The sequence below is a fragment of the Peromyscus eremicus genome, chromosome 1 (genome assembly GCF_949786415.1).
Source record: "Peromyscus eremicus chromosome 1, PerEre_H2_v1, whole genome shotgun sequence".
NCBI classification, from domain to species: domain Eukaryota; kingdom Metazoa; phylum Chordata; class Mammalia; order Rodentia; family Cricetidae; genus Peromyscus; species Peromyscus eremicus.
Window position 1 is genome coordinate 166292129 of NC_081416.1, and position 126927 is coordinate 166419055.

The window sequence follows — 126927 nt, forward strand, 5'->3', positions numbered from 1 at the left end:
CGGGCTTGGAGTAGTTGCCTTTGCACATTGAGCCATCTCAGCGACCCTATTTTGTTTCATTTTATATCAGACAGCCTTGCTATGAAGCCCAAGACGGCCTCAGACTCAACATCTTCCAGCCTCCATCTTCTGAGTGTTGGTATTCTAGGCATGTGCCAAGACCCTCCATTTATCATTTATATTTCAAGTAAACTGGGTCATTTGCCCTGTGTAATTGTTTATATACTAGTTTTGGCTGATGGCATCTTGTGCTGCCATTCAATGTTCTTCCCTTCCAAGAATCTCCCATTAGCTGGAAGCTGGACCAGATGCAGGCTCATTTTAGCAAAGAACTCCTTGTTGGAGGTGCAACACCTGTGACAGGCTACTAGGCCTTAGCACAACTGACTCCATGATGGAAATCCCATTCAGGCCATAAAACTCAGCACATGGACAATACCACCTGCCAAAATGAAAACAAAGACCTGATCCATCAAAGTCCATAGTCCTGGGAAAGTCTAGTAGTTCTGCTTCTGGCTAACTGTTCTAGTTAACTGAAATATGTCAACCCAGGATATGTTTTTGTGCTTAAAAGTCCACCCTGAGAAAGGCTCAGTGGTACAATGGGATCCTGAACACCCAGTGTAGTAGCCAGGCAGCAATAAAGACTTTCTATTGGCTTACGCCCATATTCAAGTAGTATTCTCTGGTGGATACCCTACAACACACCCTTTCTCATTGCATCACACCACAAAAACACATCCCCTGTGTGGTAATAGTTAGGACCGGTACGTGTGGGTCCTGGTGTCTGTCAGGAAGTCTCCCATCAACTTTCACTGAATGGCTTTAGCAGGTAGGTCCTTTAGAAACCCACAGAAGATCAGGGAGACAGGTCATGGGGGGAAACGGTCTGCCACCAAACCTAACAACCTGAATTGTTCAATCCTAGGGACCCACATGGTGGAAAGAGACAGTGACTCCTGCAAATTATCCTCTGACTTCCACAGAGGCACAGTGATATGCCCCATACACACAAAATAAATAAATAAATAAAGTACCAATAAAATAAAAACAATCAAACCAAAACCCAATGGAGGTCTGGTGATGTAGGTCAGTGATAGAGCACTTGTGTGGAACGTGTGAGGCCATTCATTCTATTGATTGATTGATTAAATTTATCAGCTAGGCATGGTGCCCCACCCTTCGTAATCCCAACACACAGGAGACTCAACAGGAAGATCAATAATAATAGTTTAAGGCCAACCTGAGCTATAAAGTGAAATACTGTCTCAAAAAACCCAGGGCTTGGGATGTGGCTCAGTGGTAGAGCCCCTTCCTAGAATCCCCCAGTAAAGGGCTTGGGGTGTGGTTCAGTGGTAGAGCACCTGCTTAGAATCCTCCAGTGAGGGGCTGGGGGTGTGGTTCAGTGGTAGAGCACCTGTCTAGAATCCCCCAGTGAGGGGCTAGAGATGTAGCTCAGTCACTTGATTCTTGCCTAATATGGACTTGTTAGGGTGATTGCATTAAGGCCCCAGGTTCAGTTCCCAGCACCTAAGAAATAGTAATCAATAAACAAAACCAGATCAAATCCTATCTTTCCTGCCCAAAACCCACTCTGGCCTTCAGAAGAACAAGCAAGGTCTTCTCTGGGCTGAGACTCTTCCTGACCCTACCTGGGCCTGCCCCAGTCTGCATTCATTCCAGTCACAAATGTGTCTCCCTGAAGTTGCTCATGCCTGCCTCAGTCTTTGCAATGGCTGTTTGCCCTTCCTGGAATGCTCTTGCCATGTGGCTTACTGCGGAGTTCCTTAGCTCTCCAGGTTAACCTCAGAGAGGCCTTCCTTAGCCACAGGCTCTAAATGTAACACAACCATGCCTTGCTGTTCCCTCCCCTATGCGGTTTTCTCAAGGTACAAACTACTTCCTCATAAGTATTTTTATAATTGTTTTTCTGTCTTTTAAGAATGGGAGATTTGGGGCTGGAGAGATGGCTCAGCGGTTAAGAGCACTTGCTGATCTTGCAGAGGACCGGGGTTCAATTCTCAGCACCCACATGGGGGCTTACAACCATCTGTGACCCCAGTTCCAGTGATTCCAATGCCCTCTTCTGATCTCTGCAGGCTCCTGCACCCACATAGTACACAGAGATACTGAAGTCAGGTACACACATACACACACACACACACACACACACACACACACACACACCACATAAAAATAAATGAATAAATATTTGTAATAAAAGCAAGAACAGGGCTGGAGAGATGGCTCAGAGGTTAAGAACACTGACTGCTCTTCCAGAGTTCCTGAGTTCAATTCCCAGCAACCACATGTGGCTCACAACCATCTGTAATGAGATCTGGTGCCTTCTTCTGGCCTGTAGTCATACATGCTGTATACATAATAAATAAATCTTTTTTAAAAAAAGCAAGAACAGATACTTCTTGCAAAAACCAGCTTGTCATGTTCTCATCTCCTAGTGTGAAGGGCATTTCTGTCCATCTGTCTCCAATTTTTAAAGTTTTTTAAAATAAATTTATTTTATTTCATATGTTTTGCTTGCATGTATGTAAGTACATGTCTGGTGCCTTTGGAGGTCAAAAGAAAGTATCAGATCCCCTGGGACTGGGGTTACAGACAGTTGTGAGGCACCATGTGGGTGCTGGGAACTAAACTTGGGTCCTCTACAAGAGCAGCAAATGCTCTTAACTGCTGGGCCAACTCTCCAGCAGCATCTTCATTTTCTAAAATGCCATTCAAGGTAATTCAAGGTAAATTAAAAACACATATTAGGTGCCAATACTTTGTTGTTTGTTGTTGAAACAGGGTCTCACATAGCCCAGGCTAGCCCCAAACTTTTGATGTAGTTGAGGATGACTTTGAACTCCTGATCCTTCTGCCTCTACGTCCCAGGTATTGGGATTGTGGGTGTATACCACCACACCTGGCTAATAGTTTTGATTTTGTTCGCCTTTGTGAGATGGTCTCACTATAGAGCAAAGGCTGGCCTTGAATTTGCTGGCTTCTTTCCTGCCACAGCCTCTCAGGTTCTTGAGTAAATGGCTTCATAGGTTTAAATTTGACAGGAATTCCCACTGATGTTAATGAATCTATACAAGGGTGTGATCTCCTTTTTAAAAAAAAATTGTGTGTGGGTGTGATATGTACGCATATGTGTGTATGTGTGCCTGCCTCCACATATATAGATGCATGTGCAGGCATGTGTGTGAGGAGGCCAGAGGTAGAGATCAAATGTCTTCCTCTTTCTCCACCTTATTTTTATTTATTTGTTTGTTCGTTTATTTCTAACGGTTGTTGTTTTTTAAATGTGTGCAGGTGTTTTGTTTGCTTGTATGTCTGCATATCATGTGCATGCCTGGTACCTGCAGAGGCTAGTAGAGGGCGTCAGATTCCTCTGTAACAGGGGGCAGCGATGTGCCATGGGTGTGGTGGGAACTGAACCCACACGTCCCAACTGCTGAGCCACCTCCTCAGCCCCTCCATCTTATTCTTTGAGGCAGGATCTCTCACTAAACCTGTGGTTCAGTTTCGACTAGAATGGCTAGCCAGCAAGGCCCAGGGATCCACCCATCCCCATCCCCTCTAGGGTTATAAGCGCTCACGCCCACACCTGGCTTGTACGTGGGTGAAAGGACTAGCTGCACCTGAGTCAGGTCCCATCTCCCCAGCCCCGGGGAAGGACTTCCGTACCCTAGAGATGCCATCTTTATTAGCAATCCACAGTGTGGCAGGCCTTTTCCATGGGTTACAGCAGCATCTGAGATAGCCCCAGTCTGTCCTCCCAGAGCCCACAGGTCAGAGAGAAGACAGAAAACAGAGAATCATGCAATAAACCCACAATGACAATCCACAGGAAATGCTGCCAAAGGAAAAGCACAGGGCAAGCTGGGCGTGGTGGCGCACACCCGGCCGGTCAACCCAGCACTCCCGAGGCTGAAGCGAGGGGGATTGGGAGGTTGAGACCAGCCTTGGCAATATAGTGAGACCATCTCAAAAAAAGGAACAGACAGGTGTTGAGAGTGAGCAGCATACTGTGGGAGTGCAGCTAGGTTAGACCGGAAGGGGCTGGAAATGGTGCAGTAGAGAGGGGAGAAAACAGGTGGGTTGAGGGATGTGTAGGAGCTTGGGACCAAATGCTACAGAAGGATGCTCCAAGGTGTGAAGGGAGGTTCTTCAGGTGAGAAAAGGAAAGTTGCTCAGGGAGGTGAGGCCAGGGTTGAGTGGATATGAGGGGTACCGGTAACAAACTTGTGGCTTTATCTTAAAGGCTGAGGCAGAAGTGGGGCTACAGCTAGGTAGTAGGGGGAAAGAGGAGGGGGGTGGGAGAAAGAACGGGTCAGATGTGGGATTAGGAAATACCCTGTGACTGCTAAGTGGGAAACGAGTCAGAAGAACCCATAGACTCAGACCACCCAAGGAGGAAACTGCAGCTGGGATCCAGGTGGCAGAGGACAAGACTAGACCAGGGTGAGGTGGTGGAGAGGGAGCTGAGTAAGAGGGAGTTCTCCATGGAACTTTATAATGCCAACACCCATGCTGAGTGTTCAGGAGGACCCCAAGGCCCAGACCGGTGGGGTGAATCCGATGCTGGGGTGATCACTAGAGGGAGTCACAAATAGGATGATGGTTAGAGTTAGGACCCTGAGTGAGCAGCTGGGGAGCTTGGAGTTCATCCTCAGGGCAGTGGGGAGTCATGGCTAGGGAGCAGACAGGGTTAAACATGGTTAAAGGGACGCCTGGCTCAGAAACATCCTCCTAGATCCTAAGCAAGAGATAGATTGAGGGAGGGAGAGAGGAAGTAGAAGAGAGTAGTGGATATGGAGAAAGGGAAAAGAGGAGAGACATCAGGAGGCAAAACAGAATTCTGAGGTCATCAAAATCAGTTATGGGGCTGAAGAGATAGCTCAGAGGTTAAAAGCACTGACTGCTCTTCCAGGGGACCCGGGGTTCAATTCCCATCACCCACATGACAGCTCGGAACTGTCTGTAACTCCAAAATCTGACACCCTCACACAGACACACACACAGGCAAAACACCAATGTATATAAAACAAGAATAAATAAAGTATATATAAATATATAAAAACAGTTCTAATAAAGCAGTGCCCCGGTTAATGGAGAAGAGAGTTAGGTGCTAGAGGCCTTCTGAACACAGCCTCTATGGCAAACACCTAGAGGCACAGTAGACATGCATCAGAGCCAGAGTCCTGGCCCCAGATCTGCAAGGGCTGAATACAAGGTTCCCTGAGGAGCAAACAGCGCAAGTGCAGAGAGAGACAATGGGATGCCAAAAATCCTGGGCACCTTGTCAGCTGGGCTACCCACGTGCAAGGAACTGCACTGCACTTTGACCTAGATCATTCTCGCACTAGCCGGCTACATTAGCAGGGGCTGTCCTCACTCCCATCTTACAGCTGGACACACTGAGACACAGGACGATAGGCGTTTGCCCACTGCCCGTAGTTGCCGGGTTGGGATAGGGCTGGAATTCCCACTCCAGTCTGCAGCCACCTCTGGATTCCTGTTACTGTGTCCAAGTGGGCTTTTGTGGATGTGAGCGTTGACGTCTCCTTAGATGAGTGCCCCAACCCTGGGTACGCCCATCCCGCAGTGACCTTCCATTTATAAGACTTCTCCAGCATGCAAACGCCTGACCCAGCTCATCTGAGGGTATATGTGGGCAGGCAGCATGCCACTGCGTGTCTCTACCTGTCCCGGCTTCTGTGTCAATGCCATCGGAGGGAGGGAGGGAGGAAGAGAGAGAGAGAGAGAGAGAGAGAGAGAGAGAGAGAGAGAGAGAGAGAGAGAGAGAGATTGTGTATGTCCTTGTTCAAGCTGCCATGAGTGTGAGGGGAGTGAAGGGAGGCCTGGGAGGCTGGGCTGAGGGTGGAGGCCCAAAAGGGGAGCGTCTTGGGCTGAGAGGAGTGGAAATTCTGCAGGAATGTTTACCAGACCCTGAGAGAGTCCAGGGGGACAGCGCCCATTCTCCTAACTCACCAGCCCAGGATCGGCCCTCAGCCACCATCAGCCACAAAGATCTTACAAAGGTCTTCCACCTCCCCAGCCTCTCTCCAAGGCGCCAAGGCCCCTTTAAGACGAGGCCGATCCAGTACTCTTCTCTTTTCGTTAACCCCTCCGAGTCCCAGTGGCCCCTGGGCTGGGGCCCTAGTGGGCGGAGGCAGAGGGGGAGCCAGGGGCGGGGAAAGAAGTCTGGGAGGGAGAGTATGAGGCAGGGTAGCCGGGAAGACAGCTAACTGCGGAGGAGTTGAGCCAGCCGAGGGGCTCCCGCTGTGCCAGGCGGGCAGTGCCAAATCCCAGGAGCCCAGAGCTGGGGGGAGGGCCGGGGACAACCCGGCCCTGCCCCCTTCCCGAGAGAGGTGTCCATCAACTTCGGAAGAAAGTTTGGTATCGATTGCCAGTAGTGGTGTCCTGAGGATGGGCAGGGTCCCGCTGGCCTGGTGCTTGGCGCTATGGTGCTGGGGGTGTGCGGCTCCTAAGGGTGAGTGATGGGGACTCACTGAGGCAGACACGGGCTGATGGGACACAGGGCAGGGGGAGTGAGGGGGTGGGGGCTGGCTAGCAGGTGTTGGGGGTGCTGGGCTAGTTTAGGGAGTTTCCTCGGGACGACAGAGAGCTGACTTGGAGTGGGGGGAGACAGAAAGACACAGACGGGGGTGGGGTGGGGGAGATGTTAGGGAAAGCAACTGAGAGGGGACCAGAAAGACAAAAAACAGAAACTGGGAGGGCCAGGGACAGAAGATGGACCCGGAGGAAAGACAGAAGGAAGAAGCTGAGGCAGGGAGGGCTGAGGGCTGATGAATCTGGGTCCTGAGGAGAGAGACGGAACTGGGGGTGGGGATAGATGACAGGAAGGGATCTTTCCCCAACAAATACAGAGGCAGACTGAAGGAGGAGGGCTTGGGAGTCCTGGGCCCCCCTCGTCACTGCTGTACCCCTCAACCACTTGTTCTCACCCTGCTCTGGAGTCCTCTCTCTCTCTCTCTCTCTCTCTCTCTCTCTCTCTCTCTCTCTCTCTCTCTCCCCCCCTTCTCCCTCCCTCCCTTCGCTTCCCTTCCCTTCCCTTCCTTTCCCTGCTCCGTTTTCTTTTCCGGAATGGCAGGGACCGGCCTTGCCAGGCAGTCCAGGGCGTGGGAGGCTGCCAGATCCCAGGCCTTCCTCCTAACAGACTGGACATGGGATGGAAACCGACCTCAGTCCCCTGGGAAGACTTCCATCCTCCCCCATGCCTCTAACTCCCCCCGCCCCCCGAGATCATTCTACAACTATGTAGGGTCCTGGCAGCGGTGGGCAGACAGAAAAGGTAGAAGAGAGAAGCAGTGAACTGTGGGGGTTCCTAAACACACTCCTCTCCATCTCACCTGACAGACACACAGGCTGAGGCTGACAGCCCATTTGTGGGGAACCCAGGGAATATCACCGGTGCCAGAGGACTCACAGGAACCCTTCGGTGTGAGCTCCAGGTTCAGGGAGAACCACCTGAGGTGTTGTGGCTTCGGAATGGACAGCTCTTAGAACTGGCTGATAACACCCAGACCCAGGTGCCTCTGGGTGAAGACTGGCAAGATGAATGGAAAGTCGTCAGTCAGCTCAGGTGTGGCACCTGTCCCTGACCAGTGATCTCCACGCATACAGTCCTTCCACACAAAGCCACTGGGCAGCCACTCCGCCTGGGTTGGGAATCTCCACTTGACCACTTACTGGCCATGTGGCTCTGAGCTTGCGATATGACCTCTAGGTTTCATTTTCCTCTTCTGTAAAAATGAGTTAAAAATAGTACCTATTTCAGCCTTCTATGAGTTTCCTGTTCAGACCCCCTCTTTCAGTTCTGCTGACCTTCCCAGTGTTGAGTCCTAACCCCAAGCCTCTCTGTCCCTCCTCTTCCCTTCCAGAATCTCATCCCTGCAACTTGCAGATGCAGGAGAGTACCAGTGTATGGTGTACCTGGAAGGACGGACCTTCGTGTCTCAGCCTGGCTATGTAGGGCTGGAAGGTGAGTCCTCAGGTCAGAGCTTCTGATGGGATAGAACTTAGAGTCTTTCCATCAGGACATAAAGCCTAGATAGAGATGTAGGGAATCTTGGGGGTTGAAAAGGCTTGGGAGGCCATCAATTATGTTGGTCTAAGGGAAATTCTATGTCCCAGAGGGGAGGACATTTGGGGAGATTTTGAATGTCCTGGAGGATCAAATACACTTAGAGTAGGATATGCCTGCGTTCAGAGACACATCACTTCAAGCACATCATTTCTTCATTAAATGATACAAGGCAAGCCAGGCATGGTGATACACACATAAATTTGCCACATTCAGGAGGCTGAGGCAGGAGGATCTGTAGTTTGAGGCCAGTCTGTGGTACAAAGCAAGACCCTGTCTCAAAAAGAGAAGAGTCAGGCATGTTGGCATATGCCTTTAATCCCAGCACTGAGGAGACAGAGGCAGGTGGATCTCTGTGAGTTCAAGGCCAGCCTGGTCTACATAGTGAATTCTAAGACAGCAAGAGCTATGTAGAGAGACCTTGTCTCAGAAAAACAAACAATAACAGCAACAAAACAGAAAGAGAGAGAGAGAGAGCGCAGAAAGAAGAAAGGGGAGGAAGAGGGGGAGGAGGAGGAAGAGAAAACAAGAGAAGAGGTGATACTCTCACATGCTCTGGAAACTGCCCAAGGTGGTCAGGCATAGACTGAACCAGATGTTGGAAGCATGGTCCTAGGCAGAGAAGCATAAAGGGTCAGACATCTGAAGGTGACTGAGGTGTCCTGAGGGACCAGACAGAAGGGACAAGCGAATAAGCTGCAGGGTGGATCTAGTATTTAGCACCTCCAATAGCCTAATGATAATCTGGGCCCTGAGAGGTTCAGAGGGAACTCAGCTTTCACCACCAACTTCCCAGGTCTCCCATACTTCCTGGAGGAGCCTGAGGACAAAGCTGTGCCGGCCAATACCCCCTTCAACCTAAGCTGCCAGGCCCAGGGACCCCCTGAACCCGTGAACCTACTCTGGCTTCAAGATGCTGTTCCCCTTTCCCCCATCATAAGCCACAGCTCTCAAAACAGTCTGCAAGCTCCAGGTGAGTCTGAGTGTGGACCAAGGCAGGGGAGTGCCCTTCATTCACCGTGGCTGTCAACCTGTCCTTCCTCTGCCTTATTTCTGTCTGTCTGTTTTTCATCCCTCTGTTTCTCCATCCCTTGCTCACTGCTTCTCTGTGTGTGTTTCTGTTCACCCCAGCCTCTCTCTGAATAGCATTCTTTGTCCCAAATTTCCTCTAAGCTGTTCAGTGGCCCAAGTGTGTAGGCCTGCTGCTCCTTTGTTAGCCCTTGACCCAAGCAGGGCATCAGAACTAACCAATACCCTCCTCCATCCACCTCCTCCTTCGACCTGCCCACCTCGTGCCCGGAAGTGTCCCCTGGGCCTCAACCAAGGGGAGGAGGTCTCTGCTCAGCGAGGGCTCCTGGGAAAACAGAACCCAGAGAAGAATGAGGAGAGAAAGTGAGCAACAGAGAAAGACAGAGAAGACAAGATGGAGGTTCATACCTGTAATCCCAGAATTTGAGAAGCTGAGGCAGAAGGATTGTTACCAGTTTGAGGTCTGTCTAGATGACATAGTGAGTTCTAGGCCAGCCTGGGTTATAGTGTGAGACCCTGTCAATAAAGAAAAACAAAGGGCAGAGGATGTTGCTCATTTGATGGAATGCTTGCCCAGCACACACGAAGCCCTGCATCCATTCAGAGCATCCCATACTTGGTGGTGTATGCCTGTAATCACGTGGGTGGTGGAGGCAGTAGTACCAGAAGTTTCAGACCATCCTCAACTGTATATTGAGTTCAAAGCTAGCCCTGACTACATACTGAGTTTGAACTATAGAAGACCTTGTCTCAAGAAAAGGAAAAAAAAAAATCAGGGGCAGGGAAGAAGGAAAACTAAAAGTGAACAGGCCACTGAAGTGGTCCAGCATAGAGAGACACATGATAATGTGGTCTGAATGATGGGATCCCTACTTCAGAGTGACCCTCCCTTTCTGTACTATACAAAGGGGGCATTTTGCTTAGGGTCACATGGTTGTCAGAGACATGGCTGGGGGACCTTGTACATAGAGTGTCCCTTACTAAAGAAGAAGAGATGGAGACACGAACATGGGGATAACTCATCAGGGGAAGCAGCCAAACCCTAAGAGTAACAGTTTCCTGAACCCCACCTGCTGCCTTTCAGGAGAGGTGAGGAGGGGTCCTTCAGTGTGGAGGGAAGGGCTCACATTCTCAGCATTCTGGGAGCCCTGAGTGTGCAAGGAAGTGTGATGAGCGTGCTGGCCCCCAGAGGGGTGACTCAGGCCTGTGGCTCGAGTGGTCTGGTAGGAATAGGAATAGGGCCTGAGTCAGCCTGGCTGGACAAGAAGGGGGGAGGGGAGAAATGGGCACACAACTGTGAGAGGGTCTCATGTGTCTATCAGTGTGTTATGACCGCAACGGCAACACCTGCAAAGAGATGAGGAGCTCTGAAGGTGTCTGGTTGGGAAGGGGAGTGTCTATACATGTAGCCTTGTCCTCCCGAATCAGCATATCCATCAGTATTGACTGCTTTGTAGGGGAGTATGTCTTAGTGGGGGCCAGTTTCTGTGTGTTTCAATTCGGTCTGTGTTTCTGTAGGTGTCACTAAATGTCAACGTTGACGTTTATCTGTTTTCCCTCTGTGTCCTGTGTTCACGGATGCTGACATTGTGTGAGACCAGAGCTGCTGACACTATGAGGCTAGCTTGAACACTTCTGTCTATTAAGGCGACGGCTCACACAGTACACCTGCGGATGTATGTCGTGATGTGAGGTCCTGTTCCCTTGCAGAATCAATAAGTCACACGGGGCATGGCAGTTTGTGCCTGTAATCCCAGCACTCAAGGAGGATTACAAATTTCAGGCCAGCCAGGGCCACACAAGACCCTGTCTCCAAACGGAGAGGGAAGATGGATTGTATGACTAAGTTGATGTGTTTCTTATTGACTGCTGAAGGAAAAGTATGACTGCCAGCATGAAATTCTGTGTTTTGTATGTACCAAAGGAGAGACAAAAAGACAGGCTGAGATTGGTAGCAGAGTATCAACGTGCTTCTGCTCTCTCCGGGGTCTCTTTATTACTGACTCCCCCTGATTCTTAGTGCCCGAACCCCAGGAACTCACCTGTTACTCATGTGTCTGTGCCAACCCATGCATATGTGGCAACGTCCCTTTCTTGCAGTCTCTACAGAGGGCCACTGTGGCTACGCAATAAGTGTTTTCTCATCCATCTGTGTCTGTCTTTTGGCACAGATTTAGGCTCTGAGCTCTCCACCCCCTCTCTTGGGGGTATGGTGCTGTGGTTGGGGGAGTCGACATTAACTTTTATTGCTTCCTGGTTTGTATCTATTTGTCTGTCCTTGTCAGTGCTGACATGTGTTGTTTGGGGGTTCAATGCCTAAGTCTGCAGAGGTTTGTTTGTCGGTATTAACGTCTGTGTAGACTATTTGGCCAGGCGTTTACAGTGGATGTGTGCAGGTTGGACTTTGTGTTTGTGTGTTCCTCCCCACACTGGCTCATGTGTGTGGGGTAGGGGTGGGCGGCTCTGCCTCATTGTCAGCTCCCATGTGTTTACCAGTAAGTCCCAGGGCATTTATGTCACTGTGTTTGGGACAGCATCCGCCCTGTGAACGAACGGTGTATGGCTTAGCCAGTGCTGCTTTTCTGTGTTTATATTTGTGCTAATAACGGACCCTGTGTATTTAAGAGTGATTCACTGTCGGGGGAGGGGAGGGTGCTTTGTGAAGGAATTTTGTCAGTTTGTGAGTGTGTATGCCTCTCTGTCCCTCTCTATCTGAGTCAGGGCGTGTCCTCTTCTCTCTCCATCTCTCATTCCCTTAGAAAAGCCAAGGGTGGGGGTGAGCGGATGGGGTGGGGGCGGGGCAGTACATCTGGAAAACACATCTGGAGTCCACAGGCTCTTGTGGAGCAGTGGAATCCAGGAGAAGAGGATGGGGGTCCCAGATCCCTTGGTTCATCCTAGAGTCCTTATTTGAGATGCAGCCTCCGGAACTTGAGAATGGGGAATCCCACGCTATGCACCCCCAGGAGAGGCCGGAAGTGGAAGGTGGGGGGGCGCCCCGTGACTCAGGCGGGGGCAGGAATGCTGCGGTTGGAACAGAACAGAGCTCCAGAACCAACGCCCCCCTCCCTTGCCCCGGGGCTGCTCCGACTGGCCTGGGGCGCCAACTCCTGTGTAGTGGCCTCCACGTGCCAGGTGGCTGGACGCGACCCAGCGCTCGCCCCCTCCGGCCGCCCTCCCTGGGCCACGCATCTCTTCTCCGGCCGCGGGGGCTGCGGCGCCGGCACCTGACCTTGGCGGGAACGGCAGCCCGCCCGGGCAGCCGCGGCTTAGGGCGCTTCCCTGCCCACCTCCTTCCGGCCTTCGAGACGGATTTTCCCCGGTTCCACTCCCTCTGCAGTCTGAGAAAAGGAAACTTTGTGTCTGGCTAGCGAGGCCACCCTCCAAAATACCAGGTGGAAGGAACGCCGCGCTCGCCCAAATGCAGATGCCAGAATCACACGAGTACACTATGTCCCCCGACTTACACGAGCCATGAAACAGATGGGCAGACGCACGCACATTCACATCCACCACGCTCAGAATTACAGGCCCAATAATACTAGAGCCTTCACTCATCTGCCACACTCATGTGAGTGTATCGGGAACCCTGCATAAACGGGTATTGCGTATCTGCTTGTTTACGCGCTTGTGTCTGGGGTGTTTGTAGTTGTACTTTCTTGCGTGTGCACCGTAGTGACACAGGTATACACAAAGAAGGGGTGGACACACAAACAGAGACGAAATAAGAGACCCGGACAAACGCCTTTGGCCCACAAATCTCTCCCAGACAATGTTTATTCAAAATGCACTAACTGGCTTGCTTGCCTGTTAACGTTGTACACGCTCCCGGTACACAGCGAAACACAGATGCACACGCATGAGTTCATTTGCCTATCAGGCTTGGTTTTACCTGCCTGTAATCCCAGCTACTCCAGAGGCTGAGACAAGGAGGATTTCATGTTCAAAGCCCTTCTGCGTTCCAGGGTCTCCTCAAGCCAGTCTGGGCCCACTCAGTGAGATCCTATCTCCAAAAAGTAAAATGAAGGTTGGGGTTGTAGCTGGGCAGCGAGTATCTGCCTAAATCTGTCAGGGAAGAGATGGGGTGTGGCTCACCTGTAGAGCAATGGATTAGCATGTGCGAGGCCCCGGACTTAATCCAAAAGATTCAGTCTGGAGAGATGGTTTAGCCAATAAGAGTACCTGCTGCTCTTGCAGAGGACTTGAGTTCATTTCCCAGCACCTACAATGGGCCAACTCACACTCTCCTGAACTTAGAGCTCCTAGGAATCCCATGCCCTCTTCTGGCCTTTGAGGGCACCTGAACACCTGTGGTAGACACACACACATACACACATGCACACACTAATAATAAATCTTCTTAAAAATTCACTCACTCATTCAACAGACATTTGTGGGAGCACCTACTGTGTGCCAGGCCGTGCTGCCACCGTAGGGCTACTTAAACAGACAATCCCTGCTCTCCTAGAATGGACATTCTACTGAGGGAGAGCCCTAAGCAGCGTGATTCTTGGGAGGGGGCAGATACGGAGGCAGGTTCCAATTCTACACAGACTAGTCAGGAACAGGGTAACTTAGGAGTGTCATCTGAGGAGAAACATAAAGGAAGGCAGGGGAAATCACATGAGCATCTGTGGGAAGACTGTGCATGTGCGAGAGAGAGAGAGAGAGAGAGAGAGAGAGAGAGAGAGAGAGAGAGACAAGGCCAGTGTGTCAGTAGCAGACCGAGCCAATACAGCAGGTGTAGGGGACAAATTTATCAATGCGCAAACACTTGTACATGCCACACACTTCCGTTCTTAAGTGTGTGTTCATTGTTTGTGTCTCTCTATAAATCTGTGTAGGCCTGTGTTAGTATGTGTTGATATGTTGGTACATGTGTACCAGGGCCTGGCCCCCGTTATCTGAAGCAACGGGGATTGAACCCAGGGCCTTCGCACTATAGGAAAGTACCAGTGAGGTACATCCAGAATCTTGCTTTTTTTCAGTACTTACTTCTTTTATATGTATGTGTGTGTGTGTGTGTGCCTAAGTGTGTGTGTGGACCACGTGCATGCTGTGATAGTGGAGGTCAGAGAGGGCATCAAATCCCCTGAAATTGGAATGACAGGCAGCTCTGAGCTGCCATGCGGGTGCTGGAAACTGAACCCAGGTCCCCTGCAAGAGCAGTAAGTGCTCTTAACCACTGAGCCATCTCTCTCCAGCCCCTTCTGATCTGTTTTTTATTATCTGATTTTGAAACAGAGTCTTGTGCTCATTCTTCCAGGCAGGTTTGAATTTGAGATCCTCCTGCCTCAGCTTGCCGGTGATCTGGAATGACAGGTGTAAGCCATCTGGCTAGGCAGATGTGAACTCTTCATGGGCCTGTGTGAGTTGAGTGTGTGTGTGTCTGCCTATGTGTACATAAGCACGTGTGTTTCTGTGTGCACCCAAATGTGTGTGTATGTGACCGTGTGGGCCACTATCTGGATACAACAGCTTGTAATTATGTGGGCCATGTATGTTCATGTAGTGAGGCATAGGACTGGTGTCTGGGAATGGAATCTGTGTTCCTAACGTGTTGTTCTCTTGCCCCCACACTCCCACTCCATGCAAATACGAGATGGGCTGGCCTGACCTGGCCCAGTCAGGCAAGGTGTGGGGGCTCCTCATAGCCTGGGAGTCTCCCCTTCCCCCACTTGACACTAGACTGCTTTCTCGTATTCTTCCCCAGGCCTGAACAAGACATCTTCTTTCTCCTGTGAAGCCCACAATGCCAAGGGAGTCACCACATCCCGCACAGCCATTATCACAGGTACCAACCAGCAAGAGGATTCAGGAATCTTGATGGTAGCAGTGGGCTGGGGAAGGTGGCTGGACCAGAAGTCAGAGAAGGCAGAGGGATGTGGAGAGCTTCAGGGGAAAGGTTCCTAAGAATCAGCCTTCCCTCATCTGTCCACAGTGCTTCCCCAGAGGCCTCACCATCTCCATGTGGTTTCCAGACAGCCCACGGAGCTAGAGGTAGCTTGGACCCCTGGCCTGAGTGGCATCTACCCGCTTACCCACTGCAACCTGCAGGTGAGACCCTCTGACTTTGATCCCTTCCTTCTCAACCCTCCTCCCACCCACACCCACAGGCCCACATCTTCCCTATGAAAAACCAGACCTTCCACTGAGTGTTGGGAAACAAAAGAGACACCAGTTAATCCAGCTGTCCTGGATTTTAATCCCCACTTCACCTGTTGGCTGTGTGAACTTGAGCAAATCCCATAACCATTCTGGGCCTCAGTTATCCCATCTGTAAGATGGACATGATGGTAATATTTATGAGATAGGAATGAGAATTCAGTAAATGAAGGCAAGTAGCCAACTTAAAAAAGCATCTGGGGACATATTACAGACTAGTAACTGATTTTATCTTTTTTTTTTTCCCCTGAGACAGGGTTTCTCTGTGTAGTTTTGGTGCCTGTCCTGGATCTCGCTCGGTAGACCAGGCTGGCCTCGAACTCACAGAGATCCGCTTGGCTCTGCCTCCCGAGTGCTGGGATTAAAGGCGTGCGCCACCACTGCTGGGCTGATTTTATCATTTTTTTAGGTTTACTGGTATTGACTTTACCGGATTAGGAACTCTGAGCCAGCAGGACTTGTAGCTGTTCCTGTCACAGCACAATGCTTACTGTCTTCGCCCTGACCACTCTAGGTTCTCGCTGTCTGGCAGAGGTCTGTCCCTCTCTGGCGTTTGGGCTCTCTGAGGACAGTGCTGTTAGTCACATGGTCACCTAACTGGTGCCTAGCATAGGCTAGACAGATGAGGCTGTTTGATGGAATAGATAACAGCCCAGTTATAATGGTACAGGCCTAAAAAGCCAGCATTTGGGAGCAAGAGGATGAAGAGTTCAAAGCTACCCTGCGCAACATAGCAAGATTATCTCAAAATAAAAGATTTTAAAAGCTGAAAGTATGGCTTAGTGGTAGAACCCTGGCCTAGAATCCCTAGTGAGGGGCTGGGGACATGGCTCGGTAGAGCATCTGCTTAGAATTCCCCAGTGATGGGCTGGTGCGTGGCTCAGTGGTAGAGCATCTGCTTAGAATCCCCCAGTGAGGGGCTGGGGGTGTGGCTCAGTGGTAGAGCCCCTGCCTAGAATCCCCCAGTGAGGAGCTGGGGGTATAGTTCAGTTGTAGAGCTCCTGCCTAGAATCCCCCAGTGAGGGGCTGGGTTGTGGCTCAGTGGTAGAGCCCCTGCCTAGAATCCCCCAGTGAGGGGCTGGGTTGTGGCTCAGTGGTAGAGCCCCTGCCTAGAATCCCCCAGTGAGGGGCTGGGTTGTGGCTCAGTGGTAGAGCCCCTGCCTAGAATCCCCCAGTGAGGGGCTGGGTTGTGGCTCAGTGGTAGAGCCCCTGCCTAGAATCCCCCAGTGAGGGGCTGGGTTGTGGCTCAGTGGTAGAGCCCCTGCCTAGCATCCCCCAGTGAGGGGCTGGGGGTGTGGCTCAGTGGTAGAGCCCCTGCCTAGAATCCCCCAGTGAGGGGCTGGGGATGTGGTTCAGTGGTAGAGCCCCTGCCTAGAATCTACCAGGACGGGTTTCCCTTTCACGGTATGGAACTGAGAGGTCCAAAAAGGAAAGTGGCCTGCCCCCCTAGCTAGAAGAACAAAACTGAGGTTGAATCCTGGCGTCTCACCAACTTGAAAGACCTCAGATGTCAGGTCAGCTGCACTCCTACCCACATCCATGCAGTGTCCAGAGAGAAGCAGAAGTGTATGTGCTTCCCTCTCCAGGTCTCACTTCCTGCTGCCCACAGGCTCAGGCTGGACAGTTCCTGAGGGAGGGTCATGGCTGTCCCAGGAAAAAGAGAAGTGGGAGTGGGTTTGAGCCCACTGTCTGCACCCATCTCCCCTTTGTCCTGGCAGAGGTTCCTCTTCCTGTCTGTCACTGTAGGTCAGAGAGCAGGCTTGTCCCCTCTTGCTACCCATCACTGGCCTGCCTCTTCAGATCTTGGAGTGTCAATGTCACCCTCTCTGGGGACTGTGTCACTTTGGGAAAGCTACTGAATTTCTGGTCCTCAACCTCCCCATCTGTAAAATTGGAATGAGACAAAGAATTGAGCCTATAAGTGGAGAAGAAGAATTGGAGGTGTTTATCCATAAACAGGCTTAACAAGGGACTTGGCACAAAGTAGGGACTTGAAAAATACTGACTTTGGGGGCTGAGGTAGAATTTAGTGGTAGAATATTGGCTTGGCATGGATGAGACCTTTGGGTTCATCTTCAGTCGTGCCTAAAAGGCGGTTGGGGAGATGTCTCAGTCAGTACAGTGTTTAGCATGCAAGCTTGAAAACATGAGTTTGACCCCTAGAACCCGCACAAAAGAGCTGAGCGTAGTGGAACGCATTGTAATACCAGTGCTGAGCAGATGGAGATGGTGGATCCCTGAAACTCATTGCCTGGCCAGCCCAGCCACATCAGTGAGTCCCAGGTCCTATCCAGAGACCCTGTCTCAAAAAACAATGTGGGACCAGCAAGACGGCTCAGCAGGTAAAGGTGTTGGCTGCCAAGCCCGATGATTTGAATTTAATTCCTGGGACCCAAGTATAGTAGAAAGAGAGAACTGACTCACCCAAGTTGTCCTATAACACACATACACTCACAAATAAATAACTATAATAATAATAATAACAATAAAAACACCAGGCACAGTGGAACATACCTCTAGTCTCTGCCTCTGGGGAGGCAGAGGCAGGTGGATCCCTTGAGTTTGAAGCCAGATTGGTCCATGTAGCAAGTTCCAGGCCAACCAGGGATACATAGTGACACCCTATTTCAGAAAAAAAGAAGTCAAGGAGGGGGCAAATTGATAGTATTGTGTATAAACAAACTAGTCTACATGTCTTTAAACTTTGACATATGACAAGTAGAGTCCCCTTGTCACTCAATAGGGGACAAGATCTGGAGACTGGATTTTTCTTTGTTTCTTTTGTTCTTTTGTTGTTGTTGTTTTCTCGAGACAGTATTTCTCTGTGTAGCCCTGACTGTCCTGGAACTCGATCTGTAGACCAGGCTGGCCTTGAGCTCACAAGATCTGCCTGTCTTTGCCTCCCTAGTGCTGGGATTAAAGGCGTGGGCCACCACCAGCTGGCCCTGATTTTTCCCCGCCCCACCCCCCTCACCCCAAGACAAGATCTCATGATGTAGTCCAGGCTGTCCTTGAACTGCTGAGCCTCCTGCCTCACTGAGAGCTGGGCTTATAGGTGTGTGTGTCACTACACCAGCTACACAACTGCATTTAATCTGTTTGTTTGGTCTGGTCTTTTTGTTGTTGCTTTGGGGACTTTGCTTAAGGATGTTTTTCTGTGTGATGCTGGAGGTTCCAGTGTGTGCGCTGGGCAAGTGTTCTACCACTGAGCCACTCCTTCAGCTTCTCCATTTAATCTCTAAACAACCTTTCAAGGCATCTCTGGTCCTCTAAATGAGGAAACCGAGGCTCAGAAAGGGCAAAAAAGAGTTGCCAGAGGTAGCTTTTCCATGTGGCAAGACACAGATGGTGTGTATGGTATGGTTCCTTAGCTTTGCAAATCTGGATGTTCATGTCGTCCTGTTGTGAAGTCACAGCACACATGCGCGTGAACACACAGAGATGCATGCAGGCTCAGAAGCAAATGCACACGCACACACACAGACACACACTCAGAGACCCACATATTCTTGTAAAGTTGCATAGTTACACTAGGACCACAATCAAGAGTGGTGTGACTATTCTCTGGTCCTCCTGTCCTTCCCCATCCTCAGGCTGTGTTGTCAGACGATGGGGTGGGCGTCTGGCTGGGAGAGCCAGATCCTCCAGAAGAGCCCCTTACGTTGCAAGTATCTGTGCCCCCTCACCAGCTTCGGCTGGAAAAGCTCCTTCCTCACACCCCATATCACATCCGGGTATCCTGCACCAGCAGCCAGGGCCCTTCGCCCTGGACCCACTGGCTTCCTGTGGAGACCACGGAGGGAGGTAAGAAGGTCTTGGGAGGAAGATGCCGTTGAGCTCTGCTTTATTGGTGCCACCCTGAGCTTCTCCTCTCACCCCTTTACCCCACATGGCCTTAGTCTCCTTGTCCAGCCGCTGACCCCTGAACTCTGCCCACTGGCCTCTCTCCAGATCTCTCCCTGAGCTTCCGCTCATGGAAGGCCTGCACGAATTGCCCACGCGTATGCTCTTTGCAACTGCCCCACTTCCTGGGAACAGGGGAGGGGGGTCAGAAAGAGGTGGGGGTACCAGCTTCCCTCTTCCATGTCCTCCAGTGCCCTTGGGCCCCCCCGAGAACGTTAGCGCCATGCGGAATGGGAGCCAGGCCCTCGTGCGTTGGCAGGAGCCAAGGGTGCCCCTGCAGGGCACCCTGTTAGGGTACCGGCTGGCATATCGAAGCCAGGACACCCCTGAGGTGGGTGCTGCTGGCTGGGTTAGGGTGGAATGGTTGTGGGAAGAGGGAGATGGGGAAGAGATGAAAAAAGCAGACGTAGGCAGCGGTGTGAATTCCGGGGACCCTAAAGGGGTCCACAAGGAGTGGGCTGCGGAATGTCTGTTTGTGAGCATTGTAAAAGCACCTTGTGGAGCTTGGGAACTGTAAGTTTTACAGCATCTTAAGGAAGGAGTGCTTTCCTAATTTATACAAATGTTTTATCTGGGCTAGCTACACCCCAAGGTGGAGAGAGGGGATGGGAAGTTAGGAGGGGTTGGATGGAAGTGAAAAGATAAGATATCAGTTCTCCAACAAATTCTGAGCTGTGCCTGGTGCCAAGCACTGTTCTGAGACGCTAAAGATATGGCCAGGAATGAGACAGAGTCCCTGCCCTATGCAGCTGACATTCCAGAGTGTGTGGGGCTAGAGATGTGGAGAGAAGAGAAGATGAGGGCCTGAGGATGATGGACAGAGTTGAGGCTGAAGTCTTAGGAGTTCTGGACCTAAACGTCCATCCTGATGTCACCTCTGGACTTCCTAGGTACTTATGGACATAGGACTAAAGCAAGAGGTGATCCTGGAACTTCGGGGGGACAGGCCTGTAGCTAACCTGACTGTGTCTGTGGCAGCCTATACCTCTGCTGGGGATGGGCCCTGGAGTCTTCCTGTGCCCCTGGAGCCCTGGCGGCCAGGTAACTCCAAAGCCATGCCCAGGCCTCTTCCAGCTGCCCTTAGGATTGCCTCTTCCTGGCCCCCTTGACTTGCTCCCCATGCCTCTGAGTGCTCCCCCAACTTAGATTCTGTTCCTACCCTGAGCCTAACACAGAGCCTCCCTCAACCCCTTCACTTGTGTCATGGCAGTCTCGCCCTCTCTGAGCACATCTCCCCTCTGTCCTTTCTCCTCACAGGGCAAGGACAGCCACTCCATCATCTGGGTAAGGGCTTTTGTATCCATCCCCTTTCCCTCCCCCCTTCAACATGCAGTGAGGGCATGTACTGTTCACACCCCCCTTCATGCTTCCCAAGCACATTGCTCTGATCTTCCTCTTCTTTGGCTTCTGTGGTCCTTGATGGAGGTGCCTAGAATGGCCTAGTGAGTGGTGTGGTGGAGTGGATAGAGTCACAGACGCATGGGTATGTGAGGAGTAAATTAGCAGATGCTGGGTGGATGGATGAGTTTGTGGAGACTGGGTTGAGAGATAGACTGAAGGATAGCCAGGCACAGTGGCACACAAAGTGAGTTTGATCCCAGCACTTAGGAGACAGAGACAGGAAGATCTCTGTAAGTTCGAGGCCAGCCTGGTCTACACAGTGAGTTCCAGGCCAACCACATATTGAGACCCTGTCTCCACAAAGAAAAAAAAATTGAAGGGTTGGTAGATGCATAGATGGATGGATATATGGGTGGGCATTTGGAGTGTGAACTGTTATACACATAGATGAATGCATATATGGACAAGCTAATAGATAAATGGATGGATGGTTGGAAAATCTGAGGGATGAATAGATAGAACAGTGGAAGGAGGGAGGGAAGGAGGGAAGGAAAGAAGGGAAGAAAAGAGGAAAAGGGAGGAGAAGGAAGGGGAGAGGTGCTTTCTTTCAAATATTCTTCAGCAATTGTCAAACATTCTTCCAATTCCCATAGTGCCCTCCTAGCATTATTACAGCTGCTGCTTAGAATGCAACTCACTTTCTTTAAATGCCCTTCATATATCTGCTCATACTTCTACCTCATCCACCCTCCTCTCCAGCCCCATTATAACCCTTCATTCCTTACACATGCGCATTGCATACTCAACTTTTCCTTTTTGAGACAGGGTCTCACTAGGTAGCCCCTGGCTAGCCTGGAACTCTCTATGTAAATCAGGCTAGCCTGAAACTTTACGCTTGCCTCTGCCTCTGCCTCTGCCTCCTGAATACTGGGCCCAAAGGCATGCAGCGCCATGCCCAGCTATACTCAATCTTTGTGTGTGTCTTATATCCATCACACATGACACAATTGCATCCACTAAAAAATGTACAGTCAGCTGGGCGGTGATGGCGCAGGCCTTTGATCCCAGCACTCGGGAGGCAGAGCCAGGCGGATCTCTGTGAGTTCAAGGCCAGCCTGGTCTACAGAGCAAGATCCAGGACAGGCATCAAAACTACACAAAGAAACCCTGTCTCGAAAAACCAAAAAAAAAAAAAGAAAGAAAGAGAGAGAGAGAGAGAAAGAAAGGAAGAAAGAAAGAAAGAAAAATGTACAGTCCACAACTGTCCCATACCTTATAGCTGTTTTTCCAGGAATTTTACCCACCTTAGTCCAAATGCCCTCGCCCTTAACAGTCCTGTTATCTTTCTCTCTCTATGCCTCTCTGTGTCCTCCCTCTGTCCTCCTACACACACACACACACACACACACACACACACACACACACTCACGACACTATACTAGAGTCCTTCCATGCTCTGTTCTATGCTCGTCCTTTCCTTGTGCCCTTCCTATACTCCTCATTTGCCAGTTCACACATTTTGCTTGTTTGCAGCACACTCTTTTGGTGCTAAATCACATTCCTAAAGATCACTGCTCATAGCTTGCCATGGTGGCACACACTTGCAACCCCAGCACTTGGAAGGCTATGGAGGCAGAAGAATTAGGAGTTCAAGCCCTCCTGAGCTACAACGAACCTTGTCTGTAAAAAGAAAAGAAAAAAAAAAAAGAGGCAGGAATGTAGCTCAGCTACTAGAGTGCTAGCTAGCATGCATGAGGCCCTGGGTCCATCCCCAGCACTACATAAGCCAGGCATGATGGTACATGCCTGAAACCCCAGCAGAAGGATGAGATGTTGAAGGTTGTCCTTGGTTGCATACTAAGTTTGAGACTAGCCTGGGGTTCATTTGACTCTGTCTCAAAACAAAACAAAAACTGTGGACGTTTCTCATTTGCCTTGTGCCCCCAAACTCCTCCAGTGGCCACACACTTTGCACACACACTTCCCCTCTGCACTTGTAGTTCTCTCTCATTCCTCTCCTCATTGAGCACGCCCCAGGGATATTCCTTAGTTCTTCGCTCCCCAGCCTTGAGCTGCTTGCACCGTGCTCCATGCACTATCCCGCGCTGTGTGGATTCTCTCCCTCGCTCACCTGCCTGTCCACACCCAGGTCACTTCCTTGCACAGTTATCCTGCCACTCTCTCCCCTTTGTCCCCACATTCATCCGTCCTTCACACACACCCACTGTAGTCACATCTGACCTTCCCTTTCCACCCAGTTCCACTCCAGCCTCCCTCCCATGTCACTCCTTGGGCCCCAGGGAACTGGATCCAGGGACCTTAGCCATGATCTATCCCCCATACCCCCTGACAGTGAGTGAACCCTCACCTCCTGCCTTCTCGTGGCCCTGGTGGTATGTACTGCTGGGAGCAGTTGTGGCCGCTGCCTGTGTCCTCATCTTGGCCCTGTTCCTTGTCCATCGGAGGAAGAAGGAGACCCGCTATGGGTGAGTTAGAACTCCATGGGAGAGGCCCCGTGGACAGGGATGGAGAGGCTGGAGTCAAGGAAAACCGAAGAGGAGGGTGTGTGTGTGTGTGTGTGTGTGTGTGTGTGTGTGTGTGTGTGAAGTGGAAAAGATGGAAGGCAGAGGGTGGTGGTTCAAGATGTGCTCTGCAAGCAGAGAGAGCAACACAGGTTGGGAGAGTACTGGTACTTGCTTTTGTCCCCAGTAGAAGGACAGGGTTCCAGAAGGTTCTGTTCGTGACCCGCCTTTTCCCTTCTCCCTCTAGGGAGGTGTTCGAGCCAACAATGGAAAGAGGTGAACTGGTAGTCAGGTATCGTGTCCGAAAGTCCTACAGTCGCCGGACCACCGAAGCCACCTGTAAGTGAATTCCACATCTCCTTCCATGCATTGGTTAGTCGCTTGAAAAAAAAAAAAATCTCTGTAGGTGATCTGAGGTTCTGTAGATGCATGAGAGGAAGGTTTCTGAAGGTCTTTAGAACACAAGGTCTTTAGAGCCTCAGGCCGTAGGGACAGTGAAGCCTGGACCACACATAGCTTTGAAACAATAGAAGGCAGGGTGCTGTGTGTTCTCACCGCTGTGACAAAAACAACTTCAAGAGGAAAGGGTTAATTTTGGCTCAGAGTTTGAGGGTGTGACTAGTCCATGGTGATGAGGAAAGGCTGGGGCAGCTGGAGCATTAGGTGGCGGGTCAATTTCAGTCTGCAGTCAGGAAGCACAGAGAGATGAAGGCTTCGTGCTCGGTTCGCTTTCTCCCTTTTATTTGGTCCAGAATCCCAGCCCATGGAATAGTGCAGCCCACATTTAAGGTGGATCTTCCCACCTCAATTCCTAGTTCAGAAACTCCCTCCAGCGCATGCATAGAGGCTGTGGCCTGGGTAATCCTAGATCCTGCCTGGTTGATATTAACCGTAACGAATAAGTGTTTGGGGTTTTGTTCGTTTTGAGACAAAGCTCAGGCTGAACTTCAACTTCTTTTGCCTCCAATCTCCCAACTGCTGAGACTCTTCTGGCTCTATCCTTTTCATTCATTCTTTCTTTCTTCTCCTTCCTCCTCCTCCTTTTCTTCTTCTTCTTCTTCTTCTTCTTCTTCTTCTTCTTCTTCTTCTTCTTCTTCTTCTTCTTCTACTTCTTCTTCTTCTCTTCCTCCTCCTCTTTCTCCTTCTCCTCCTTTTTCTTCCTCCTCCTCCTCCTTCTAATACAGTCTCACTCTGTAACCAAAGCCAGCCACAAACTTCCAACCTTCCTGTCTCTGCCTCCTGAGCACAGGGACATAGGCCACCATGCCATGCCAGGTTAGGATCATTGAATCTCAGACACAGTAAATCTTAGGAACACCAAAATCTAAGAGCCAGCCGGGCGCGACGGTGGCGCACGCCTCTAATCCCAGCACTTGGGAGGCAGAGCCAGGCGGATCTCTGTGGGTTCAAGGCCAGCCTGGTTTATAGAGCGAGATTCAGGACAGGCACCAAAACTACAGAGACACCCTGTCTCTGAAAAAAATAAAAAATCTAAGAGCCAGACGATCTTGGGGAAATGATGATGATGATGATGATGATGATGATGATGATGGAGAAAATGATGGTGGATGATACTGACATGAGATAATGATGATAATGACAGCGGCATGACATCCCCCCACGCTTTTCTTTTTTCTTTTTCTTTCTTTTTTTTTTTTTGAGACAGAGTTTCTCTGTGTAGCTTTGGTGCCTGTCTTGGAACTTACTCTGTAGCCCAGGCTGGCCTCAAACTCACAGAGATCCGCCTGGCTCTGCCTCTCGAGTGCTGGGATTAAAGGCGTGCACCACTGCCTCCCAGCCCCCCTACGCTTTTCTAAGCTTTCATGACATCCCACCCACCCCCACACATACACTTTTCTAAGCATTCGATACACATTACCTCATTTGATCCTCGAAACCCAAAGACATGGGTGCCTGTTCTCACCTTCACTTCAAAGATGAAGGAGCTGTAGCATAGAGTGGCTGAGCAATTTGCTCAGTGTCATGAAGCTTGTCAAATGAATAAGTGAGATTTAAACCCAGCCAGTTCTGTCATTTTTGTTTGGTTTTGTTTATTTTTGATAGGGTCTCAGGCTGCCCTTAAACTTTCTGTGTAGCCAAGATTCTCTTAAAGTTCTGATCCTACTGCCTCCAACTTGTTCTGAAGCTCCCTCCCCTCCCCTCTCTCTTCTCCTCCCTCTTTCTTGGGGCTGTAACTCAGGGCCTTACCTATGCTAGGCAAGCAGGGTACCACAGACTCACATACCGTTGCCTTCTTGAGGTAGTGTCTCACCAGTAGCTCAGGCTAGCCTTGAATTCTCCTCCATCCTCCTGCCTCAGATTCCCATATTTTGGGATTACATAAGTGTGTCACCATATACAACTTGAAGTCAATACTTCTGCCACACCCAGAAATGGCCTCTTGAAATTACCAAACATTAGAAACAATAGAATTATAGACTCAGTCTTGGTGTGAAAAATAATATGCTTAGCACTTATAATTTTGAAAATCATATGGTCTTAGAACCGAAGACCCTTAAGATCATAGAGTCACAGAAGGTCCCAGCTGAGGGTGACCCTCAGAGGCACCACCCATTAAAGCGCCTCGGTTTTCCAGCTGGGGAAACTGAAATCCAGAGAACAAAGGGACAGAGCTAAGTCTAGATCTAGCACACAGACTCCCAGGGGATGCTGGGAAGGTCTGGGAAAGACATTTATGTAGAAGAGGAGGCGACAGCAGTAGTGTGGCTGCAGTGATCTGATGGAGTAAAACACAGCCACAGTTCTTGCAGTGTGAGCCTGGTCCCGAGAGGTTCCTGAGACCTGGGCTGGACATTCCTGAGGTCAAAGTGATTTTCACAGTGATACCAAGATGCTACTTGCTCTTTTGCACCCTCATTCTCTATAAACTTTCAAGGGAGTTTCCCTTGGGCTCCCTGATCTGTGATAATGTCATCAACAATCTGTAGTCAAAGGAACATATGTTGTGTGTTATTGTGTTTTTAAAAAAAACTATTGTCAGGGGCTGGCAAGATGACTCATTGGTTAAGAGCATTTGCTGCCTTTCCAGAGGACCTGGATTTGATTCCCAGCATCCACATGGTGGCTCACAAACATCTATGACTCCTGTGCCTGGGTATCTGCTGCCCTCTTCTGGCCTCCTTGGGTACTGCATCACATGGTGCACAGGTACACATGCAGGCAAAACACCCATACCTACATACGTATAAACAAAATTTTAAAAATAAACTATTATCTTAAATGAGACACAGTTGCAGATCATGGGAGGCTAAATCCAGGAACATCAAAAGTTTAAGGCTTGCCTGGGCTAGGTTGAGTTCAAGACTAGCCCGTGTAACTTAGTGAGACTGTCTCAAAAGAAAAAGTAAAAAGGAGTATGGGGATGTAGCCCAATCTTCAGTAGTAGAAAGAACACTTATCTAGAATCCTCTAGTGAGGGGCTGGAAGTGTGGCTCAGTAGTAGAGCTCCTGCCTAGACTACCCCAGTGAGGGGGTGGGGGGTGGCTTAGTGGTAGAGCCCCTGCCTAGAATCCCCCAGTGAGGGGCTGGGGGTGTGGCTCAGTGGTAGAGTCGCTGCCTAGAATCCCCCAGTGAGGAGCTGGGGGTGTGGCTCAGTGGTAGAGCCCCTGCCTAGAGTCCCCCAGTGAGGGGCTGGGGGTGTGGCTCAGTGGTAGAGCCCCTGCCTAGAGTCCCCCAGTGAGGGGCTGGGGGTGTGGCTCAGTGGTAGAGCCCCTGCCTAGCATCCCCCAGTGAGGGGCTGGGGTGTGGCTCAGTGGTAGAGCCCCTGCCTAGAATCCCCCAGTGAGGGGCTGGGAACATGGTTAGGTTGAGCTGCATATTAAGACTCTTTTTTTTTTTTAATGAATTGAATAAGTGTCCTTTGTACTACCTAATAGTATTATTATTTTTTTTATTTTATTTTATTTTCTTTTGGTTTTTTTGAGACAGGGTTTCTCTGTGTAGCTTTGCGCCTCTCCTGGAACTCACTTGGTAGACCAGGCTGGCCTCGAACTCACAGAGATCTGCCTGGCTCTGCCTCCCAAGTGCTGGGATTAAAGGCGTGCGCCACCACCGCCCGGCTAATAGTATTCTTATATGAAGACTATGGATTCTATTTTGTTTTGTTTTGGTTTGGTTTGGTTTTTTTTTTTGTTGTTGTTGTTGTTTTTGAGACAGGGTTCTCTGTATAGTTTTGGAGCCTGTCTTGGAACTCACTCTGTAGACCAGGCTGGCCTCGAACTCACAGAGATCCACCTGGTTCTGCCTCCCAAATGCTGGGATTAAAGGCGTGCGCCACCACCGCCCGGCATTGTTTTATTGTTGGTAGTGGTTTATTGTTTGAGACAGGGTCTCAGTATGTAGCCCCCACTGACCTCAAATTCATTATGTAGACCGGGCTGGCCTTAAACTCACAGAGATAGGCCTGCCTCTGCTTCCCAAGGTGCTAAAGATATATGTTTTTTAGACTGGCCCCCTTATGTAGCCCAGGCTGGCCTCAAGCTCAAAGCAATTTGCCTGTTTTTTCTCCCTGGGGAGGACTAGAGGAATGTTATACCATACCTGGCCTTACTTACTTTGTAATCACATAATTATATTTATGGAGTACAGTTTCTGGAATACAAGGAGATAATTAGATACTTGTGTATAGTGTGTAATTATCAAGTCTGGGTGATTAGCTAATTAGGCTTTACATGTCCTTGAAACGCTTGTCATTCCTTTGTGCTGGTAACCTTCAACTTCTGAAGAACTGTGTGTTTAACAGCTGGTACAGAGAGTACTGACCAGTTAGGGTGCCCACTGGAGCAAGATTGTGGCCAGGTTTTCACCTTGTGTTTCCTTCTACGGAGCAGATTTAGAGGCTACAGCAGTTGGGATGGGTTGAGTGCTTGAGACAGGAGCTAATTTTGAACCAATGTGGAAGTAATTCAGTGACTCGACAATGCCTATGTCCCTCTTGGCACATATTGCCTAAACATCCACCCTGCCACGAGGCTCTGTCCACCTCTTTTCAGTGAACAGCCTGGGCATCAGCGAAGAGCTGAAGGAGAAACTACGAGATGTCATGGTCGATCGGCATAAGGTGGCCTTGGGGAAGACTCTGGGCGAAGGTGAGTCACACACACACACACACACACACACACACACACACACACACGAGATCCACCAGAACCCTGAGATTCCTCTCTCCCCAGTGTTCAGCCACCTGAAGGAAATAACCATTCCCAGGGGTCCCTCTGAGGTCAATATCTTTTATCTTCTGCTACAGGAGAGTTTGGGGCGGTGATGGAGGGCCAGCTCAACCAGGATGACTCCATCCTCAAGGTTGCCGTAAAGACAATGAAAAGTGAGTATGTAGGCATGTGCATGTACATGTAGGGCCCTAGTCCCTAACCCAAAACTCTTTCCTATGCTCTGGGAAAGCGTCAGTTAGAAAATGGAGCCCATGCCAGACACTTGAATAAAAGGAATTGAATTCAGGAACACTGCTATCACGTTGAATGAAGGTCAGATTGACATAATAACTGAGGCATCAAAACAAACAGATTAGCCACAACAGGAAGTCACTTCCACCTCTAGGCTGAAGGGCAGAGGGAGGAAACTGTGGCCAGAGCCCATGGCCAGTGAGAAGTTGAGAGCACACAGAATCAAGGGCTTCCCTGGGGGAGTCAGAAACCTGATGGGCCTTCAATAGCTCCAAGGTGATTCTGGAAGCAGGAAAAGGGTGAGATGCCTGCCCTCTCCCCTCTTCTCCCTCAAATGCCAGCCTCCCACCAGTGTCTGCTGCTGACAGACTCCAGCAGGGAAGGGAGCTTGGAAATGAAGCTTTCGAGGAGGACAGGACAGAACGATGCACAGTTGGCCACTTCATGTATCGGCTGTGACTCTACCTCCCCCAGCCTTCCTTCCGTGCTTGGAAAAGTCATTCATACATCGCTGTTTCCTAGGGCTATTATGAGACAAAGCATTACATGCCAGTGGTGGCGTGTAATACATACTGTTAACATGGGTGTGACTATATCGCCGGCGAGGGTAAGAGTGAGTCCAGAATCAAATAGCACAAGAAATCAAGGGGGGAGTCTTCCTATACTGTTGGAGCCCACTAGGTTTCCTAGTGGCTGTACCCAGCAGGACTGTATAAGAGGTTGATCGGACCACGAGCCTGGGTACCAGGTGTTTGTAAGGATGTAACTAGCAAGGGGGAGGCCTTTTGCTCCACCCCTTGGTATGTTATAAATAGACCTTTGGAATAAAGTTCTGGGCCTGTTTGGATAAGGATCCAGGCCCACCAGAGTCTATCCTGTGTTTTCTCTCTCTTCTCTCTCCTCACTATTTTTTTTCTTTTTTTTTCAGAGCTGAGGACCGAACCCAGGGCCTTGCGCTTGCTAGGCCTACACTCTACCACTGAGCTAAATCCCCAACCCTCTCCTCAGTATTTCTAACTAAGTCTCTTATCCCTCAGTCCTCAAGAGTTCCTGGGGTAAATAAGTGTGGGGGCTGGTCCTCTACACTATACAGGAAGAAAAGCCTAGAGGGGTCAGGCAAGGGCTGGAGGTGAGAGAGGATTGCTCTTTTATGAATTATAAAGTTTAAGGGCTTCAGCTACAGAGTCATCAATGCATTTGCATATTCATCACTGAGCATCTCCTGTACACTGGGTTAAGCTGTTTGGGGGGTGGGGGTGTGAAGACTGCAGAGCCCCGCACATGCCAGACAAATACCCTACCTCATAGCTGCTTTCCACTGCTTTTATTTTTTCATTTTAAAGTGGTTTGTTTTTTTTAATGTATATTGGCGTGAGGGTGTTGGATGCCCTGGAACTGAAATTACAGACAGTTGTGAGCTGCCGTGTGAGTGCTGGGACTTAAGTCCTCTGGAGGAACAGCCAGTGTTCTTACTCCTTGAGCCATCCCTCCAGCCGCTTATTCTTTCGTTTGAAGACAGCATCTCATCATGCGTCTAAGGCTGGCTTCCAACTCATAACCTTCCTTCCTCTGCCGACTTGACAAGTATACACCACCGTGCCCTGCCTCCTCGTCTTTCAAACTGGCTAATAAGGTGGCATAAGCTGATAACCCCAACATTTGAGAGGCTGGGGCAGAAGGATCATGAGTTCCAAGCCAGCCTGGGCTACAGACTGAGACCTTGTTTAAAGAAAGAAGTGATTCAGTGGTAGAATGCTTGGCTAGAATCTCCCAGTGAGGGGCTGGGGGTGTGGCTCAGTGGTAGGGCCCCTGCCTAGAATCCCCCAGTGAGGGGCTGGGGTGTGGCTCAGTGGTAGAGCCCCTGCCTAGAATCCCCCAGTGACTCAGTGGTAGGGCCCCTGCCTAGAATCCCCCAGTGAGGGGCTGGGGCATATTGTGGCTCAGTGGTAGAGCCCCTGCCTAGAATCCCCCAGTGAGGGGCTGGGGTGTGGCTCAGTGGTAGAGCCCCTGCCTAGAATCCCCCAGTGAGGGGCTGGAGGTGTGGCTCAGTGGTAGAGCCCCTGCCTAGAATCCCCCAGTGAGGGGCTGGGGTGTGGCTCAGTGGTAGAGCCCCTGCCTAGAATCCCCCAGTGAGGGGCTGGGGTGTGGCTCAGTGGTAGAGCCCCTGCCTAGAATCCCCCAGTGAGGGGCTGGAGATGTGGCTCAGTGGTAGAGCCCCTGCCTAGAATCCCCCAGTGAGGGGCTGGGGCATATTGTGGCTCAGTGGTAGAATGTTTGGCTAGAATTCTCCATGGAGGGACCGAGAACATGGCTCACCAACAGAGCTTTTGCCTAGACTCTCCCTCTAGAGGGATTGCCTTCCGTTTCCAAGACCCTGGGCTCTCTCCTCAGCACTACATAAATAAGCAAACAAGCTAACACTATGTACATCTATTGAGGATAAAATAATTTAACATAAGTAAAACAGTGAGTCTGGAATCTTAAGATTCAGTAATACTGTTGGATGAAGATGAGTGGTGATGAGGCTGGAGGAGGGAAGGAGTCCTCTCCCTCCCTCCCTCCCCCCTCCCTTCTCACTCACCTCCCTTTCTCTCCTAAGTTGCCATCTGCACAAGATCAGAGCTGGAGGATTTCCTGAGTGAAGCTGTCTGCATGAAGGAATTCGACCACCCCAACGTCATGAGGCTCATTGGTGAGGGAGGGGCATGTTCCCTCAGGGCCACCCCAGAGCACAGACCACCTCCTTCTGTACTGGAAAGATCAATCTTCCTGGCTCCCCACTCGCCTCTCCTTCAGGATCAGCAAGCTCCCCTTCTTTTGCTCCCTCCACTTGGAATGTGACCTCTGAACTGTTCCCAGAAATAGCGGAGGTCCCCAGGAGGGCTCCGGAAACATCCCTGGGAAATGGCTTCTCTGAAGGAAGCCACCATGTCCTTACCACCCTCTCCCAAATAATGCGGAGATTAGATTTGAGGGAGTGGGGAAAGGGGAGGCTGAGTCTGTCTGGGAGTGGGGTTGGATTCCCCTCAAAAGAGCCTACCCGGAATGACCGATCTTCCTTGTGTGTGGGGGGTGCTCAGGTGTCTGTTTCCAGGGTTCTGACCGAGAGGGTTTCCCAGAGCCTGTAGTCATCTTGCCTTTCATGAAACATGGAGACCTACACAGTTTTCTCCTGTATTCCCGGCTCGGGGACCAGCCAGTGGTGAGGAGCATTTCTTCTTCCGGTCCATTAGTATTCATGCAGACCTCCTAGCTATGGAGAAGGAAGGAGACAGTTTACCTCAAGCTTGCTCTGTGGATCCTGTACTGCAGGGACGGACAAGGCAATAAATAAATTAACCGAAAGAAGCAAGAGCATTGAGTGCTACTAAGGAAATGCAGAAGGAAGGATGATAAGGAGGCCTTGGAATTAATTTGGCTGGAGGGAAGGGCCTGACTAAAGGGGTGTCCTTGACTGAGGAGCTATTGGGAGATCCAGGCAGGAATCTGATTCCAACCAAATGCTTAGCATGGCCCAGGGTCTGAAGACCACGAAAGGGCCCCTGTCTGAAGTGTATGTCAGAAGCTAAAACAATAGCCCACCAAGTCAGAGAGGGGTAGATTTTCTAGGATCCTCTTATCTATGGAAAAGCTACAGGAAAAGTTGATGTTCTCAAAGGCCTGGAAAACCACAGCAGACCTAGCTAGGCACACACAGGGAAGGAAGGAGGGCTGAGGAATAAGACAGGGTTTCTCTGTGTAGTCTTGGTGCCTGTCCTGGAACTCACTCTGTAGACCAGGCTGGCCTTGAACTCACAGAGATGAGCCTGCCTCCTGAGTGCTGGGATTAAAGGCGGGACTAAGGTGTGCATCAAGCTGCCCAGCTGGAGTGGGGCACTTTTATGACTCTTCTGACCACGCCCTCTCTTGGCCACACTCCCCAGTTCTTGCCTACTCAGATGCTGGTGAAGTTCATGGCCGACATTGCCAGTGGTATGGAGTACCTAAGTACCAAGAGATTCATACACCGGGACCTGGCTGCTAGGAACTGCATGTGAGTTGCAAGTCCGCTGGAAAGCCCCTCTTTCCTCAAGGAGCTTCCTCCCCATTCCCCAGGATGACAGAGAAACGAGCCATTAGGGAAAGTTGGACTCCCAGACAAGGTTAAAAAGGTGTGGCCCTCAACTTTTTGTGGCTGTGACAAACCTAAGAAAACCAAGTGGAAGAGGAAAGAAGGATTCCAGGTCATGGTCACCTGGGATGAGCCAGGTGGGAAGGTGTGGGATGGTGATGGACAGCATGGTAAAGGCAGAGCTGCTTACCTTGTGGGAGCAGGAAATCGGAGAGACACAGAGCCCCATCAGAGGTACCACCCCAGTGATCTAATTCCTTCAGCTAGATACTGTCTCATAGTAACCACTCAGTTGTGAACTTTTCTCTGGATAACATCCCATTGGGCAGCTCTCCAGAGCATCACCAGCTGGGGACCAAGCCTTGAGCACATCACCTTTTGCAGGGTGACACTTCATATCCATATCATAAGAGAACACCAGCAAGGAGGTGGGGAAGGCTTTCTAGAGAGGTCCTGAAACTGAGGTCTTTATTGTTGTTTGTTTGTTTGGGTGGAACCCTGGCTGTCTTGAAAGCTGCTATGTAGACCAGGCTAGGCTGGCCTTAAGCTCACAGAGATCCTCCTGTCCCTGCCTCCTGAGTGATGGGAATAAAGGCGTGCACCACCACTCCTGGCTAAACTGAGGTCTTGGAGGATTTAGATGTGGAGATAGAAGAAATGGGAGGCAGGGGCAGCTTATTGTACAGCCTGAGGTGAATGAAGGGACAGAGGTGACAGGTGGTGGTAATATGAGCCTCATTTCTGTCTCTTTGACACTGAGTGTCTTCCCTAGGACTACTCTGGAGGAGAGCCACATTGGATAAGGGGACTCTGCAGAAAAACACAAACAGAAAATAGGCCTGAATTGGAATTAAAAGATGAAGGTGGAGGGCAGGCCATCATAATCTTAGAATATTAGTCTCAGCCAGGCGGTGGTGGCACACGGCTTTAATCCCGGCACTCAGGAGGCAGAAGCAGGCAGATCTCTGTGAGTTCGAGGCCAGCCTGGCCTACAGAGCGAGTTCCAGGACAGCCAAGGCTGCACAGAGAAACCCTGTCTTAAAAAAACGAAACAAAATTAATTAATTAATGACATATTCTTTTGTTCAAGTCAAGGCCAGTTGGCTGATACGACGTCCTCTATTTAAAAGGTGGTGTTTGCTGGATGGTATTCACTGGCATGAAAGTCTTGGACTTTTTTTTTTTTTAATGTAGATGCTGGATATATGGATGTGTTTAGTTATCATTTGTGCCCATCCTGATACACACCATGTGAGGTTTTTGCTTTGTTTCTTTGTTGGTTTTTTTGGGGTCAGTGTTTTTTGTTTGGTTTTTTTTTTTTTTTTGGTTTTTTTTGTTTGTTTTGTCCACCTTTGTTTGGTTTTATTTGGCTTTTTAAAAAGATTTATTTATTTGTATTTTATAAGTTTAGGTATTTTGACTACATGTGTGTACACTACCTGTGACCAGTGCCCAAACAGACCAGAAGAGGACACGAGAGTTAAAGAGTGCTATGAGCTGCTACATGGGTGCTGGGAATCAAACCTGGGTCCTCAGTTAAAACGCATGCTCTGTGCTCTTAACTGTTGAGATATCTCTCCAGGCTCATTGCTTTTTTTTTTTTTAATTTACTTATTTTATGTGTATGGATGAGTTATGGATGGTTGTGAGCCACCACTGGATGCTGGGAATCAAACCCAGGTCCTCTTCAAGAGTAACAAGTGCTCTTAACTGCTGAGCCATCTCTGCAGCCTCCATAGTTTGTTTTCTTGAAACAGGGTCTCATACAACTCAGGTTGGCCTTGAACTTACTATGCAGCCAAAGGTGACTTTGAATGAATCCTTCTTCCTCTACCTCCCAAGTGCTGAGATTAGAGATATACATCATCATTCTTGGCTTGTTGTGTTTTTTTTTTTGTTTTGTTTTGTGTGTGTGTGTGTGTGTGTGTGTGTGTGTGTGTGTGTGTGCGTGTTGAGACTATACAACTATACTACTCAGGATTGCCTGGAACTCATGATGTAGACCACACTGACCTTGAACACATAATCCTCCTGCCTCAGCCTTTCAATTGCTGATATTACAGGTATGTGAGACCACCACTAATGATGTGCACATTTCTGTGTATTTTGTATACATCAAGAGTACTAAATAAAAGGGGGTGTACTGGAGAAATGGCTCAGGGTCTAAGAGTGCTTACTGCTCTTCCATATAAGACCCAAGTTCACTTCCCAGTACCCACATCATCGGTTTACAACTGTGACTCCAGCTCCAAGGAGATCCTACACTTCTGGCCTCCGGACACCTGTACTCATATGCACAAACCTACACGCAGGCATTCACATACACATAATTGAAATAATAAATTTTTTTAATTAAAAAAAAAAAAAGAGCCGGGCGGTGGTGGCACACGCCTTTAATCCCAGCACTGGGGAGGCAGAGCCAGGCGGATCTCTGTGAGTTCGAGGCCAGCCTGGGCTACCAAGTGAGTCCCAGGAAAGGCGCAAAGCTACACAGAGAAACCCTGTCTCGAAAAACCAAAAAAAAAAGAACCAAGGACTCAGGAGTTTGAAAAGGATCTCGAGACTCTGATAGAAAGCTAAAACCGAAGAAGCCTCTAGAAGCCCTTTTGTCCAGACTCAGTCTAGCAGGAAGAAGTAAAGCACTTCCCTATGGGACTGGGGTGAGAGTTTAGGAGTCATACCCCACACACACACCAGGACCATGGGATCAGGCAGGAGGTGGAGGCATATCTGAGGCCCAGCAGGCTTCCTGGTAGAGCTGACCCATGTTCTGACGTTATTGCTTTTTCTCAATCTGAGCAGGCTGAATGAGAACATGTCCGTGTGTGTGGCAGACTTTGGACTCTCCAAGAAGATCTACAATGGGGACTACTACCGCCAAGGGCGCATTGCCAAGATGCCAGTCAAGTGGATTGCCATCGAGAGTCTGGCGGATCGAGTCTACACCAGCAAGAGTGATGTGGTAGGTGTGCCCCAGCCAGGAGTGGGTAATCATGCAGTGTGTGGGGTAAGTGACGAGACCTGAGAAGCTGCAGAGCTCACAGGGACCTGTGGGCTTCCTTGCACAGGAATCTGTCTGCGGGACCTGGACATGTTTGGGGAATGTATGAATAGTATATGTACATGGCTAGAATAGTGGCAGGGTGGGCAGTTTAGGTTAGGAAGCAGTGGTAATCAAGTATGCCATACAGTGTGTGCAATGTGGGCATGAAGGGTGACATCATGTAAATGTGTGCATGGGTGTGCATATCTCTACATCCTCTGAAGTCAGTCGTGTGTGTGTGTGTGTGTGTGTGTGTGTACCTGTGCCAAAATCTTTCTGTGCATACCTGTGATACATATATACCGCTGTCAACAAATGCCCTTGTAAGTGTTGAGTGTGTGCCTGAACTTATGTGTTGGAGGTGTCTTTGTGTAGGAGAGACCCTTTCACTGCCTTCCCCTACTCTTGACAGTGGTCTTTCGGCGTGACAATGTGGGAGATCGCCACCCGAGGCCAAACTCCCTATCCAGGAGTGGAGAACAGTGAGATTTACGACTACCTACGCCAGGGAAATCGCCTGAAACAGCCTGTGGACTGCCTGGATGGCCTGTGAGGATCTTTAGGACTCCCCAATCCCACTTCAGAATTTACTCCAACCCTCAGTTACCCACACAGAGCACCCAACATCTCCAGGACTGGCTAAATGTGCATGGAATCCCAATCCCTCAGAATATTGAGAAACCCATTTGCCTCTCATGAATGCTCTTAGCTGTGCCACTCCTAGTCAGCCAGTAGGGGTGCAAGGTATCTTTTCCAGCTCTGTCTGTTGTGTGGAATGCAGGCTGGTCAACCCTCTTCCCACCTCAATCAGGTATTCTTTTTGTTTTTGTTTTTCGAGACAGGGTTTCTCTGTGTAGCCCTGGCTGTCCTGGGGAACTCAACTCTGTATACCAGGCTGGCCTCAAACTCACAGAGATTCACTTGCCTCTGCCTCCTGAGTGCTGGGATTAAAGGTGTGTGCCACCACCACCTGGCTTTCAGCCAGGTATTCTTTTTTTGTTTTGTTTTGTTTTTTTTTTTTGTTTTTCAAGACAGGGTTTCTCTGTATAGCTTTGCGCCTTTCCTGGATCTCGCTCCGTAGACCAGGCTGGCCTCAAACTCACAGAGATCCGCCTGCCTCTGCCTCCCGAGTTTAGGCGTGTTCCGATTAAAGGTGTGTGCCACCACCGCCCGCAGCCAGGTATTCTTAAAACAACTGCATACAACCTTCCTGGGCAATCCTGGCCCTGAGACACCAACCTCCTATGGTCCCTCACCTCCCATGTGCCCTTTGCAAAACTCTCCATTCTGTTTAATTGACCCTCTCCAGACTCTCAGATCTCTAAGCGGCTAGCAGAAACCTTCAGGATATGGTTATCAATCTTTGAGGCATCTCAGTGTGCAGAGAAGGGTGTAACATTTAGCTAGTGCTTTGAGGTTAAAGAGAGGATGTCGCTTGGGTCAGGAGGAGATAGCCTGGGATTCAGACTGGGCACTCCTAGAGCTGAAGAGGATGAGATTAATAGCTAATCTTTTACAGAACTTATTGGAAGGCAATGATACAAGTGCTTTGCTTGTATTGACTCACTGGATCCCTTCCACAGTCAAAGGGAGTAGACAGGCATCATTGTTATCCCCGTTTTGCAGACGAGAAAATTGAAGTCTGCAGGGAGGGCATATCATTTGCTGCTGCATGAGGTACTGCACTCTAGAATCTAATACTTTAAATCCAGTAAACATTTATTTCATGGTTTCTGAAGATCAGAGTCTGAGCAGCTTAGGAGGGTGGTTCTACAGGTCTGTAACAAGGTTATCAAAGTGGTAGCGGAGGCTGCATGTGAAGACCAGAGGCTGGACAACCATTTTCAAGATGTCACGCTCACATGGCTGAGGCAAGAAGCCTGTTCCTTACTGTGGGGACCTTCATTAGGCCACTCGAGCTTCCTCAAATGACGATCCAAGAGAATGTGCAAGGGGTAGCCGAAATGCCTTTTATGACTTAGTGTTAAAAGTCACATGTGTGCCATCCCTTCTGCTGAGCCAAAAGCAAATCCGTACACTCAAGGGGAGGGGCCTTAGCCTTGACCTTTTGAGTGGTGGAGTGTCATATAAGAACTTGAGGACATATGCAAATCACTCTAGAAGACTTCTAATTCATCCTAGACTCCCATAGGTTTCCTCTACCCACAATGTGCTTGGTAAATGGCAGAGCCAGGCCTTGATATGAGAGTCTGTTCTGGGTGGTCACACTGGGACACTTTGCCCTCAAACCCTCACTAAAAACCACCTGAGACCCAGAGAGGTTTCCTAAGATCTTTCCCAGCCCACCTCAGAAACTTGGAAATTTTCAAATCCCTATATCTTGCTCTAAGTTGCTGAGGTTCTCTGTAGTCCCCTAAAGCCTCCCCTGAACTCCTCGGATGCTCCCCTTCTAAGCCCCTGCTTAGCCAGCCACCCTTTACTTTACCTCTTTAGGTATGCCCTGATGTCTCGGTGCTGGGAGCTAAACCCACGGGACCGGCCAAGTTTTACAGAGCTTCGGGAAGACCTGGAGAACACATTGAAGGCTCTGCCCCCTGCTCAGGAGCCTGATGAAATCCTCTATGTCAACATGGATGAGGGCACAAGCCACCTTGAACCCCGTGGTGCTGCTGGAGGAGCTGATCCTCCAACCCACCCTGATCCGAAGGATTCCTGCAGCTGTCTCACTGCAGCTGAAGTCCACGCTGCTGGACGCTACGTCCTTTGTCCTTCTACAGTTCCTGGACCCAGTCTGTCCACGGACAGAGGCTGCCCAGCACCCCCAGGGCAGGAGGACGGAGCCTGAGACAGTCTTCCACCTGGGATGCCCTCTCAGGATCCAAGCTAGGCACTGCCACTGGGGGGAACCTCACCCCCACTTTGCCACTCCAGACCTTCTCCCCAACTGCAGCATGATCTTTCCTCCCTTCTCAAATTCAGCACAGACAGAAAGACGTGTCCTTCTTTCTGAGCCATAAACATCCTATGCATAAAAGGAAGGGTTGGGCTGCAGTCTCGAAGGATCTTCTCAGATCTGACATCCCAACATTCTGTATTCTATGGTTTGAGTCTAGATTTCAAGGTTCTAGATCTCAAAGATGATATGAGTCCTTGGATCTAAGGAACCGAGACCCTGGTTTCTAAGTCTCAAGAGCTATTGTTGTAGACATGGCCCACTGTTCAAAGGCTCTGAGATTCTGTGGCTCTAGATTTTTCTGGTTCTAAAATTCTTGGTGATGCCCTTATGGTTTTCGGTTGCACAGCTCCGAGATTCCAGGATCTAAGGCCTTGTGATTCTAGACTTTATTTTTCTGGAGCCCAGGGTCCTATGAGTGGAAGCTTCTAGATTTTAAAATTCTACAGGTTCTAGGCATGAAGGTTCTAAGGCATACTGTTCTCAGATTTAACAGCTCTTCATGTTGCAATACTCCAGATCATAATGTTTCAAACATTTATTTTCTCAATTTCTAAGATTCCAGTGATGGTCATTTACAGCCTCTGAGGCGTTACAATCATAAGTTCTTTTATATAAAACCCTGCATCTCAAGGGAATAAGGTTCTAGAATTTGAAATTCAAAAGCTTTAAGAGTCTCCAGACTGAGTTTCTAAGCTATGATGTGATGATAATCTAAAATTTGGTCTGAGGTTCTAGATTCTCTAAGATTCTACATCATATGCCCCAAGATTACAGATTATTAAATTCTAATGTTGGCCTGCTCTTGATCTCAGGCACTGTAAGATACTGTGGGTCCAAGACTCGGGGTCCTAAGAGGCTCACAGTTAATTGTGACTAACTAGACACCAAAGTTCTAACCATTTCTAATGCTGGACACCTCTAAGTTCTGTGCTGCTTTCTAGCACTTAATTAAAGACCCGAGAATACATGTTTCTAAAAATATTAAAGCTCTAAGCACTGTAATTTAGGAATCCAATGTTCTGAGATTTGAAAGGTCCACAGGTCTAGAATATTAGGTACGATTCCAAGGTTGGAACCTTGTAGCATTCTTCTGTAAGCCTTTCCCTCCTTAGTCACTTACGCTTCCTCTTCTCCTCATGTGGGGTGCACCCCACCTTAAGCCTGTGCAATGCATTGGGAATGCCTTTCCTCCAAGGGATGGACCGTCTCCCCTCCTTATGGGCCATGTTGCCCCCTTGAGCCAGTCCCTTATCCCTGTGTGAAGTGTGGACTCTGGTGCCTCCAGAGAGGCTCAAATCACATAAAACTTTTGTCAATCACTGTTCTGTCTCCTGTGTCCATTCAGCTGCTGCGATATGGCCCCTCTCCCTGGAGATTCCATTTCCCCACTGTAAAATGAAGGGCTGCTGTGTGTAGAAGCTCAGGCCTATAATCCTAACACCTGAGAGGCAAAAGGATGGAGAATTAGTTGTAGGCCATCATGGCTTACAGAGAGACCCTACCTCAATAAGAAAAAAAGTAATAAGGGTTTAATAGACCTGGGAATGTTTTCTTCATTAGTGATGGTAAACATTAACCATGCACATAGACAAATAGATACAACTGAGGAAAGGTAGACTCTCAGAAAGCCCTGAGGAATGTGTGTATACACACACACACACACACAATATACACATATGAATACACACATATGTAAGTATATATGGAGACAGAGAGAGATTGAGGTCCCCACAGGGTCTTACACACATGCTCCAAAGTAACAGACATGTGAATTACTAAATTTGCACAGGTACACCTAGCCACGAATATGAAGACATAGCCACGAATACGAAGACACAGTAACAGAAACACATTAACTCACACTGGCAAATCTGCGAACATCAATAGGCTGGTACTCACCAGCAATAGGAAAAACCTTTAGTAACTGAGACACAGAACAGCATTAGGCACACTTGAGAATCAGATGTGTGACTGTATTCCCAGCACTTGAGAGGTGTAAGCAGGAAGCTCAAGAGTTCAAGCTCATCCCTAGTTACATAGATCCAGGTCAGCCTGGGCTACATGAGACCCTGTCTCAATAAAGAACAAACATGCCCAGACCTATGGAGTACTAGCACAAAAGATTCTCACACAGTCAAACATTCAGATTGACAAGGATTGGACCAGAACACTTTGATGCATGGATGCACAAAAGAACTCCGCGCTAGCCAAGGCCAATCACTGGGTCTTCAGTTGTTCCTGGGTGTGTCGGGCTGCAGACATAAAAACCATAGGCGGCGCCCGGTCGCCCCCCAGTGGTGGCTGCCGAAAACTGGGTACAGTTCAATCCGGGCCATAAAGTTTTTTTTTTTTTTTTTTTTAAACAAATCGTTGTGGGAGCTGGGAGGAGAGAGGAAGTCGGACGTGGGCAAGGGGCGGGGTGTCTGGACTGGAACCTCCGGGCCCACGTGAGTGTCTGTCCCGCTGCTGAGTGGGTGTTGTGTGTCTAGGTTGCTGTGGTGTAAGTTTGTAGCGTGAACTGTCCCAGTGGAGCTTTGTCGTGCGATGCTTCTGCTTGTGCCACACCTACACTGCCGTTTGATGTCTTAACCTGAAATGATGCTCTCGGCCTGTTACGCCTATTCGTTTATTGCACGATGCTTGCCTTTATCTAAGCGGAGAGTGTGGCTTCTGTTGAGCGTAAGGCTAGGGATTGGTTGATAGTGGACGTTTTGCATTGTGCGTTTCGATGGTGTCATTTCACTAAATTTTTGTCTTCTGAGCTAGGGGCGACAGGTGTACGGATTAACACGAGGCATAATTACGGATCCTCATGTTCGAAGTGGTTAGTATAGACATCAGACAGCAAGACTGAATGAACAGTTAGAGGATTCGAGATGGAGAGCCGCAAACTTCTGCTCCTGTGTCCAGAGCGGGAAGGCTCTATGATCGCGTGTAGAGAGGCCTGTCCTTGCAACCATAGAGAAAGCGCCTTGAGAGATGTACTACCAAAGGGAGGGGCGCGATTTACCGCACTTTTCTCCCGTTGTTAGCCTAATCCTCGCTCTGAACCCCTCAGCGCTCTCCAGAACCAATTTTTTTTTTTTAATTTCTCATAAAAGCACCTGGGTTTGTAACAGACGACGAGTAACATATTCTCTTAATCTCCGTTCTGTGTTAAACATTCCTGTACCGCGAACTTTGCTAGGCAAGCCTCTCAAGAATGACCAATCTAGTTAGCTTTTCCTAAAGCGCTCAGGCTATGGCTGTGGGGAAATGTAAGAGTAACTGCGATTGGCCGGCAGGTTGTTTTGAAACCGCCCTAACGGCAAGGGGCGGGCTCTCGGTGAATGAATCTCCTTCCGGCTTCCGAAAGGCAACAGGAAAGACAAGGGTTGGCTGGCCTCTTCTCACCACATTTGATTGGTTGTAGTGATTTTACCCGCTTGGACTCCGCGAGGGGCGGGAGATCTAGACCAGTCAGAATGTGTTTTACAAAGAGTCTGAGCGAAAGACGGCTCGGAGAGACTGGGAGATCATTCTGAGATCTCATTGCTAATTGCTCCAAATCCTCACCCCCTTTCCTGCATTCGACCGTACCGCGGCTGGCGCGCGGACGTCACCCAATCAGTGCTTGCTCCGCCTCTTGCCTTTTCCCGCCCTCCACTTTGGCCGCGACTTCGACGTAGGCTAACGCTTCCTCTTCGGCAGCTCCTGAACCCTCTTATTGCCGTTCTTTTGAAAGCCACACTGTGATTGGCTTAGTCTCCGGGCCTGCGCCCGTTGCCCTACGCGCTGACCAATTGACACCCGTGTTACAGCGTACGGGAACGGGCAAGGGGGAGGAGGCGGCGGCGGCGGCCATTTTGAGCCGCCGCCGCCATTGGAGTGGCCCCCCCCTTTCCCCCTTCGCCTCCTGACAGGCAAGGTTTAGGGGGGACAGAGCCCTGGGAGGCCGGGCCAGGCTCGGGGGCCGCCCCGGGGGCCCGGGCCATGGATGTGCGCCGTCTGAAGGTGAACGAACTTCGCGAGGAGCTGCAGCGCCGCGGCCTGGACACTCGCGGCCTCAAGGCCGAGCTTGCAGAGCGGCTGCTGGCTGCGTTGGAGGCCGAGGAGCCCGAAGAAGAGCGGGAGCTCGAGACTGAAGACGAACCAGGGTTACCTGAGCACAACAACGAGGAGGTCGAGACCGAGGGGGGCTCCGAGCTGGAGGGGACCGCGCAGCCACCGCCGCCCGGGCTGCAGCCGCACCCGGAGCCCGGCGGCTACTCGGGGCCGGACGGACATTGTGAGAGTGCGCGGGGCGGGGGATCGGGGAGCTTGGAGTCCGGGCCGAGGACGGGCTGTGGGACGCGGGAAGTCAACTCCAGAGATCCAGGAGATGGTCTGAGGAGCCGGGGATCCCGCCACCTGCCGCTGTAAAGGATCTGCGGACAGGGCCTCGGGGCAGCCCGAGGGCGGATCCAGGCCTTCAGTGCAGGGAAAACCCTGGGGGTGGGGGTGGATTTTTTTTTTTTCTTTTTTCTTTTCTAAGGCGACTAGGGTACGAGCGAGCGAGTGGGGAGGACTCCACATCCTGAGATTGGGAGACCGGAAACTTTTTTTTTTTAATTTTTTATTTTGTTGGAGCAGGAGAGTCGGAAGAACTAGAAGCTTTAAGGGGAAGAAGGGGTATCTCGCCGAGGGTCTTGGAAAATGGTGATTCTAGCTGGGCTTTGAGTTGACATCTTGGGTGGCCGTGCCAGTCCACCGTTTGGGCTGGGTCTCAAAAGCCGGATTTCCAGGTAGGGGGAAGAATAGCCAACGGTGCAGGACTGGGAGAATTATGAGGATAGGGGATCTCCGATTTTGCGGTCGGATGAGATACGGGAGATCTGCTTAGTGCTGGGGGGTGGAATGGTGCTGTAGAGCTGCTGGTGTCCGAGGCTGGGGAGATGGGCCAAGCGCTTCGATGCTTGACAGGTGAGCTTTCAGGTAATAATGAAAAGCCAGCAAAAGATTGGGTCGTCCCGTGTTCCCCTCCTCCCCCCACAACCCAACTCCTGCATTTCAGTTACAGGTCCAACCTTGAGGACAGGCACAACTCGGATATTTGGTACTGGGAGATCTGGGTTATCTAGTTGGCTTCTAGAGGAGGCACAAGAGCTTTGGTGGCAAGGAAAGACAGTATGTTTTAATGGACAAAAGAGCTAGGGGGTCTAGAATTGGGGATGCTCTTAAGACAACACCCCGTGGCTCCTGCTGAATGGCCCTGCATTGTTAGCTCTGGGTAGTTTTCAAAACAGGGATAACTGGAGTTGGGGAGAATAAGTTGGTAGCAAGTGGATGAACTGTGTTGTGTGGTGGGCAGAGAACTTTTGTGTCCCATAGGGAGTTTGCAGCTAGCAAATGTGGGGGAGGGAAGCATGGAGGATTTGAAGAAGAAAGGAAACCTGTTGATTTGGCTGGAGGCCTCATATTGGAGCTGAGGGAGTATTCCTTCACAAGAGAGTGCTCCTGAGTCCCCAGAAACAGTGACTTGTGTGCTCAGGGGACATGGGGGAACTTGATCATCCAGGAAGTGTGTCTCTAAGAGTTGGGATTAGAGTGGAACTGCCATCCTGTGAGTAAAGGAGACCCTGGTATGAGAGGGAACCTGGAATTAGACACCAAGGCATCCAAGGCTTAGAGTGTTTCTCTGAGAAGAAATCACTGTGAGACTTGGGACTAAACATGAGAGAGAAAAACGAGGCCTTCAAGCAGTCTTGGGATTGGTATCCAGTACTCACTTGTTCATGAGAGGTGGGAACCTGTGGAGGGACCACCCTGGGTCTACATGTGCAGGAAGAAGGGAGGAGTGGCCACTGTGACTGTGTCTAGAGCTGAAGAACCCTGGCAAGAACGACTTAGGAAGGAGCAGCAAGGGTGCAGCCTTAACTAACCTTGCTTCTTCCAGAAGGGTTTTGGGAAAGTGAGTTGATGATGCTTCGGAGCACAAACTGTAGACTCAGGCAGGGTTTTTTTTTTTGTTTTTTTTTGTTTTTTTTTGTTTTTTTTTTTTTTTTTTGGAGTTAAGCAAATCATTTACCCTCTGAGCCTGGTCTCCTTGTAAAATGGGAATGATAAAAGTGTCCTCCCAGGGGTTGGGGATTTAGCTCAGTGGTAGAGCATTTGCCTTGTAAGCACAAGGCCCTGGGTTCAGTCCTCAGCTGGGGGGGGGGGTGGCCTCCCAGAGTTGTCAGTAGTGAGATCTTATGTCTGAGGGACTTCACACCAGGGTTGCCTGTTGTTATGGGAATGTAGACAGTAGAAAAGGATCCCAGAATCATATCTTCCCTAGCCAGTCTACTAGGAGAGACAACATGGGCTTTCTGGGGAAAACACTGTCCTGAGGCTCTGGAGGAAGCAGAATGGTTTGAGGAGACCTTGTGTTCCAATTAAGGAGATATTCTGTTCCCTGTCATGTCATGTGCCCCCCCCCCCCAACATATCTACGACAAAATGCTCTAAGCCCCCTTCAGGTCCCTCTCCAGCACTTTCTTCATCCTTGGTAAACAGACACTTCAGGCTTTCCTCCCTTTGGGCTGCACCTAGTTTGTGCCCAGATGTATTTGTCCTCTGAGAAAGAGTCCAATCAGTTAACAAGTGGCAGAATAGTCTATCCTTCCCTGTGGTTCTGCCTCGCTGCTCCTGGCACAGCTTCTAGCAGGGCTCTGGAGGCACCCATCAGCACACTTACCCCAGGGACAGGGAGCTGCGTGCTGCCCATCCGAAGCTCATCAAGTTCTCTCTTACTTTGTTTCTGTTGTAGTTCTATTTCTAAGCTTCTCACAGGAGATGGTGTCCTTCCCCAGGAATGTTCTCTATCCTCATCACTGAGCTTTTGACTGGAGCCTTTGAGTTGAGGCTCATCTGTTCCTTCCTGGATCCCGTTCTCAGCTCTTGGTGCTTCATAGACAGTCGATACATAATTTTGTACTATAAATGTCTGTTAATGTGTGTCTGTCTCCCTAAACTGGATGCTTCAGTGGGGCAAGTTCATACTCACCAGTATCTCAGGGTCTGATGTACGGCATACATTTCATAAGTAGTTACTATTGCTATTCTTACCCCTTTTCCTCACCTCCTGGACCGACAGAACACATTTCCTAACCACTTCTAATTCCACCTATTTGGTGGCCTATTCCTAGTGAGCCTGGAGGCTATTACCACGATTCCAGAGGTTTGTACATTGTGTTGACTGTTCTGGAGATACATGTACAGCAAAAGACAGGGGCAGTCAAGAATGTTCAAATCACAGATGGATGGGACTAGTGAGAGGGTTGGTTTGTGCTCTAAGTTTTGAAGACTGGGCCCTGAAGTAAACTCTGAGCAATACACCTTAAAGTAGAGATCAGTATTAGCTGCTCAGTGAAGTGCCTGGTACATCTTCAAGTGGCTCCCACCCTTGAGGCTACTTAATGGACGAACTTCTTCCTCAGTTGGTTTAATGTATTCAGTTTCTATGGAGCACAGTTGCAGATCTGTTTGTAGACTTTTGAGACACAGAGTACGTACCCATAGGCATCTGGAAACACCCCTTGCCTAAATAGATTTCCATCTAAAGGTGTTATTCTTTGCCTTCTGACAGTCTGATTCACACCAATAAGGATGATGTGTTAGTTACAAGACTCCTTTCAAATGTATTCATCTAACTGATTTTTTTTTTTTTTAAACCTTAAGATGTCATGGACAATATTACCAGGCAGAACCAATTCTATGAGACGCCGGTCATCAAGCAAGAAAACGAGTCAGGCTATGACAGGAGACCATTAGACATGGAGCCACAGCAGCAGGCCTATCGCCCAGGTAGGAAGGAAGGCTCCCACACTTTCTTTCTTGAAGGAAACAATCCAAGTAAGACCTTGTATCTTTCTCTTCTGGCCTTTGTCCTTCTGGCAAGGTTTTATTTGGGTTGGGATTTTGGTTTTGTTCTGTTTGGAGTTGAGGGTTTTGTTCTTGTTTTGGTTTATTTTTGGGATAACATCCTTACTAGGTTGTTCAAGCTACCTTAAACTGCAAAAGGAGTTGGGACTGGCTTTGTACTCCTGGTCCTTCTGCCTCCATTTCTCTCCCAGTTCTGTTTAGTTTTGAAGAAAATAACTCAAGTCTGGCTTCCTGGTATCTTTTCAGGTGTTAGTGCCCTAGAGGGTTTAGACATGGGGGCTGCTGCCTGAGCCTTAGAGTCATGTAATGTGGGAGCCAGAAACAGCTTTCTGAATCCACTGTGGTGCTCGCTGTGTTCTGAAGAACACCGCTCCAGGAGACTACTCATTGGAAAGGGGTTCCTTAGCCAGACAGCTATATAGAAAAATGCAGCATAGTTGTATTGCCACATGGAGATTTATTATGTTCATTAAAGGCTCTGAGAAGTCCTAGATTGAAATAACTTCATATTGTGTATTTAAACTCTGCACTTCTAAAACATGTACTATATTATTGTCTGCAATAATATGTAATAATATGTAAACAATAATAATTGTTTTCCATAATAAGCAGGGAGACAGATAGGATCCACCTAGCTTCTCCCCCGTTTATGAGAGGAGGTGACTGGTCTGATGGCAAAGCTAAAACCCAAGAAACCAGCTCAGACCAATGTTCTTGGTACATGAGTTGTATTTCTCCCATGAAAGTCTGACTGTGTAGGAATCACCATAGCTAGCTCCAGTGCCTTTTCTAGTGAATCTAGTGATCCTATCAAATTCCATTCTGCCTCATCCACAAAGTAAAAGCCCCTGGTGGGTACTTGTGTAGGGTGAGAGTAGGAGTGACTAGGGACACTAAAGAATGTAGGTTAAACTATAGATTTGTGTCAGGCTGTGTCTCAGGGCTTCTATTGCTGTGAAGAGACACAGTGACCACAGCAACTCTTAGAAGGGGACACGTTTAATTGGGCTGGCTTACAGTTAAGTGGTTTAGTCCATTGTCATGGTGGGACATGGCTGTTTGCACGCAGGCATGGTGCTGGAGAAGGAGCTGCGAGTTCTACATCCAGATAGGCAGGCCTCGGGAAAAGAACTGAGCCTGAGCTTGAGCATCTGGGACCTCAGAACCTGCCCCCACAGTGACACACACACTTCCTCCAACGAGGCCCAACCCCCTAATAGTGCCACTCCTTATGGGTTAAGCATTCAAACGCATGACTCTGGGGGCCATTCCTATTCAAACCACCACAGGCTCTGTGGGACTTGTGGGGTCATTTGGCCCAAGGAGCTGGTTTTACAACCACCAGTGGCCTCTGAGTCTAGTTTATGCTTAAGTCATGGAGGCAGCCATCAAAAAAATGGAACCTAGTCTCTGCCCTTTAGAACCAGGAACATTGACGAGGAGATTGAGTCTATGTGCCAAAGCTAGGGAGTGACTTGAGCAGAGTGCTGGGATGAACATCAGCAGTAGGTAGGTGGTGCCCCTTCAGCACCCTCTCAAAAGTAAGGCCCTATGAATCCATAGCTTGCTCTTTGTTAGCTATCAATTCATGGGATCTGTCTGGGACTTTCCAAATATCATCCCACCTTGACGTCTTGGTGTGATTTAATGAGGCTTCAAGAAGAGCTGAATGGCTGACCCTCCCACTCAGTTGGTTGGGCTTTGTAGAAAGTGACTGAAGCCAGTAGAGTTTGCTGTAGATCCATAGTACTCTGCTGAGTCCACCTTCTGCCTTGGCTTTGTCAGAAAGAAGCTCTGTAAGAATGAGGCACACAAATTCTCTGGGAAGAGACACTTTAACTCTTGCTTCTCAGAGTTTACAGGATCTTCGCAGGCTCTTAGGTCTCACTCCCTCTTGGTGTAAGCCAAGGTAGTAACTTTTGAGTCAGCATTTATGAACCTTCAGAACATTAGCCAAAAACCATTGTTCTACCTTTGGGTCATCTGAGGGATCTTGTCCTTTTTAGTGTTGAAGGCCTGAGTGTTACCTGGCTAGTATACTGTCACCCATCCAGCCTTACATCATCCTGGCCTCCTTGGCTCACTCAGTAGGTCTCTGGAGCACAGCCCTTCATTGTAGTCACAAGCCTGCCAGCATCATCTTGGGTAAAAGGGATTGGAGACGTAGTAACCGGAGGGTTTTCCAACTGTCTTGACCGTCCTGATTCATCCTGACAGTGGAACTGAAGACAGAAATGAAGCAGGAAGCACCACCTAGCTTCCTCCCCCCTGAAGCCTCACAGCTCAAGCCAGACAGACAACAGTTCCAGAGTCGAAAGAGGCCTTTTGAAGAGAATCGGGGCCGTGGGTACTTTGAGCACCGGGAGGACCGGAGGTGGGTACATGAGACAACAGCCACTCTTGTCATTGGTTCACTCACTGAGTGGGACTGAGCAGAGCTCTCTCTCCCTGGTATTCCTTCCTTTGCTGGCTGGCAGATTGAACTTCCTACGCTTTGATCCTTCCTCCCGCTCTACCCTGCTTATTACCTGCAGAGCAAATTCCAGACACCTTAGAGTTTTTATTTTTTTTTATTTTTTTTTATTTTTTATTTTTTGACACCTTAGAGTTTTACCTAGATGTCTTTTCAGCCCTTCCCCTTACTGCTTCTGCAGCTACACAGTGTCCTTTTTTTTTTTCTTCTTTATCTTTTTCCTTTTTTTTAATAGACAAGTTCTCACTATGTAAATTCTGACTGGCCTGAAACTTACTGTCAACCAGGCTAGCCTCAGACTCACAAAGATTCTCTTGCCTCAGCCTCCATTCCTGGCTAGTGTCTGGTTCTTATTGGTCACTCTGTATCCCTTAATTTGAAAGCTATTTCCTGACCTTATTGTGTGACCCCAGCACAACCCTCCTCCTGCCCACCCCTCATCCAGTCAGCATTCATGAGATCCCTCCCTGGGACTAGATACTGAGGCTATAGAAACATTTTGGACAGTGGACTTGCCTTCTGCTGCTTTCCTTTTTTTTCTCTTTTTCTCCGAGATAGGGTTTCTCTGTGTCGTTTTGGTGTATGTCTTGGATCTCGCTCTGTAGACCAAGCTGGCCTCGAACTCACAGAGATCCGCCTGGCTCTGCCTCCCGAGGGCTGGGATTAAAGGCGTGTGCCACCACTGCCGGCTGCCTTCTGCTTTTCTAATATTGGGTTGGAGGTAGACTGTTACAAGTAAACCACAGACTCAGGGTGAGCAGCCAAAGATGTGAGTTTTGGGAGCTCACAAGAAGGTGTGATCTTTCCTCTGGCCATTTTCCTTTGGAACAAGCCCTCCCCTCCCTTTCCCTCCAGGTCCTGTCCTACCCCTCCCTGCTACCCTCTTGGCTCCTGTGTGAAGCCTTTTCTAGTCATGGAGTCTAGGAGACTAAACTAGATTGCTTGTCTAGTTTAGTCACCTGACATATTTGATTTCCTTTTTGGAGAAGTCCACCTCTAACTAGCTTATTTAAGAAAGGTGGGAGGGCAGGGAAGCTGGGGCAGGTGCTGATGTAATTCAGTAGTAGGACTCTTGCCTAGCATATGTTAAGCTCTGGGTTCCACCCCTATCATGGCCGAAGAAAAGAACTGGCATGGATCTCCTGAACTGTAATTGAAATTAGGACAAGGAACCGACATCGAATGGATTAGACCAGAGCTACTAGCTGATGAAGAGCAGAAGCGGGACATTAGCTCTAATTTGGAGCTGTCAGGGAAAGCTTGCTAGGGTAGACTTAAGATGCCATGAGCCTGGCATAGTGGCGCGATAACTTTAATCCCAGCATTCGTGAGGCAGGTGGATCTCTGTGAGTTCCAAGCCTGCCAGGGCTAGGTTGAGAGCCCCTGTCTTTTTTTTTTTTTTTTTTTTCGAGACAGGGTTTCTCTGTGTAGCTTTGTGCCTTTCCTGGATCTCGCTCTGTAGACCAGGCTGGCCTTGGACTCAGAAAGATTCGCCTGCCTCTGCCTCCCAAGTGCTGGGATTAAAGGCGTGTGCCACCACCGCCCGGCGGAGAGCCCCTGTCTTTAAGTAAATAAAGAGACTAACCTGGACTGGCAGGGCTGGATGGTGCTTCCCTAGAAGGACTCCTGCTGTGAAGAGTGTCAGCAAATCCAAGCAGTGTGCTGAGTGTTGGGCTCAGCCTTCTCCTCTTTGTTGCTCCTGTACAGCAGAACTCCAGTGTGTTAACAAAATACCTTTTTTTATGTTATAGAAAGATAACATGTTCGTGATTAAGGACACTTTAAAGAGAGCGAGAGGCTGGAAAAAGTGGGTCATACCATATCCTTTCAGATGCAGGATTTTAAGAAGCCTGATCTATGGGTACATTGTAATTACGTCCAGGCCCTTGCCTTTCATTGCCCTTACTGTCCCAGCTTGAGTACTGTGGCCTCCCCTCAGCAATACTCAGTGAGGGCAGCAGTTCACACAGTGCAGAGTATGGGTTAGAATCTTAGGGTGTGAGAGAAAGATCTGAAAAAGCTCCTTGAATGATTGATTCTGCTGCCCTTCTTTATACAGAGCAGTCCTTTGTCCTTTTCTTACGTTGGGAGTTAATACTCACTGCCCTTGGCAGGTATCTGGTAGCACCTGGGAAGAAATGGTGATCCAGAAAGTAGCTGTGAGCCACTTGTAAATCTCAGCAAAAATTTTATTCACATATCTCCAACTATTTCATGACTTACCCCTCTTTCCAACACAGGGGCCGTTCTCCTCAGCCTCCTGCTGAAGAGGATGAAGATGACTTTGATGACACTCTCGTTGCCATTGACACATGTGAGTCCTGAAAGTGCCCATCTGATGCGACCTTCTTGCAGTCTGTGCTGCAAAGCCATCTTTGGATCTCCACCATCCCTTTCTAGCACCATCCAGAGCCACTGTTCCATCCATGAGCCCCAGCACAGCTCTAGACCAGGGCATTAGTGTGGAGACAGGCCTACTCCTAAGTGTAGCTGATGGGTCCTAGGCAAGCTGTTCTACTTCTCCCTGCTTCCAAAAAGAGGAGCAATGTGGCCTTCCTACCTCTGGATGTGCAGCGAGACTCCGGGGATAAGGTCCCAAAAGGAGTATGAAAACCCTCTACCACCCTGTGTGCACAAGGGGTTTGTCTCTAATCAGGAATCTGAGTGCTGCTAGGGAAACTTAACTCTTTGATAACTGACTTGCCAGTTTCCATCAGCTGCTCACGTTCCGAGTGAAACCAATGCCACTTTGTCCTCCAGTGCACTAAGTGGCTTTCACCTTGACTATGCATCTGACACTCTGAGAGATGATTATGGAGGGATTGGGCCACTGAAGTCAATACATGGTAGAGCCAGTGAGTCTGTTTTCACATATATCCAGCAGCCTACTCGGCTCTAGGAACAATGTACTTTATCAACACAGGTATTTCATTACGTAGCTCATATTTATAGAGTGCTGGCTTTGTGTTTTGGTGAGGGATAAAGACACAGACATTCTCTTCTCTCACAAGCTATCAAAGACAACTAACCATTTTTAAAAGTGTTGGGTAGCAGTGGTCCACAGGGCAGCACATGATTAAATGCTGATGTATTGACAGTAGTGTTCAGCCTGCCAAGAAATGAGAGCACCTTGGGGGCAAGGTGGTAAGGAAAGGATTCCCTGAAGTTGTGACTGGCTTTTACAGAGTTGGCACTATGCATGAGATGGGACGTGACCACCTGTGCTACACCTGGATGGCAGGTGTGGTTCAGGTCAGATGTTCATACCACAGCTAGCAACAGAAATCTGCTCTTAAACAGTCAGCACTGGGAGGAGGTTAATGTGTATAGTGCTGGGAGTAAACCTCAATATCTTAAAATCTCAGTTTGAATTTGTGAGGTTGTTGACACTCTCCTTAGGCTGTGACACATTCCCTTCAAAGGTAATCACTACAATTTCTGAGGGACTTCCTGAAGCCTATCCTTGAACCCCAAACAACAGTCAATTTTCTGGGGTTTTCCTCCACAGATAACTGCGACCTGCACTTCAAAGTGGCCCGAGACCGGAGTAGCGGCTATCCGCTGACGATCGAGGGCTTTGCGTACCTGTGGTCAGGAGCCCGTGCCAGCTATGGGGTCAGAAGGGGGCGTGTATGTTTTGAAATGAAGGTGAGTGGGAAAGATAGACAAGACAGAAAGCAGGTCTGTCCTCTGGAGTAGCCTGTCACCAGCCACCTTCATCAGAGCCGTGACTGCAAGATACTAGATTGAGCTTAGACAATGCCCAAGCAAACAAAAATATGATGAACTATCACAGACAGCCTCACTATCTCAGAAAAGGTAGACAATCATTCTTTTCTATGGTGGGATTTGCATCAGGTAATACAAAGCCAAACAGTAATGGTGCTGTTTGTAAAATGGCCAAATGGGTTGTCTCAGAGAAAGAATGGGTTCTGGGGCCGGGGAGATGGCTCAGCAGGTGAGGGCACTTGCAGCCACACCTGACAACCTGCAGTCAGTCCCCTTACCCACATGGTAGAAGGAGAGGATCAGCAACCAAAAGTTGTCCTTTTGACCATGGTGTACACTCATACATAATCTCCATGGGTGTGGTTTTAAAAAGGACAGTGGACTCAGATACCACTACTTTAAAGGGAAGCTAGAGAGAGAGCAGGGCAAAGAGAGAGCTGCCTGCATTGGCCGTTACCAAAGTTCTATGTCAAGTTGATGACAATAGTGTTTGTTCCTGTGGAACAAGAGTTGGCAACTTGGGCTGGAGAGATGGCTCAGAAGTTAAGAGCACTAGCTGTTCTTCCAAAGGTCACGAGTTCAATTCCCAGCAATCACATGGTGGCTCACAACCATCTATAATGAAATCTGGTGCCCTCTTCTGGAGTGCAGGCATACATGCAGGCAGAACCACTGTACACATAATGAAGAAATACATCTTAAAAAAAAGAGTTGGCAACTTGCAGATTGTAGAATTAAAAGGCAAAAGTTATTAGCATGTCCTTTCTGTGTGCCTCCCCCAAGATCACATATACTAGCAGTCTTTTGGGCACGGGGAATAATGCTCAAGGAAATGACTTCCACCCCTAGCACTGGAGAAAAAAATTGTGTATTCTTTGTATATCCAAACTTATTTATGATAGTATCTGTAGAGCCCTTCACACACAGTATCAGTGCTGGGGTCTTTGTGTGGATTATCTCCGTCAATCCTCACATTGTTACCATGAATAAGTACTCTGATACCCCAGGCTAGAGGTGCAGCCGAGACAGGTTTAGTTTACTGACTGACACGGTATTTAATGTGCCAGTTAAAAGAAATACTGTCAAACTACGTGGCTTTCTTCTGTGGATTGTAAGATGAACTGTTCTTTCACAGAGAGAGATGAAAAATGTCTGCAAGTCAGTGGAATGTGGTATCTTTCTAAAGCTATAGACCAGTTCTGGTAGATAGGGATACCAGGCAGCCACTGTGATGTAATTAGGTAGTACAGAGTATGGAATTAAAAAGTAGACATGCTCCTGTGCTCCCACCCTATTCCTTCCCTTTAAAGGGAGTTTAGAGGGAGAGAGGGTCAACAGGGATGTTAAGTGTGCTATCGGCAGCCTGGTCTACAAAGTGAGATCCAGGACTGTTACACAGAGAAATCCTGTCTCGAAAAACAAAACAAAAAGTGTGCTGTTGTTTCCTTGCTTCTGTTACTTGCTATTGTGTCTTGGATGTTTTTATATACTCATCTTTTTAATTGGTTTTGTGGCTTCATTGGACCATAATGTACTTGGTTCCTTATTGTTCTTTTTCTTTCTGGCTTTTATTAAAAATTGTTCCACTCAGTGTCCTTCCAAACCCACACTGTACATACTTGGGCACCTAAGACCTAGGGATGATCTAGAGGTGCATGGTTACAAGGTGTGTGCACTTACTGTCTTGTTTTTATGATGCTAGGGATCCAGCGCACAGCCTCATTCATGCTAGGCGAGTGCTTTGTCCAGTGGAAGTTTATTTCCCCTGCAGCAAGTATTAAAATTGAAAAGGAGGGCGGGGTGTTTGGAAGCATTCTCTGTGGCACCTTAAGAGTCCCTGCCAAAAAAAAAAAAAAAAGAGAGTCCCTGCCATCACAACAGGCTCTTGGGAGCTGCATGAGTTCCTCTTCCAGCAACCAAGTTGTTTGTTTGTTTGTTTTAGTTCTCTTTTTGTCTGTCTGTCTTATCTAGGCAGGATATCATTGGCCCAGGCTGGCCTCACGCCTCACTGTGTACTGAAGCTGGTCTCGAGTTTGTGGCTGTCCTGCCTCTGCCTCCTAAGTGCTGAGATTACAAGCATGAAGCACCATCACTGTTTATTGCCTGATACACTTACCTCCTACTTTGCCTGATAATCCAGCAGCTTTGAGACAATGCTGAGCCTTCTTGTGTTCTGTCCTCAGATCAATGAGGAAATCTCCGTGAAGCACCTTCCATCTACAGAGCCTGACCCCCACGTTGTCCGTATTGGTTGGTCCTTGGACTCTTGCAGCACTCAGCTAGGTAAGAAGGTCAGCCAGGCAGTCCTCAGTATAGAGTGATCACCCTGCCCCTGGATTCTCGGGGCTCCTAAACTGCTCTTCCCAGTATTGGACTGAGAACGTCTACCCTGGACTGGAGACGGGTGCGGCTGATGATCGTGTTCACTGCCGGACTCGAGGACTTGTCACAGAACGGCTCTTTCAGAGTAAATTCAGAGAACTGTTTCCACCATACTGAAATAAATTCTTAGGCCTGCTAAGTTTTTATGAACTTTCTGTCCAGAGTAGAAACTAGAGTAAAAGCAGAAGCAGCTGAGACAGTGAGGTTCACTGGCAGAGAAGCAGGAGCTGCTTGCTGAGCGATTGAATTTTCATAAGGTGCTGGGGCTCGGTAACAATCTGCAATTTTCTGGACGTTCCTTTTGGTTTTTGTACGTACTCAAACTGGGTCATGCTATGAAGTTTATATAGTCTAGTTTCTTCTAATATATAATGGGCCAAATATTGAAAGTAAGTATGGTTTCTTAGCCAATGCATAATTTTCTATCTTATAACTTTTTTATTTTTTGTTCTGTAGTGGGTGCTGGGAGTTGAGCCCAAGGCCTCACAAAAACTCTTACCACTGAGCTACATCCCGACCCTATTGTATTTATTTAACGGGTTTCCTTTTGTAGCTCATTTAAATTAATTGCATCTTTTTGCTTGAATTCCTGTTCTTGTAATTACTTGACAACTTTAGACAAATCCTTAAAAGTAGATATGTTAGGTTAATCCTCAACACCACACACACACACAACAAGATCTATCAAGTTAAGGGCTGTAAGGGCTGGTGAGGTGGCTCAACCAGTAAGAGTACTTGGTACAGAAGCCTGAAGACCTGTGTTCAGTCCTTGAGACCTATGTAAAAATGGAAGAAGAAAACTGGCTCTGCAAGATTGTCACCTGACCTCCCTGTACATGCCCATTCATACATAATACTAATAACTGCTATTTTTTATTTTTATATGTAGCAGCATTCTTTATTTACGAATCATAGGTAGAGGGACTGGAGAGATGGCTTAGCAGTTAAGAGCACTGGCTGCTCTTCTAGAGGATCCGGGTTCAATTGCTAGCACCACATGTTGGCTCACACTGTCTGTAACTCCTAATTCCATCTGGCACCCTTATATAGACGTACATGTAGGCAAAACATCCATGCATGTAAAAATGAGTAAATCTGAGTCAGATGGTGGTGGTGGCGCACACCTTTAGTCCCAGCACTCGGGAGGCAGAGGCAGGCAAATCTCCGAGTTCGAGGCCAGCCTGGTCAACAGAGTGAGTTCCAGGACAGCCAGAGCTACACAGAGAAACCCTGTCTCAAACCCCCTCCATCCGTCCAAAAAAAATCTTTTTTTAAAAAATCGTTTGCATCCTTAAAAAAAGAAGAGTGTAAGCCTGGTGATGATGGAGCCTGCCTTTAATCACAGCATTTGGGAGGCAGAGGCAGGCTGATCTCTTGAGTTCGAGGCTAGCCTGGTTTACAGAGCAAGTTCCAGGACAGAGAAACCCTGGGGGGGGGGGCGGGGGAGGGGCGTGCGGCATTGCAGTGCTTGTTGCTCTTACAGAGGACCTAGGTTTGGTTCCCAGCCCCTGTATCAGGCAGCTCACAACCACCTATAACACCACCTCCAGGCACCTGGACCCACATGGTACACATAAATGCAGGCAGGTGCGCACACACACATATACATGGGTTAAAAATAATGTTTAAAAGTCTGTAAAAGAAGAATCAGTTCAGGAGTGGTGGCACACACTTGAAATCTCAACTTTTGGGGTGTGGAAGCAGAAGGATCAGAGTTTGAGGACAGACCTGACTCCATAATAAGTTTGAGTCAAGCTGGGGCTACATGAGACCCAATCTCAACAAAACAAAACAAAAGAATCCTAGGTCAGAGCCAGGTGCAGAGATAAACTAAGTCCTGGCTATCCGGAAGGATTGAGGATGTAAGGCCAGCCGGGACATTCTGCAGTACTTAATTTGAGGGGGAAAAAAAAAAAAGAATTAGTCATCTCATTTTATCTTTGTCTTAGTTTTAAAATGGTGGTAGTGGCCAGACACGGTGTCACACACCTTTAATCCCAGCACTCAGGAGGCAGAGGCAGGTGGACTTCTGTGGCCTACAGAGTGAGTTCCAGGACAGTCAGGTTATACTGTGAGACTGTCTCAAAATAGTAAGGGCAATGACTGTGGCAGCTGTGAAGGTGTTGTGTCCATCAGAGATTTAACCTGCCTGTGCCTTCCTTCAGGTGAAGAGCCTTTTTCCTATGGTTATGGAGGCACAGGGAAGAAGTCTACCAATAGCCGCTTTGAAAACTACGGAGACAAATTTGCAGAGAACGATGTGATTGGCTGCTTTGCGGTGAGTGCTGGCAGCCTGTGGGAATTGGCAGGGCCAGGTGCCTGATGTAGACTTTTTCAGGATACCTGTATTGTTGTCTATGCTAATCCAGCCACTCTATCCATGTTATTTTCTCTGATGGTTTGATATTGTCTCCTCCAGAGTAGGGATTACTGATTTGTGTGAGATTCTGCCATCCTTTCCCTTCTTGTCTTTATGCAGAGCTGACTGTGGTACCATGAAGATTTGAGGACTTCAAGTGTACACAACTCCCTCTGTCTGGTTACCACAGTGACCTTTTAATCAAACTTGAGAATTTCTTCCCTGTGTTGGGAAATAGCCAGTCTGCTTTCAAAGGCATTGTGTTAGCTTTTGGCCCCCGTTGGCATCACCTTATTTTCCAAATTGTTTTTTGAACTGACCTTAGTTGAGCTGACTTCCTATCATGCACTGCCCTCTGACAGAGCGGAAGCAGAAGCTAGAGGAAGCCTTTGCTGCTGCATTAGTTCTGGAGAGCAGTAACCAGCAGTCACTGATTGGGTGGTAGCTTTAGGCTCTGGAGCCAGACTTGCTGAGCTTAGTTGTTGTTGGTCTTAGGCTCATAGCCCTGGACAACTTCCCTGTTAGTCTCCTCCAAATAAGAATCTTTGTACTTACCTCTTTTGTGTTGAGTTTTAACCCATTCCAAACACTTAGAATAATAGGTGGCACATAGTAAGTGCTCGGTAGCACCCCTTTGTACAGTTAGCATTGTGAACACACAGCAGCCTTGTGTACTGTGTCATGAGTTCCCAGAGAAAGGGACTGCCCAGAGGCTACATCCTCAGGGTCTTATCTTCTGTGCTTATTTGTTCACATAACTCCTTTTTAAAAGAAAGTTCTTTTTTTTAGCTTGGAAAATTGTTTCAAACTTTGAGGCACTGGGGAAGCAGCTCAGTAGATAATGCTTGTTGAGTATGTAGAGGCCTGGGTTCAGTCTTCATCACTGCATGAAACTGGGTGCAGTGATGCCTATAATTCTAGCTCTCAGAGAGTAGAGACAGGAGGACCCCGAGTTCAAGTTCATCCTCAGCTACATAGTAAGTTTAAGATTAGCCTGGACTACATGAGACTCCAAAAAAAAAAAAAATCAGTAAAATTTTCGGGTTTCATTTTTCTTGAGACAGGGTTTCTTTGTGTAGCCCTGGCTGTCCTGAACTCACACTGTAGAACAGATTGGCCTCGTATTCAGAGATCTGCCTGCCTCTGCCTCCCAAGTGTTAGAATTAAAGGCATGCACCACTACCACAATAAAAATAAGTAAAAACACAAAGGAAAAAGACTCCATCACTCCCAAAACAAAACAAAAACTTTAGAAAAATAAGAATAAAGAATTTTTAGGACCTTTTACCACTTTTGCACTGTATGTGTGTTTGTGTGTGTGTGTGTGTGTGTGTGTGTGTGTGTGTGTGTATTCGACCCATTTGAGAGTAGGCTACATTCCTATCCTTAATATTTCATGTATATTTAAGTCTGCCATCTTAACTGGTTCCCAGATATGAGATTGATATACTACTGTTAAAGGTGTAGCTGCCATCAGCCCACATTGAAATTATGTCAGTTGTCCCGTTGGCTTGTTTTAGTGCAATTGAGTTTTTTGGGAGGTTGTTGGGAGCTGACCAGGATGTGTTACTTTCTGTTGCCCTGTCTTGGTTCCTTTAGTCTGAAACAGATTCCCAGCCTTCCTAGGTATTGTATGACCTTCGTGTGTATGAGAGAGAGAAAGAGAGACAGGCTTTCCTGGAACTCATTTATGACCTTTGTTTTATTTTTTTAAAGCAGAGTCTAACTCTGGCCGGGAGCTTATTATATAGACTAGGGTGACCTCTATCTTTTAGAGATTCACCTGCTTCTGCATCCCAGTGCTGGGACTCAAAGCCATGCAACCACCATACCGTGCTGTTCTAATAAAACACTTTTAGACAAAAATTAATGATGGTTATATTCTACAGTCTTGAATACAGTTTTTCCATTTAATAGTATATTCTGATAATCTTCCAGTGTCCACACAAGTGATATGGAGCTAACTCAAGCATTTTTAAAATTAATTCATGTGATTTAAAAAGAGAAACAATAAAAGTGTATAGCTCTTACCCCCTACCCATTGTTTCATATGTCCCAGCTGCACATAGGAGCACCTGTTCTAGGGTGAATATGAATACAAGAGAGAGGACATTTATTTTGTTTCTTTAACATAAAAGGTGGCATATTTATTCTACCTTTTGCTTAATTATGTGTCTTAAGATCTTTTTTCTAGGGCTACAGAAACCTAAAGGCACTTTTTTTTTTTTTTTGTTTTTGGATTGGGGCTCTTATTTTGTATTGTCTCTAGTTTTCACCACCATTGTTGATGGAGCCTTATTCCTTAGGATTTATCAACTATGGCGAAGGTGCCAGAGTACCCTCCTTAGGAAGCTGGTCTTTCTGTTGCTCCCTGATAGCTCTTTTCTGGTAGACATAGAGATAATGCCAAAGAAAATACTTGTCATTTTGTCACTTGCCAGGGTTGCACAGAGACATTTTGTAACCCTCCGTATGGACCTCTATACAGTTGTCTCTTCCCCGTTGGAGCAGCTTTTGCTGTGCTTACGTGAGCACTTTGACATACATCTGTGCGTTCTTATGGACTATATATGTAGTGTTTCTTCCTAACTTAACTTCTGGTTATAAGTTGTATGTAGTGGAGGGTGGGAATATGCATGTGTATACTTTAAGACAGGGTTTTACTGTGTAGTCCAGGTTGGCCTAAGACTAAGATTACCCTGCCTTTGACTCCCTAATCCTGGAATTAAAAGCATATGATACCAAACCTGACATTCCACCTTACTTTTTTGAGACAGGGTCAGTCTCATTCAACCTGGAGCTCAACATTCTGACCAGGCTAGCTGGTCCGCAAGCTTGAGGGATCTTCCTGTCCCCTCCTCACTCTTAGAGATTACAGGTACATGCCACCACACCACATGCTTTCCACCTAGGGCCTGGGTATCCAAACTTGGGTCCTCAAGCTTTATTGGTAAGCATTACTTAACAACTCATCAGCCCCATATTTTCAACTATTGATGGACAGCTACCACTAGGACCGCACTTTCAGGTTGAAGACGTTAGTATCTGACCATGTTTTCCAAACCCTTGATTCAGCATGATGTTCTGCAGGCATGTGGCGCGGTACGGAACTCCAGGCTTCTATCCAGTGTCCGACAGGTCATCTCTGCCTAGTTTAAAGATTTCAGGAGAGTGTTCGGTGCTTTTAGCTTTTTGTTGTTGTTGTTTTTATTTTATGTGTATGAGTGTTTTGCATGAATGTATGTATGTGTACTGTGTATGTACCCAGTATCCCTGGAGGCTAGAACTTGGGTGATGGAAATTGAACCTTTGTTCTTTGCAAGAAAAACAAGTGCTCTTAACCACTGAGCCATCTTTCTGGGCCCAGATTTACTTTACTTTGTGTATCTGGATGTTTTGCCTGCATGTATGTCTGTACACCATGTACATGCAGTGCATGCGGTGCCTGTGGAGGCCAGAAGAGGGCATTAGATCCTCTGGAACTAGAGTTACAGTCAGTTTGTAGCTGCTGTGTAGGTACAGGGAACTGAGCCCAGGTGGTCCAGTCTGCAAGAGCAGCAGTGAGTACTTTTTTTTTTTTTTTTTTTTTGGAGCAGAGTCTTACTATGTAGCCCTGGCTAGCCTGGAACTCACTATGAAGAGCAGGCTGGCCTGAGACTCACAAAGATCCACCAGCCTCTGCCTTCCATGTGCTGAGATTAAAGACTTGCACCACCAAACCTGTTTTTTGTTTGTTTGGTTTCGGGTTTTTTGAGACAGGGTTTCTCCATGTAGTTTTGGTGCCTGTCCTGGATCTTGCTCTGTAGACCAGGCTGGCCTTGAACTCGCAGAGATTTGCCTGGCTCTGCCTCCCGAGTACTGGGATTAAAGGCGTGCGCCACCGCTGCCCGGCCCTAATCTGGTTTTTGAGACAGGATCTCAAACTCACTTGAATTCCTGTTCCTCCCTCTACTTCTCAAGTGCTGGGATTACAGGTGTGAGCCACTGTACCATCGAGGGGCCGTCTCTTGGACAGTTCACATCCTCTCTTTCCTTGAGCATCTTTCTCTTCCTTAACATTCATACATAAACCTGTATTCAAACTTTCTTAATAAAATCCAGCTCTGTTTAAAGAAAGGTTCCTCATCCCATTCCCTTTTATTAGAGGATGTCGTAACTTTAAAGAGGTTTGTAGCAGAGCATTTGAAGGGGCTATAAAAAATGAGGATGGAGGAAACAGGAACCGTGTTTGTACCGGATCTCTTGACAAAGAGGAAGGACTAAGCGGCTTTCCAAGTGGGGAAAGCCGCTTAGTCCTTCGACAGTAGGAAGTACAGTTACTGCAGCTAGAGGGCAGCACTGAGCTGTCTTCAGCAGGTGCTATCAACAACCCTGCCTTGGACTGTGTGGGTGAGCCTGTTAGCTGCGGGTGCTGGTTTCTTTGCCCTGTGGTGGTTCTTCTAATAAAAGGTGGTGCCCAAGGCAGGCGACACCCACATTATTCATTTCCATGCTAGAGCAAAGGTGATGGGAACCATTTGTCCCATAAGAAAAGGATACTCCACTGGTCTTTGAAGGGAACATTTAAGGTGGTCTCCTAATCTCAGAAAGAATACTACATCCTGTACTATTTTGTCAGAAACTAGAACTTATACTTGGCTTCAGTGTGCTGTCTCATCCTGAGTTTTGAAGCTTAACTATAACCTCCTCTCCAGCACCTACAGGGACCTTTCTGGAGCAGCTTTGGCCAGGCCACTGTGCTTAAAACAAGTCAGTGCTCTGCTCCACCATCAGCAATGCTTCTAAGCTCCAGAGGGAACTTGGGAGAGCCTGTCACACTCTAAGGAGGAGCCATGGCTCTTCCCCCACAATTCCAGCACAGCCTCCAACACCTACAGTGCCTGGCAGCTTGTAGTGAGAGCTCAGTTCCAACATGCATCTCCTGTGTGTTGAATGCACTAACCTATCATATTCTTATGATGACCCTGTGTATTAAATACCACAAATACCTTTTCCCCATAGAGTAACAAGATAAAATAGTTTGCTTAAGGCCACAAAATAGGACCCACTAAATTTCAGCAACTCAGTAAATAAATAAATGAGTCTGTCCCTGTGTGTCTGAGATTACTTTTCACTTGCCTTTTATGTGTCAGGGTACCTGGCCTGTATTCTTTTACCACGAGGTTTGTGCACGTGGCTCATTTCCATCTACTGATTGAGACCTAACATAAGTTCCCTCTAAGAAACCCGTGGGAGGTTTTCCTGAATTACAATACTGAGACTCCTTGTTGGATTCTCCATTGGCCCCTTAGTTCAGTGGAATCCAGATCAACACATTCATGTACCAGGGACAATGTGAGAACTCTAGGAATGTGTATTGAACGAACAAGAGGCTACATCTTTAGAGCTGGATTCAGCTGTTAAAAGTGCCAGGTCTGGCTTCTTTCATCTCTATCTGTACGGGCTGCCCTGTCTGTTTGGGGGATAAGGCAAGATGACCTTTGCATTCATTTTTATCTCATCCTAAGCACAAGACAGGTATGTTACCAGCTTAAAGGTCTTTGGTAAAGAGAGGGTTTGGGTAAAGTGACTGAACCTTGCCTGGTGCTGCCTAACGTGTGTGAGTACCAAGGAAGAATGCACTGGGGTCCAGAAAAACGGCTGTTTACTCCCTGCATTGACTCTCTTGTGAGTCCCAGTGCCTTAAGCTAAGAGATTACAGTTGGTATCCTAGCATTTGTTTGTGGTTTTGTTCTTAAGACAAGACTTCATGTAGTCCAGACTGGTCTAAAATTCATGCTCCTGCCTCAGCCTTCCAGATACTGTGATTACAGATGTCCACTATCACACCGGCTTACCCTTGGCTTTTTCTCTTAGGATTTTGAATGTGGAAGTGATGTGGAGCTTTCTTTTACAAAGAATGGCAAGTGGATGGGCATTGCCTTCCGAATCCAGAAAGAAGCCTTAGGGGGTCAGGCCCTCTACCCTCATGTCCTGGTGAAGAATTGTGCTGTGGAATTTAACTTTGGGCAGAGGGCAGAGCCCTACTGTTCTATTCTCCCAGGGTTCACATTCATCCAGCACCTTCCCCTCAGTGAGCGGATCCGGGGCACCATTGGACCAAAGAGCAAAGCAGAATGTGAGGTAAGTGGGACCAGAAGACTAAATTGGTGGCCTCTCCAGAGCCATCCAAGGTAGAGGAGGGAAACTAAGTAGCTTGTATGTAGTGAAAGGGACAGAAATTTGAATAAACTTGGCCATGTGACTTCTTTGTCCCAGCTCCTTGGGGTTGAGATTGGAATTGAAAAGCAGTTTTGAAAAAAAAGTTCCAAAGGGAAGTGACTTCACTACTTTTCAGTGAGGCCTGAGTCTGGGGAAAAGAGGTTTCCTCGTAGCAGAACCGGATAGCAACATACTCTGATACCCAGTGTTCTTGGAGAAGGCTGAGCAGTTCCACCCTTTCACTCAGGGCTTAGAACATGACAAGTGGCTCGGAGAGCTGTACCGGCGATCCTTGTCTCTGTTTGTTTGTTTTTAATGAGCCAGGGTCTCTAGCCCAGGCTGGCCTTGAATTCATAGCAGTCCCACTCTAGCCTACCAGATGATGTAGTTGTGGCTCTTTTTCTTAAGATATGTATTTCTCAGGGATTGAGAGATGGCTCAGTAGTTAAGAGCACTGGCTGTTCTTTAAGAACCTAGGTTCAATTCCCAGCACCCACTTGGTGGCTTACAGCTAGCTGTCTGTAACTCCAATTCCAGAGTACCTGACACCCTCATGCAGGCAAAACACCAATGCACATTTTTTTAAAAAAAAGGATATTTATTTCTCTCTCTCTTTTTAAGTTATTTATTTCTCATAAACATTTTTATTTGTTTTTTAAAAAATTAAGAAATGTATAGAAATCTTAAATTTCCCATAATTCTACCATTTATAGATAAATTTATCTGAGGATTTTGGAGTTTATCCTGTTTTTGATGTTCTCCATTTATAACTGAGATCTTGTGGCAAACAATTTGCTGTCCTGTCATTTTACATATTTATGGTCTGTGTCCTACTGCATGAAAATCTCCCTCTATACATCTTTCTTTGAGACAGTCTTGCTGTATTATCCATGTTGGCCTCAGACTCCCTGGACTCCTGTCATCTTCTGCTTCAGCCTCCCTGGTAGCTGGGACTATAAGTGTGTACCACCACACCTGACTTAACATATTAGTGGCCTCAAAAAAGATTAATTCCCCTTATTCTGCATTTAGGTTACATGTAGTGTTTGTTGAATTCTAAATATAAAGATTAAATGGAATTCATGACCCATGGGCACAACTCAGTTCCAGTTTTCAGACTCTTTGAGACTGTACAGTTTTCCCATACCTGTCCATGGTTCAAGGTCACATCTTCTCCTGCCAGAGGCTGGGAAAAGTCATCATTCTATAACCTCTATTGGTGGTACGTGACTTAGTGCTTACCTATGCCAGATCCTAGACTCAGAATCTGACAAGCCTTGTCTTTGACTCCCAACAGCAGCACTGAGATAGATGCTATTGCTTCCATTTTCCAGAGGCAACCAGGAGGTCAGAGTCATCATCATGGGCACCATCAAGCCAAGGTGGCACTATGCCACCATGCCACATGCTGCTGCTGTTTCACAGCACCCTTCCCTGTCCTATTCTTGTAGATTCTGATGATGGTGGGCCTGCCTGCTGCCGGCAAGACCACATGGGCCATCAAACATGCAGCCTCCAACCCTTCTAAGAAGTACAACATTCTGGGTACCAATGCCATCATGGATAAGATGCGGGTAAGGATGACCTATGGCTCACTTTACTCACCTCCCAGCTTTTTTTTTTTTTTTTTTTTGGTTTTTCGAGACAGGGTTTCTCTGTGTAGCTTTGCGCCTTTCCTGGGACTCACTTGGTAGCCCAGGCTGGCCTCGAACTCACAGAGATCCGCCTGGCTCTGCCTCCCGAGTGCTGGGATTAAAGGCGTGCGCCACCACCACCCGGCCACCTCCCAGCTTTTGGGTGTTGTCCAGTACCTAGGTTCACTTGCCTTTCATTACCTCTTGTCCACAGGTGATGGGCCTGCGTCGGCAGCGGAACTATGCTGGCCGCTGGGATGTCCTGATCCAGCAGGCCACTCAGTGCCTCAACCGCCTCATTCAGATCGCTGCCCGAAAGAAACGCAACTACATTCTCGATCAGGTACTTGTGACCAGCGGTCCTTGGGAGAGAGAAGGAGGCCTAGTCACTGCGTGAGAAATCCCCCATTCCTTTTCTCCTTTCTCCATAATGTTTTGTAGCAGCTGTGCTGGCCAGGGGAACACCATACACGAGGTGTAGCTATAGACCCTTCACATTGCTTTCTAAGCCCTACCTGGGGTTAGGGCCACGACCCAGACATATTAGCTCATTCATTCATTCTTAGACAAAAGTCAAACATAGGCAAATGAAAGAGGCATAGTTTTTTTTGTTTTGTTTTTTTGTTTTGTTTTTTTAAATTTATGTGTGTAGGTGTTTTGCCTGAGTGTGTATCAGTATGCTACATGCATGCCTGGCTCCACACAGGCCAGAAGAGGCATCAGACCCCCTGGAACTGGAGTTACAGACAGTTGTAAGTTGTCATGTGGGTGCTGGGAGTCAAACCCAGGTCTTCTGGAAAAGCAACCACTGCTCTTAACCACTGAGCCATTTCTCCAAGAGGCAAAGATTTCTAAGCCTCATAGGCTGGGCTTGAACTCCAACTCTGTTACTGGCTAGCTCTGCATTTGTGAACAGCCAACTTTATCCTGTGGATCTCGGCATCCTAGTTTGCAAAATGGAAAGCTTATTGGCCCCACACCTTCACAGGACCTATCTCAGGACAGCTGGTGTATGTCATTACCTGCTCTGTAGAATAGAGGTGGTCTAGCTGCTGGGCACATTTTTATGAGTGGAGAGCACATGTTTAACTCATGGTATTCTATCTACATTTCAGTTAAGGTTTGGTCAGTTTTGAGTTTGGATTAAAAATATGCATGGTTTCGGCATTGTCAAAAGAATGAGTGGCTGAAAATAGCTTAGGATCCCTGTCTCTAATGAGTTCCACATGTTTGTTGCCTATGTAGCTTTGTACTTGACATTTGTCATGTAGATTTTATGGAGTAGCAGCAAGGGGGTGTTTACTTGCTTGTCTCTGGATCTGTAGTTAAACCTTACGTTCATGCTCTCTTAAGAACCTATAAGTAAGCCAGACAGTGGTGGTGCATGCCTTTAATCCCAGCGCTGAAGAGGCAGAGGCAGAGGCAGGCAGATCTCTGTGAGTTGGAGGCCAGCCTGGTCTACAGAGCAAGTTCCAGGACAGACTCTGAAGCTACACAAAGAAACCCTTCTCAAGGGGGTGGGGGGTGTGGGGGCAGGAAGGGGGTGACACCTAAGAATAAACAAGCAGGACACCCTTTAAAGTCCCACCGTATAACCTGGCTGAAGTGCCTCCTATACGTGTGGACTGACTGCTTGGTACTTTGAGTTTAAAGGCCTCATGAAAAGAGCTGGTAACTAGCATTGGTGGTTGGCATGCTGAGAAGGAAATCTCTAGGAACCATGCCTTCACGTGGACTGAGATCCTTCACAGACCAGTTGGGGACAGTATATTAGTGTACTTTTTCTTTAGTCCAGTCCTGTCAGAAAGGTCCACTCAACCTTCTCTCTGGAGATCCTTGACTTCTTTGTACTGGGAATTGAATCTAGGACCTTACAAATGCTGGACAAGTGTTCTCCAATCAAACTATGTCTTCACTTGCTCCCCAACTCACTTTGCCCTACTCTCCTTGTTAAGCTCTTTTGGGATTTTATTTTCTTTTTTTTTTCTTTTTTTTTTTTTTTTTTGGTTTTTCAAGACAGGGTTTCTCTGTGTAGCTTTGCGCCTTTTCCTGGAACTCACTTGGTAGCCCAGGCTGGCCTCGAACTCACAGAGATCCACCTGGCTCTGCCTCCCGAGTGCTGGGATTAAAGGCGTGCGCCACCACCGCCCGGCTCTTTTGGGATTTTAGTCTGTCTTTACCCAATTGGACTTACTGTTCTGGGAGTGTTAATACCCTAAGGTTCCTCTTTTGGGGTCCCCAGAAAGAATTTGCCTGTTCTTTAATTTCGCTGGTCAAATTAGCACACTCAGCATACTGTGTGCCATTCTGTCCTGCAGTTTAGTCAGGCACAAAGTAGAGCTGAGTCCTCAGCCTTCTTACCAGGTGCTGGCTTGTTTGGAGCTGGAGTCAGGACCAGGGCTGCACTAGATTGCCTATGGTCTTCAGCCTGCTGACCTTGCAGAAGGAATGCAGATCAGGCTGTATGAACCAGGCCAACCATTCTCCAAAGTAAAGAACACGGTTCTCTAGTTAACCCAAGGCTGCAGCCAGGGGCTGAAGCTCTAGATCAAGGAGGCCAAGAAAGGGGTTTAAAGCTACTAGTTTTTCCTGTTTTAGCCTCAACTCTGAAAATATGTTCCAGAAAATTCAGATTATGAGAAAGGGAATGTTGTATGAATGTAAGCAAAGGTTTAGAACAGATCCTGGCATTGCCCACAGCCTCTGCTGTGAGGGTTACGCTGATAATGCATAGGAGTACCTCTGTTCCCAGACTCTCAGCCCAAGTCATACTCCCTACGTTTAGCTCTTCTGTACCTATTATATGTGCCAGCCTCAGACGTGTCTGTTCTTGGAAGAGAACTCACCTGTACAAGCCTAGTGAGACTGAGCAGCCAAGATTGTACCTTTGCCAGGCCCCAGCCCCGCACTAGAATGTATTAGATAGGCACAGCTCTCATCCCATAATGATTTCAGCAGCTTCTTCAGATTGTATGGGTATCAGAGAGAAACATCTAGAACATCAAAAATAGAGGTATTCATCCTAGCACCTGGGAGGCAGAGGCATGCAGATCTCCACGTTTGAGGCCAGCCTGGTCTACAGAGCAAGTTCCAGGATAACTGAGGCTGCCCAGAGAAACCCTGTCTCAAGGGAAAAAAATTGAGGTAAAGTAGAAGAGAAACAAAGACCTCATAAAGGAAGGAGCATGCCCTAAAGTTGGGCAAGATTGTGTACTGGTAACTTCCCAAGTAGCAGGATGCTGGGTAGTTGGGTCTGTAGTGGGAACTAGGAAAATCTTTCAGAAGGTAGACCTGGGTAAAGAGAATTGAAGAACAGACAGAGCCTTGTCCTCAGAGCAGGTGGTTGGTCATGTGTACAAGGGTGTTGGGGTGAGGAACATGACCAAGAATGCCTGGCTATTGAAAGCCCCAGGAGGAGCAGGGGAGCCTTGTGGCTTCAGGTGGCCCTGTTATAGAATGAGGTTTCTAGCCTGTCCCTAGGCTATCAGAGGGTCTTGAAACGGAATACACAGCAGGAGCTGTGTGTTCCAAGTGATAATGAAGTTGTCTTACCCACCTGGAATTGGGTGCTGTAGTCTATGGGACCCTTCCAGGAGTGTGTCAGGGCCTAGGCCAGGCTGGGCATTGCTCAGTCAGGACTGGATACAACTACTTTTCTGACTTAGTCTCACACTCACACTTTTGTTCTAGCTGAGCATGATGATGCATACCATAATACCAGTACTTAGGAGACAGAGGCAAGCTGATCTTTTGAGTTCCAGGCCAGCCAGTACTACATTGTGAGACCTAGATTCAAAATAAAACAAAAAAACTTGTGGTTCTAGGCCCACTCTTGTCCCTGTTGGCAGGTGCCACATTTTTTCTTGACACAAACCTAGGGCTAGAGCAGAGCCCCGAAGTACTGCCTCTTGTTAGCAGGCACTGGAGGGAAGTTTCTATCTTCCACCCCACTGTCCCTAGAGCCTCAAGCCTGCTTGGTTTCTGGCACTCAGACCAGTCCTCTTCCTATGTGTGTACTTCCGTCCGCTGGGATTCACCTCACTCAACCCAAAACAAGCTTTCTTTGCCAGATGTGCTCCTCTGGAACCCACCTATACTTCTGCTGCCAGACTGGCCCTGTTGAATAGGACAAGAAAGAGCAGACAGATTAGACCGTAGGCCTTTTGAAAGAACTTAGAATGTCAGCAGAAGTTACCACCTGTGTCCGCTGTGTCCTCTGCCCTCACTGTCCCACATCAGAACTAATCAAACATCCTGTCTGAGAACCCCCGCTCTTACCATGTTCCCTTCCTTCTGCCTAGGTTAGAGGTCGTTTGCAGCTTGAGAACAGGCCCTGGCTGCTCTCTTGGAGCTGTCATCCTCCATCATTGGGGGACTGGGGGACTGGGGGAGCAGGAGCTGGGTAGTGAATCTAGACTGGAAAGGCTGACTTCCCTGTTGTTCTTGTCTCCTGGCAACAGCCCCAGAGCCCCCAGAGACCACAGAGTGCAGGACTCGCCCTAGGGCTCTGACCTCATTGTTTGCTTTGGTAACAGCCACCAGAAGTTCATTCCTTTCCTCCAGGAAAGCTGAGTGTTTGCATGGCTCTTCTTCCCTTCCCCAAGCCCAGGAAGCAGCAGGGGAGATACAGACTCTTAGAACTTGTCCAGAATGGACTCCTCAGTACTTCAGCACTTAAGGACATGCCTTAGAGTCACACCTCATCCCAGACAAAGGTCAGCCACTTGTGAGTCCAGGCTACTCTACCCTCATCCCTCTTGTAAAGCTACAGAGATTGGCCCCTTTGTGAGGGTTACTGCTCTTTGTCCCTTTGGAACTTTGACAGGGCAAGTGTGCCATAGCAGATATCCAGAATGTGTTTCTCTTTGCCTCCCAGGTTAGAGGAGTAAGAGCAGGACCACTTGTGGGCACCAGATGAATGGACCAAGTAATCAGCAAATAGCCTGGGCCACATACATCCTAATGCCCACTACCCATTCTGGCTTTTGTGTCAGGTGGAAACTTAATAGTATTGCTGAAGGAAGCCAGATGCTTCCCTTTTAGTGTAGGTGCTGAGGGACCTAGCTTTACCCCTGTAACTATATATAATCTCTGTCTTGAAGTCATTTGTTATTCAAGGCCACAGTATGTCGGTGTCTGCCTTCTACTCCATCGCTGTGCTTCCTTCAGCAATACTATTAAGTTCTGGGAGTAGGGAAGAACGTTCAGCCTGCCATGTACTTTAGTCCAGGGAGCTCGTTGGTTTAGGACCAAACAGCTGCACGCACAGCTTGGATCTCCCACCACTCTGTGACGGTGCCCCAGCCTCTGACCTCCTGAAATAAGATCTCTTGTACTGTCTTGTCCTCAGGCTGAGTTTATCCTGGTGTTGCATTGGGAAGCCTCTCAGATCACTGTTGGCCCTGTTGGCCGTATGTTGAGATCCACCCTGTGGCTGGCTTCCTTCCCTGCCACATGCCACAAAATTTCACATCTGCAAATCCTTACCAGAGGCAGCAGGAGGGCATTGTGATCCCATCTCTCAGATGCAGTTTGAGGCTCAGACTAACTAGGGGACTTGTCTACAGACTCACAGATTCTCAATGGCACAGCTGGCATTTCATCACGCAGCTTCTCCAAAGCCTGTGCTCTTTCTGCCTGCCTACTGTTTTTCCACTTGGGAGACTGCAACAGCTTAACCTTTCCCTTTGGTCTGGGTTGCTTCAACATCATGATATAAATATCCACAGCACCCCACCCATTATCAGTGGTGGCTCATATCTGTTGAGTGCTGGAAGTGAACCAGGGCCCAGAGCTTCAGTTGACATAAACTCATTCTATCTTCACAGTAGTGAACATGAGGCTTTCATACTGTTTGCCCTCTCAGGGCCAGAAACCAAGTAAATCCAGAGTAGCAGGCTGAAGCTCTGACATAGAGCCAGGCTCTCCAAGCTACACCTCTCTTGGAGGCGTTTGCTGTCTGATAGCTGTCACTCATACCTTGTCTTGCTTTCTGTTCATCCTCCCCAGTCCTGGCAAAGGACTTGACTGGCACATGGTGGGTGTTGGTCACTGGATGTTGTTATTGCTGCTCTCAGTCATTGCGTGTATTCTGCCAGCGCCTGCCCAGGAGGCAGCTGCCTACCGCCTCAAGGAAGGAAAACAAAGCAGTAGCCAGCTGCTCCTTGGAAAAGCACAGGCTGTCACTTTGTCAGTCTCCATGAGTAGACTTGTGGCTAAGGCCAGTGTTGGAGAGGAGAGAAGAGAGAAGGTTTAAGGTGTTGATGGAAGCAGTTTACACAATTGTCAGAAAGACTGGTAGGTTATGTCCTTTCCACTAATGAACTGTTTAAAAGAAACACTGGTCAGCGGTGGCACACGCCTTTAATCCCAGTACTTGGGAGGCAAAGGCAGGCGGATCGCTGAGTTTGAGGCTGGCCTGGTCTACACAGTGAGTTCCAGGACAGCCAGGGCTGTCTCATGATAGATCTTGTGTTAACCCCCGCGCCCCCCCCCCCCGAGGGGGGCGGGGAGACGTTTAGAACTAATACTGTAATCTTGGCACTCAGGCTGAGGCAGGAGGATTATGAGTTCAGAAGAGTGTATGCAGTAGCAATCCCGTTCATACTAAGCAAGGTATAAGTACTTCTAGAAGTGTACATTCGAATCCAGTGTTACTCTGGGAAGTATGGTCCATGCTGGGTGGTTGGAGAGGTTCTTCCCTTAAGCTTTATACCTTGTATGGAATATTTTACTGCAAGCACATAATCCTTTGAGAACAGGGGAAGGATTTGTGAACTGCAGTGCCGGTAACAAATGGGATTAATAAGGAAAGCCCGGCTATTACGAGTCGACCTCTTTGTGTTTCCTAAGTCACCTCATTTGGGACATGGGTCTAAAAAGTGAAGAAGAGCTATTTCCTGAGTCTGCTGGGAGGATCCCTAGTACACCTTTCTCAGCACTGCCCTACATAATGAATGCCCTGCAGGAGAGACAGCTCTGAATATCCCATTTCTCACCTCTTACCTACCCTTAGACAAATGTTTATGGGTCAGCCCAGAGACGGAAAATGAGACCATTTGAAGGCTTCCAGCGGAAAGCTATTGTAATCTGTCCAACTGATGAGGACCTAAAGGACCGCACAATAAAGAGAACTGACGAAGAAGGCAAAGATGTCCCAGATCATGCAGTCTTAGAAATGAAAGGTAGGAAACCAGTGGCTCCTGGGGCCCCACCCCCAACCCCAGCTCCTGATGATTCCCTCTCTGGTCTCCTCTGTTTCTATTCTGTCTCTCCCATCACTCACATAATGAGGGAACAGGCTCCTGGTCTCAGTTTGGGTAAGAACTTTCAGGATTGATGAGGATGGGTGTCATGAAGAAAAGTATGTGTAGAGTCCAAGCTGAAAGGCCTGCACCATCTCCCGCCTCTGGCACCCACCAGTTGGGCAAGCCTCAGTTTGCTCCACAGTGGAAGAAAGAGGGATGTGGCTGTACTTGCTGCCACAGCTCCTGGAGGTGAGGGTGGAGGGACCCAAAGTCCTCTTTGGTAAAGGGAGGGAAAGAGTCTTGGTTAGCCCCTGCCAGTGTTCACACCAAGCCGTTGAGGGGTCTTGTCTTAACCCGTCTTGTTCACTTTAGAATTCCTTCAACCTTCCTGCTCTGTCAGAGGATGAGGAGGGCCAGGTGTCAGAAGGTGCTGACCTGCTTTCCCTGTTTACTTCCTCCTAGCCAACTTCACTTTGCCTGATGTTGGGGACTTCCTGGATGAGGTTCTGTTCATCGAGCTCCAGCGAGAGGAAGCAGACAAGCTGGTGAGGCAGTACAATGAAGAAGGCCGCAAGGCCGGCCCACCCCCAGAAAAGCGCTTTGACAACCGAGGTGGTGGCTTCCGTGGCCGTGGGGGTGGCGGCGGTGGTTTCCAGCGTTATGACAACCGAGGCCCCCCTGGAGGCAACAGAGGAGGCTTTCAGAACCGGGGAGGAGGTGGTGGTGGCGGTGGTGGAGGAGGAGGCAACTACCGAGGAGGTGAGACACTCTTACCTCCTCCATCCTTTCATTCCAAGGCCAGGCTGTGGGGGAGGGCTGGCAGGAGTCACTACTCTAACCTCTGGACCTTCCCACTGCCCAGCCTCCCAAGTACACTGTTGTCTCTTGTGCTGGTCTTCCCCTGTCTGACCACACGGTCCTTTAAGGAATCTTAGATTCCATCTTTAGATCTGACAAAGGGCAAATATAGGACTGCTTTTTGGTTTAAAAACAAATGAAGAGTGTTTCTTAGAGTTTAGTGTATTTGATTTGCCCACGATCACACAGCTAAGTTGAGCTGGGAGTCTAGTGAGCTAAAGCCAAGATTCATAATAAGCGTGGTGTCTAAAATAAAATACGATCTTAAATTAACAAACATGGGGTTGGAGAGATGGCCCAGCAGTTTCTGGAGGGCTCAGGTTCTCAGCAACCACATTGAGCTGCTCACAACTGCCTGTAACTGCAGCTCCAGGTATCCAATCCCCTCTTCTGACCTCTGTGTACCAGCCACATATGGCACACACACACATAAAATAAAATGTATCTTTGAAACAAAACTTGGAAAAAAAGGGTGATCCTGTCCTAGACCCTACTTCAGTGGTCAGGGATGTTCATGTCGACAAGGAAGCAGCTCAGGAAGGTCCCCTGCTGAGCCTGGTTTTGCTGTGTTGTGGGATTCAGGTCCAAGAAACAATTGTACAAAGGCTCAGGAAAGGCCACTTGGCCTAGCATGTTGAGGATTTCTGTGAGGAAGTGAACTCGATTGTGACTTAGCATCCTTCCTGAACATCCTTTTTAGTTTGTTGAACAGCTATGTAGAGCTGGACACACCCAAGATAATTTGTGCCTTGCCAGCTCACAGTCCAGTGGAAGACATAGACCTGTCTGCAAACACCTCTAGGTGTTGGGTCAGGGCAGGGACAAGGAAGTGTAGCAAGGGCCTAGGGGAAGCTCAGATGGATCACTTCCATTTGCTTGCTTTATTGAGCTCAACCTTGGGCATAGCCATGCTGAGGCCTCTTTTACATGTGGTTTTTCAATGCAGGTTTCAACCGCAGCGGAGGCGGTAGCTACAACCAAAACCGCTGGGGTAACAACAACCGGGATAACAACTCCAACAACAGAGGCAGCTATAACCGGGCTCCCCAGCAACAGCCACCACCACAACAGCCACCACCGCCACAGCCACCGCCACAGCAGCCACCACCGCCACCCAGCTACAGCCCTGCTCGGAACCCCCCAGGGGCCAGCAGCTACAACAAAAACAGCAACATCCCTGGCTCCAGCGCCAATACCAGCACCCCCACAGTGAGCAGCTACAGCCCTCCACAGGTGAGGTCATTATGTGTATATGTGTACACATATGCACTTGCATAGAGGAGAGGGGAGCAGGCCTGATGTATCACCAGCACATTATTTGGCCACCAGTCTGCACTTCTCCCTGCAGCCTATCCCCCCTTTTTGTTTTGCAGCTACTCAGCTGTGTTGAACACTAGACATGGCTAGACCCCCAAGCTGGAGGTAGCTACAAGCCTTGGGTCCTACCAGCATGGTCATATCACTGGGTCTATAAGAAAACACTCAGTGAAGTCACCTCTTGCCCATCATGGGAGGCCTGGGTCTCAAGGTAGATGAGAACCTTGTCCCTGAGCAGCTCCAGGCCCTGTTCCAGTTCTTAGAAAGACAGTACTTCTGTGAACCGGAGCAGTCTCTTATTCACAGCCCTTTCCTAAGGACCTTTTACATGCCAAGAAGCAGCTGGGAGCAGCTGCCAGGAGACAGCTGAGTGCTTCCTAGATGCCATCTAGCCAAAACATTTCCTAGGGGTTTGGCAAGACTAAGTTCAAAGCCTAGCTCCAGAGCCTGGCTTTGTGATCTTGGACAGATAGCTTGACCCCGTCTGGTCCTTGTGTTCCCCAAAAGGGACCAGAAACATGACTAGAACTCACTTAGGAAGTTCCTGTGAGGTTTGATGAATGAAGGCTCTGGGACTAGGCAGACCTCAGCTAGTCATTTTAATAGTGTGGACTTGGCCCAGCAACCTCACTGAGATTTACTTTAAGATTTATTATTGTTAAAAATTATTTTATACATGTGAGTGTTTGCTTGTGTGTGTATGTATATGTGTGTGTGCACCACGTGTGTGCAGTACCTGTGGAGGTCAGAAGAGAATGGTCCCTTAAAACCTGAGTTACAGACAGTTGTGAGTCACTGTGTGGGTGCTGGTAACCAAACCTGGGTCCTCTACAAGAGTAGCCAGTATTCTTAACCACTGAGCCATCTCTCCAGTCCCAGCGCTGTAAAATAGAGCTAATGAAAATGATGCCAGGGCCGGGCGGTGGTGGCGCACGCCTTTAATCCCAGCACTCGGGAGGCAGAGCCAGGCGGATCTCTGTGAGTTCGAGGCCAGCCTGGACTACCAAGTGAGTTTCAGGAAAAGGCGCAAAGCTACACAGAGAAACCCTGTCTCGAAAAACCAAAAAAAAAAAAAAAGAAAAGAAAATGATGCCAGAAGCCGGGCGGTGGTGGCGCATGCCTTTAATCCCAGCACTCGGGAGGCAGAGCCAGGCGGATCTCTGTGAGTTCGAGGCCAGCCTGGGCTACCAAGTGAGTCCCAGGAAAGGCGCAAAGCTACACAGAGAAACTCTGTCTCGAAAAACCAAAAAAAAAAGAAAATGATGCCAGAATTGCTAAGGAGACTGAATGAGTTAATGATCATGAGAAACTGTCATGTACATGAGAAACTCCTTGTCTTAGAGTTTCTATTGCTGTGAAGAGACACCATGACCACTGCAACTCATAAGGAAACATTTTATTGAAATGGTGGCTTATGGTTTCAGAGATCAGTCCATTATCATCATGGCCACAAGCTTATTGAACGTCCACAATAGGCCAGAGGGCGGTGGCTGTGCCAAGATGGTTTTGTAGACTGGGAAGCAGGTTTAGAAGTACCATGTAACTTGTTGCCCTCAGGCCTCAGAGCTCAGGCCTAGGATCTGCTGCTTCCCAGACCCATCCTGGCATATTAGCACAGAGTTGCCTCTGTTGGGGAAGCTGCCTCCATACCAGTGTATGCTGTCTCTCATGGAGCTTTTGTCTTTTTTTCTGCCCAGCCTAGTTACAGCCAGCCACCCTACAACCAAGGAGGCTACACCCAGGGCTACACAGCCCCACCGCCTCCGCCTCCGCCACCACCTGCCTACAACTATGGGAGCTATGGCCCCTACAATCCTGCCCCCTACACCCCACCACCACCCCCCACTGCCCAGACTTACCCTCAGCCCAGCTATAACCAGTATCAGCAGGTAAGCACAAGATAGGCCTTCCCAGTAAGGCTTTTGGGAGCACTCTTGGGTGTGTATTCAAACTTGGTTTCCTGCCTATTCCTGAAACATGGGTGGCTGCTTGCCTCAAGCTAGTGTTCAAAAAAACCTTTGGTAAACTGGTATTCACTGGCTAATAAATAACTGGTGTGTAGCCACTGGCCCCCAGTGCAGCAAGCTGACCTGGCTGGGCTGAGTCCTGCTCTGACACCATGGCCAGGGGTGCCAAGTGCTATTCCAGGTTGGCACTGGAGCCACCATGTCTGCAAAGGACAGCCAACAAGCCTGGAGATGAGGACTGCATTCCCTGATCGCTGGTTTATGTGACATCAAGTCAGCCCTTATCTTTCCAAAGCACTTTGGTTTCTAACGTCAAAGGACGCATGGGTTGAGGGTAGAGACCATGAGAGGAGCAAAGGAACAGTCTGGAGTGGCGGGGACATGACCTGGTGTTCTCTTCTCTCCCCAGTATGCCCAGCAGTGGAGCCAGTACTATCAGAACCAGAGCCAGTGGCCACCGTACTACGGGAACTACGACTACGGAGGCTACTCGGGCAGCACGCAGGGGGGCACAAGCACACAGTAGCCGGTGCTGGAGCCTTCAGAGGCCCGTGCCAGCTGCTTCGACTAGCGCCTGCCTTGGCCCCTTCCATCCCTTCCGAGTCCTGTGGTGCTGGGGACAGAGCTATCCCAGGGCTGCCTCTCTAGCCCACTTCTTCCAGAGGGGCTTCTTCTCCCTTTATACAGGCCAGGCATTTTTTTCTCTGGATTCAAACAGGCAGCAGTGACCTTTTATCTTTGTCCCTTCCACTTTCTCCTCTCCCCGCCTTTTTGACTAAAGAAGCCTCCTCTCCTTTGGTTACCCAGTGAGGCCACAGTGACTGGGGAGGACCCCTGCCTGTCTGCCCCTCCTCACCCTGCTTTAGCCCCTTGGCTTCCCATACTCATGCAGTTGGTTGTAAATTCTTCCAGGAGCTGTTTTACTGTCTACTTTTCAGGATTTAAAAAAAAAAAAAATCAAAAACTTTAATAAAAAAAGTTTAAGAAGCAAAATGCAGAGGTAGGAAGCAGTGACATATTTTTTGGTAATTATGCTTTTTTTTTTTTAATTTTTAGAATTTGTCTGTTTTTACTGTGGGTCAGCTGTTGATACTTCATCAAATATCTATTTCTTTGCTGAGTTCAGGTAACCGAGGAAGAGCCACAACCTCGAAACAAACCACAAAATCACCTTTAACCTAACTTTTTATATGATGTCTCAGTTCCCCGTAACTTTGCTCACAAGCGTCTGTGTTCAGTTGGATTGTAACTGCTTTTTGTATTTGGAGAGAGTGTGACTATTGAACTTGAAACCTTTTACTCCAGGAGTCTTGGTAGTTTCTGGTGGGCTTAAGTGGGTGAGAGGGTGAAGGGAAGGTGGGGTGGGGCCGGCTTCCCTTTAGACCTTAAAGTCCCTCCACCACTCCTCCATTGCTTTTCCAGGTGCCAGACCTCCTAAGTTTTAGTGGTCCCTTGATTATTTTCACTTCCCCTTTACCCATATATTTTAATTGGATTTTAGCAAACTGCACTTATTAAGAAATGTTTTACCCTGTTTTGTTTTATTTTCTTTCAATAAATGACATGGCACCTCCTATCAGGAACGAAGCAGGGTTGAAGCCCTGAAGTGTTACTGCAGTTGGCCTTTAATTGGGATGGGAGGCCTTCGGAGGGGGAAGTGCTTCACTCATGCATTTAAACAAAATGGTTCTCTAGCTCACACAACCCAGATGCTCCTCGGGCAGGGGACAGACAGATGGGACCTGTAAGGAAGAGACCAGGCTGCTTCAGTGCCATCCCCAGGTGTGTTGCCCAACAGCACCCCCGAGGCGTGGTCTGGATGCTGCCCTTGGCAGTCTTGCACTGCCTCCCATGTATGTGTTGGCTGCTTGCTCTGTCACCATCCTGGACAGTGCTAGGGACCCTGAGCACTGCAAAGATGACCCCAGTCCCTGTTCTCGGGGTTCCCCCTCCAGGGAATACATGTTTGTAACCAGTGACAGCTCCAAGTGTTTAGAGAGACCCTGGATTAATGGAAAGAGGGCCCTGGAGAAGACTAAAGTGCAACGTGAGCTTTAGAGTTGGACTCTGTAGCCCACCATCCCTCTTCATTTCTCTCTTCCTATGCAAACTGTGTCTTTCACATCTGGTCTGGTGTGCACAGTTCAGTCCACCTCCCCTGTAGGAACTGGGGAACCTTGTGAAGGAACACAACCTACCAGAAGAGAAGCTAGGGGTGGTGACATGAGTCCCAGCTCCCTTGAGGCTTGCAGTTAGGGAAGTTAACTGCCTCTACAGAGCAATGAGGGCTATGCATACTGTGCACAGTGCACCGAGCCCTAGGTGCGAGCAACAACAGTGGCCAAACACCAGGAGGGAGGCAGAGTAGTTGTAAAGCCTGAGGAGGGACCATGTCTGTGCCTAAAGGGCACTTGTCAACTTGCTCTAGAAGGAATGGAGGGGTCCTTAACTGTCCTGTCTGAGAAGTCCTGCTCTTGGCAGGCCAGTGCAGGGCAGCAGTGCCCTCTGCTGACCACTCTTGATGATGCAGCTGATTAGTTTTCACCAGGCCTTTCCTCACCACCACTAGGGAATGCAAACGTAGTTCTCGTTTCTGGATTAATGCACCAGCTTCCTCATAGTGCTCTCCAATTCCTTTCCCTGGTTCCCTTCCTCAAACCTTGTAGGCTCCAACAACTCATTAAGGCTGGGAAGCCCTGCATGACCTGGCACGGATGACCATGACCAAACACCTTTTATGTATTTTTTGCTTTCTTGAGACAATGTTTTGCTATGTAGCCCTGGATCTCACTAATGGCCAAACGGGCTCAAACTTTAAGTAATCTCCCTGCCCCTGCCTCCTGCCTCCAGTATGCCCTGACCATAGCAAGCCACAGCATCTAGTACTACCTATATGCCAGCCAAACTGCCTGAAATACTTAACTCCGTCCAGTTCATCCCTTCAGGTCTCATCTGGGATCTGTTTCCCCACCTAAAAGCCTCCAACCTAGACTGTTGTAGGCAGGTTCCCCCCCTTTCCACAGCTCTTCCCTCACATCTGCAGCCTTCCTCCTTGTTTAGAAACACAAAAGCCCTTTCCCTGACTTCATCTCATGCCAGCCACAGGCTGGCTGTGATGATAGGAGTCAGATCTACAAAGAGCACAAAGGTGGGTGAAATGGCTCAGTGGTCAAAGATCCTTGCTGGGTTGTCGGGCAGTGGTGGCGCACGCCTTTAATCCCAGCACTCAGGAGGCAGAAGCAGTGGATCTCTTGAGTTTGAGGCCAGCCTGGGCTACAGAGTGAGTTCCAGGACAGCCAGGTCTACACAGAAAAACCTTGTCTCGGGAAGAAAAAGAAAATTTTCCGCTGGCACTCTTAACGACTGAATTTTATCTCCGGAACCCACTTGCATAAATTGTCCACTGATCACATAGACATACATTATTTTTTAATTAAAAAGCATACTCGAGAGTCTGCATACGAGGGCTCCAGTTCCTGGAGGATGCTCACGCAATAACCATTCCAAATATTAACTACGTGAGTATCTGGAATTACAGCAGCGATCAAATGACACACGGTCCTCGCTGACTTTACAATTTAACAAGGTTCGACCTAGCGCCATTTTCGTACCCGGTGGTTGTGGGCGGGGCCACGCATGCGCAGAGAGATGGCCCGCCTTTGACCCGGAACTTTGGTTCCTGGATGCAGCTTAAGCACTCGGCCAGTAACGCTTGCATAGCCGGAAGTGGCTACTAGTGTTTAAGGTCCAGATCGGCTTCCGGAGCCCGCTGAGGCGGTTAGTGAGTCGGAGACCCGGGATGGAGGCCTTGTCAGCCGGGGCGGTGACGGAGAGGAAGCCCGATGATGGTGAGGCACTGGCCAGGTGCAGGCGGCGGGAGGGTGCTCTTGGCAGTGTGACCTGGAAACGGTTCCGGCAGCGCTGAGGACTCTAGGAAGTGTGACCTCAGTTTACAGGCATTTTCCGCACTTGATCCACTTTGATATCAGATTATCGGCCTTGTGGCGGGTGGACAATTCCCTCCATTCTCTTAGGTATCCAGGCTAACCCATTTCTTACTATGCCAACGCCTCAAGCAAATATAAGCTTGCTTGCAAATTCTTCCAGTCTCAGGCCAACCTTTCTCGACTTACCTCTTCCCCGTGCCAATCTGAACCTTTCTGTGCCTCAAGCTAGATCTCCTCTCGTCCCATGTAAACTCACTTATGTCAGACCCACAGCTCCCACTGTATTCTAACTCCCCTGCCCCCAAAGTCCGCTGTCCATTCTGCCTCCTCGGGTCCTTTCTCCCTCTCACCTTCAGTGTCTTTTACTTCTCTACCGAGCTCCCACAGGTATTGCTCCCACCTCTCGCGTGTATGCGTGTGTGTTTTCAGTCGGTCTTTTTCTATAGAAGCCTTCCTCCTGTCTCAGCCCCCGAGATGCTGGGGTTACAGCCCTGTGCGGTTACCATACCTATTTTTAAAGTGCTTTTTGTCTTACCTTAAAAACTCATTGTTTTAAAGTAATCAGATGGGGGCGGGGGCGAGATGAGGTATAGTGGAAGCCGTTTGACAACTAAGAATTGGGATTACTTAAGCTGAATAGAAGGTATATGAATGTAGAGGCAGGTGTCTGTGTGTTCTATATCTCTAGGTTTCAATCTTTGATGCACCGGGTATGATGATGGCTTAAACCTATAATCCCAGCTCTTGGGAGACTGAAGCAGGAGGTTTGCCTTGAGTTTACAGTCAGCCTGAACTACACAGTTCCAGGCCACAAAGTGAGACCCTGTAGAGTGAGGCCCTGAATCAAAAACATGTATATTAACATTTTCTATATCTTTTAAACGTCTGGTTGCTGGAACCTAAGCCCCTGGGCCTTATGGATGCTTATTATACTTGCTATCACTAAGCCAGGCCTCCAAACCTAAAAGAGAATCTGGAGCAAGGCATGGTGAGACAGGCTTATAATCAGGAGCCTGAGGCAGGAGGATGGAAAGTTCAAACCCAGGGACTGAGGATGTAGTTTATTGGTGGAATGCTTGCCTACCATGCCTGAAGCCCTGGGCTCAATCCCCAGCACCACATAAACTTGTGGAGCAGGCCTGTAGTCCTAGCACTCCCAAGAACATTTATCAAAAGGTTAAAAAAAAAAAAAGTGCCCTTGGCCCTTGCCTTCTGTAGTTGTTGTTTTTAAACTCTTTGCTCTTTGGGGGCCCGCCACCTAGCTCCCAAATAATACACAGAGATTTATTTATTTATTGGTGGGTTTTTTGTTTTTGTTTTTTTTTTTTGGTTTTTTTTTTTTTTTTTTTTTTTTTGAGACAGGGTTTCTCTGTGTAGCCCTGGCTGTCCTGGAACTCACTCTGTAGTCCAGGCTGGCCTCTAACTCACAGAGATCCGCCTGGCTCTGTCTCCTGAGTGCTGGGATTAAAGGCGTGCGCCACCACCACCCGGAGATTTATTCTTATGAATGCCCGGCCTTAGCTTGGCTTGTTTCTAACCAGCTTTTCTTTTTTCTTTTTTTTCTTTGTGTGTGTGTGTGTGTGTGTGTGTGTGTGTGTGTGTTTGTGTGTTTTCGAGACAAGGTTTCTCTGTGTAGCTTTGGCACCTTTCCTGGGACTCATTCTGTAGCCCAGGCTGGCCTCGAACTCACAGAGATCCACCTGCCTCTGCCTCCCGAGTGCTGGGAATAAAGGCATGCGCCGCCGCCACTGCCACTGCCACCGCCGCCGCCACCACCGCCACTGCCAGCAGCAGCAGCAGCAGCAGCAGCAGCAGCAGCAGCAGCAGGCTCTAGCCAGCTTTTCTTATCTGTCTAACTTTTGCCTCTGGGCTTTTACCTTTCTCTATTCTGTATGTCTTTCTTTCCTTCTTACTCCATTGGTGGCTGGGTGGCTAGGTGACTGGCTCCTGGTGCCCTCCTCTTCTCTTCTTACTCCTCCCTCTTTGCTTCTTGTTCATTCTCTCTGCCTGCCAGCTCCGCCTATCCTGTCTCCTGCCTTGCTATTGACCGTCCAGCTCTTTATTAGACCAATCAGGTGTTTTAGACAGGTAAAGTAACACAGCTTCACAGAGTTAAACAAATGCAACATAAAAGAATGCAACACAAGGCTGAAGAGATGGCTCAGAGGTTAAGCACACTGGCTGCTCTTCCAGAGGTCCTGAGTTCAATTCCCAGCAACCACATGGTGGCTCACAACCATCTATAAAGAGATCTGGTGCCCTCTTCTGGCCTTCAGGCATACATGCAGGCAGAACACTGTATACATAATAAGTAGATCTTGAAAAAAAGAGTGCAATACATCTTTGCATCATTAAACAAACATTCTGCAGCATAAACGAATGTAACACATCTTCAACTAATATTCCACAACAGCCTTCCAAATATCTGACTTCTCCAGGAAGTCATACACACTGCTCATCATTTTCTTACTCATCACCCATGGCAGCCTGTCCTTTACTCTGAACTTATTCCACTTAGGATCCCCAATGGCGTCCTCCCTATGTGCAATTAAACATGGCTACTCCATCTAGTTATTTGGGTTTTGTTGTTTTTGTTACATTTTCGTTGCTATTCATTTATTTATTTTGCTTATTTGAGGTGGGGTTTCACTTTGCAACCCAGACTTACCTAGAACCCACCATGTAATCCAGCCTGGTCTCAAACTCATGATTCATTCTGTCTCAGCCTCCTGAGTACTGGAATGAAAGGTGTACGCCACTCTGTCCAGCATCTAGGTGTTTCCTTACTGTACTGCTTACAGGAGTTAATGCTGTTGACCCTGCAACCTGGCAAGTTTGCTTTATGAGATAACATGCTCTGGCTCCTTCCTGCTTCTCAGGCTGCTCCTTCTTAGCCCTTTGTGTTATTTCTCATGTCTGCTATGCTAAATCACCAGAAAATGGGTGTTTAAAGTGAACAGAAGTGAAATCTAAACTTAATATTATTAGTCAGAAATAATCAGGCCACATGGCCTGGCTCCCTCACAGGCTTTAGGTGGTTCCTTGTCTCTTCCAGTCAGAGATGGCTCTGGCACTTGTTGGTTTGTGTCCATAACACTCTGATCTTTTTTCCACCATCATAGCACCTATGTGTGCTATGTTTTTATTACTACTACTACTATTATTATTATTATTATTATTTTGTGTGTATGAGGTTTGGCCTATATGTATGTTTGTGCATGGTACCCACAGAGGCCAGAAGAGGGCATCAGATCCTCAAGGACTGGAGTTACACATGGTTGTGAGCTGCTGTATGTGTGCTGGGAATCAACCTGGGTCCTCTGGAAGAGCATCTGGTGCCCTTAACCACTGAGCCATCTTTCCAGCCCTTCCTTGGTCTCTTATTGCATTTAGGACATTTAATCTAGAATAATCTCTCAATTTTTAAGAGCCTTAATATAACTGTCTGTGGAGACCCTTTCCCTCCCCCACACCCCACCCCCCTGCATGTTACAGGTTCCAGCAATTAAGATGTGTCTGTCCTTGAAGGACCTAGTTCTTAGCTTTCACAGGCATGTCCTCTTCCCATATCTCCAATGTCAACTGCTTTATGGTTTGTCTGCACACACTCCCCTTCACCCCATCTGCCATTTACCTCTGCCTGGCACTGACGACATATGCCTGGCTCTGTATATGTATACAACCATGTCTCCAGCCCTGTATCTCTCTCTGGGGGAGCCTGGAGGCTCATGTTCCATCATTCTCTTAGATACAGCCTCTCAAATGTCTCCTACACCCATGGCAGCTTCCCTAGCCCAATTTGCTTCTTGCCTGTGTCTCAGGGGTTGTTTGGCTGTCTCCTAGGCTAGAGACCTGGACCTTCCCCTGACCCTCCCAGCCCTCCAGCCCTGTGGCTTGCCCATTCAAGCATCTAACCCTCCTCCAACCTCCCTGCCCCGGTCCCTGCCTTAGTTCCAGCCTCTCCTGCTTCAATGGCTGAAATCCACAGTACCCACAGGCAGCATCCCTGCTCCCAATCCCAGTCAGTTATCTCAGTTATCTAAAGGAGGCACATGGTTCTCCCATTTTGCTTTTCTCTTACTTGAAGTTACTTCCTGCCTGTGAAATAGCTCCCACCGGCTTTTCCCAGTGCCTGTCTTTCCTGTTCTATGCCTAGGTCATCTTTGATCAGGACCTCCCATATCAGACTGGCTGCCCACTGAGGGCAGGAACTATAGGAGTCCTCCCTAGGACACTCCACACTCCTGGCTCAGGGCTTTGCACAGACTTGAGAATGATTAGGGGAATGTGAGAACACCTAAGGGGAAGTGAATGAGCATGTTGGTCATTGTCTTAGTCACTATTCCATTGCTATGAAGAGACACTGTGGGGGTTTTAAAGAAAATGGCCCCCAAAGGTAGTGGCACTATTGGGAGGTGTGGCCGTGTGGTCTTATTGGAGGAAGTGTGTCACTGTGGAGGTGGGTTTTAAGGTCTTTTTCTCAAGCTTCACTCGGTGTAACAGTCAGTCGACTTCCTGTTACTTGGAAGATGTAGCTCTCTCAGCTCTAGCACCATGTCTGCCTGCATGCGGCCATGCACCCCATCATGATCATAATGGACTGAACCTCTGAAACTGTAAGCGAGCCACCCTCAATTAAATGCTTTCCTTTATAAGAGTGGCCCTGGTCATGGTGTCTATTTACAGCAATAAAAACCCTAACTAAGTCAGACACCATGACCAAGGCAACTCTTACAAAGGAAACCATTTAATTGGGGCTTGCTTACAGCTTTGGAGATTTAGTCAGTCTATTATTATCCTGGTGGGGAATATGAAAGCATGCAGGCAGGTGCTGGCAGGAGCCGAGGGCCACATCCTGATCCGTAGACTGAGAAACTCTGGGCTTGGCATAGGCTTTTGAAACCTCAAGGTCCACCCATTGACACACTTCCCAATTCTTCTAATCCTTTCAAATAGTGCCACTCCCTAATGACCACGCATTCAAATGTATGAGCCTATGGGGGCCATTCTTATTCAAACCACTGTAGTCATTGAACAAGTTAGTGAATGTATCCTAATGTGATGGCCAAGGAAACAGGCAAAGTCTGGAGTAGCTTGGTAGGTCAGATCTCGGGGCCTGTGCTGCTGTCCCCTGCTTGGAACATTTTGTCCCCAAAAGTACAGAACTCAGTCTCTTAGCACTTCAGGTTTTTACTCAGATAAACTTGCTTATTTTTATCTTGTATGTGTAGGTGTTTTGTCCACATGCATGTCTGTGCACCACAAGAGTGTATTGCCAAGGAGGCTAGGACAATATGCTGCATCCTCTAGAACTGGAGATACAGACAATTGTGAGCTGCCATGCAGGTGCTGGGAGCTGAGCCTAGTCGTGAAGAGCAGCCAGTGCTCTTAACCACTGAGCCGTCTCTCCAGATGTCACTTCTGACAAGCTGTTACCCTTCCATTTAAAACTGAGCCATCCCCACATCGCCTCCTGTCATTTTCGGACGTTCATTCTCATGCTCTATCATCATCATCATCATCATCATTATTGGTGTTTTGGATTTTTATTGTTGGTTTGTTGGGTTTTATTTTGAGATTCATTCTCACTGTGTAGTCCTGGTTGGCCTTTAACTCAGGCTTGTTTGCTTTGGTTTTTCTGTATAGCCATGGAAACACCTAACATATTACGTGATTTTGTTAATTAATTAGGTTATTGACTGTGTACAGTATCACAGTGGGACCTCTTGCTCACCATGATCTATCTAGGGCCTAAAACATTCCTCACAATGCAGGAGGTGCTTAATAAATGGGAACTGTGTGTGTCAACACCTAGCCACTTCCTACCTAAGCCTTTCCTGATGCCCTCTTAGCTTTTAACTAAAGACTCCCCTTGACTTGCAGACTACGTGGAGCCCAGATGTGCACACTGGGGGGAGCTGAGCCAGACTCTGGTTCCATCTACACCCCAGGACAAGGAAGTAAAAGAGAATACACCAGGAGTCTCCGATGATGAAACCTCCCTTGCTGAGAGTCCAGCTGTGAGTGCCATGTTGCATGCCATCGCTGCCAGCCACCTGCCTGTGTGCAGCCAACAGCAGGGTGAGCCTGACCTGACAGAGCGTGAGAAGGTGGCTATCCTGGGTCAGCTGTATCATGAGAAGCCACTGGTGTTCCTGGAGCGCTTCCGCACAGGCCTCCGGGAAGAGCACCTGTCCTGCTTCGGCCACCTGCGTGGGGACCACCGTGCTGACTTCTACTGTGCCGAGGTGGCGCGGCAAGGCACTGCCCGACCCCGAACCCTGCGCACCCGCCTGCGTAATCGGCGTTATGCTGCCCTGCGTGAGCTCATCCAAGGTGTGGGGGGATGGTGGATGGGAGGGGTTAGAGATGGGGAGGAAAGGGAGACTGAAGCCGAGCAACAGAGACAAGGCATGAGCGCAGGAACCCCGAGGAGGTAAGTTTTGAGACAAGGAGAGCAGAAACAGCCCCACAGTAAAGTAAGGGAGAGAAAGGTAAGCAGATAGAGTCAGAATTCAGTAGATGACAGAGTAGCATTTGTTTGACAGAGTCTCACTATATAGTGCCAGGCTGCCCTTGAACCCAAATTCCTCATGCCTCAGCCTTCCAAGTGTTGGCAGAAGTGGCATCTTAGATGGCTGTGGCTGAGGACACCCGAAACAAAACACAGGTGGAAAGCATGAAGGAAGAAGAGCCTGGTGTAGCAGTTCACACCCCGACACTCGGGAGGCAGAGGCAGGAGGATCTCTGAGTTTAATGCTAGCCTGGTCTACATAGTGGCTCAGGCGAGGGTACATGAACATGCTCCACCCAGGCTGTATACTGAGTGCCCCGCAGGACCTTAGGCACGTATGGCTGGCTTTATCATGTACCTGACTTGCATACAAGTATACATCTTCTAAGCATGTCATGCACATACATGCCTGGACACGTGTGCTCCCACCCACCCACCTTGCCTCTTCTGCACAGGAGGCGAGTACTTCAGTGATGAGCAGATGCGGTTCCGGGCCCCGCTACTGTATGAGCAGTATATAGGACAGTACCTCACACAGGAAGAGCTCAGTGCCCGCACACCTGCCCCCCAGGCCCCCAGGCCCGGCTCCCCCAGCACGCCTGCCTATCCCCTCTCCGACCTGCTGTTCCAGTCCTACCAGGAACGGGAGCTGCAGCAGAAGCTGCTCCGGCAGCAAGAAGAGGAGGAGGCCTGCTTCGAGGAGGAAGAGGACAGCGATGAGGAAGGTGAGGGCTGGCAACAGGGCACCCTGCGCATGCCTGTTCCTTCATGCTGGGTCACCTGGCTGGGCCCTAACCTGTGAGAACAGACATAATGTCTGGCCTGACCCCCATCCTGCCATCTCCTCCTGACCACTGTGGTAGGCACGACAGCACCATTTTATCCAGTGTGCACCCCAGGAGAGCAGGGATTGGGCTGTCTTGATAGCACAGGGCTGGACGTAGGATGGTAGCTTGTCAGGTGCCTTCAGGCCACTATCCTGGGTATCTCCACAGACCAGAGGTCAGACAAGGACTCGGAGTCCTGGGTGCCCGACTCGGAGGAGAGGCTGATCCTGCGGGAGGAGTTCACCAGCCGCATGCACCAGCGATTCCTGGATGGCAAAGATGGAGGCTTTGACTACAGGTGCCTCCCATTCCCAGCCCAGTACCCATGGCCTTGGGCCACAAGCAGGTCCCTGCCTATCCTCAAAGGCCCTCCCTTAGTGGTGCTAGAGGGCCCTGGAATAGTTTCCCACCATGAGTCCTGGTGGAGTCAGTCACTCTGGAGGTTTCAGATCAATGAGAGTTGATGGCTAGGGTCTTGGGCTAACCTTGTCCCTCTCAGAGCCCTAGGCCCTTGATCTGTAGGCAGAGGGATAAACCGAGCTGACATTTAGCTCAGTGTTGACAAAACATTGAAATGAGTCCTGGTAGTGCACACCCTCCATCCCAGCATGTGGGAGGCAGAGGCATTGGGTCTCTGAGTTCCAGCCAGGGCAACATGATGAGACTCCGTCTCAAGAAGGAAAAAAGTTAAGATAAATGATAAAGGCCTGTCATTTGAGCCATTCTCATCCAAGAGCTCAGGACCCTGCCTACTCCATCCAGCCCCAGTGACGTGGGAACCATGTCCATGAATGGCTTCAGTGGAACAGGGGTCCTGATTACCTGCTCTAGGGTCCATGTGGGGAACCCACATATCTGGAACCAGTGAGGTTCGTCCACTGCTAGCTGGGGCCACCAAGGCTACGCAGAATGTTGGGCCATGGCACCTACGAGCCAGCCCTGCTACTACACTAGGAGGGCAGCAGAGACCCAGATGTGTCCCACAGTCAGTGTATGCTTCTGTAGGCCTTCTGTGTCCAGACTCCGGAGCTAAAGCGAGGGATAGGTGCAGCCAAGGATCCCCTGCCTGAAAGGGGTCTCCTCCTATTGGGGAGAGACTGCCCAACTTCCATTGGTGGTGGAGCTCTGAAGGGGAGGGGGCAGTGTTGTCAGAGCCTCAGGGGGGCTTCTGAGCAGATCTGCAAAGAGCAAGGATGAGGGACACAAAGGAGCGTCCGTGCTGAGGTAGATCTGAAATTGCTAAGGGTACTTGGATGAGTGGAGCCTTGGTGACTTGGGTCCACATAGTGGAACTGGGGCTGGAGTGGCTGTGGGGACAGTCAAAGTGCTACACTGACCTTGGAGGCAAAACCTGAGAAGTCTGAAGGCCCTGGTGTTCTCACATCTTCCAGTCTGCAAGAAGCCAGTATTTTATGTAGACTGTTTGGGAAACACCTCTTTTGGATTCCAAAAGGCCCAGCATCCCCAGGGGGTCAGCTCCTCTGACCTGGGCCCCCATGACCTCTGACAGCTTCCTTCTCTGCAGCACGGTGGATGACAACCCTGACTTTGACAACCTGGACATTGTGGCACGTGACGAGGAGGAGCGATACTTTGATGAAGAGGAGCCCGAGGATGTGCCCAGCCCAGAGCTAGATGGGGACTGATGGCTCCCACCCTTCCAGCCAGTGACACACCTTGCCCACCCCACTATAGGCAGCTGGTTACAGGCTGGCTAAATGACTCAGAGGCCATCAGGGCAGGCCCCCAGGCCTGGCATACCTCAGACAGTGCCCTACTTCTGTTTATGGGCTTCTCACTCTTGTCCCTGGGAAGGTCACTGCCCCTCTCTCCTTGGCCCCACCTCTGTCTTTTCTCTGAGATAGGGTCTTGCTGTGTAACGCTAACTAGCCTGTTAATTGCTTTGTAGCCCTGGCTGCCTCCACCTCCCAAGTGCTGTGCTTGGGGGCGAATCACACCTGGCCTACCAGTGGTGTTTCTACCCTGTCTCTCCCCTCACGTCACTGCCCCCCCTCCCCCAGCTTCCTAGGTCTCCACCTTCTGTGCATCCACCCTTCTGCCTTTCTCTGTTATGGCTGCCGTGCCCACAGCAGAGCCCTGAACGACTGTCTGGTGGCTGCAGCTGTCACATGGATTCTAGCACTTAGCTCAGGCTACACCTGATCCCCAGTATAGCTCTGGGCTTCTCCTTTTCTCTGTGCCTGGGTCCTACTGGTCCTACTGGTCACCATTGCTTCCATTGAGGTCCCGTCTCTCCTGCACCTCACTCTTCAGGCCTTCTCATTCCCTCTGCACTTCCATTTCCATCTCTGTCCAGACCTCTGCCTCACTCTCTGTCCCTCTTTCTCAGCCTTTATGGCTCTGCTTCTCTGTGTTCCCACCCCCTAGGCCTGGCAGCTAGGGGCAGCAGAAGCCTGGGTACCCAATAATGAGACTTCCCTGTGGGCGGGGGTCAAGGCCTCTGCTGCTCTCTTTGGACCCTTGCTGGGAATGCTGGCAGAGGCAGAGCTGGGGACCACAGGGCCAGCTTGAAGAAGGGGACCATTCCCTACCACCCCGCTCCCCTGCTTCCCAGCCACACAAATTTCCTTTTCTTCACTTCCTCCACCTCCCTCTCCCTCTCCTGTTTACACTCTCCAAATACACATAGGCTGTTATCATGGGTCTTGAGTCATCTCTCTCTCTCTCTCACTCTCATACACACAGCCTGCCCCAATGTCCCTGCCCCCAGCAGGCCACAGGGCCCGCCCCACAGAGCCCCCTGCTGCCCTGGGCTAATGAGAGCCAGATGGCTGCCTGTGACTCAGCCATGGCTTGTGGGAACCCAGACGTCCTACCTTCCCATGCCCCACACCCGGCCCCTGCTGCCCCAGCAGACAGAAGGGACCTGCTACTGTGAAGATGGGGGCTAGCATGTCTAGGCCTGAGGAGCCAAGCTACTCTGAGACAGTTGTGGCATTCTGTTCTGGCCACACCTGCAAGACCCTCAAAACTGCTTTGTAGTGCCAAGGTCCTGACTCCTGGGTCAAACTAAACTCACCCAGAGAACTACTGGGGGCAGAGGGTGTTCACATGAAGAAGCTTGGAATATTAAAAGGTCCTCAGCAGCTCCACCTGGGCCAGGCTGAGTGAGAACCTCTTGACAACCTGAACCACCAGACTGTCAACTGCCATTTGTCACAAACGATGGAAATGGCCCAGAAAGGCCATGTGCATCCTTGAGATCACCTGGCCTCCCGGGCAGAGCTAAGACTGGAACACACTCCTACACACCACTTGGCCAGTCTGCTGGCATGTGACTGCCAGTGCCGGACAGTGGTAGAGATAGGAAGCCAGACTTCCTTACATGGGAGAGTGTGGAAGACAGAAGTATTGTGTGTGATAGGATGTTACGGTCCCAGCCCTTGTCTCCCCAGAGGGCTGCTTGAGCCCCCAACTTGCGGGACAGGAGCCAAGGGTGCTCTTTGGGGGAGTTGTGTTAGCTTATGTATTTTCATGGTTGACCAGTATTCTGTCTGATTGTTAAACTTATTTAAGATAGAAAGGCTATCATCCATCAATCTGTTATGTAACTTTTTAAAAAGAGCTGAGCCGCACAGTCATTGAGTCAGTATCTGGGGTTAGTCAGATGGTTGAGTCTGCAAATGAGAGACAGAGGTGGAGCCGGCCACAAGGACTGGGATTAGATGAGGAGACAGGCAGAAAGGTGGAGACAGAGGAGGGGGCAGACAGCAAAGGCACACCCTGCTTGAGCAGCCCCCACGGTGGCTGGCGCCTCTGCCTCTGATCTGGGTCCTGGGGATGGGGTGGGCGGAGAGGCTGAGTCAGGGAGGGGAGAGCATCCGGCCTCCACCTCCATGTCTCCTGTCTGGCCTGGCCTGGCCTGGTCTCTAATGCCTACCCCTACCTCTCTGCCTGCCTGCTCCCCGAACCCGGCTCCTTTCTGGAGAGGTCCCTGCCTACCCCACACTGCTCACATTTCCTTCCTCTCCCATCTGTGCCCCCATGTCTCCCATCCTTTTCTCCCTCTGCTCTCGGTCCCTCAAACACACTTCTGTATCCCTCGTCGTTCACCAGGCTCTTAGTTCTTGCTAGTGTCTGTAGCCCCGCCCCCTCTACCCGCCTCCCTGCCGGCCTTCACTCTCACTTTTTCCTGTCCCTCTCCCTGCTGTCTCCTGGTCCATCTCCTTCTCTGTCTGTCTCCCAGACCCTGGGAAATCCAGGGCAGAGTTCCACTGGTGGCCCCTAGGAACCTAAAACAAAGGGTCACCACCTTGTCCCCACCCACGAGAGCTGCTGGCCTGTCTGAGCAGGAGGAAATGTCTGTGCTGTGGCCTGGTCACCCCCCCACCACCACCACCACCAAGGACCTGCTGGGGCCGAGTAAACAGCAGCGGGCAGCCTGGGGATATTTATACTCAGGCTGGGCATAAGGCCAGTGCCCACCACAGCCCCTGCCCTGCCCTGCCCTGCCCGCTGCCACAGCCAGCCCTGAGCCAGCGTGGCACCCGCCAGCAAGGGGACACCGCAGACAGGCTCCACTCAGCACAAAGGCCAACCAGCACTGGTAACACAACAGCCAATGGCCTCACAAGATAGGAAGTTCCCTCCTTTGAAAACACCAGCACACAGTGAAGGCCTCACCCACACCAACCACAATCCTAGTGTTGACACCTCCAAACACTCTCAAAAGTGACCCATACAACTCACATACTGAATTCACCAGCCCATGGGTGGGCACACCAATGCTGACTCCTCATCTGCTCACAGACACCCCCCACCCCCCACTGATGTCAGTCTAAAAGGAGATGCAGGCCTCAGCCCAGCATGGCCTCTCACACAGACACCAAGAGCCATAGTGTGTATCTGCTCACAGACACCCCCCCCCCACAGATGTCAGTCTAAAAGGAGATGCAGGCCTCAGAGCCCAGCATGGCCTCTCACACAGACAACAAGAGCCATAGTGTGTTGGAGACACACCATGGATACAAACTGAACTATGTGTTGGACTATGAACAAAACACTCTAATGCACAAAATGCAGCCCCCTGGGCTGGGGGTATGACTTAGTACAATGCTGCATAAAACCTGTAATTCGAGCACTCTACAAAGAGAAGCAGGAGACCTAAGAGTTCAAGTTCAAAGCCAGCCCGGGCTACATGTAACCCTGAGGCTGAAGATGTGATTAAGTAGTAAAATGACTTCCCCAGCACACTTGAAGTCCTAGTTCCAACTTCAGCATTCTCGATGGGCCAGAGAGATGGCTCAGCAGTTAGAAGCCTTTATACACCTCTTCCCGAGGGTCTAGGTTTGGTTCTCAGCACCCATGTCGGGTAAAGCTCACTATTACCGTGTCAGGCCAGTTCCGGGAGATTCTGATGCCTCTGACCTCCGCTGGAACCAGCACTCACATACACTTACACCCTCCCACACATATAATTAAAAACATTAAACTAACTCTTAAAGCACACACACACAATTACAAATCACCCACCCACAAGAGACACAAACACTGGTGTGCATCAAAAACAGCTCATGTAAGAAACAAAACACAACACCTTTCCCCAAAGAAACCCTTCGCAGACCAGCAAACACGCAGAAAACACCCCGGTTTCAAGTAGAACTGACACTAACTGCAAACATTTACACCCAGAGAACTGTGAAGATGCTGGGGGTGGGGCGCGGAATCAGACTCAAGACGTGTCCCAGATACGCAGCCCACTGGTATACTCTCTCACCAGCAAACAGTGCCAGCAGAGAACCCACAAACAGTATCCCAGCTTGTCCAGCCGAAATATGAAGTGGCAGGCACTCAGCAGAAATGTGGCACTAGCCACAAACACAGAGCTGAACACGTGCTGGAAGCACACACCCCAAACTGACAATGCTGTGCAGGCCAAAAGCCCTCAGGGGGGAGAGGAGAGAGAGGGAGAGGGGGGGGGAGAGGGAGGGGAGAGAGAGAGAGAGAGAGAGAGAGAGAGAGAGAGAGAGAGAGGGAGAAAGGAGGGAGGGGAGGGGGCGGGCAGACAGACACAGAGAGCACATACGCTCTCAACACCTGTAAGGTCACTCTAGGAACAAAACACATTGGTACAGTCTATGCCAGGGAATAGGCTTCAAGGGGAATCTTCTTCCTGTCTCTCTTCCCCTCCCCCTCCCCCTCCCCAGACCCAGCAGGTCCAGGAGGGGGGCAGGAAGGCCTGTGCAGGCCTCCTTGGCTGCTTCCTGCTCTGGAAGCTGGACGGGAAACCTGGGCTCCAGCCGGAACCCAGGCTTCCCCCCCCACAACTTCCCCCATGTCCCTGGTGCCTAAGGGTCGGGACTACTCGGCGACCCTGTGCCCTGTTCTGCCTGAGGTAGATAGATGTTTGTGGGTAGCTGTGTCCCAGCTGTGCTGGGTCAGGCCACCCGTTGAACCCAAGTGTCAGGGCAGCAGGGCAGCACAAGGGCCAGCAGAAGTGCCGAGCCTGCCCTTCCCCTCCCCCAGGCCTGCCAGCAGCCAGGCCTGCCCAGGAGCACCAGGCAGGTGGGCAGAGCACGGGGCACGGCCAGCACTTGTCATGTCCACAAGCAGGCTCCAGGGTAAAGGTCTGTTGTAAGGGCTCGGCAATCCTGGGGGTGTGTCTGGGTGCGTGGGAGCTGCTACGTCTGGGATCCTGGGTGTGACTGTGTCTGGATCTGTGAGGCCACTTGGGACTCCCCAGGCAAGTGGGTGTGTGTGAAGGGTGCCAGACGGTAGCTGTGACCTGCTGGTAGTCTGGCCAGAGTTGTGACGTGTATAAAAGCTCAGTGTGTGTGGTATGAGTGGGTTTGTGATGGGTCACGCAATGACCATGACCCCGTGGAGGATGTTTGTGTAACTGCTGGGGGGAGTCTTGTTTCCAAAAAAGGGCTCTGATGCTGTGATGTGTGTCTGGTGTGTGTGACACTGTGAATCTGTCTGGCATGTGGAGGAACCATGGCCCTGTGGAATGTATTCGTGTGGCAGCCTTTCCTATCAAACTCTCTACTTGTGTCAGGTCCTTGTGGGGCTCCAGGGCTGGGCTGTTTATCGTCTGTGTATGTGTGGTCTGTGATGGCGGCCAGGTGTCACTAGTCCTGAGTGAGAAGTGAATGTGTTTGTGTGGTTGTGGGACACTGTCCGTATTTTGGCTTCTGCTGGAAGTGGTGGGAGTGCTGAGCAGTTCTTGAGGGGCTCCAGGGACTGTTGTGTCTTATGTCTCTCCCTCTTGAGGCCAGGCCTCAGTGTGAGCTGGTGCCGATGACGAATGTCCTCACAGAGTGAGATCGTCCTGCTGCCACGCCAACCCCAACCGGTCCTCGGAGGCTCTCAGACTCAGAATGGGAAGAGGTGGGGAGGCTGGAACCTACTCACCCTGTCTCAGTGCGGTCGGTGGGGTCAGCGGTCAGCTACAGATCAAAGGAACTCTGCCCTCCATCAGCCTCCCTCCCGGACATTCCCTGAGTGAAACCCAAGTCCAGGAGCCCCAGGGCATGAGAAAGGCAGAGGGTAGGGAAGTGAAACTCGGGGGAAAGGAAACTGGATGGAAAAAGAGGAAGCAGGAAAGAATTCACAAACTCACCCCAACAGATGGGAAGGGGTGAAATGGCACAGGGCCCGCTGGGCTCAGGCCACGGGTATTTCTTGCCTAGACAACTCATTTTCCCAAGGTTATGCTCACACCACACACTCCCTCTCCTCTCTTTACTCTCAGTGACTTACCAGAAACTAAGCCCCTGAATTCAATTTCTAAGGTCATCTGGTAATGCTCATGCTCTCGTGTCCCCCAAGTTCTTTTGGGGTTCTTTACTCTTGATATGATCAAGAAAGCAGTTTTAGGTACATGTGCAAACCCTGGGTTCAAATCCCAGCTCTGCCACTCACTAGCTCTAGAGTGGATTTAAAAAATAAGGGCTCCTGTGGGTCAGTACTTCTACATGTAAAGGGCAAACTGCCCCCCCACACACACACCCAAAAAAAGCAAGCTTTTGGAGAGAATGGGAAATGTTGAGTCAAGACTCTCCGTATTATTTAGCTCTGGTTGGCTGTAAACTTGCAGTGATCCTCCTGCCTCTGCCTCCTGCCGAAATCACAGGCATGTATCAACACACCCATCTTGGCAGGCTTGTTCTGAAGGGCCAGGGGTTATTTCTGGGCCTGCGTACATCGATTATGCTGCACCAGCAGTAACATGGCTACAAACATTATGTGGAGGAAGCAGCCAGTGTGGCTGTGGGCGAACAGAACTTATTTACAGAAACAGGTGGTAGGCTGGGGTAGGCTTTGGGCCAACGTCTGCCAAGCCCTGCTCCGTTAGGCCGTGGGAAGAGTGTGGTGAGCCAGGGAGGGCGGCCACACACCTGACATGTAGGAGGGTTGTCACCCCCAGCCTTGTGCTGGCTCAGATCTGACTCAGCCCCTATCTCCCTTCCCTTGCTCTCTTCAGTCACACTGGTCTCTTTCCTCACTGGTTGGTACACCCCAAGGTGGTTGTCACCTGTCACTTCCGGTCTTCCAAGCGTGAACCCCCCCCCCCAAACTTCCTTCGAGTCTCAAATGCCACTTCCTCCCTGTAGCTCTGCCTCTCCCCAACCCCCACCCCAAGCTTTTCAACTCTGCTACATAGTCACCACCACCACCACCACCACCAGCCACTGAATTGTTTTCAGACCCGGTCTGATAGCCCAGGTTGATCTCCAATTCACTATGTAGCCCAGAGTTCCTTTTCCTCCTGCCTTCCCAATGCTGGCATTTACAGCACCACACACCCCACTTTGAACCAGTATTTTGTTGTTGGTTGCTTGACACAGGGTCTGACCATATAGCCCTGGCTAGCCTCAAACCAGGAGATCCCCCTGCCTCTGCCTCCTGAGTGCTGGGAGTCATCACGTGGGCCACCACAACCAGCTGAACCGGTATTTTTAGCTCTTCTTCATCATCATCCCAGACAGCAGCAGGACCCCAGGCTCTCCGGGATTGTCTCAGCCGATGCTCCGAGGTATAAAGCATTGTGAACAGCGCCGAAGGAGCTCGATCCCTGAATCCAAGAGGGGTTTCCACTGGGCGCCAGCAAGCGTTGCCCACTGGAAGCCTGGAGTTTTCAAAGCAGGCTAGGTAAGCAGTACTGGAGACAGCGGCACAAGATGGCACAAGGCGCTGGAGCCTCAGCAAGGAGGGAGACGCAATCCGGCGCCCAATAACACGGAGACCACCAGTCGTCTCTCACCTTTAATGGACACCCTCCCCCAGGTGGGCTTGGGGGTGCAGGTGTCCTTAAATACAGCCCCGGGCGCTGCGGGCGGGGCGGGGGCGGGGGGCGGGGCCGGGCCTGCCGGGAGGGGCGGGGCGGGGCGGGGCCTCAGCTGCACTTGCAGGAGCGCACGATCATGTTGGACAGCTGCTCCACCTTGGGCTTGCGGCCCACGTAGTACACGATGGGCAGCGGCTCTAGCGCCTGTGGAACACAGCACGGTGACGCCGAAGCACCTGGGTTGTGTTGGTTGTAGAGGGCAAGGACCTGCGGGCGGGCCAGGGTCACGACCAGGGTCCACGGGCGCTCCCCACCAGTATCTCTACATTTCTATGTCTCTTGTCTGAGTCTCTCCCCAGCTTCCATCTCTGTCTCCCTATCTCTCCCAGTCTATTTCTATCTCTGTCTCTCCCATCTCTCTCTTCCCACTGCTCTGTCTGTCTCTGTTATCTGTCATCTGTCCTTATCTGTCTCGTCTGCTTCCCTTTCACCCTATCCCGCTGACTCCGCACTGGTCCCACCTCTCTCTCTCCCCACCGCCCCAGCCTTTGCTCCATCCTGTCCCATGAGCCAGACCCACCTTGCTGTACTGTGTGTCCAGGCTCCAAATGTAGGGACAGGGCCCCAGACAGAAGTTAGCATGGTAGCCCTTGGGCTCGTGGATCCACTTCCAGCCCAGGTCCTTCCGAAAGTCAATGTACAGCTGTCGCACACAGCAGTTCTTCTCCGTGGAACTGTGGGCAGGAGGAATGCAGGTTAGGAGCAGGGGCGGCCATGCTGCCCCCTCCAGCCTGTGGGGTGCCCTCAGCTCAGCCTCCCCAAGACTCCTGTGGTAACAGTAACACTGACAGCGACCATCCTGGCCTGCTGGCAAAGCGCATCCCATGGAGCGCAGCACTGAGACTTTAGTAAGTATCTGCAGGGCTCGCAGCAAGCACGGAGAAAGCCCCACGAGCACTCAAGGGGAGGACATAATGAAATCATGTCACATCCGTACATGGAACACAGAAGAGTCATCCCAGGGCCCCACATGTGCTGACATGTCCTGTTAGTACAATCAATGTTTACTGAACCACTACTTTGTGAGGCCCTGTGATGCTGGATGGCACAAACCAAACAGCCTGCTACCTTCGGAGGCCACTTGCTTGTCACATCACTCCTATGTCCTGTTTATAGCCAATGCCTAAGTCATCACCATGAGTCACAGGTGCATCTGGCTTCCCTCAGCATCCTCTCTCGCCCACCTTCACATCAGCCACAAAGGCTTCCTCTCTAGTCCCCAGACACAGTCCTAGCCAGACGTGGGGGACACACACTTGTAATCCCAGCACTTGGGAGATAAAGCAGGATGATGAGAAATTCAAGGTCCTCCTTGGAGACATAGTGAGTTTGAGGTTAGCCTGAGCTACGTGAGGCTGTCTCAAAAAGCCAAAACACAATCGGTCCTACCTCGGCCTTTGCACGTGTTGTTAGCCTGACCTCTTCCCTTACTTATTTCATTTAAGCTTGGCTCAGGGTTAGCAGATAAAGAAGCCTGCCTTGAAACCCTGATAGGCTGGGTGTGGCTCCCCAAACCCACATAAACATGGAAGGAAAGAACAGGTTCCACAAAGTTGTCCTCTGCCCTCTTCGTGTGTGCCACGGGGTGTGTGTGTGTGTGTGTGTGTGTGTGTGTGTGTGTGTGTGTGTGCGCGCGCACACGCACTCGCACTCACATAAAATAATAATGATAGAATATAAATGTTGGGGAATATTATTTTAAGGTGTGTTACTTTTGTCTGTGTTGTATTTGTTTAACTCTGTGAAGCTGTGATACTTTGCTTGTCTAAAACACCCACTGGTCTAATAAAGACTTGAACAGGCAGGAGAAAAGATATGCGGGGCTGGCAGGCCGAGAGAATAAACAGAAGGGGAAATCTGGGAGCAGGACAGATCCAGGAGGAAAGGAGGACGCTAGGGGTCAGCTATACTCAGCCACCCAGCCAGCCACAGAGTAAGAGTAAGATTTACACAAATAAGATTATGGTAAAAGCCCAGAGGCAAAAGGTAGACAGGATAATTTAAGGAAAGCTGGCAAGAAACAAGCCAAGCTAAGGCCAGACATTTATAATTAAGAAAAGCCTCTGTGTGTGATTTCTTTGGGAGTTGGGTGGCAGGCCCCCCAAAAGAGTTAAAGAACAACCAACAACATATAAAAATAAACCCATGCATGGCGGTGTACATGGCGGTAACCCCAGCAGAGAAGCAGAAAGGGTTGGATCTCTGGGAGTTCCAAGCCAGCTATGGCTACATGGTGAAACCCTGCCTCAAAACAAATAAATAAATATATAAAAGCGTGTTTATCCACCTTAGCTCAACTATCTATCACCCAGGGATCTTTAATGCCTGAAAACAGCACCTGGGTGCAGCAGATGCTCAGTAAGTATCAATTACACAAATCAACACAGCCTTCTCTAATGGGCCTTGTGCACTACCACCCAAAGTGTCCACCGAAACAACTGTTAAATTCCATCCTGGGATTTTTTTTTTTTTTTTTTTTTAAACTTTTTTTTTTTTTTAAGATTTTATTTATTTATCATGTATATAGTGAGTGTTCAGCCTGCAGGCCAGAAGAGGGCACCATATCTCATTGTAGATGGTTGTGAGCCACCATGTGGTTGCTGGGAATTGAACTCAGGACCTCTGGAAGAACAGCCAGTGCTCTTAACCTCTGAGCCATCTCTCCAGCCCCCATCCTGGGAATTTAATGCTACAATTATTACAAGGAAATGTGAATCTCTGTAGGTTTTTGATGTTGTTTGTTTGTTTGTTTTGAGATAGGGTTACTCTGTGTATCCCTGGCTGTCCCCTGGCTCTAAAGACCAGGCTGGTCTCGAACTCAGGGATGCGCCTGCCTCTGCCTCCCGAGTGCTGGGATTAAAGGCATGTACCACCACACCTGGCTTTTTCTATATTTTAAAGATTTATGTATTCATTTTTATTTGTGTGTACGTGTGTGCCTACGTAAGTTTTATGTGCACCATGTGTGTGCAGTGCCCAAGGAGGCCAGAAGAAGGTGCCAGGTACTTTGGAACTGGAGTTGTAGATGGTTGTCCTTGTAAGTGACCATGTAGAGTGCTGGGAACTGAACCTGGGTCCTCTGGAAAAACAGCTTAACTGCTGAGCCATCTCTCCAGCCCCAAACTGTCCATATTTGAAGTGGGTCAAAAATCCTGATAATGCCAGGCAGTGGTGGTGCATGCTTTTAATCCCAGCACTCGGGAGGCAGAGGCAGGCTGATCTCTGTGAGTTCGAGGCCAGCCTGGGCTACAGAGTGAGTTCCAGGACAGGCTCCAAAGCTACACAGAGAAACTCTATCTCGAAAAACCAAAAAACTGTAAAAAAAAAAAAAAAAAAAAAAAAATCCTGACAATGTTAGATGCTGGAAGAGGGCTATATTACCTCTGCTGCTTCTATCTACATCTGAAATTTCCACTGTAGCACAGTCTTAATCAGAACAGGAAAATTAAATAGTCTTCTTCCTTCCTTCCTTTCGACAGGGTTTCTCTATGTAGCCCTGGCTGTCCTGGAACTCATTCTAGACCAGGCTGGCCTCAAACTCAGAGATCTGCCTGCTTCTGCCTCCTGAGCGCTGGGATTAAAGGTGTGTGCCACTACCACCGGGCTTCCCAGTATTTCTTTTGTTCATTTGTTTTCCTTTTTTGAGACAGGCTTTCATGTAGCTAAGGCTAGACTCCAAGTCCCTTTGTAGCCAAGGCTGACCCTGAACTCCCAATCCTCCTGCCTCTGCCTCTCAAGTGCTGGGATCACAAATGTGTACTACCACACTTGGCTTCTAATATTCATTTTTCCTGGCCTGGCTTCTAACGTGGCCCCTTTGCCAGATTTATTTTCCTTCTCAGAATATTTCAGCATTATTTTTACTACCGATTATCTGTCTCCCTCTCGCCATGGGAAAGTCTCAGTCTCAGTCTCTCTCTCCCTCTCTCCCTCCCTCCGCTGGGTGTATGATCTGTTAAAATTATGTATTCATTATGTATACAGTGTTCTGCTTACATGTAAACCTTCATGCCAGAAGAGGGCACTAGACTTCATTACAGATGGTTGAGAGCCACCATGTGGGTGCTGGAAATGGAACTCAGAACCTCTGGAAGGGCAGTCAGTGGCTCTTAATCTCTGAGCCATCTCTCCAGCCCCCATATTACTACTGTTTTTTAAAGAGAGACCTTTGTGTAGCCCCAGCTACCCTAGAACTCACTCTGTAGACCAGGCTGGCCTCAAACTCCAGAGATCCACCTGCCTCTGCCTTCTGGTCAGTCTTTCATTTTTTTCAGACTGGGTTTTGTTATGTAGCCCAGGCTAGACTTGAACTCCTGATAATCCTGCCTTAGCCTCCCAAGTGCTGGGATTACAGGCAATTACCACCTCACCCTGCATGATCTCCAAATGAGGGAGGATAGTTAAGACAAAGTTTCATCATGTAGCCTAGGTTTGCTCAGACTTCATGTAGCCCAGGCTGACCAAAAAGAACACTTTAGCATCTGTGTTCATGGCATGAATCAGAATCATGATATAAAGATGCAGGTATAGTATAATTCAAATTCCATTATAAATAAAGAGGCTGGCAGGACATATGTGATAGCTTTCTGGATTTCCTAAATCTCAGCAGTAGCCTGTGGTTATTTTCAGAAACAGAATAAAGTAACTCAAAGAAGGAAAATACAAGTTTACTCTTCATGACACCTCAAAAATAACTCTAAAATGTGGGCAGTGGGAGATGGCTCAGTGGTTAAGCGCACTGGCTGTTACTGCAGAGGACCTGGGTTCAATTACCAGCTCCCACATGGAGGTTCACAACCATCTGTAACTCCAGTTCCAGAGGACCAAGACCCTCTTCTGGTCCCTGTGGGCACCATGAATGCACGCAGTGAACATATATCCATGCAGACAAAACATCCATACATGTAAAATAAAATGATAAAAATAAAATAAATTAAAATTTGGCCAGGCAGGTGGTGGCATTTGCTCTTAATCCCAGCACTCAGGAGGCAGAGGCAAACAGATCTCTGTGAGTTTGAGGCCAGCCTAGTCTACAGAGTGAGTTCCAGGACAGCCAAGGCTACACAGAGAAACCCTGTCTTGGAAAAACAAACAAAACAAAACAAACTCATTAAAATTTGGCACACTAAAAAAGAACATGAGCTGGGCAGATATGGCTTTGCACACCTGTAATTCCAGCAATAAGCAAGCAGAAATGAGAATGCTTCAAGTCTGAAGCCATCCATGGTCTATTCAGGAAGATTCGAGCTAGACAGGGTTACATCAGGATACCTTGTTTCAAACAACGAAAAGTAAAGCATCCAAGGATATACGTAGGTATATCACAGGGAGAAATTCTGGAAGAAGACACAACAGGACAATGTGGCTGCAAGGGGAGTGATCATGAGCAACCCCCAGGACAAGAGCCACAGAATTCCCAACTCTTGACACTGAGGTCCCTATGGACTCAACCTGCTCATTCCCGCTGAACCATAGGTGCTGGGCTGAAGAACAACAGCTCTCCGGGTGACCATGACATACCAGGGCTTCCTGGGAGGTAGTCCTAGGTGTGGCCCAGTCGCACAATGACTTTCTCAAGCCTCCTTTGCCAGTCTGGAGACTGTTACAATACAAACTGAATACCTGACGAGAAGAAGCATTTCAGATTGTACAACTTTTGGGGATACGGGGATGTTTACATAGCCTTTATCAAAGGTTAAGTACCGCTCACCATTTATTTTATTTTTATTATACTCGTATTTTATGAGACAGGCTCTCTCTGCGTAGTGTCCTGAAACTTGCTGTGCAGACCAGGCTGGCCTCAAACTCAAATGGAGATCTGCCTGTCTCTGCCTGCTGAGTGCTGGGATTAGAGACGTTTGCCATCAAACCTGGCTATTTAAAAACATTTTTATGTGTACGAGTGTTTTCCTGCACAGATGTGTGTGTACTCTGTATGTGCGGTGCCCACAGAAGCCAGAAAAAGGAATCAGATTCCCTGGAACTGAAGCTATGGATTGTTATGAGCCACCACGTGGGTGCTGGGAACTGAATCTGGGTCCTCTGCAAGAGCAGTCCATGCTCTTAACCGCTGAGCCAGCTCTCCAGGCACCCTACCCTTTTCTTGATGCAGGGTCTAATAATGCAGTCCAGGTTGCCTCAAGCACACTATATATAACTTGCTTCTCTGCCTCTACTACCCCAGTGCTGGGATTATGGCTGTGTCCACCATGGCCAGCTAAATATTGGACTTCTGAATTATGGATTTTTTGTTTTTCATCTTGTTTTTTGAGACAGGGTTTCTCTATGTAACAGCCCTGGCTGTCCTGGAACTCACTCTGTAGACCAGGCTGGCCTTGAACTCACAGAGATCCGCCTGCCTCTGCCTCCCAAGTGCTGGGATTAAAGTCATGCGCCATCACTGCCCAACTGAATTTGGATTCTTAACTAGTTCACATCCTCACAATTGTGTCAACAGTTGCCAACTTGTGGCTAATTGCATTTTACCTACTTCCTATATTCTTTTCATTTGTTTATTTGGCTTTTGTAGAAAAGTTCACTTTCTCTAAGAAAGTGAAGAATATTTTAAAAATGTAAACGTGAGCCAAAAGTATAAATCAATATGCTCAGTGACTCTAGCCCCTGCTAGAATTCCCTAGTGAGGGGCTGGGGATGTGGCTCAGTGGTAGAGCCCCTGCCTAGAATCCCCCAGTGAGGGGCTGGGGTGTAGGAGACTGCTTCTCTACCATGTGTAAGGTGCTGGGTTCCCTCCTCAGAATCACAAAAGCAGCAACAACAACAATAAAATCCTAGGTAAGAATTTAGTAGCAACTTACTAAAAATCAAATACTGCTCAAAGTTCATAGTTCCCAAAATACTCCATATATGTCTCTTTTCCCTTTCTTTCTTTTTCTCCCCTCTGTTCTCTTCCTACCTCTCTTTCCCTCTCTTCCAGTGCTGTTGACTATATATCCCCCTCCCTCTCTGTACTGTATTTGTTGAAGAAACTGACAAGGTTTCCCACCATCTGTATTCTGCTAGGTACCTGTATCCCCACCACCTGTGGTGCTGCTTGGTATTGTTTGTCTGTCCCTGTTTCAGGGAAACACAGTAGTTGGCAGCTACAGTCCCCATCAGATCATGGTCGCTCTATTTGACAAACCTTCCCAAGTGGCACCGTGCTCTTCCATGCATAATCTTGGTTGTCACAGCTGGGGGCATGGCTCCGGGAGTCAAGTGTTTGCTATGCAAGCATGAACTTGAGTCTGGATTTCCAGAACCCACATATACATACATCAGGCACAGCCAAAACAGAGAGAGATTTTCATGTTTCCCTAGGTTTGCTCTCCGGTGTGGGGGAACAGAGCTTGCGGAGCTACCTGTACTCTTATTCATCTGCCAAAACCTGGATCTGTTCCTATGTGAAGATTGATAGCAAAAGGTGGTGACGGTGCCAAGGAGGAAGACTGAGTCCGGCCAAGGGCTGACTCGGAGTAGCACACTCTATGCAGACTGAAGAAGAGAAGGGGCAGGTTGGCTTACTGCTCTCATCTCTCAACACTCGAACCCTGGATTTCAAACCTTCTAAGATCTAGCATTTCAACTTTCTCGCATCAGGAGTGGCTTGGTATGAGTTCACCATTCTGGAACCGAGCAGCTGTACACACCTATAATCCCAGGCCAGAGAGTTCAAGCCAGCCTGAGCTAAAGAAGTGAGTTTGAGGCCAGCCTGGAATACACAGCAAAGCCCTGTCTGAAACAAAAACAGAGCAAAGCAGGGCTACAAAATGGCTTGGTGGGGAAAGGCACTTGCTGCCAATCCTCATCACCCGAGTTCTACTTCTGGGACCTCATGGTGGAAGGAGAGAACTGACTCCCAAAGACTGTCCGCTGACTGTCATGTGACACGGATGCCCCTACACACACACACACACACACACACACACACACACACACACACACGCTCACAAATATAATTTAAAAACAACAAACTAAAAGAGTCTGCCATTCTGTCAGCAATCTGGACACTCCAGAAGCCCCACTTTCTGACTCTAGATGATCTCAGCTCCTTAGAGTCTGTTATTTCAATGCTGTATTCCAACACTCCAACCTCTAAGCCTACATCTCAGGAAGTCTCACCTCCTAACTTCCTCAGGTGGCCACATTATAAGATCAAGTGCACTGACCAAGAGACTCACATTCTGGCTTTCTCCATCTCCAGCCTTGGTGCTAACATCCCCATACCAGATCCCGCCATTCTGAGCCCAGTATTCACCCCACTCTGCATCAGCCAGCAGACCACAGTCTGCCAAGAGTGCGGGAACCTAACGCAGACCATTTTCTGATTCTGAACCCAAATGCTAGGATGCCAACAGTCCTGCTTTCCTGAAGTCAACACCCAATTGCTCACATTAAATCCTTCTTTCATTTAGAATTCCAATATGGCAGAAATCCAGCTATCCAGAACTTAAAATCCAACAAGCTGACCTTCCAACACAGACTTCTAACTCTTGTGCCAACCTTCCTGAATTCTCTGATCCCAACCCTCCTGCAAGGAAACACCTCATTATTCTAGGACTCCCAGCTGCCCACAGAATCAGGAACTCATCCCCAAGCCCTCCAGGCTAAGAGTACTAAGTAGGCATCAGTGGTGGCACACCAGTCCACAGACTGCAGTCAAGCCCCAGGCTTGCACAGCCTCAGTGGAAGGCAGAGAAGTTCACCTGAAGCAGTAGTTGGTATCCAGGGCTCTGCGGTTCCTTGAGCTGTGCAGGTGCTGGGCCCTCTCCAGTGGGGTGGCCATGAGGAGCAGGAAGGGTCGGTTCATGTCATGAATGGTGCCCAGGTCACCTCGACGTTTGGGACTGATCCCTGTTTGGGTTTGGATGTTGGGGTGAAAGACATACACACACTTAGAGGAATGTGTGGGTGAACAAGGAGCAAATGAGATTTCAACATGCATGCACAGGCACAGAGACCAGAGCAGGCATCGGACTGGCCCCGGGAAGCTGGCTCACCGTTGATTTCCACGTGGAGTACGTTATCTTTGCTGTCACAAGAGCAGTGAGCGCTGAAGCGAAAGCCCTGTATTCCGTCTGTGGGAGAGGGAAGGAGTCTGAGGTTATGACTCATCCGGCTTGAGGGAGGAGGAGGCCGGAAGCTGCCAACCCCAGGGGCTCCTTCCTGTGTCGCCCCACACTTCACTCTTGCTCCTATTCTTTGAGCTGCTGGCCCCTTCTCTCCCTTCTTCAGGGCTCAGCTCAAGCATCAATCCCTCCCTCGGAGAGGCTCTGAAAGAGACACATGCCTCTCACACTGTGACATCCCTTCACTTTCTCCATCGCAGGCAGGGGCTCTGACATTTCTGCTTGACTATTTACGTCTTTCACTGTTCTCAGAACATGCATGGGAGAGATCCAGTCCCTGCCTTCTTTCATTTTTAAAAAATCACACACACACACACACACACACACACACACATACACATATATAAATGCCTATTTTATATATATGTGATATATATATGGAGATACAGAATAATTATATAAGGTGTGTTTGTGTGTGTGGTTACAGCTCGGTGTTGGGTGTCTTCCTCAATTGCTTTCCCCCTTATTGTCTTGAGACAGCTCTGAACTTGAGGTGGCTCCTTTGGCGAGGCTAGCTGGCCACAGAGCTGTGTGTACGCCTGTCTCCACACATACACTCAACCCCCAACAATGCTGGGGTTACGGGTATATGCTATGTCTGGGTTTTCACATGGGTGCTGGGGATTAGAATTTAGGTTCTCATTCTTACAATGAGAAAGCTCTTGCCCACTGAACCAGCTCTCTTTTTCTTTTGAGAAAGGGTCTCATGTAGCTCAGGCTGGCCTCAAATTCTCAAACTCACTATGTGTCTAAGAATGTCCTTGAACTCCTGATCCTCTTGACTCTGCCTCCCAAGTGCAGGGTTTGGTAGGCTTGTGTACCACCACGCATGTTGTCTTGGGCCCGTTTTCTTTGTGCCTTGTAAAACCTGATCCCTCAGTCATAAAAATAAACACTCCCCCTGGGATCCAGGTGCCAAGGGCCAGAAGCAGTGTTGGTACAGTGGTGAGTTGAGACCTAACGCAGGTGCCAGGCCCTGATCTAAACTCTGTGTAAGGTCCTTTCATCTTCAAACACCTCAATTTTATAGGCCAGGAAATGAAAGCACACAAAAAGGAAGTGACTTGGCCAAGGCCACATAGGGGGCCATAGGCAAAGGCACGGTGTAAACATAAGCCGATTTCTACCCTGCACTGGTAGACTTTTTTTTTTTTTTTTAATAATAAATTGCTCATTTGGCCAATTTTATTTATTTGTTGTGGGGAGCGCACATGCACCAGGATGTGTGTGGAGGTCAGAGGTTAACTAGTAGGAGTTTGTCCTCTCCTTCTACCATATGGGTCCTGGGGATGGAACTCAGGCCGTTAAGCTTGGCAGCATGCACCTTTACCTGCTGAGCCATCTTACTAGCCCAAGGGAGATGTTTCCTTTTTTTCTTTTTTCCCTGAATCAGGGTTTCTCTGTGTAGCTCTGGCTGTCCTGGAACTCATTCTGTAGACCAAGCTGACCTTGAACTCAGAGATCTATCTGTCCCTGCCTTCCGAGCACTGGGACTAAAGGCGTGCACCACCACCACCTGGCTATGGGAGATGTTTCTTGAGTGGACACATGATACTTTTAAGCTCCTACTGTATACCAGGCCTTGCACTGGATGCTTCAGACTCAACATCAATGGAGAGAGAAGAGATCCTTCTAGGCCTCTGTCCAATAGTTTTCATCATTCTTCCTGGTGTCAGCCTACTCAATCCCATCATCCCTCTGGCTAAACCACACATCCCATGAGTCTCTCCACACTCATGCTCATCCAGGAAGTCCTCCCAGATCCTAAGCTGCCCTGGGTTTTTACAGCACCTTGGGTTTCCCTCATCTACGCCCTGCCTGCTCTGTGTAGGTAGGTCTCCCTTCTGGGCCATTACTAACTGCTAGGGCTTTGGTAAGACCTTACTGATGTCTGGAGAGACCTCGTGGGCCTTGTGAGGCCAGGACCCAGGTTATGACTGTGTCCTTCTCAGCCTCCAGCACAAGACCACACACAACCGAAACCTGTGGCATTTACTGAATGAATCTAAGGACGAGAGAAGACGGCAGATCCAAGTACTTCGGACAGAGACAGGGAAAGACTATTTCCTCCTTGACAGACAGACATGTTAGGATCTCCCTGGCTGCAGAGCCTTGATACAGGGCACTCTTGTATCTCCTTTTCCTGGTTGCTTCTACCCACCACACAGATATTACCTCAGATGCCCCCTCCTCCAGGAAGCCCTCCTTGAATGCAGATTGAATACAGACAGTCAGGCACCTCCTGAGTGCTCAACTCTAGCCCTATCCACTCTGAGTCATCACTACCTAGCCGGAAGCCGGTTCGTCCTTCAATTATCCAAAGGACCATGAGGTCTACTGAGGGCAAGGATAGGAGCTGTTTGGGAACCGCTGCATCCCTAGCATCACCTGGCAGAGTTCAGGGAATCACAATCAATCACCGATTGATCCATCGGTGAGAACTGTGGAGTACTTCCTGACATTATCAGGTTTGTGTGATGAGGGCATGAGGGGATGCTTGGCATCACCGGTGATGCCAAGACAAGCAATAGGGCTGACCCCACTGGAGGTGGGCACAGACAAGCAATCTCACCTCCTTGGTTCAGCCACTGCCGTACGACTGCGGTGACGTCAAAAGACAACCACTCAGGCGTATCGGTGGGGGTCAGCAGCCTGTTACCAAGGTAACGCCAGGAATTGTTGCTGTATTTCTGAATGGAAACAAACAAAGCAAAGAGGAGTGGGTAGCTGCCATCATGCCCCCAGATACCCTGATTGCAACCCTGTGCTGCCTGTCCCCACAAGGTGGCTTCCAGATAATGCCCAGACAGACACTGGCTTTGAACATGTCACACTAGGAGCCCTGCAGACTCCACCCTCACACATAGCCCCCAAGAGCAGAAAGGGAGAAAAACAACCCAGGCTGGGGTCAAGACACCATGAGGCACCTTAGCCTGTACCCCAGCCTGAGAGCCATGGGTACATCTCTCCCTTTCTGAGCCTCAGTTTCTTCCACGGTGGAATGATCAGCCATGGCATCTGGGATGGCCCACAATGCACATGGTTGTTGGTCATATTACTGAGCAGACGGTTCAGCAGTTTTTGACATCCTGTCTTTGGGAGAGTGGTAATTTTCTCATTTATTTGCTTACAGTTTATTACTTTATTTATAATTATTATTGTGCATTTACAGAACAGTCTTCCCAAAAATGGATTTCTTTTTTTTTTAAAGGTGTGTGCCACCATCACTCAGCCTTACTTCAGATTCTTTTTTTTTTAAGATTTATTTATTTATTTATTTATTATGTATACAGTGTTCTATTTGCATGTGTCCTTGCAGGCCAGAAGAGGGCACCAGATCTCATTACAGGTGGTTGTGAGCCACCATGTGGTTGCTGGGAATTGAACTCAGGACCTCTGGAAGAACAGCCAGTGCTCTTAACCACTGAGCCATCTCTCCAGCCCTGGATTTCTTTTTTTAAGGCCTGGTCTCTCTATGTAGCCCTAGCTGTTCTGGAGCTAACTATGTAGACCAGGCTGGCCTCCAACTCACAGAGATCCTCCTGCCTCTGTCTCCTGAATGCTGGGATTAAAAGTGTGAGCCACCACACTCAGGCTTAAAAATTGATTTTTGGCCAGGCAGTGGTGGCATACACCTTTAATCTCAGCACTAGGAGAGGAAGAGCCACACCCCCAGGCCCTCACTGGGGGATTCTAGGCAGGGGCTCTACCACTGAACCACACCCCCAGCCCCTCACTGGGGGATTCTAGGCAGGGGCTCTACCACTAAGCCACACCCCCATGCCCTCACTGGGGGATTCTAGGCAGGGGCTCTACCTCTGAGCCCCACCTCCAGCCCTTCATAGAGGGATTCTAGGCAAGTATATACAAACACAGATATCCATCTCCTGGCTCTTTCTGCATTTTTAGAGTTCAGCCCCCCAAATTCAGCTAATAAGATGTAGTCTAAGAGTTTCAAAAAAACCCTAGGACTCAACATTCTGTCTTCTGTCCTCTAGGACTGGCTATGTAGACTCTGTAACCTTCAAAACTGGGCCACCTGGCCACACCTCTGCACTGATGGCCTGTGTGCTACCTCTCAGGCTCAAACCCTCACCTGGTAGAGTTCCACGTGTTGTTCCACACTTGACTTGAATCTCTGCAGACGCAGCTCTGCCCGGGACAGCAAGGGGGGTTCAGGCACTGCTTCCCGAATGTCTGATGTATTGAAGAACATATATACACTGTGTGGGATGTCTTTGGTTTTATCATAGATTGCTAGGTGGGGAAGAGCAGAATGAGAAGGCATCAGGTGTGTGACAAGGATGGGAGGAACAGGGGCACCCCACTTCTGAGCCCATGAGCCCTGATCCTGAGAGCCCCAGGTCCACAGTTCACTTGATACTTTTTTTTTTTTAACTTTAAATTGTATTTTGTGTATACTGGTGTTCGGGCTGTGTGTGTATACAACATGCATACTTGGTGCCTGTGGAGGACAGAAGAGTAGCCAGTGCTCTTCCCTGCTGAGCCATCTCTCCAGCCAGCACTGATTTTTCCAGCTGGCTGACCTCAGGGGAGGGTTTCTCCTTGTCTGGGTGTGCTTCATCTCTGCTAAGTCTGACCCATCCCATGAGGCATCACCTGTCAAGTTCCCTTCAAGCATACAGCTGCCAAGGCCCGCCCACCTGGGCTCCACGAGACCAAGTCTCAAACCAAACAAAACAAAGTTGTAGAGTAAGGGACACAGGCACAATGTGGGAGCTCAAGAAAGTCTCCTTGTCGCTTCTCAGCCTCACGGCCTCGGGTGCTCCTGCACTGCACCACACCCACAGCTCAACTAGCAGGTTCCTGGCAACAGCTCATCAGCTGAAACACACCTCCAGCCCCTTTGTGGTGGACCCTAGGTTAGTGCTCTATCGCTGGGCCAGGCTCCCATCAATCTTTGGAAAAACAGTGGTACCGTTAAGTTCTGACCCCCAACCCAGGCTGTTGTAAGTGAAGCACTGTGTAACCTGTGGTGGGCAAATTCCTCTCTTTAAGACACCACCCAATTCCAGGATTACGGGAGCAGTCAAGACACAGGACAAAGCTAAAGATGTAATACACACATCAATACTCTAAAGTATGCTAGCCGGTGCAAGTCTACAACCAGCTCTTAGGAAGCTGAGTCAGGAAGATCTTCAGGGGTATGTTAGCCTATGTGTATCTGTTGAGACCATATTTTTGGGTTTTTTTTTTCTGTTTATTTTTTTAAAAGGATGTGAGGGGAATACAGTGCATTCACTGTAAAATTCACTGTAAAAACATCACTTAAAACACTTTACGAAGATGAAGATATTGACACTTCACAACATGGGAAGATGCAAGCCACTGGCTCCAGGGACTGATCGTTTACTATGTTTTGTTTCTGGAGACAGGATCTCAAACTCATAATGTATCCAAGGATGGTCTTGAAGTAATCCTTTTGCCTCTACCCCTGGGGTGCTGGGATTACACTCACGGACCACTATGCTTGGCAGACTCTAGTCTTAATCCCTAACCTCTGCTACTTCCTGGCCAGTGTGATGTTACTATTATCGGTGTCATAAGTTACTTCCGCCTTTAGCCCAGTTCCAGGCCAGTTAGCCGTGAAGTGTATTTCTAGGTAAGAATGAATGATGGAGGTCCATTCACTGGAGGGCTTCCTAAGCTAGAGGATGTTTGGGTTGGGGGTGGGTGGTGAAGGGGTAAGATCCTGAATTCCTGTATCAACTACTACTACTACGGCAACTGCATTTGGCTTCCTGCAGTGGAGATGAGATGATGATGTGCCAGACAGTGATGAAGGAAAGACAGAGGACACCTCTTCCCCGTGCCTCCTTTTTTTCTACGGGCCCTAATCTTGGTCCAGTTACTCAGCAAACCTCAAAAGAAGGGGAAAGAACCTATCTGGGGGTAACAGATAGGGGAGAGCTAGGAGGGCAGGAAGGATTATGGGTGCCACAGAGGGAGGTGGAGTGACAAAGAGATGAGTACGTATGTGGGAGAGGAGACACGGAAATGGGGGAGGCACATGCCGGAAGAGATAATGCATTTGAGAAGAAATACAGTCTGAGGGGAGAGGAAAGGACTTTCTCCATCGAAAAGGTCACATTAAGTAGTGCCCAGGGAGGGGTGTCATTAGGTCGTAGCCACAGCTGGGTACAGCAATGTGCAACCTGGAGGGCTACTGCTCCCTAAAGCTCCCGGGTCACGCAAAGTGCCTGGGTTCGTGGGTGCCGACAGGGCGGGGCCGTGAGTATCCCCGCCCACTGCTGGAGTGAGGAGGGCGGGAGACTAACAGCCTAGGGAGGGCGGGATCCGGACCTGCCTCGTCTCGCCCCAGGCTCCAAGCGATCCCCCCCCCTCCCCCGCCGCCTCCCCACCTCCCGGGCACGGGAAGGAAAGGGAAGGGAGGAGGGCGAGGCGGCCGGACGCTGGGTTTTCCCCAGCCTCTCCTAGGAGGAACTGGGACTCAGAAGGTACAGCCTGCCAGTGTTCAACTCTGTGGGGTCCTCTTACCCCCTTAGGAAGCGCAGGCTCCTCCCCACGCGCGTGGCACCCACGTGGGGCTTTCTCACCCTTACTGACTCGGTTTTCTCATTTGGGTTTTGCAGACTCTTCCCCCCCCACAACCCCTAGCCGCTCCCCTAGGGCTCGATTCCTAGGGCTTAGCCACTCCCTTCCACGCCCAGGCGAGGGGCGCTCACCACTCACGCCCGGATGGCACGGTATCCCTGCTCCACCCGCCCGCCTGCCCCGCGGGGCCATCTTCCCACGCCAGTCTCCCCACTTTTTATGACTCCTTTCCAATGAACCCAGTATTGTAGATTTCTTGGGGACTCGCTCACTTCCTCCACTGGGCTTCGCCTGCCCGCTCGCGCGCTCTTTTACGTCCCTTAGCAAAACACCCGTGACACCACCGGGCTCGTTTTCCGCACCACCTCCGCTCCTCTCCCATTAGCCTTCCCTCAACAACTTCACTTCCCTTTTTCAATTAATTTATCACTTGCAACCCCACGGTGACTCCACAGATCTCCCTATCCAACATGAGCCTGGCGCGTTCTGGAAGTGAGTCCACTTGAGAGTTTATCTGGCAGTTCTAGGGTCCTCATCCCCTACTTTTTCTGTCCTTGAATCTCTTCTATCTCACGACCCGATCTAGCGTCGGCTTTGCACGCTGCCTCTCCTTTCCCAAATGCTGGGTTCCTTCCATTCTCCTGAGCCGGGCTCTACCTTTCTAAAAGGGATCCCAACGAGCCCTGCAGTTTTAAGCACCGTAAGGGTAATTTAAAAACGACAAAACCTGACAAAAGCTCTTCTAAAGGGGACTCTCGCCACGATCTTGCCGCCCTATAGAAGAGGTCCACTTTCGCTCACTGTCTCTTCCTTCCCAAGACCGGACACCTGTGGTAGGGACTAAGCGCTATCCAATTTGGGACACACACACCGTTCCCCGCGCCCCCAGGGGTCTCCTTCCTCCAGCCAGTTTCCTCTGCCGGTAATTTCCTCCCAATGACCCCTGCACTCCGGCGCCCCCTGCGGGCTCCCTCCCGGCTCCCCGGCCCCTCCGAGCTCACCGTTGTTGCGGTCCACCATTAGCACGCGGGTGACCTCTTTGGCGTAGTAGTCCGCCTCGGGTTCGGGCTCCGGGTCCGCGCTCTCGCCTGCTACCCGGTCGCGGGTGCTGTTGTACAAAGCGAGCACGGCCTCGGGCAGCGGGCCGGGCGGCACCTCCCCCTGGCTCGGGGGACTGGCGAGCCGTAGTTTGGACAGGATCTGGCCACGGATGGCTTCGATGCGCTTCCGCTTCACCAGCTCCATGTCGATGGTTTTGCAGGTGGAGAGTCCCTCGGCTGGCCTCCCGGGCGTCAGCACTAGAAGCCACGGGAGCGGGAGCAGAAGCGGCAGTAGCCGCAGCCCCGAGGGCGGCATGGGGGAGGCGGCGCCCCGCGGCAATGCGGAGAGCGCAAACCCCGGGCAAAGGTGGGATGCGGAGGCCCCGCCCCTGCAGGGCTGTGGTGGTGTGGGGGGGGGTGGTCTCCCAAGGAAAGGTAGAAGAGAGTCCTGAATAATTTGAGGTTGAGGGAGAAAGCAGCAGGAGTCGCGGTGAGGCTCTGACACAGGGTGTCTCAGTATGCCACCGAGGGGAAAAAATCGAGATGAGCGCTCTCTGGGACCAAAAAGTGGGTGTTTTTAAATAGGGGAGCTACTGCCAGCAGGTCTGAGAGAGATCGGCCTCCGGGTGAGAGAGGGTCCTGGGATGCGGGGGACTCAGGAGGCAGGCTTGGGGGGGGGGGAGGGCGGCGTGCAAGGGGTGCGCCCAGCTTTGGGGTGAAGTCTTCGCGGGAGGCGGGGCTTGCGGCTCCTGAGGGCTGGTCCGGAATGGGGGCGTCTGAGGAACGCCGTGTAGCAAGCAAACGTCCACGACGGTGGGCAGGACGGTCTGGAGTTCCTAGGTCCTGCCTCTTTGCGGGACAGCACGGTCCCCGCGTCTCCGGCTCGCAGTAGCAGCGGAAAAGTCTCAAAACTTTTTTTCCTCTTCTCTCAACCAGCTCGTCCCTCCTCCCACCCCTCTTCCCCCTCCTCCCCGCAGTGGCGGCGGCGGCGGCTCGACTCAGATTCTGGGGCCTCTTGGACGGCTCCTCTCCTGCTCCTTTGCCGGCTCGGGCGGAGGCCGGCTCCGCGGACGGCTCAGAGCCGGGGGTGCCCCGAAGGGGCGTCCCCCCTGCCCCGGCCGGGGGCCTGACTGTCTGGAGGATCCGCGGCGGGAGGAGGAGGGGGACGGCCTGGGGCGCGAAGGGCGGCGGCGGGGACCGGCTGGGGCGGCGGGGGTTTTGAAGCCGCCCCGGCCCCACCCAGGAAGCGCACGCAGGGCGGGGGCAGCCCCAGGGGGAGGGCATGGGGGGGCCACCGTCTTCATCTAGCGTGGGCGGGCTCCGAGGGGGGTCCCTTCAGCCCTGCGGGGAGGGGACGGGCACCCCGGCCCCGCCCCACTTCCAGGGTGCTGCCTCCTGGCGGTCGAGCGCTACCAAAACCGGTGACCAAAGCGCCCCGTGGCTTTGGGGGTTGATGAAGGGTCAATGGGAAAATGAGGACTTCATGAGAACATAGGGTCCCAGAGGAGATGTTAGAGGTGAGGACCTGGGATGGAGAGAGTGAAAGGCTGGCACAGACTTTGCGTCTACCAAGGAAGGTGTCAAGGAGGATGAGGCAAGAAGACTGGACATCTGAGAGCTGCAGAGGTTACAAGAAGGCACCATACCCATGAAAAACCCGCGAGTTTTTATTAAGTGCATCCCTCGAGTCCCTGTAACCCACAGACTTACTACCGGGTAGTTCAGTGGCGCATGGGCCTCGGGGGACTTCCTGGTTTTGCAGTCCTAGGTAGGACAGAGGGGCCATGACTTGGGTGAGGTCAAGACTGGCAATATCCGGAGTCCGTGTTCTTGACAGCTGTGCCATCCTGTGCTCAAGAGTTCCTCGGGCTGTAGCTGATGGTGACTAGTGGCGGCGGTGAAGTCCCTCAACACTCCACACCATAGCGGTCAAAGTGGCGCAACAGCAGGCCAACACCGAGGTGCACTGTGCCACCCGCGGCCGTGTGCAGGCGATAGCGGTCAGCTCCACTGTAGATGGTGTCTGCGTGCAGCAGCTGTGGCCCACCACCCACGAAGGCCCGTGCCAGCTGTTCCCGCCAACTGCCCAAGGGCCTCCATGTAGGGCAATCCAGCTGGTGGGTGCCTGGGCTGCTAGGCACATGGCAAAAGCCATAGCCAGCAAGCTGGCAGCGGCCAAAGCTGTCCTGGGACCACACCTGGAGATGGAGTCGAGGCCAACCTGCAGGACAAGAGCAGTTAGACAAAGGAGAGATGAAGGGAGGCAGCCACAAGCTCCTGGGTTCCCATTTCCTTGGAACGCCTAGAGACCTTGGCCCAGTCCTTGGCCTTTGATTATTGCCTTAATTTCCTCTCTGGGTTCCCATCCCCCATCCACTCCACATAGTAGAAACAGGGATCTTTATATATACACCCTGCCAGGGCTCACCTGTGCCACAGTACAAAAGCTCAACTTCTTGAGTGTGAAAAGCCTCTGCTGACTTCCCTTTGTGGTCTCCTCTGTCTCCCTGCGTGGAGCCCACTGCTCTCCCAGCCCCCAGGTCAGCACCTCAGCTAGACCCCTCCCACGGTCTCTCCTCTGGACCTCCTTTGTTCTCCCCCACCTGTTCTTCCCCAGTGCAGCCCACCTCACCCCTTCATTAGGTTTCTAGTGTCCTCAAAGCACAGCTGAGCTTCCTAGCCTGACAGTCCAAGTGCTTGGAGATCCAACCCATCTTCCCCTCTACCCTGAGCCCTCCCTGTTGGGCCCTGCTCTAGAAGCTGGGGACACAGCGATGAACACAGCAGACAAAAATTCCTGCCCCGTGAAGCTGACATCCTAGACAACCAACATAGTAAATAAGTAAATTACAGGGTATGTCAGATGGTGATAACTGCTATGGAGGAAAGGAACGCCGAGGAGGGAGGAGGAGGGGACGTAGTTTGGGGAAGGGGGGGCGTAAAGGAAGCTTTGCTAAGAAGGTGACATTTGGGGCCGAGCACCGTGGTATATGGCTGTCATGCCAGCACTTGGGAGGTAGAGGCAAAAGGATTCCCAAAAGTTCAAGGCTAGCCTGGTTTATATAACGAGTTCTACAGGACAACCAGAGCTATATAGGAAGACCATATCTGGAAGGGTGACCTTTTTTGTGCACACTTGGGATGCTGAGGTTCTAGGCTAGCCTGGACTATGTTCAGAGGCTCTATCTGAAAAGCAGACAAACCTACCAGGAGGCAACACCTACACAAATGTTTAAAGGCAGTGGGCCATCTAGGCACCTAGCGGATGAGAGATCCCAGCCAATGCAAAAGTCCTCAAGTCCAAGCTAGCCTGGTGGGGCCAGTGTAGCTAGGATGGGGAATTGTGGGGAGTAGGGCAGAGGTGACAGCCAGATTACATAGGTCCATGTGATACTAGGGAAGACTCCAGCTTTTATCATGAGTAAAAGGAGAACTGCTAGAGGATTCTGTATAGACGAAGGACGCGGTCAGACTTAGGTCCTCTCAGGCTACTGCTAGCTACATGTGGGGTGCACACTGTGAGGCTCAGGTCTGGGAGCACAGTGAAGACTGAGGGATTGGTCAGAGTGGACACAGGGCAGGAAGAGGGTGAGAAACAGAAGTTAGGATGTATTTCAAATGGGATTTTAGAGCCAACAGGATTTGATGGTGAGCAGAATGAGGGATTAAGAAGAAAGAAATCAAGGGGAAGCCAGCCTAGGGCTAGAGCTGAAGAAATGAAGGTTTATTTCTCTGCCTCACCCTCTAACACATCACCTGCCCAGAAGCCAGTAAGATTGTTCAAAAGCAAAATCAGGTCCGTCCATTTCTTCCTGGGCTCCTCACAACCTTCAGGAGATGGTCTTAGCGCCTTTGCAGCTGGGGACCCTGCATTCTGCTCCCTCCCACAGCATACACCTGTCCTCTTCTCCACAGCCATCAAATGCCTGGCTCACTCTTCACCCTGAGCCTTCTACCCAGCTCCAGCTCTCTGCCTCCATCCCTCTCTTGTCTCTGTTCTTGGGCCTAGTTAGTTCCTCCTTGCCCTTTACAGCAAGGCTGTAACTGCTCTCTGCCCTAGCAGGTCATGTGACCACCACCCAGAGCCTTCTGAGTTCCCATGGCCTCTGTGCTGGCCCCATCTGGAAACTGGTCTGTCTTCTACCTGAAGACAGGACTTGGAGTCCTGTCTTGATTGGGGATGTCCTGCTCAAGTTGGACAGGCACAGACTCAGTCAACAGTACTGATATTGCTGAAATGCCCAGGCCATTTCCCAGAACCTGCCCTGTTTTAATCAGAAAAGCTGTGCTGATATGATACCCCCTCCCTCGTACACTCACTTCCCCTTTGAGCAGGGCCTCTGCTTTTGTGAGCAACAGCAACTGGCTCATTTCCTCCCCATCTAGCTCTCCTCCCAGCCTCCTCCATTGCCCTTTACTGGAAGGCAGCCCCCCTCCCACTTGACCCCCACTCCCTGCTATCTTCTCTACTCCAACCTCCGCCACATTCCACAGGCCTAGGGTTCTCTACAGCTCGGGTCAGGCCTCAGATCCACATCTCTAGAGGAGGCTGTGCCTGAAAAGGGATTTACAAAGTATGGGGAGCAGGGACAGCCATGGCGTTCTGACCCCAGCTCCTCCTAGTCTCATCCTGTACCCACCTTGGAGACCTTTGGTAGCGAAGTGCAGGTCAATGGGGTGGGACCAGTAAGCCATATCCCCTATCTGAGGGGTGTCTACCTGTGTCTGGCCCTCCCGCACACCTGACAATAGCTTCCATGCAGCACCTATAATGAGAACCAGGACATACAGGGTTGGAGATGAGTAGCAGCCTTCAGGAAGGGACCCCACCATGGCTACAAGATCGTTTTCCTCTGGGGGTGGGAGGTACACAGTGTAGACTCTAGAGCCAAATATCTGGATTCAGATCTTGGCACCAGAAGTGTACACCTGCAATCTAGCATGGGAGTTTGTCTGAGGGTTCCCTGGGCTGCCGGATAAGTTTCAGGTCAGCATGGGCTAAAGTGTGAGTCCCAATCTCTAAAGGAAAATTGGAGGGACATGGAGAGTGCTTGAAAGAGAATAAATCCTCAAACTGTTTGATGGCAGTGGTGGCTCATGCTTTTAATCCTTGAACTCGGGCAGAGCTCTGTGAGTTCGAGGCCAGCCTGTTCTAAAGAGTAAGTTCCCAGGACAGCCAGGGCTACACCTAGAAACCCTGTCTCAGAAAACCAATAAATAAATAAATTAATCAATCCTGGTACTATTCACATACATATTGTGTATTCTGCAGTGTTGGGGATGGAATCCAAGGCACTGAATATGCTAGGCAAGAGCTCTCTAGCAACAAGCTACAATTCCCAGCCCCTAGTCTTACCTCCTTTTGTCTGTGCAACCTTAGTTAGACATGTTAGTTTTCTCTAGCTATAAAATGAGTGACAAATAATACAATCTCATAATTTTAGGACTCATAGCAAGTATGGAGTATTAGTTTTTTGTTTTTGTTTTTTGGTTTTGGTTTTTCGAGACAGGGTTTCTCTGTGTAGCTTTGTGCCTTTCCTGGAACTCACTTGATAGCCCAGGCTGGCCTCGAACTCACAGAGATCCGCCTGGCTCTGCCTCCCGAGTGCTGGGAATAAAGGCGTGTGCCGCCGCCCGGCGGAGTATTAGTTTTTAAGATATCATTCATTTATTAATCTCTGTGTTTGCTGCTTGGGAAGTGATCCAGAGCCTTGTGCATAGGCACATGCCCTACTGATGAGCTGCATTCCAAGCATCACTTGTTTCCTTTTTTGAGACAACGTCTCATATAGCCAAGGCTAGCCTCAAATTTGCTATGTAGCTGAGAATGACCTTGAACTTTTGATCCTCCTGCCTATGTCCCCCAACTGATGAGATTCCCAACATCATTTCCTTACTAGTCACACTCCACATTTAGAGGCTTAGTTCAAAGACTAAGAAGAGGCTAGGTACCATCCGAGAGCACATCTTGATTCTAGTGAGGAATAATAGGCATAGTGTCCACACACTGAGTGCTAAATGCCAGGTGCTACGTTAAACCCTCTAGGAAATGCATTCACTTCATCTGCTCTCTGGGATTCTTAATCCCATCCACCCCACCCCAGCTTTCAGATTCCTCACCATCACCACAAACCCCATGTGTGGCATGGCTCCTGTCACCTCTCTGAACTCATCTGCCACTACTCCGCCCCTCCCTCACCACTCTCTAGCCTCACTGGTCCCATTCCTGCTCCCTTGCCTCAGGGCCTTGGCAGTGGCCGTTCTGCCTGGAAAGGTCTGCTACTGGATGCCCCTAATTCTGACCTTTTCTCTGGTCCCTGACCCCCCAATCCCAAATCAGCCCCTATTCCATCAGTCTGTTTCTTTTCTTCCTAGCATTTACAATAATCTCGTAATTATTATGTGCTCTTCAAGGCAGGGTCTCTTGCGTGTAGCCCAGGCTGGCCCCATTACTTGTAAAGCCTCCTGGGTGCTGGAATTACAGATGTACATCATCACACCCAGCTTGTCTACTGGCCTAAAGACTAGAAATGAGTGCATGTGTTCTAACTCACATCCTTAAGGGGCTGGTTGTCAGAGGGTGGGATAACCCGAGAGAAAAGGATAAAAACAAAAACACAAACAAACAAACAAAAACCAGATAGCACCGGGTGGTGGCGGCACACGCCTTTAATCCCAGCACTCGGGAGGCAGAGGCAGGCGGATCTCTGTGAGTTCGAGGCCAGCCTGGTCTACAGAGCGAGATCCAAGACAGCACTAAAGCTCCACAGAGAAAGCCTGTCTCGAAAAAACACAAAACAAAACAAAATAAAACAAAAAAGCAGACAGCATGGTCTGAGCCGGGAATGGAGAATGGAGGAAAGAACACGGAGACTTTAGGCTGGGGGAGGGGACTGGGTATTGGTTGGGAGATGAATCAGGCCTGGGGAGGGTACCTGTGTGGATGCCCCACTTGCAGAAGAGGCTGTTTTCAGAGAAACCGGTGGCCCCTATGATCTGCCCAATGATGTGCACTTCAGCCATGGTTCTAGGAGGGGAAAAATTCAATCACGACCCTGTGAGCTAAGTGTATTATTATTTCCATCAGACAGCTGGAAAAACTGAAGCCCATCAAGTAAAGAGCAGTACTGTGATTCCAAGCTAATTCCATCAACTCGTCTTCACCACCGGCACAAACCATCTCCCCAGAAAAGCCCAAGAGAAATAGGGAGGACACTCAGAGGTGGGGGGAGCCTGCACAAATACACCAAGTCTCAGACCCTTAGAAAGCCCCGCCCCTAGACGTATGACCCCGCCCACACGTGCAAGGCCCCGCCTCTTTGCGACAGATCAGCCCAGCTTCAAAAAGCGCATGCGTCGCGGGTGCAGGGCCGCTTTAGCCCCACCCCTAGGCGTAGCGCATGCGTTATTGCTACCTCCGCGTACTTGACTGTTAGAAACGAAAGCTGCTGCAGGGATGGTAGTTCATGGGCCTGGCCTCCTCCTCTTTGCGGGCGCCGTCGCGGCTAGTCTCGCGCCTCACCCGGGCCCTTCCGGGCGGAGGGAGATCTGTGATGGATACCTCCGCAGCTGCGCTCTCTTCGAGTGCTCTAGCTGTTGCTGGGGCAACAGCAGGCTCCTCCCCTGGTGCCCGCCCAGCGTGCTGATGATTGGCGCTATAGCTGCCCTCTGGGGGCGGGGCGTAGTTGTGATGGACACCGTCTTTTGGTACATTTTGGGAAAACTGCGTAGGTCTTCCCGCGAAGCGTTGCGCCCCAGAGTTGGGGGTGTGGCTAGGCTGCTCTGTCTAGACTGCCATTGAGGAAGTTTGGGCGCCAACTTTTTCTTCTCCATATCGTCTTCACACGATAAGCAGATCTGCTGACGCTGTTTGCTTTCTTAAAAAAAAAAAAAACACAGCGAGAGGGGGTTGTTAATAGCTGGTCGATCTCTGAGTTCGAGGCCAGCCTAGTCTACAAAGAGAGTTCCAGGACAGCCAGGACTGTTACACAGAGAGACCCTGTCTCGAAAAGCAAAAACAACAATAAAACACTTTTCCTGTTCAGGTCCATAAGTCAGAATGGAGCCCGCTGACGCCTAAAGGGGCACTTAAAGGAACTCCCACCGTGGGTCTCTCTGTGTTATAGCTTGAGGGAAAAAAGGATCTCCATATTCTGACACTAGAGAAATTGGGAAGTAGATTTTTCTCTTCCGTTTTCAGAGTTCCCCCAGAATTATCAAGAACTAAGTCCCAACTTCTTTCTCAGAGTTATTGCGAAATTCATTTTTGTTGTTGTTGTTGTTGTTTTCGAGACAGGGTTTCTCTGTGTAGTTTTTTGTGCCTGCCCTGCATCTTGCTCTGTAGACCAGACTGCCCTCGAACTCACAGAGATCCGCCTGGCCCTGCCTCCGGAGTGCTGGGACTGAAGGTGTTCGCCGCCAGCTGTTCTTAACAGCTAATTTTGAACAAAGAAGGTGGGGTAAGGATAAATGAATGCCGGAGAAATGGTCCGGGAGAGTGCTTGTTGCTCTTCCAGAGGACTGGAGTTCGCTTCCCTGCACTCTGTAACTCCAGCTCCAGGGAGATGGCTGTCTTCTTTTTTTCTTATTTTTTTTTTCACTAGCAGACAAATTTTAAAACATTTTATGGTGGCACTTGAGAGACTGAGACAAAAGTATTGCTGCAAGTTCAAAGCCAGCCTGAGCTATCAAGCGAGTTCCAGGCCAATCCCCCTAAGCAGGGGGAAAAACAAAACATAAAAAAAAAAAAAAAACTAAATAAGAACTGTGTGTGTGTGTGTGTGTGTGTGTGTGTGTGTGTGTGTGTGTGTTGTGGTGTGGTGTGTTCATGTGTGTTCGGGTGTATGTTGCATATGTAGAGACCAGAAACTCCAGAGGCCGCAACCTCCAATGCTGACTGTCCCTCAGAAGCTATCCACCTTTTTTCCCTTCCAATTTTCATCGTACGTGCTGCCAATACTAACACCACCTTCTTTTGATTGTTTGTTTGCTTTTTTTAAAAATTATTTTTATTTGTATGGGTGTTTTGCACGTACATCTGTGCACCAGGTGCACGTAGGGCCTGCCAAGGCTGGAAGAGAGCATCTGGTCTCCTGGAGAGGGAGTTACAGGCACCAGTATGGTGAGCACCCAGTATGGGTGCTGAGAACCAAACTTGAGTCCTGTGCAAAAGTTGTCTGTATGTGCTCTTACCAACTGAGCCATCTCTCCAGTACGGTCATATAGTATTTCTTGTTTTGATTGATTTCACTCATTCAGTAATAGTGTCACATAGGTCCATCCTTATTGTAAGCATGTGTCTGAATTCCCCTCCTTTGTAATGTCACAGTGCATTCATTCTGACTATACGCATTTTATTCAGGCAGACAACATTTCTGTTGCCCCAGCCCTTGGGCTACTGCTGTGGACACGCAGTCTCTTTGAAACTCTCCTTTCAATTCTTCTGAGCATTTCACTGGAAGTGGGATTTCAGAACCATGTGCTAATTCTGTTTTAAAATTTTGGAGGAACAGCCATATTGTTTTCCATGGCAGCTGTAATAAGGCTTCACACCTTGCCTTTTTTTTCATTCTGTGACTCATCTTGGAAACAGAAAGGTTTAAATTACTCTTTTCAAAACTAACATTTTAAAGCATTATGTGCAGAAAAGTGCACAAGTAATAAATAAGTATCTTGATGAATTTCATAAATGGAATATACCTGATATGAAAAGAAAACAAGCTGTAGGGGTAGTGGAGATTGTAGGTAAGTTGTCTAACTGTTTCCTCAGAATGGAAACATTCCATGCAGGACAAAGACTCATGGGAATCAGGAAGTGAGCTGGAGAGAGGCCTCAGTTGTTAAGAGTGTTTGCTGCTCTCCCAGAGGACCTGAGTTCAGTTTCCAGCACCCATATCCAGCGGCTTACAACTGCCTATAACTTCAGATCCAGGAAAGCGGGCACAGTGCTCTCTTCTAGCCTCTGTAACTTCCACTCAGACACATATATAAAATGTATATATATATTTGAGGCAGAATCTCTTTATATAGCCCTGGCTGTCCTGGAACTCACTATGAAGACCAGGCTGGCCTTGAACTCAAAAAGATCTGCCTACCACTGCCTCAAGAATGCTGAGATTAAAGGCATGTGCCATCACACCTAGCTAAAAAACTTAAAATCAGGAAGTAAAGAAAATATGTGTGATGGTTTCTCTCAAGCATTTGAATATTTGGTCCCCAGTTAGTAGCTGTTGGGGAAGGATTAGGAAATGTGTCCTTGAATGGAGGAAGCATGTCACTGCATCATTTTTAGTTAGCGCTCTGACTCCTACTTGTAGATTAAGATGTGAGTTCTCTCAGCTGCTGCTCCAGGCACCTGCTACCATGACTTCACTCTGCCATTATAGACTCTAACCCTCTGGAATTATAAGACAAATTAAACTGTTTCTTTAATAACTTATCTTAGTCATGGTATTTTATCACAGCAATAGAAAAGTAGTTAATACAACATGCAAGGCTTAAAAAGTAAAGGAGATTTGCAAGAGTCAGGAAAGTCCTGAAAGTTACAGGATTCACAAGGTCCTTCCCGAAAGTTATTGAAAGGAGTAAACAATTGCTAGGAAGAGCAGAGTCTCCAGCTCAGCTGTTTTAGGTCCAGAGATGAAGCTTCAGTGATCCACCCATACTGAGACTTTATTTATTCATTGTTGTTTGTCTTTCATTTTTTTCTTTTTTTTTTCTTTCTAGTGCTAGGGATTGAACCCAGGGCCTTGCACATACTTGGCAAGTGCTCTATCATTTAGGTATAGCTTTATCCCCAACTCTTTTTACCTTTTGTTTCTCAGGCTGACCTCTGACTTGCTATGTAGCAGAGGATGATCTTGACCTTCAGATCCTCCTGACTCCACCTCCTGAAGGCTGGAATTACAACTGTGCACTATCATGCCTGTTTTTATGCAAGGCTGGGAAATGAACCCAATTCCTGCTAGGTAAGCCCTCTACTGAGCTACATCTCCAACCTGGCTTCATGAGTTTTGCAATTAGATCTGAACGATGCAGCAGGAAAAGTATAGATGTGACACTGCTTTTTTTTTTTTTTTAAAGCATCATGTTAGGGGTCATAGAATACACAATGAGGGGTTGGAGGCGTGGCTCAGTGGTAGAGCCCCTGCCTAGAATCCCCCAGTGAGGGGCTGGGGTGTGGCTCAGTGGTAGAGCCCCTGCCTAGAATTTCCTAGTGAGGAACTGAGGGTGTGGCTCAGTGGTAGAGCCTCTGCCTAGATTCCCCCAGTGAGGGGCTGGGGTGTGGCTCAGTGGTAGAGCCCCTGCCTAGAATCCTCCAGTGAGGGACTGAGAATGTGACTCAGTGATAGAGCCCCTTAGAATCCCCCAGTGAGGGGCTGGGGGTGTGACTCAGTAGTAGAGCCCCTGCCTAGAATCCCCCAGTGAGGGGCTGGGGTGTGGCTCAGTGGTAGAGCCCCTGCCTAGAATCCCCCAGTGAGGGGCTGAGGTGTGGCTCAGTGGTAGAGCCCCTGCCTAGAATCCCCCAGTGAGGGACTGGGAGTGTGGCTCAGTGGTAGAGCCCCTGCCTAGAATTTCCTAGTGAGAGACTGAGGGTATGGCTAGGTCCCAGATTTTCCAGCAAAACACACACATACACACACATACACACACACACACACACACACACACACACACACACACACACACACCATCCACATTCTAGGCCTGTCACAAAAATAAGAAATAAGACCCCAGGCCTTTTCTGTTCTCCTGGGAGAGATAGGCTGGGGAGACTCTAAAAGGCTGATGGTGGTTATGATTCTAACTTGATAGGAATCCATGTGTGGGATGGCAAGAGGAGGATGGGGCGTCTCTGAGCTCAGTGATCTGATGGAAAACTGAGGCTGGTAGGAATTCATACCCTCATTCCATGAGCCTCAAAGTAAGGTCTACTTTGTGCCAAGCACTGTTTCAGGCCCGAGGCACTGCCATGAACAAAAGAGAATAAATCCTAGCTGCGTCAGAGTTGATGCTGATGGGAGCAGTCAGGAGCAACACAAACGGAACACGTTGGCAGTTCCTACATGGTATAAATGACAACTAGAGCAAGAGAAAGGAGCTAGTAAACCCTTTCTGGCAAAAACCATCCTGGGCCCTGGCCCTGGCATTACCCCTCCCTTGGGTCTCCCTGCCAGAAACTTGGGCTGAGCCAAGCGCACTCCCAGACGCCATCTGCTCTCCCCGGGAGTGGGGCCCATGCCAGCTTGAGCGTCTGGACTCTTGGCACAGTGCCCTGGCACCCCAGAGCTAGGAAACTCCACAGCCCTACATTGGGCCGGGGAATCCTCCTGTCTGGCCAGATGGAAGGCTGCAGGAAAAGAAGGCAGTGCAAGCTGGGTGGGCTACCTGAAGGAGGAGCCGGCTTGGAGGGCCAAAGGGGTTCTTTGTCAGTTGAGTGGACACGAATTATGAATAATAACATCAATAAACACATTACACATGTTCACCGCATTTACTTTGCCAGGGGTAAATGTGTGGGTATTTGTTGTCATGTCTAAGTTAAATCCATATATCGGGCTGTTGGAATGACTCAGTGGGAAAGGGAGCTTGCTGCTAAGCCTGATGATCTGAGTTCGAGCGCAGGAATACACCTGGTGAAAGAAAAAGAACTACCTCCTACAAGTTGTCCTCTGATTTCTACACATGCTTGCTGTAGAAGAATCACACTAGATAAATAAATACATGTAATGAAAAAAACATCAAAAATTAAAAATATGTATGTCATCACATCTAGGAGGCTGGGCATATATCCTGAGTTTACAGATGAAGAAATAAAGATTCAGGGAGGTGAAGCTATGCTTCAAAGTTCACAAAGTTCAAGTGCCTTGAAATACCTGCAAAGGACCTCTGTATGGAGAGCCCAACCCTGACTCACGGACCATACCTGCATCACTAAAGAATGGTTATAGCATCCCATCCCGGACCACTC

At 49.4% G+C, this 126927-nt stretch overlaps 5 protein-coding genes across 9 annotated transcripts; 3 read left to right on the top strand and 2 right to left on the bottom strand.

The window, feature by feature from the left end:
• Positions 1-5987: 5987 nt before the first annotated feature.
• Positions 5988-39500, top strand: Axl (AXL receptor tyrosine kinase). Of its 4 annotated transcripts, XM_059279780.1 has the most exons (20): positions 5988-6499; positions 7387-7612; positions 7911-8011; positions 8910-9086; positions 14856-14936; positions 15084-15199; positions 18901-19111; positions 19402-19541; positions 20101-20251; positions 20468-20494; positions 22905-23037; positions 23321-23412; positions 28086-28181; positions 28340-28417; positions 31096-31188; positions 31577-31698; positions 32420-32529; positions 35410-35569; positions 36063-36199; positions 38105-39500. In XM_059279780.1, the coding sequence occupies exons 1-20, from the start codon at positions 6436-6438 to the stop codon at positions 38454-38456; spliced, it is 2667 nt and encodes an 888-aa protein (XP_059135763.1). In that variant the 5' UTR covers positions 5988-6435; the 3' UTR covers positions 38457-39500. The 4 variants fall into 4 exon arrangements, with proteins under 4 accessions (XP_059135763.1, XP_059135772.1, XP_059135779.1 ...); XM_059279789.1 differs by lacking the exon at positions 20468-20494; XM_059279796.1 differs by lacking the exons at positions 19402-19541; positions 20101-20251 and having other exon boundaries at positions 5990-6499.
• A 2404-nt stretch (positions 39501-41904) lies between these two features.
• Hnrnpul1 (heterogeneous nuclear ribonucleoprotein U like 1) lies at positions 41905-78201 on the top strand. Its single transcript, XM_059279820.1, has 15 exons — positions 41905-42834; positions 46248-46373; positions 48669-48825; positions 51165-51238; positions 52433-52572; positions 54837-54936; positions 57201-57313; positions 63251-63517; positions 65047-65169; positions 65444-65572; positions 72245-72413; positions 72939-73235; positions 74281-74567; positions 76349-76540; positions 77028-78201. The coding sequence occupies exons 1-15, from the start codon at positions 42540-42542 to the stop codon at positions 77142-77144; spliced, it is 2586 nt and encodes an 861-aa protein (XP_059135803.1). The 5' UTR covers positions 41905-42539; the 3' UTR covers positions 77145-78201.
• A 2076-nt stretch (positions 78202-80277) lies between these two features.
• On the top strand, positions 80278-91504 carry Ccdc97 (coiled-coil domain containing 97). The gene is made up of 5 exons (XM_059279830.1): positions 80278-80466; positions 86449-86901; positions 87535-87804; positions 88075-88204; positions 89432-91504. The coding sequence occupies exons 1-5, from the start codon at positions 80418-80420 to the stop codon at positions 89550-89552; spliced, it is 1023 nt and encodes a 340-aa protein (XP_059135813.1). The 5' UTR covers positions 80278-80417; the 3' UTR covers positions 89553-91504.
• A 5738-nt stretch (positions 91505-97242) lies between these two features.
• Positions 97243-115136, bottom strand: Tgfb1 (transforming growth factor beta 1). Its single transcript, XM_059279838.1, has 7 exons — positions 113919-115136; positions 110438-110598; positions 108914-109031; positions 106213-106290; positions 105919-106066; positions 97737-97890; positions 97243-97423 (listed from the first exon to the last, which is right to left on the bottom strand). Exons 1-7 carry the CDS (start codon positions 114271-114273, stop codon positions 97265-97267), a joined length of 1173 nt encoding a protein of 390 aa, XP_059135821.1. The 5' UTR covers positions 114274-115136; the 3' UTR covers positions 97243-97264.
• Positions 115137-115604: 468 nt separating this feature from the next.
• On the bottom strand, positions 115605-121575 carry B9d2 (B9 domain containing 2). Of its 2 annotated transcripts, none has more exons than XM_059253481.1 (4): positions 121383-121575; positions 120893-120984; positions 118598-118723; positions 115605-116178 (listed from the first exon to the last, which is right to left on the bottom strand). In XM_059253481.1, the coding sequence occupies exons 2-4, from the start codon at positions 120978-120980 to the stop codon at positions 115865-115867; spliced, it is 528 nt and encodes a 175-aa protein (XP_059109464.1). In that variant the 5' UTR covers positions 120981-120984; positions 121383-121575; the 3' UTR covers positions 115605-115864. The 2 variants fall into 2 exon arrangements, with proteins under 2 accessions (XP_059109464.1, XP_059109463.1); XM_059253480.1 differs by having other exon boundaries at positions 121373-121575.
• Positions 121576-126927: the final 5352 nt, after the last annotated feature.

Excerpts from the sequence above, each read along its gene's own strand:
- Axl (XM_059279780.1), top strand. The coding sequence starts at position 6,436 with ATGGGCAGGGTCCCGCTGGCCTGGTGCTTGGCGCTATGGTGCTGGGGG. Across the intron at positions 19,542-20,100 it reads GAAGCCAGGACACCCCTGAG|GTACTTATGGACATAGGACT; the intron begins GTGGGTGCTGCT and ends TGGACTTCCTAG. Across the intron at positions 35,570-36,062 it reads ACACCAGCAAGAGTGATGTG|TGGTCTTTCGGCGTGACAAT; the intron begins GTAGGTGTGCCC and ends TACTCTTGACAG.
- Hnrnpul1 (XM_059279820.1), top strand. The coding sequence starts at position 42,540 with ATGGATGTGCGCCGTCTGAAGGTGAACGAACTTCGCGAGGAGCTGCAG. Across the intron at positions 63,518-65,046 it reads AGAGCAAAGCAGAATGTGAG|ATTCTGATGATGGTGGGCCT; the intron begins GTAAGTGGGACC and ends CTATTCTTGTAG. Across the intron at positions 65,170-65,443 it reads CCATCATGGATAAGATGCGG|GTGATGGGCCTGCGTCGGCA; the intron begins GTAAGGATGACC and ends TCTTGTCCACAG.
- Ccdc97 (XM_059279830.1), top strand. The coding sequence starts at position 80,418 with ATGGAGGCCTTGTCAGCCGGGGCGGTGACGGAGAGGAAGCCCGATGAT. Across the intron at positions 86,902-87,534 it reads CCTGCGTGAGCTCATCCAAG|GAGGCGAGTACTTCAGTGAT; the intron begins GTGTGGGGGGAT and ends TCTTCTGCACAG. Across the intron at positions 87,805-88,074 it reads AGAGGACAGCGATGAGGAAG|ACCAGAGGTCAGACAAGGAC; the intron begins GTGAGGGCTGGC and ends GTATCTCCACAG.
- Tgfb1 (XM_059279838.1), bottom strand. The coding sequence starts at position 114,273 with ATGCCGCCCTCGGGGCTGCGGCTACTGCCGCTTCTGCTCCCGCTCCCG. Across the intron at positions 110,599-113,918 it reads AATGGTGGACCGCAACAACG|CAATCTATGATAAAACCAAA; the intron begins GTGAGCTCGGAG and ends TTCCCCACCTAG. Across the intron at positions 106,291-108,913 it reads GCAGTGGCTGAACCAAGGAG|ACGGAATACAGGGCTTTCGC; the intron begins GTGAGATTGCTT and ends CCTCTCCCACAG.
- B9d2 (XM_059253481.1), bottom strand. The coding sequence starts at position 120,980 with ATGGCTGAAGTGCACATCATTGGGCAGATCATAGGGGCCACCGGTTTC. Across the intron at positions 118,724-120,892 it reads CAAGTGGGGCATCCACACAG|GTGCTGCATGGAAGCTATTG; the intron begins GTACCCTCCCCA and ends TTCTCATTATAG. Across the intron at positions 116,179-118,597 it reads CGCTACCAAAGGTCTCCAAG|GTTGGCCTCGACTCCATCTC; the intron begins GTGGGTACAGGA and ends CTTGTCCTGCAG.